Source organism: Pistacia vera, unplaced genomic scaffold (genome assembly GCF_008641045.1).
Source record: "Pistacia vera cultivar Batoury unplaced genomic scaffold, PisVer_v2 Contig162, whole genome shotgun sequence".
NCBI classification, from domain to species: Eukaryota; Viridiplantae; Streptophyta; class Magnoliopsida; order Sapindales; family Anacardiaceae; genus Pistacia; species Pistacia vera.
In genome coordinates this window covers 5,472-149,650 of record NW_022195705.1, presented here as the reverse complement: position 1 = coordinate 149,650, position 144,179 = coordinate 5,472, and the positions used below count along the sequence as shown (strand labels likewise).

General features: G+C 34.8%; 12 protein-coding genes across 23 annotated transcripts; 6 read left to right on the top strand and 6 right to left on the bottom strand.

Annotated features, from left to right (window-relative positions):
- Positions 1–23,152: 23,152 nt before the first annotated feature.
- Positions 23,153–23,609, bottom strand: LOC116125294 (non-specific lipid-transfer protein A-like). Its single transcript, XM_031411040.1, has 2 exons — positions 23,272–23,609; positions 23,153–23,162 (listed from the first exon to the last, which is right to left on the bottom strand). Exons 1-2 carry the CDS (start codon positions 23,607–23,609, stop codon positions 23,153–23,155), a joined length of 348 nt encoding a protein of 115 aa, XP_031266900.1.
- Positions 23,610–36,370: 12,761 nt separating this feature from the next.
- Positions 36,371–37,461, bottom strand: LOC116125281 (non-specific lipid-transfer protein A-like). Its single transcript, XM_031411024.1, has 2 exons — positions 37,001–37,461; positions 36,371–36,911 (listed from the first exon to the last, which is right to left on the bottom strand). Exons 1-2 carry the CDS (start codon positions 37,228–37,230, stop codon positions 36,902–36,904), a joined length of 240 nt encoding a protein of 79 aa, XP_031266884.1. The 5' UTR covers positions 37,231–37,461; the 3' UTR covers positions 36,371–36,901.
- Positions 37,462–38,121: 660 nt separating this feature from the next.
- Positions 38,122–40,613, bottom strand: LOC116125280 (multiple organellar RNA editing factor 8, chloroplastic/mitochondrial-like). Its single transcript, XM_031411023.1, has 4 exons — positions 40,150–40,613; positions 39,463–39,560; positions 39,317–39,382; positions 38,122–39,160 (listed from the first exon to the last, which is right to left on the bottom strand). Exons 1-4 carry the CDS (start codon positions 40,536–40,538, stop codon positions 38,400–38,402), a joined length of 1,314 nt encoding a protein of 437 aa, XP_031266883.1. The 5' UTR covers positions 40,539–40,613; the 3' UTR covers positions 38,122–38,399.
- Positions 40,614–43,518: 2,905 nt separating this feature from the next.
- Positions 43,519–45,675, top strand: LOC116125258 (ABC transporter G family member 10-like). The gene has a single exon (XM_031410983.1). The coding sequence runs from the start codon at positions 43,638–43,640 to the stop codon at positions 45,465–45,467; it is 1,830 nt and encodes a 609-aa protein (XP_031266843.1). The 5' UTR covers positions 43,519–43,637; the 3' UTR covers positions 45,468–45,675.
- A 102-nt stretch (positions 45,676–45,777) lies between these two features.
- LOC116125259 (cold-responsive protein kinase 1-like) lies at positions 45,778–47,677 on the bottom strand. Its single transcript, XM_031410984.1, has 2 exons — positions 47,503–47,677; positions 45,778–46,501 (listed from the first exon to the last, which is right to left on the bottom strand). Exons 1-2 carry the CDS (start codon positions 47,674–47,676, stop codon positions 46,106–46,108), a joined length of 570 nt encoding a protein of 189 aa, XP_031266844.1. The 5' UTR covers position 47,677; the 3' UTR covers positions 45,778–46,105.
- A 414-nt stretch (positions 47,678–48,091) lies between these two features.
- On the top strand, positions 48,092–50,248 carry LOC116125283 (ABC transporter G family member 10-like). The gene has a single exon (XM_031411025.1). The coding sequence runs from the start codon at positions 48,211–48,213 to the stop codon at positions 50,038–50,040; it is 1,830 nt and encodes a 609-aa protein (XP_031266885.1). The 5' UTR covers positions 48,092–48,210; the 3' UTR covers positions 50,041–50,248.
- Positions 50,249–50,350: 102 nt separating this feature from the next.
- LOC116125284 (cold-responsive protein kinase 1-like) lies at positions 50,351–55,102 on the bottom strand. 3 transcript variants are annotated; one of them, XM_031411027.1, is made up of 7 exons: positions 54,948–55,102; positions 53,661–53,784; positions 53,214–53,329; positions 52,891–53,101; positions 52,560–52,797; positions 52,076–52,226; positions 50,351–51,074 (listed from the first exon to the last, which is right to left on the bottom strand). In XM_031411027.1, exons 2-7 carry the CDS (start codon positions 53,731–53,733, stop codon positions 50,679–50,681), a joined length of 1,185 nt encoding a protein of 394 aa, XP_031266887.1. In that variant the 5' UTR covers positions 53,734–53,784; positions 54,948–55,102; the 3' UTR covers positions 50,351–50,678. The 3 variants fall into 3 exon arrangements, with proteins under 3 accessions (XP_031266887.1, XP_031266886.1, XP_031266888.1); XM_031411026.1 differs by having other exon boundaries at positions 54,944–55,095; XM_031411028.1 differs by lacking the exon at positions 54,948–55,102 and adding an exon at positions 54,636–54,755.
- A 14,138-nt stretch (positions 55,103–69,240) lies between these two features.
- Positions 69,241–74,755, bottom strand: LOC116125277 (protein DJ-1 homolog A-like). Its single transcript, XM_031411020.1, has 8 exons — positions 74,612–74,755; positions 74,319–74,519; positions 73,765–73,914; positions 73,447–73,632; positions 73,020–73,100; positions 70,201–70,401; positions 69,986–70,126; positions 69,241–69,587 (listed from the first exon to the last, which is right to left on the bottom strand). Exons 1-8 carry the CDS (start codon positions 74,753–74,755, stop codon positions 69,381–69,383), a joined length of 1,311 nt encoding a protein of 436 aa, XP_031266880.1. The 3' UTR covers positions 69,241–69,380.
- A 7,951-nt stretch (positions 74,756–82,706) lies between these two features.
- LOC116125269 (increased DNA methylation 1) lies at positions 82,707–95,988 on the top strand. 6 transcript variants are annotated; one of them, XM_031411001.1, is made up of 10 exons: positions 82,709–82,997; positions 84,593–84,622; positions 84,697–87,811; positions 89,479–89,602; positions 90,789–90,871; positions 91,775–92,016; positions 93,161–93,247; positions 94,547–94,646; positions 95,314–95,515; positions 95,604–95,988. In XM_031411001.1, exons 3-10 carry the CDS (start codon positions 84,800–84,802, stop codon positions 95,954–95,956), a joined length of 4,203 nt encoding a protein of 1,400 aa, XP_031266861.1. In that variant the 5' UTR covers positions 82,709–82,997; positions 84,593–84,622; positions 84,697–84,799; the 3' UTR covers positions 95,957–95,988. The 6 variants fall into 6 exon arrangements, 5 of the variants coding, with proteins under 5 accessions (XP_031266861.1, XP_031266862.1, XP_031266863.1 ...); XM_031411002.1 differs by lacking the exon at positions 84,593–84,622; XM_031411003.1 differs by having other exon boundaries at positions 84,593–87,811; positions 95,619–95,988.
- A 1,253-nt stretch (positions 95,989–97,241) lies between these two features.
- On the top strand, positions 97,242–101,191 carry LOC116125276 (probable beta-1,3-galactosyltransferase 14). Of its 5 annotated transcripts, none has more exons than XR_004127311.1 (8): positions 97,242–97,594; positions 98,228–98,380; positions 98,464–98,546; positions 98,667–98,766; positions 99,285–99,398; positions 99,819–99,961; positions 100,123–100,255; positions 100,637–101,120. XR_004127311.1 is itself a non-coding variant. In XM_031411015.1 (8 exons), exons 1-8 carry the CDS (start codon positions 97,245–97,247, stop codon positions 100,778–100,780), a joined length of 1,110 nt encoding a protein of 369 aa, XP_031266875.1. In that variant the 5' UTR covers positions 97,242–97,244; the 3' UTR covers positions 100,781–101,191. The 5 variants fall into 5 exon arrangements, 4 of the variants coding, with proteins under 4 accessions (XP_031266875.1, XP_031266879.1, XP_031266876.1 ...); XM_031411015.1 differs by having other exon boundaries at positions 100,123–100,145; positions 100,637–101,191; XM_031411019.1 differs by having other exon boundaries at positions 100,063–100,145; positions 100,637–100,655.
- Positions 101,192–136,872: 35,681 nt separating this feature from the next.
- Positions 136,873–143,881, top strand: LOC116125266 (TPR repeat-containing thioredoxin TTL1). Its single transcript, XM_031410997.1, has 8 exons — positions 136,873–138,157; positions 139,229–139,424; positions 139,512–139,696; positions 139,775–140,108; positions 140,187–140,391; positions 140,474–140,580; positions 140,715–140,851; positions 143,208–143,881. Exons 1-8 carry the CDS (start codon positions 137,229–137,231, stop codon positions 143,221–143,223), a joined length of 2,109 nt encoding a protein of 702 aa, XP_031266857.1. The 5' UTR covers positions 136,873–137,228; the 3' UTR covers positions 143,224–143,881.
- On the top strand, positions 141,394–143,881 carry LOC116125267 (TPR repeat-containing thioredoxin TTL1-like). The gene is made up of 6 exons (XM_031410998.1): positions 141,394–141,780; positions 141,868–142,052; positions 142,131–142,464; positions 142,543–142,747; positions 142,830–142,936; positions 143,071–143,881. Exons 2-6 carry the CDS (start codon positions 141,874–141,876, stop codon positions 143,221–143,223), a joined length of 978 nt encoding a protein of 325 aa, XP_031266858.1. The 5' UTR covers positions 141,394–141,780; positions 141,868–141,873; the 3' UTR covers positions 143,224–143,881.
- Positions 143,882–144,179: the final 298 nt, after the last annotated feature.

The following is a 144,179-nucleotide window of genomic DNA, read 5'->3' as shown; positions in this document are numbered from 1 at the left end:
GCGTTTTCCTTGGATAATTGTTTTCTCTTTAAATTCGTTTACCCAAGTTTGGCCAAGCTTGTTGGTGGATTGATTTTTCAAGCTGGTGAAGTTCCTTTAGGCTTAAAGAATCCTTGGTCATCTATCTTGTAAGTTATTTTTCCATTTGATTACCACTTATCTCAATTTCGGGTTTGGCTTGCCTTGTTTGAGATCTCATTTGTGTTGTGTTTTCAAGTAGAATGAGTTTATATTGATTGAGAATAGATAAAAAGTGTTGTTCTAAGAGCATCTCCATTGATGTTCTTTATTTTAAGGAGTATATTTCCTATAAATAAAGAGCATCTTTGTTGATTTTTAAATATAAAGAGCAAAAATTTTATTTAAGTCCAATGGACTCTTTATTTTAATTATTTATTTTGAATTTTCCCATAAAGCATTTATGATTTTAGAGAAAAGAAATAGAACATGAATATATAGAAACTCAAAAGACCATCGTGGTGGGAGGAAAAACAATTTTTTTCTTTAAAAAAAAAAAAAAAAAACTTAATAGGAGAGAGAAACAATAAATAAAATTTATTGAAACTTGTAATTTAATTAATTAAAATTATGATAAAGAATGAGATTGACTCTCTAGACGTGGAGAGTCAAATCCACTCTTTAATTTATTTTTAAAGAATAGAGAGTCTATTGGACTCTTATTTTTATGCATTAACTCTTTATAATAAAGAGTTTAACTCATATAAAGAGCTATTTGAAGATGCTCTAAGTTGTCATAAGGGTTGTGTGTGCTTGTGGAGTGTTGGCCAGATTTGTGTTAGGGTATTGCAAGTGAATCCTAGCTTAGTTTGAGTTGAAATTGATTAAAATAAGGTGATATATGAATTGAGGTGCATGAATTCATATCAATTTTAGTTCGTATACTTCTTCAGTGTGTGCTTTTATGCACTCTCACCTGCGAATAACAGCATGGTAAGAATATAGAAGTCAGAATATGAATCTAACCTGAATGGTCACATTCATGTGGCTCCGTGATAAGTTGTTACTTTTCTCTGAGGACCATTCAGATTCCTAACCTGCATTCATGAAATATAAACTTATTATGAGTCCTGGAGTAATTGATCATGATCATGAAAGATGCTTATATTATTGTTAAAATTTGATACAAAAGATGTTATATATATATATTTTTTAATGACATGATATTATGTTATTTTGATGCAATTTATATATTCTCATTTTAATTAGAATCTAATTGTCATTAATAGCCCTACTTAAAAATTTTACTCAGGTTTAACTGTTTAATCTTATATTAATTTGAATAGTTGAAAATCAATTAATGAAGTCATAAATTATATAAGAACAAACTAATTACTTAAATCGACATTTAAAATCGTTCTAAATTAAATTTACTTACTAATTAGAAGAAGGAAGAGGAACTTTATGTGATATTCAAAAAATTCATACATTGTATTATAAAGATGAAGAGACACAATAGATTGTATTATGAATTTATGTAACAAGATACAATTTACTAATTTACTAATGTAAAAGAAAAACACATTTGTCAAGAAATTACCACTTTAATAATTAATTTATTCACATTATTAATTGATCAAATTCAAATGTGATTATAATAATATAATTGTGGGAACATTGAGCCTTCGGGTCAGGCCCAAGGACAGGGGTCTTCGGCCTGTGCCCATCCCTATATAATACGAAAGAAAATGTAACCCCTTCAACTTTTTTTTTTGTTAATTATTGATTAGCTTACAAATAGTTTCTTCTTCTGGAGCAGTTACATTATTCTACTTTTTGTTGTCTTTTTGAGCTAGCAAAAAAATCTGGCTAGCCTGGGCTCTTTTGGTATGCCTTCCGTTCACAACCAAATAAAAGATGCATAATTTAAAAAATTATATTCCAAACTAAACACCACAAAATCAATTATAAATTACAAATTGTCAATACCTAATATAAGTTTATGGACAGACTTGAGGAGCTATACAAAATTGTTAATTCACACATTAACATACTATACATGAATGATCCTGGTTAACATAATTTTCAATAAAAATATTTTTTGAATCTAATTTATATACGACAAAAAACAGGGGTAGATCATATTGTAAAAACTTTCAAGCACGACATGCATATGTTTTGAGTGATTAAACATTCTAGCCCATATTTCTAGAGCACGCTTCATGATAAGCTATCTCAACCTTTTTCCATGAAAAACAATGGCTGTGACAATCTGTAACATGAGAGACTTGACTATGTGTATTATCGTATGATATAAAATTTAAAAGTGTCGTGTGTGTATACAGAGAATTAAAGTAATATTCTAAGTAGTGATATAATGTCATTACATGATCTAAATCTAAATATATCCGATTTCTATATCACTTGATATCTATGAATTTTTCAAACCGAAATGCACAAAGTTTGTGTTATAAATAATGACACGAGTTTTCAAAGCCAAAATTGACATTAGTATTCATATGGGCAATTAGAAATTACATGGGTTCAATTTCCAAACCGGGCCTTGTTACCTTGTCCACCCAAAAAGGAAAACATGGTTTAATGGGCCTTGTTATGATTGCCCAAGGTTAATGTACTAAAAGGACAGCCTAATGATACATGTTAAGATTGATACAACAAAATTATATATTAATGTAAACAGTACAGAATGCTCATGGTCATGGAAAGCTGCATCAATATTATATTATGATTTGTTTGCATTAAATTATCCATGTTGTATTCAGTTCATCTTCAAGAAATGAAGCAATTTATGTTTTATCTGTTCATGGTCCACGTCCACCTATTAACACATTCAATTATTTTAAAGTCATCAACGTTAACTAGAATTTTTCCAGCAGTTTCAAGTCCAAGACTAAAAGTGAATAAATCCTATGCACCGGGAGATTTTCCAATTGTATGCATTTAGAGCTATTTAGTTGCCTCAAAAATTAATAAGAGAAATTATATTAAATGACACAATTAGGGGGAGGGAGTTCTAGCACTTTCTGGGAAGTGTGTTAAGAAATAACACATTTCCATTTAGCACAAACTTGGTGGACAAGATTACCCCTATTAACAAATCTCTAACCATTGATTCAAAACACGTGCTTCCATTCTAAAATCTCGAGTGAAGACTGAATTTATGATCTTGAGGAGCACTTTTTTGCGGATTTCTTGATATATTATTTTTACAATGAAAGTATTGTTATTAGAAATCTAATACTTTGAGTAAGTTGCATATGGATCTAGGATACAATGAAACATGTTAAATAAGTTATTTTTGAAATGATTTATTGTTTTTATAGTTGATTAGGCTTATATTGTAATAGATATGTTGAAAAGGGGTGGTTTAGGCAAAATCTAGGATTGAGCTCTAACCAATTTCGGAGGTTTTGGGTGGAGGGTTGAAGATGAGTTTTGGCCAAAACCCAAATGTCGACTGGATTCAACAAATCTACTTTTTGATACTGAGGTGGTTGAATATGGTTGAAACCATGCCATTCGACTTATTCAACCATTTGGAGCAAAACTTGTCTTGGTCGAATTCAAGATATTCGGCTAAAAATTGACTTTTATCTTCTCCAACAAAACCTACATTTTTTTTGCAAAATCCAGCTAGAACCGCTTGATTCGGCCAAAAAAGCATATTTCAATTGCCATACAATTCAATTATCCGATCATTTTCTACCCTTCTCAACAACTCACCAACACTTCAACATATCTCCCATTCTTTCTGATTTCATTTTTTTTATAGATAATGTATTAAATGAAAACAATATAGAATGTCCACGAATAGCTACAATATCCAATTATAATTTGTTTGCATTCGATAATTCATTTGTTAATTTAGCTCATATTTCAGAAAAGAAAGTAATTTCTCTTTTATCTTTTAACAATTAATAACCCATATAATACCAAAAAAAAACCTAATCCCATCAACCCTTTTTTTTTTTTTTTTTTTTAAATTTATTGATTAGTTTACAAACAGTTTCTTCTTCTAGAGCAGTTACATTATTCTACTTTTTGTTGTCTTTTTGAGAAGCGAAAAAAAAAAAATCTGGCAATACTTTATGTTCACAATTCACAACCAAATAAAAAAAGCATAATTATAATAATTATATTCCAAATTAGACACTACAAAATCAATGTATATTATAAATTGTCAATATCTGTTGATGCGTGATTTTTACATCAATGAAACACACGTATGAAATGTTGAGCTGGCCCAAAAGACACACATGCATGCAAAGGAAAATGATAGTAAATGCAATTGGGACAATTTTTAAAGTGGTTCGGATGCTAAGGAAGCAAGTCCTACGTCCACTGATGTTTGTATTATTGATAAGGGTCAGGTCGCCTCAGCTGACTGACTTTACAATGGTAATACAAGGTATCTAATGTTGTCTATTCTAGAGAGAGAGAGTGGCTGGTCAAGAGTAAAAATGTGTGAATCCCCTTAATGAGAGAGGAGCTCTCAACTTATAGTGGGATGCATTGAGGTAATGATCACTGAATCTGTAAGTTGGTGGGATGATCCGTGCAAATCCTTCTTTATGTCACATTACCCATCTTCAAGAGTAATTCACGTGATTTGCCTCAGGGATTGGACACACGTACATCCTCTAACCTTTCTTCAGTCTGGCGCGTACCTACTGTACTGACAGGAGTGTGTTGCCTACATCATCACACGACGTGACTGCGCCAGAATGTTAGTAAACTCTTTCTGAGGTTTGACCTTTCGCACTTAACTGGGTGCCACGTCAGCCCTATTTTCCCAGGCATAACAGAAGTCCCCTAGTTTTTAAGGTTTGAGAATCGAACCTTGGAAACTACAAGTCATGCCGCAATTGGATGATTCTTGGGAATTCTAGAAATTCTAGTGATTCCAACCTGTTTTGAAAGTAGGTCGGGACGACACTTTTTTGCGAACACGACCTCGCATGATCATTGTTTGCAGAGGACAAGTGACCTGATTTCATTAGACATCTCCTATTGTGCTTTTGATATGGGCGCATTTAATGAAACAGTCTCTGCGCTGACAGATGTGCCTTGTGCGTGATAAGTGCCAGCCGGACGCATTAAATGTGTTGTATGCTGACACAGTACGTTTTATCAGAACATTAAATGCGTTATACGTTAGAACGACGCCCCTTATCAGAGCATTAAATGTAGATTTGAGATGCAATTAATGCTTTGAGAAAGAGAGATGGCTGTCGTTTGAGCTTTTCAACGGGAAAGATGAAGGTTTGACTTTATCCAGTCGTGATGCTCACTCTTCCCCTCTGATGTGCGACACGTGGCCGTGATCAACGGTGAGAAATCTTTATTGCCCAAACGCTGTTTCGATTCTGAGAAATCCAAACGCCAATTCCTACGCTATAAAAACCTCAAATCTTTCTTAGGCAATGTCATCAAAGTCTTTTTCACAGAGAATAAAAGATTTTCGCTAACCTGGAACCTTTGTTTTCCAAACCTGCATTTTTCCGACATTCGAAGCAGAAGCTGTTCTCATACTCCGAGAGGTAAGAACCTTTCACTATTTTTGTTTCATTATTTTCCATGATTAAATGGCGTCAGTCTTCTGGTAACCAATCGGAGACGAAACGCTTATGTCGGGTTCGAGCCATGCATGGCGGCTCGAATCATGGTGTTAGGGTTTTCTTTGGGATTTAGGGAGTTTGTTCCTTCCACGCCATCGTGAGAATTAGTGTACAGCGGATAAATGACCTTTCTGCTTGTCGCTTTTGCAGACTAGAAAAATGGACCGCTCAACAACTAGATCCGAACAAGGAACCGGTTCGTCCCCACAAGGTGCTCCAAGTATCCCTCTTGAGGTCTTCTCGGTACTTACCAGGGATGAGCTCGAGAGGGTAATAAAACAATACGATATCGAGGTGAACATTTTCCTTGACGTGACACACTTAGTGCGATACCCGTCAAGTGGCCTGGCCGTGAAGACCGAGGAGATCATCAAGAGTGGGGGACTGATCCCCTTCCACCCTTTCATCAGGTCGCTTTGGGACCACTTCGGGGTCGCGCCGATGCAACTGACTCCGAATGCGTACGTTATTGCCGTTGCAATGTACATCACATGCCATGAGAACGTGCTAGGTGAGCTGACCGTGACGGAGCTCGACTGCTTATATTTTTTGAAAAAGAGCAAGGACAAGGACTCTTATTACTTGTCCAGGCCACCTACTATCGCCGAGGGGATACACAGTTACTCGAGTAACGTGGGGGCTTATGAAACGAAGTTTTTCTTCTTTCACTATGATGACCATTGCCGCTTCCAAGAACCGAGTAGGCCTCTTTTTTTTTTTTTTTTTTTTTTTTTTTTTTTTTTTTGACAAATTCATTACATTCGAAATGTGCTCTTTCTAACGACCTGATTCATTTCTAACAGTTAACAAGACGATCAACTTAGGGCTGCTTTTCGATAGACGTAAGATCGTGCATTTCGGCTCCCTACCTGAGGACAAGCGTGACGCGAAGAAACTCGTAATGACCGCGAATTTATGAAAATACAGTTTTTTCAATGCAAGTGCATCGTTAGAGCCCCCATTGAGTAAGTCTTGCTAACTGGTCCTTTTCTGGTCGTGAATTGGAATACCTTTGCTAACGATGCTTTGTATGCAGCGATCATGCCTCTGAAGGAATCAAAGCAGCTGCGACGAAGGCTGCTCAATTTCCCTCGGTCAAGAAAAGCCAAGGCGATAGATGCTGCTCCGACCGTTCCCCCAGTTGAAGGCGTAACATCGAGCCTACCGGCGCGACCTTCCAGAACTCCTCAGCTGCAACCGTCAGAGGACGCACCAATACGAACCACGAAGGTCTCCCAGCCGTCGCCTGCTCACCCGAGGCTAAAGATAATGGCTCAGCGAAAGAAGAGGAGACAGATTCAGGTCGAAGAATCAGAGACCAAATCTGAGGGCGAACAACCCAAGAGGTCTCGGCCGGACGTGAGAAGGTCAAGTAAGGAACCGATGGACGACACGACCACTGCTGAAGGCACGAAGAAGGATACTCCAGTGTTGGACTCGTTGGGGAACCTGTCAGAGTACCTGCAACCGGTGGTCTACGCCTTATTAGAATGCGGACTCTCGGAATCATTTGAGCAGTTCGCAGATTCCAGTGACGTGGACCTAATGTCCACATCGGTCCAACACTTAAGCAAGGTGAACAAACTGTCCTCAGCGAGGACTACCCTTAGCTTCTTTTGATTAGCTAACTCTATCTTTCTTTGTTCGCAGGCTCTTTTTTCCATGCGAATGTCCTTGGAGAAGGTTCAATTGGGAGCCGCAAAGGGAGAGGTTTCTCTAAAGGAAGAGAACACAGTGCTCAAGCGAAGCCTGGAAGCCACCGAAACAGAGAGAAACCTGTCTTCTGAGTCGACGAACCGGTACTTGAACGAAAGAGACGTGACTCTTCGCACGGTGGACTTTCAAAAAGAGCAGCTCGAGAAGCATGAAGGGGAAATTAAGGAGCTACAAAAGACCATAGCCAGACTCTCTAAGGAGGCCGAGGAGAAGGACCAAGAGCTGAAAGCTACCTCTCTGTAGGCCTTGCGAACAGAGCAAGAGAGGGACGCCTCCGAGAAGCGAAGGCAGGCTCTTGAAGTTAATCTTCAGGCAAGTCAGGGAAAAGTTGCTTCCTTGACACAAGAGATGCAGAATCAGGCATCGGAGGTCAAGGAGAAGGCTACCGAATGGGCGATCGAGTCTATCTATGCCTTGCGACTGAAGAATCCGCGACTTGATATGTCCGACCTCCCGGAGGACTGGCAGGATACACTTATGTCCATGGCGCGGGAGGATGATGAAGCGGCGGCCTCCCGAGCAGAAGGTTCGGGACATGCCTTGGATAAACCCTCAGTCGACCAGCCCTAGGATGATGAGGTCAGTCCTCTAGGAGCTGGATTAGGGCTTGTAGTCATGCCATTTTGCTTGCTATACTCCTCATTAATGAAATACATTTTTTCTTTTACAATTTCTGTCTGCTTTATCATACATGAGTACTTCCTAATTGCTTACAATATTGGGACAAGTTTATGCAAATAGGATAGAACATTTATACGAACAATATTACATGTGAAAGTTGTTACAAGCGAACAAAATAATCACTTTACAAGGAAATTATTTACACAAATTGCAAATTAATTTACAAGGAAAACTGAGTTCGGAATTACTGATAGTATGGTCGAAGGTGCTCAGCATTCCAAGCTCGGGGTACTTTGGAACCGCTCAACCTTTTGAGATGATAAGTCCCCGGTCTTATCACTTTGTCGATGCGGTATGGACCTTCCCAGTTCGGTCCTAACACTCTCGCACTTGGTTCCCTGGTACCGAGAAGAACTTTCTTTAACACAAGGTCACCGACCTGGAAGTCTCTTCGCCTGACCTTTGAATCGAAGAACCTCTTCGCGCGTTGCTGATAGGCTACTATCCTTAGCGAAGCCTTGCTGCGATGTTCTTCAACAAGGTCTAGGCTTGCTCTCATAAGTGCTTCGTTGTTGGCCTCATTGTACAAGTGAACCACTTCCCACCTCTACATGGATCATCACTTCGCATCCGTATGCTAGCGAAAAAGGTGTTTTTGAGGTAAAGGTTCTAAGAGTTGTTCTGTATGCCCATAAGACTTCGGGGAGGTCATCGGCTCAATTCCCTTTGGCTGCGCCTTTAGGGTGTGCTTGATGGTTTTGTTGACAGCTTCAACTTAGCCATTTGCTTGTGGCCTTGCGACTAAGGCAAATTTTTTATGGATGCCCAGCTCGTCGCAAAACTCTTGAATTCCTCGTTGTCAAACTGTTTCCCATTATCCGAGATGAGGGTATGAGGAATTCCACAGCGGCATACAATATTTTTGAAAACGAAGTCCTTGAGCTTTCTGATCGTGATCGCGGCTAGCGGTTCGGCTTCCACCCATTTGGTGAAGTAATCTACTGCGACCATGACTTATTTGACTCCCCCTTTACCGATTGGCATGGGACCGATGAGATCGATCCCCATATGGAAAAAGGCTAGGGGCTAGTCATTGTTATTAGTTCGTGGGAGGGAACTTGCGGTATATTCGCAAACCGCTGGCACTTATCACACCTTTTGACTAAGTTGTAAGCGTCATCTTGGATTCGGGGCCAATAGTACCCCTGACGAACAACCTTGTTCGCAAGAGATTGCGCGACAGTGTGATTACCATAGATCTCTTCATGTATCTCCCTCATGATGTAATCCGCTTCTTTGCTGGTTACACATCGGAGGAGATGGGCACTAAACCCTCGCCTATATAGCTGGTCTCCAATGAGGGTATAGCGGGCATATCTTGTTTGTAGAACCCTTGCCTCGACCTTATCGTCAGACAAGATCCCATCCTTGAGATATCGAGTAATGGGGGTCATCCATGAGTCTGAACCCGTTACATTCACAGCCTATTCGATTGGGCTGATACTGGAGATTTCGATGAATCGAACAGGAATGTTCTCTGATGCATCCGAGTCTAATGATAGGCTATCCTTAGCAAGGCGTCTGCCACAGAATTGTTTTCTCTGGGAATCAGAGTGATCATGAAGTGCTTGAACGGCTCGAGTGCGGCCTTAACTTTCTTTAGATAATTGATCATGTTATCTTCCTTGGCTTGATACTCTCCCAAAATCTGGTTAACGACCAGCATGGAGTCACTGTGGACGCTGATCGCGGTCGCGCCCATTTCCCTGGCCAACCTGAGTCCAGCAAGCAGAGCTTCATACTCGGCCTCATTATTTGTTGCTTTGAAACCAAACCGGAGAATACCATGAATGCGGGCCCCTTCGGGACTCAACAAGAGAAGACCCGCTCCAACCGTCTTTCTATTCGATGATCTATCGACGTAGAGGGTCCAGGTCGAGAGATTTTGAACAGTTTTCTGGATGACTTCGTTGGGCTGTTCTGACTCGTTCGCTGGATGATGCGAGAATTCTGATATGAAGTTGCCAACAGCCTGCCCTTTAATAGTTTCTCTTGGTTTGTAATGGAGATCAAACTGGCTGAGTTCCATGACCCATTTGAACAATTTACCCGACGCCTCTGGTTTTTTGAGGACCTGCCCGAGTGGGTAATTAGTCAATACGTGAATTGTATGGCATGGAAATAAAGGAAGAGATCAGCAGGGCATAGGCTAATCGCTCCATTTCCTGATACTGCATCTTAGCATCCAACAGACGCTTGCTCATGTAATATACTGGCCATTGCGTTCCGCTCTCTTCTCGAACTAAAGCTGCATTGACCGCGAACTGCGAGATGGACAGGTACAAAAGGAGGATCTCTTGTGGGAGAGGTTTGGACAGAAGTGGTGGCTTCCCGAGGTGTTTCTTTATTCTCTGGAAGGCCTGTTCGCACTCGGGAGTCCATTCGAACTTCTTATTGGCCCTGAGTACATTAAACCCATTAAGCACAAGACGACCTTAAAGACAATAATCGATCTACACTTGGGCAAGGCTACAAATCAATCATTCCACACCCAATCTTGTCTCACACAATCAATTAACTAACATCAAGTTTGATCAGGCCCTAACATCAACCAAAGATTGAATCAAATGCAATGAATGAATCTAGAACATAATAGAATAGATCAAACAAATAGATTAACAATAAAATACAAGCCTTTAATTAGATAACATCAAATCCCTAGAAAACAAAATACAACATAAAGGAAAAGAAACAACAACAACTGGAACCATAATTATGAAGAATGAAGGAGGAGGAGAGGAAGAGAACCTCCTCTCCCTGCAAGCTTCACCTTTCCAAGAAGCCCCAAATGTATTCTCTCCCTAAAATGTGTATGTAAAACCAAAAACTTCCTAAAACTGGACTAAAGTTGCCTTTATATGGTTTTTAGACAAAATGGCAAACTTGTAAAAACTAGTCACCGAAGTTAGGATTGGAAATGCGATATTTTCACATTTTGCACGATTTGCAGTGCGGCTCAGTTTATTTGCTCTGCGGCTCACTTTAATTGCGCCCTAGCTCATTTACGCCGTGGCTCAGTCTATTTGCACCTTGACGTGTTTACGTCACGGCTCAATTTAATTGAACCGCAATGCAAAGTCAGAATTTTACACTTTTACTTCTCGCCTTGATTTATCCACACTCGAACGGGTCCAGGACATCCGAACACTAGCACAAGCACAAATAATCCATTCTTTTGCACTTGAATACCTGAAAACACACATAACATGTTAGTAACTGAACAAATTTGCGTAGTAGAAAAAATGTAATATTTAAACAAATCAATCAATTTCGCGAGCCAAGATCTGAGTACAGATTATAATGTTTGCATGCATAAACTGAAACGTAAAATAAAACTATATTAAAAACAAATCCATACAATGATTTAGTTCATACCGACATTTGGAGGCTCCTCTAAATATCACTAACTTTGGACACAAACATTGTTTACCAACTTCTGTTCACTGGCTACTATTCATAAGTTACTATTCACTAGCTACTGTTCATGTGATTCTTCGCTAATCAATCCAATGCAAGATCACACCCACGGAAGTCTACATAAAGATAATCCGTAGAACCCTTGATTATTTTGCTAGAACAATCAAGGGTTTTAAGAATCAAGAAAGAAGAACAAGAAAAAATTTCATCATCACTTAAGAGTGTAACGTGAGAAAGAGAGAGAGAGGCTAGGGTTTCTGATTATTGAATAAATCCTCATTTCTTTTAATTTTAAGTTGCACTTATATAGTACAACAATTAAAACCCTATTCCACTTAGGAATAGACATGGGCTCCAACCCTAATTCACTCTTGCAACCAAACACACCCTTTATTGTATTTTAATTAATAAATTATTATATAATTAAAATCAATTAATATATAATAATATATTTAAATATATACAAAGATATATTTAAATATAATCTCACTAATTTAATTTTAATATTAAAATTAAATACAGTCAACGACTTTAGCAAATTTAATTTCACTATGAGATTACCAAAATACCCTTTTATCCTGAAAGACGAAAATACCCTTCTCAATAATTTATTCATAAATTATCTTCTAAGTATGTGACCTGTAGGCTCCTCATCATATCGGCAGTGTGTAGTATCGCAATTAACACCAATTAATCGTCTCACTGCATACAAACCAAGATTGGCCCCTAGCAAGGCATCATGGCCACATGATAGATTCGAATTCAGCAAAACCGTAGCCTATCAACAGTATGGTTACCATGCAATCCAATCCTTTCATCATCCGTTCTCTCATCGAGACTGAGGTATAGAAATAGTGTCAACCTCCAATATCCTTGACATGTTTGTATTCAGTTAATGGACCAATGATCGGAATAATAAACTGGATTGAGCATCAACTCAATCCCACTGTGGCCACAAATTTAGTGTCACTGCCATTTACTGAATTACCCAGTCAGATAACTTCTCCCATACCCAGGAGTAATGAATCCTTTGTCGATCCACCATAGTCTCGATACACTTCTCAATGTAGCCAATCACTACCGTATTCATAGCTTTAAATAGAACTACATTGGGCTAGTGTCAGACTACAGCAATTGGTGCACGAGGCACTCCAGTGATCTCAAGTTTAAGGATCACATGCACCACCATCCGTTAGAGGATTTATTCCATAGACACTAGGGTTACCATCTATATGGAATCCTTTGGTGGGTCTGTCTAGTGAACTTGCCTCTAGCAAGCACCCATGCATTGAACCAAGTTGTCGGCAAACAACTTGACAAGTGAGATCCGTCATTGCCTTTCGACAGGGTCATTTAATGCTATGATAGCCTTGCCCTATTATCTGTGTCCTTGGTCAGAATAATACTAGGGCTAGAGATGTTTCTAGAATGACCATCATATGTGATCATAAGGTTCTCACTATCAAGATTTAGAACACTTGATACCCTTGTCATAGTTCTACCATCCTAAGGACATATATCATTACATATAACTATGATTTATGCGATATAGAACAATATGCCTTTTATTGGTAAATAAACATTTATTACAAAGTCAATCTTACAATAATTGATTGGCTCTAGGGCACCTACTCTAACAATCTCCCACTTGCATTATAGCCAATCATTCATGTATCTAATATCGAATGACCTTAAGTGTTTTTCATGCTTCTGCTATGATAGAGGCTTCGTCAGTGGATCAGCAAGATTGTCATTAGTATGCACTTTACTGATCTGTATATCCTTCCTCTCAACCATTTCTCTGATGAGATGAAAACATCTAAGTAGGTGTTTGGACTTTTGGTAAGACCGTGGTTCTTTTGCTTGAGCTATTGCTCCATTGTTGTCGCAATAGACATATATTGGATCAACAATTGTGGAAACCACACCCAATTTGGTGACAAACTTCTTAATCCAAACTGCCTCATTGGTCACATCGGATAACATAATATACTCAGCCTCCATTGTAGAGTCCACTACAGTGCTTTGCTTAGAGCTCTTCCAGCTCACTGCACCCCCATTAAGACAAAATACAAACCTTGATTATGATCAATAATCATTTTTATCCATTTGGAAACTAGTATCACTGTATCCTTTTACAGTGAGCTCATCTTCCTCTCCATATATCAAGAACATGTCGTTAGTCCTCTTTAGGTACTTAAAGATGTTCTTGACAGCTATCCAGTGATGCTCACTTGGATCTGATTGATATCTGCTACAAGTGCTCAATGCACATGAGACATCAATCTGAGTAAACAACATGGCATACATGATAGGTGCAATTGCTGACGCATATGGGATCCTCTTCATTCTATCTTTCTCATCGTGTGTTTTAGGACACATATCCTTAGAGAGATAGACATCATGTGACATCAGAAGAAATCCCATTTTGGATTCTTCCATACTGAATCTCTTCAATACCTTGTCAATGCATGTACTATGACTTAGGCCAATCAAACCTATGTGATATATCTTGGTAGATTTTATTCCGAGGATGTAGGCTGTTTTTCCTAAGTCTTTTATGGAGATGCACTTGGATAACCAAGTCTTTATTGATTGCAAGTTCGGTATATTATTCCTGATCAGAAGTATGTCATCGACATACAACACTAGGAATGCCATTATACTCCTACTCACTTTTTTGTAAACACAAGGCTCAACTTTGTTCTTGATAAAACCAAATTCTTTTATGGCTTCATTGAAACGAATGTTCCAGCTCCTTGAAGCTTGCTTAAGTCCATAAATGGATCTCTGCAACTTGCATACCTTATTAGCTTGACCATCAAGAATGAAACCATAGGGTTGTGTCATATACACATCCTCTTTAAGGTTTCTGTTTAGGAAAGCTGTTTTGAAATTCATTTACCAAATTTTATAGTCATGATATGCAACAGTTGCAAGCATAATTCCGATGGATTTGATCATGGCGACTGGTGAAAAGGTTTCCTCATATTCAATACCATGAATTTGTTTGAAACCTTTAGCAACCAGTTATGCCTTATAAGTATGCACCTTGCCATCCATGTCAGTCTTCTTCTTGAAGACCCATTTACACCCTATGGGTTTTACCCCTTCAGGTTCTGGTACATGAAGTCCATCTCAGATTTCATGGCTTCAAGCCATTTAATAGAATCTAGGTCCGATATAACGTCTTTGTAGGTTTTGGGTTCATTGTCTTGGTAGACTAGTACATCACAATGTTGAGTCATGAGATAACTGTATCTCTTTGGCTTATGGCATACTCTTACAAATCTATGTAACTCATGTGCTACTTGAGGTGGTTCACTTTGATCCACGGATTGTGGAGTGACCTCCTCACGATATTTAACCACCTCTTGTGGCATATCTTCCTGTCCTTAGTCTAATGTACCTTGTGGTTCTAGAACTTCATTGAGTTCTACTTTTTTCCCACTAGTACTTCTTAGGAAAAATTTCTTTTCTAGGAAGACACTAGTACGAGCGACAAAAATTTTGTGCTCTTCTTGGTAGTAGAAATAGTACCCTTTGTTTTCCTTAGGATACCTTACAAAAATGCATCTCTCAGATTTTGTGCCTAGCTTGTTTGAAGTCAATTTCTTGACATAAGCTTCACAACCCCAAATCCTAAGATAAAACAAGTTGGGCTTTCGCCCACTCCATAGTTCATATGGAGTCTTATCTATAGACTTTGACAGCCACGGTTCAATATGTGAGTCGCAGTCTCTAGGGCATAACCCCAGAATGATGGAGGTAGATCACTAAAACTCATCATGGACCTAACCATGTCAAGTAAGATCTTCTTCCTCCTCTCAGACACTCCATTGTGCTGGGGTGTATATGGAGGGGTGAATTGTGATACTATCCCACATTCTTTCAAGTACTAAGAAAACCCAGAGCTCAAGTATTCACCTCCTTGATCAAACCAAAGAGCCTTAATACTTTTACCCAACATATTATGTACTTCATTCCTGAATTCTTTTAAAGACTTCAAACTTATGTCTCATGAGGTAGACATAACAATATCTACTAAAATCATCAGTAAATGTGATGAAGTAGGAATATTCACCTCTAGCTTCAAATGTTAGTGGACCACATACATCACTATGGATGATGCCTCATAGTTCAGTAGGCCCTTTCACTTTGTCTTGTGAAAGGTGACTTGGTCATCTTACCTAAAAGGCATGACTCATATACCTTAAATGACAGGGAGTCAAAAGGGTCCAAAACTCTATCCCTTTGAAGTTTTTCAATGCGGATATGATTAACATGACTTAATCTACAATGCTAGAGGTATGTATGGTTTTGATCGCTATGTTTAGCTTTCTTAGTTTCAATGTTGAGAATATCCTTATTGTTTAAATCAAGAACATATAGTCCATTATATAACCTTGCAATTCCAAATAGAATACCATTCAAACTAAAGGACAACAATCCATTAGAAATTTCAAAACGATATCTTATATTATCCAAAGCAGATGCTGAAATAATGTTTCTAGAAATTGCAGGTACAAAAAAATAGTCTTTGAGTTCTAATAATAAGCCCTTAGGCAAAGACAAACAATAAGTCCCTACAGCTAATGCAGCCACATGTGCTCCATTTCCAACTCGTAGGTCCAGTTCTCCCTTGGCGAGGAATCTACTCTGCCTTAATCCCTACATATCAGTACAAATGTGAGTACCACATCCTGCATCAATGACCCAAGATGTTGAAGGAGAGAAGTTAATCTCAATCATGTACATACCTAAAGCCAAAACATCTAACTTTTTCTTGTTTACAAGGAAAGCCTTGCAATGTTTCCTCTAGTGGCCAGGCTTGCCATAATAGGAGCAGACTACCTTCCTACCTTCCCTAACACCACCCTTAGGCTTGCAAGCATCTTATCCTTTAGGCTTGGGCTTGGGATTGGCCTTGGCCTTTCCCTTACCCTTACCCTTACCCTTTCCTTTACTGGCAACAACTAGTAAAACAAGCTTGGACTTTTTCATGTCTTTCTCTGTAATCCTTAGCATGATCAGAGGTAAGGATTGCAGAATTGAATCCACTTGTAATTCTGCATCATGTCCCAAATCCCAAAGTCTCAAGCCTTTTTATTTACCCAATCATCTTGAGCACACGATGACCAACTTGGGCTCCCTAAGTCATGCGACTTCTAAATAATGCACTCAACACCTTGTACCTCTCATGTCGAGCGTTTCCTTCGAAAAAGCTCCTTGAGGTGCAAAATTATGGCAGCTGTGTCCATATTCTCATGCTGCTTTTGCAGCTCAGGTGTCATCGATGCTAACATAAGGCATTGAATAGTATTAGCATCGTCAAGGAACCTTTGGCAAGTTTGCTTTACTTCTTGAGTGGCATCAGGATCAGGCTTAGCCAAATAAGGCTTGTCAAGAATATATAATTTCTTTTTGGACTTCAGTACAGTCTGAAGATTTTGATACCAGTCCGAGAAATTAGATCCATCCAGCCTGTTTTCTTTCTCGATTATCAATTGTAGGTTGATATTGCTCATTTTTAAATGAATCTACAATACAGAAAAAGTAAATTTATTATCATGTTTATTTTCATTATTTAATAAAACCTTTTATTAAATAATCGCTCTCACTATTTTCCTCAAGCCAATAGCCCTCACTATTAACTCGAGAAAGCCTATTGGCTTTCCTAATGGACTGAGATCCTGTCTAGCCCATTTCAAAGCTTTGCTTTGGTGAACAAGCCAAAATGGGTTGATTAGGTAGGCCAACAAACTTAATCCATACCAGTTGATAGCTCCCACTACTAACCTCAAACATGAAGCAAGCCAACAAGCCAATCACACAATCCAATGGCCTAGTCGTCGTCCTCAAGTGTGATTCCGAGTATCAATATAGTGGACACTACATGTTGCCACGTACACATAACTAGTGTACTTCTCTACGATGCCTGTGATGTGTTTATCAATCTTCGCTTTGGTGAACAAGCAAAATTATCATTTTAAGTCGATCTATCACCATTAAGGAAAACTCTAATGAATTTTAACCTCCTATTGGTAGAAGTGTACCCTTCGCTTTGGCGAATAAGGTTTCGATGAACAGTGGTTTGATTAAAACAATGGTGATGGAAGGCATACGTGACTTAATATAGTTAAGTTGAGGGTTTTTATTTCATGTCTCACTAGATTATTATCTTTGTTAGAATGTCATTGTTTGGCATGTTATTGAACATTCAACCTTAGCATGCATTCTAAACAAAAAAAAAAAAAAAAAAAAAAAAAAAAAAACATGCCAGTGCATGGCCCATTAAAATTGATTTCCTCAAGCCTAGAGGAGTCGGTGGGTCAACTTAGGGGTTTAAAAGTAAATCTTGGGTCTTCAAGTTATTCCTCTTTATAGCTCCTTCATTTTTTCTTCACGATCATTACAAAGTGTTTTATAATAAAAACCCTATTCTAATTTACATCGATAAAATAGAAACCTCGCGTTACATACAAAGGGAGTGAGACGAAAAGAAGAAATACATGGAGATATAAGAGAGAGAGGCAGAACACGCAGATCATATTTCTTTATAAAATTACAACAAACCCAAAATTACAAAAACATACCAAAGGTCTAAGGCTCATGTACAGGGCACCATGCAATTTCAAACAAGAACATTGCATACATCCAAAATTAACATTTTGAATTTGGGTGTGTGGAACTTTTAAGTTACCCTTCTTATATGTGCAGAGTTATTATTGGCTTTATAGGTTCAAAAACTGCAATTTGGCCCCCTATTGAAAAGCAGAAAAGCAAAACGAAATAGTGGCTTTCTTGCTGCGGCAAAGAAATTTCTTCACCATGGCGAAGTTCATACACACATGGTTGCTGCGGCGAAGTTTAATTTCGCCGCGGCAAGTACAAACTTCCAATAGACATAAAACATTCCAGAGACTTTGATGCTGCGGCTAGGTTTTATTTCGCCGCGGCTAGATCTACTTTTCTGGAAGGTCACCACGGCGAAGGTTTATTTTGCCACAACCAGATTCACTTTTTGCCTCTCAATACGGTGAAGTGTTATTTCGCCGCGGCTAACATTGCAAAACAATGAATCGCATAGTAACCCTTTTTGAAGTTTTTCATGTAATGATATGGATCCAAATCAAATCAAATGCACAAGCATTCAACCGGGACATCAACCAACCAATAAGTCACTTATCAACACATCATTAGTCAATTGATCAATTAAACAAAATTTTACAAATTTAAAAACAATCAATTTATGCATCAACATGTTATCAATCAAATATACATGTTATCAATCAATGATTAAACATTATAATCTGATACCTGAGGCTCTAATACCATTGTTAGTAACTGAACGGATTCGCGCAGCAGAAAAACATAATATTTAAACGAATCGATCAATTATACGAACCAAGATCCGAGTATAGATTATAACATTTTCATGCATAAAATGAAACGTAAAATAAAACTATATTAAAAACAAATCCATGCAAGGATTTAGTTCATACCAATGTTTGGAGGCTCCTCCGAATATCTCTGACTTCGGACATTAACACTGTTCACCAACTACTATTCATAGACTACTATTCATCGATTACTGTTCACCAGATACTGTTCACCAGATACTGTTCACGTGATTCTTCACTAATCGCTCCAATGTAGGATCGCACTCACGGAAGTCCACATGACAATAATTTGTAGAACCCTTGATTATTTTGCTAGAACAATAAGGGCTTCAAGAATCAAGAAAGAAGAACAAAAAAAATTTTCTTCTTCACTCAAAAGTGTAACATGAGAGAGAGAGAGAGAGGGTGGCTAGGGTTTTTGATTATTGAATAAATCCTCTTTTGTTTTAATTTTAAAGAAGCAAAACCTTGAGCAAATATGTTAAAATCAGATCCAACTCACAAGGAAACACAAGAAAATTTTGATGTGGAAAAACCTCTTAAATGTGAAAAGAGCAAAAAACCATGAGAATCTAACAATCCACTTAAATCCAATATAATCAAAAGAGTTCACAACAACCACAATCCACCAAAAATATTTCATACAAATTTGGAGTCCAATCACAACTCTAACACAAGTAAAATACATAAATGTTTACAAAGAAATAAATTAAAATCACCAGAGAAGTAGTCAAACTTTAAGTTATATAACTCCAAATCCAACTATTAAAATCAAAACTCAACCATCGAGATTAAAAATTTAACGAAACTTTGCCTCATTTGCTCATCAACCAAACATACTACAAAAAATATACTTGAATAAAAAAAAATATTAGAATTTAGAGCAATATTACTAAACGAAAAGGAGGTAAAAAAACAACAAAAGTTTGCCTCATTTTCTCATCAATCTAACCAACAAAAACACCTTAATAAATTAAAATAAAAAAACCATAGAATTCAGAGAAAAATACAAAATAAAAAGACTGTATTAGCATCATTTTCTCATCAACCTAACAGACTAAAAATAACTTAATAAAATAAAATAAAAACCGTAGAAGTCAGAGAAAATTACGAAAGATGAAGACAGTAAAAAAAAAAAAAATAATGAACAAAGCTTTGCCTCATTTTCTCATCAAGGAAACACAGAACACAATTTAAACAAAAAATAACTACGAATTTGAAGCACAAAAATAAAATAAAATAACCTAACACATAAAAAAAAAGTAGAAAAATCAACCTCATTTTCTCGGTAACCAAACATGCAGGAAATAGTTGAAAAGAGTGAATACCTTAGAATTTAGAGGTTGAAGCTGAAGAGAAAAGCGAGCATGAGTTTGTGTTCAGAGGTTAAGCCTTGTACAGTTGCACAAAATTGACAATTATTGGTTTTGAAAGAATGATCATTCTTTCAATTATCTGTATGAGTTTTTGCCTTTTTTTATTTCAGAAAATTGGTAAAGGTCATTTGTAGAAGTGGTTTTTGATTAATGTTATAAAGTTTACTCTTAATGAATTTTAGGAGAACTTTATGATAATCTGCAAAACTTTAGGAGAATTCTTGTCGAAGTTGAATGTTTTTACTAAATTTCAAAGGACATCATTGCTAGGAATGAGTAATTACTCTCTTTCTGCAAAAGCTTTTGAGTTAGGAGGAAGAGATGGTGTATTGCAAAGGCATTGTTGCATCATTAAAGTTAGGGTGGTTTTTGTTGCATAAAATTTGGTAGTTAAAAATGAAAATACCCTCTGTTCTTGGATTCTTCACACTCATTATTTGGTTATCCCATAAAATCAAAAGTATAAATTTTTAAATTTTTATTTACTTATTTGAGGGCCTACCCTCAAATGGCCTGGGTCCACCCTTGGTTACACACTTGGCATACAAGTCTACCTCTACCATATCCTTTACCTCTTCCTCTTCCATAAGACCGGGTCGAGAGGGTGAGTTGGGAAGGGTTGAGGTGTAGTGTAAAATGTTGTATATGTTTGTGAACAGTAAGGGTGCTGGTGTAGTAAAATGTTGAGGAGATGGTGTTTCATAAACGGAGGGAGCTGTATATGTTTGTGAACAGTAAGGGTTGCCAAGTGAAATCAGTGAAGGTACATGTAACGCCCCACATGAGGTACGTTGTCATTGTTTCCTCTTCCGCTCTTATTTGAAATTGGTTTTGGTAATATCGTTTGATTGAATGTGGTGTTGAATGTTTGCCCTGAAATTGGTTGAGAATAGAAGAAGTTTAGTGTACCAAGCTTCGTTGGGGCGAAGAAGAATCTTCGCCGCGGCGAAGATGTGTTGAGACCACCGGAAACTCTCTGGACNGATACAGCACAACCCTTATTTAGAACATTATAAAACAACATTGATTATGGAGATGGCAACACCATAAACTAGTTTCTGTAGGCCGTAGCTTCCATCTTAGTTAATGCTGTGGAAAAAAGAAAACCAATGTTAAGCTGGGTTATCAGGTTTCTAAGTTTTTTATGTAAATATTCAAATAGTAAAACTCACTTTGCACAGTTTGTGTACTTAGAGATGGGAATGTTCAATGGAACCCCACATTTTCCAGGAAGAGATGAAGCTGCATCTTGTTTGATCTCTGGATGCTTAGCAGTAGCTGACTTCACACACTCACAAGCTTCTTGTCTATCTGTAGTTGTTGGAGTGATTGCCTTGATATTCCTCACTCCATCACAGCATGCAGTTGAAAGATCTCCCTTGGCTTCCAAGTAAGGCATGCAAGGCGCCAAAGATGCTGCAACTTGGCCGCATTGGACGGCTTCTCCAGGCTTCACCATGAAGTACACCATGGCTACAGCCAACACTAACATCACAATACTCTTCATCTTTACTAAAGTTTGGAAAGCTACTTAACTAAAGGACTCTTTGAGCTTGTGTTTTAATGAGCTTGTGTTCTGCCTTGGTTATGAACAATAGCAGAGGATAAAGGGGTATATATATATATATATATAGCATGTTGGGGATCAAAAGAGGTGGAATCTGGGTGTCATGGGAAAACAGAAACAGTTACAGCGTTATATCTTATTAGATCCCAATTACTATTTTCTTTTCAATTACAATTTTATTCATTATTAAAATTACTAAGTAAGACATAAAATTACTTTATGCACAACCTATCTAAAATAAATCTTCTGCTATTAATTCGAATTATTTATTTTATTTTCTATATCATAAATCTAAAATAATATACAATAAAATATATGTTTTAATTTCTTTAGGTTTATTTTATTCTTTTTTTATTGTTTCTAAATTTCAATTGATTTACATTTTCTGAGAATTTTTAAGTTTGTTATTATTATTATTATTTTTTAAGAAAATATAAACAATTAACTTGATTGATATGTTAAATGAAGATAAAAGATATAGACTATATATAAATAAGTATTGAAAAAATATAACATGAATAGTAAAAATATACATGTAAGAGTTATTTTGTAAATAGACGAGGTTCATTTAGAAATTTAGATATGTAATATAAATTTTAGAAGAGTTAATTTAGAAGTTGGGTTTATAAAAAAAAAAAAAAAAAAAAATGATTGCGGCAAATAACATCACTCTTAGCATAAACAAAGTGTAATTAATGGACGATTAATAATGATTTATTTCAATTGTTATGGTTACATTATTAAGTAATAATCACTCCTTTGAAATCTTTAAACTTTTGGGTGTGTGTCAAATGTCATAGATTGGGAGTCTCACACTCAAAAAAGGCTAACCCTATCGCACATAGACGTTTGACAGGACACTGAAAGATAGTTAAGGTCTGTTATGATACCATTGTCACGGGTTAGAAGTTTTACACCCTAAAGACTAATCCATTAGGTGAAGGGACTCTTCCTTTATAAGCTCAAAACATTCCCAATGCATTTCAGATGTAGGATCCATGACATAGAGCACATAATAAAAAAGCACACAAAACTAAAGAGAAAATATTATTTAAATATATTAATTTATATAATAGACACTGGATCACTGTTTTTTTTTTTCCCCCCAAACTGTATAAATAGAGGAAATTTATTTTCATTTTGTTACGTATTGCTTCTATTTCAAGGAAGAATGTTTAACCCTTCAACATATCATCAATATATAATGAACTTGATGTATCTATTGCTGTAAACTTGCAGCTCTACACCATTACATGATAATCTCAATACAATTTCTGATCATCAGGACCGATTAAAACACTGCAACTTTATTTAAATCATGGAGATATATATATGGCAACACCTTATAAATCTTAATTGGCCTTAGCTTTATTTCTCTTCCTGCTCATTCCCATCTTAGTTAATACTGCAGAATTAACCAAAAATGAAAACCAAATTATTAAGTAAAATAATGTGTAACTGAAACTGAAAATTCGGTTTTGTAAGTAAATACGCAAATGGAAAATTAAACTCACTTGGCGCAGTTGGTGTACGGAGAGATGGGAATATTCAATGGAACCCCACACTTTCCAGGAACAGATGAGGCTGCATCTTGATTGATATTTGGATGTTTAGCAGCAGCTGACTTCACGCACTCACAAGCTGCTTGTCTATCTGCAGTGGTTGGAGTGATTGCCTTTATATTTCTTACCCCATCACAGCATGCAGTTGAAGGATTTTGCCCAGCAGCCTCCAAGTAAGGCATGCAAGAGGCTAAAGACGCCGCGACTTGGCCGCATTGGACGGCTTCTCCAGGCTTCACCATGAAGTATACCATGGCTACTGCCAGCACAAACATCACAATGCTCTTCATTTTTACTAAAGGACTCTTTGAGATTGGAATTCAGTGAGCTTCTGATGACTTGGTGATGAATTATATGTGAAGGCTCATACGGGGTATGTATAGCACATATTGGCGACGAAAAGAGTTGGAGTATGGATGTCATTGGAAAACAGAAACAGTTACAAGTTTTTGGCTTCTAATCTTCCCTAAAATGTCATCAAAATAGTAAGATGATAAGCTTTTCGAATTCATGATGGATGGATGATGTGCATTTCTTCTCTTTCGGTTGAAAGAGCTTCTCTTTTTGCAGGATGAAACCAAACTGGGAGGTTACCAATGTTTCCTGCAACTTATCAAAGAGTATAGTAGGAATGATTTAGAGAATAGTAAGACTTGATGAAGACTGTAGAAAATTACAGAAATTACAAAGGTAACTGATCCTGTAACAAGCAAATCCAAAAAAAATCATGGGGACTTTGACTTGAATTTTATTGCATTTGATGATAGACTCTTTTCACTTACTAAATTTTAAAGGTCAAACTAGATTCATCAAAAATTTCTTCCATTAATTTCTCAAGACATTTTGACATTGAAGGGGTGATATAATTTTCCAATCTCCCACCAACCCTTTTCTGAAGTAACCATCTTTTCTGTATCAAGCAGAGCTTTTTCCGATTTTGTTCACCTTCAAATTTCTCAGGTTGTCAAAAGACTCAAAACTACATAATTTTGACATTTCTTCTACTATTCCTTGACTATTTTCTTCCTTGGATAAAGAACTTAGTAAAAAGTCAGCCATAAGCAGCTCCGCGGTGAATTGGCCCAAGAAATACTATAAGGAGATGAATTGGTCCAGAGGGTTCTTAAAAAAGTAAACAACACAACTAGAATTCACAGTGGAAGGTGGTAGTAGTGAAGCACGTGGAGTATGCTTTGCGAAAATCCTTGGCGTAGTTAGTTTTTCCAGATTAGGAGATTGATTTTTGTTATAGAGTTCAAACTAAAGGACATTCATCTGTTCATTGATTAGCATCAAAAGATTCATGGACATTCATCAATTTCAATGCTGGATCAATCTGTTCATTAATTACCATCTTCCAAATTCTGCATTACTATATAAATAAATAAATAAAAGTCTATGAAGTAGAAGGGTTTTATTCATTCATTTAATTAGTTAGAAAATAAAGTAGTGCTCCATCGTTCTTTGTGATCCTTCACTGGCTTGGTAAGAGCCATAAGATATGGCTCTGCAATTTTAAATGGGATGATCACAGATAACAACTGATTGTGCTTTATGAAATTTCTTTTTGTAGATGGAAATTTATGGATATTGTAACATATGTTATGAATCTTCCAGTGCCATATTCTCACTTTTGTGCTCTGCCGCCCTTCTATTTACTATGCCTTGCCTTTAGAATGATTGGTGCATATATTTATAATATTTTCTTCAATTGTGGTTAATTCACTTACCAGTTATGGCGATTATATTGACTTTTGTAATTGCTTAAAAAAATTTCCCCATTAAAATAGTATCTCATATGTGGATATATGAAACAAATTCAGCTTATATAAGTTCTTGTTGATATATATTTATTTGCAGTATATTGAATGATTCTATATAATTGTTGGAGTTTTTGACCACTTCAGTATTAATGGGTGACACAGACGCATTTGAGGGTCTCAGTATAAATATTAACTATGTTAAACGTAGCCTGTTAATTGGATGAATCAGGATAAATCATATTTATTTTTTCTTTCTTTTTACTGTTTGTGGTTTGTGTGTGTTTACTAGTTTTGGTTTCCTATTAATCTCCATTCGTTTAATAATCTCACCTATACTCGCATAAAAAGAAAAATTTTGTCAACTTGTTATGTATTGCCTTCCTTTGGGTTGTTTCTGATCAACAAGAATAACCAAGAATGTTTAATTTATTGCATAAACCATTACAGGAGAATCTCAAGAATTTTGCATAACACGGCATCAAACAGCAAGATTATGGAAATGGCAACTCCCATAACGATCTTTATTTCTCATCCTGCAGGTCTCTTCCATCTTAGTTGATGCTGAGAAAGTAACCGAAAACAAAGTTAAGCTTAGCTGGAACTGGATTATCAATTTCTTAAAGTAAATGAATATGCGTATTCTGAAAATTAAACTCACTTTGCACAGTTGGTGTTCTTGGAGATGGGAATGTTCAATGGAACCCCTCATTTTCCAGGGAGAGATGAAGCTACATCTTGATTGATATCTGGATGTTTAGCAGCAGCCGACTTCACACATTCACAAGCTTCTTGTCTATCTGCAGTTGTTGGAGTGATTGCCTTTATATTTCTCACCCCATCACAGCATGCAGTTGAAGGATTTTGCCCAGCAGCCTCCAAGTAAGGCTTGCAAGGGGCTAAAGACGCTGCGACTTGGCCACATTGAACGGCTTCTCCAGGCCTCACCATGAAGTAAACCATGGCTACAGCCAACACCAACATCACAATACTCTTCATCTTTACTAAAGGACTCTTTTAGCTTCTTCTCCAAGGAGTTTCTGCCTTGTTGATGAACAATAGCAGAGGGGTGAAGGGGTGTATTTGTTGCACATATTAGCGATGAAAAGAGTTGGAATTGTGAGGGATATGGCATAACAAAAACAGTTAAAAGGCTTTTGGATTCTACTCTGCCTTGAAACATCCTTAAAAGTAGTAAAGAGGATAAGCTTTTGGATCATATATTTCTTGTCCATTACTGTTCTGTTTCTGTTTAGTTCCTACACAAACTTTGATGACGCATACATGTTGCTCATTTCTATTCTTTCAATTGAAATGATGCATCTCTTTCTGCCAAATTTATAACCAACATTTTTCTTAGAGGCCAATTATGTTTATTGGCAGAAAAGAACACGACTAAATTAAGTAGATCACCATACGAAGAATGATAAAATTTTGGTAGAGTTGTAGCTGCAGTTCAACTCACCCTTAAAACTGACTTAGAAGGGGTGGCTGTCCACGTGGTTTGGTAACCCACACATCTAACTCATTATTTAGCGATGCGAGACTCAATTAAGATCGTTATAATCGTTATAATTATCATGCTTTCGTGACCGTTCGTAGTTGATAGGACTTTTATACCTAAATCAGGCCAAGCTGTCTAATGTCACGTACGGCCCAAATTAAAGGTCTATTGGACCTTCCTTGATGAGAGATTTAGATCCGAAGAGTATCCAAAAAATATGTCAAGAAGCTTTCAAGATACTCTAAAATATTCTTCACCAAAGAGGCAGCAAAATAAGATTAGGATTCTTTATTATGATATGATTAATCTTGGATATCTAATTTATTAGATTTGTATAGATCTGGACGGTCATGTTTATTTTTAAAGGCCAACAAGAAACTCCCTACATTATACCTAGGTCTAACACCACTTGTAACAACCCAAACTCACTCGAGGATGCCCATCTGGGTATTAACCCACATGCCAAGGCCATCAAACTTGATATCAGAAGCCCTATTGAAGAATGGATCATTAAAAGTAGTCAACATCAAATGTACTATACTACTATTAACAAGTTGCATAATATTCATGAATAGTCATAAATCATCTACAATGCTTGATCAAGCTTTTCATTAGCATCTTCCAAGTTTTACTCTATTAACAGAGTGAAGGGAAAGAAGGCTTTCATTCATCTATTGGATTAGAAAATGAAGAAGTGCTCGTTCTTTATACCTCTTCACTTACTTGGTAAGTGCCAAAGGAGATGGCTCTGCAAATTTCATTGGATTACACACACACACACACACAAATGCAACTGATTATGCCTTATGAATTTTTTTTTTTTTACTTAAATTAATGAATATTGTAACTTACATTTTCCCAAAAAAAAAAAAAGAAAAAAAAAAAAAAAAAAAAGACTAATAATTTTAAACTCACTACAAACTTTAAAATTTTAGTTAAAACAACGAGGCATTTCCGAGCCTGTAACTTGAAATTATCAAGCGTTAGAGGCTGAACACTAGTTTTGGGTCCTTTCCTGCTAGCTTAAATTTTTGGCCAAGCAATTTATTTAACATGATACCTGAGGAAAAGTTGTTCGAATCCTTCCCTGTATATTACAAATCTTCATATATATTTATATATGTTCCATTTGCAGCTGGATTTATCATACTAATATCATCATAAATTTCTTATTATCTTATATGGTGGAAATTAAAGGGACTAACTGCTCTTGTGATTTTTCCATTTGTAAGTTTTTCATGTAAAATTGGTGTCTCATTCACGTTAATTGATTTTTGCTGGTGATTCTTGGTATTTGCATAAAATTCATTTTAAGGACACATGGGGGAAATTCTTCCTTCAGTTTTTTATGCATTTATTGTTGTATTTTTATTAAATATTTTGTTAAATATTTCAAAATACACGCATTATTTCTTGTATTTATTGCAGTAGTTAAGCTTGCATAAACCATTACAAGAGAATCTCTAAATAAAATTTCGTATATGATAACAAGGAATGATCAAAATATACAACCATGTATTATTGTAACACAACATCGTACTAACACCCAAAGCTCCATAAGCTGTAACTTTATTTCTCATCCTGGTCTCTTCCATCTTAGTTGATGCTGGGAAAGTAACCAAAAAAGAAAACAGTGTTAAGCTGGATTCATTATCAAGTTTCTAATGTAAACAATATGTAAATTTTTGGTTGTAGATGCATATGCATATATATAAAATTAAACTCACTTTGCACAGTTGGTGTTCTGAGAGATGGGAATGTTCAATGGAGCTCCACACTTTCCAGGAAGAGATGAAGCTGCATCTGGATTGATATTTGGATGTTTAGCAGCAGCCGACTATTCTATCTGAAGTGGTTGGAGTGATTGCCTTTATATTCCTCACCCTATCACAGCATGCAGCTGAAGGATTTCCCTCATTCTCCAAGTAAGGCATGCAAGGGGCCAAAGATGCCGCGACTTTGGCCACATTGGCCGGCTTCTCCAGGCTTCACCATGAAGTACTCCATGGCTATAGCCAACACTAACATGACATTAATACTCTTCATCTTTACTAAAATTTGGAGTCTTTAAGCTTGGAATTCAATGAGGTTCTGCCTTGGTAATGAACAATTCCAGAGGATGAAGGGGTAATATATAGCATATTGGGGATAAAAACAGTTACAGGTTTTGGGATTCTACTATGCCTTGATATTCTTAAAAGTAGTAAAGAGGATGAGCTTTTGAATCATATTTCCTTGACCATTATTCTTCTGTTTCTATTGGTTCCTACACAGACTTTGATGATGAATACATTTGCTTACTTCTCTATTTTCCATTGAAATAACGCATCTCTTTCTGCCCAATTAGAAACCAACCTTTGTCTTACAGATCAATTCTGTTTATTTGCACAAAAGGACACGACTAAATTAACTATGAATGATTTGGAAAGCAATATGATCACTATATGAAGAATGATGAGCCTGGAATCGGATAAAAAGCTCATTTACTTCATCTGATGATAGAATTCTTGCAGAGTTGATTTTAATACATTATAGCTACAGGATAATTGGCCTGGTGGTCAAAAATGTTTACTCATTTCATTGATTTCCTGGGTTTGAATCACCTTGAGGTCACCTATTATATTTGTGGCTTACCTTAAAATATTGAGCTTGCAAAGTTTTCAATGAATCCTTAGGATTAGTTAAAGTGTGCGTAAGCTGACCCGAACACTCCAATCATCAAAATAAAAAATAGTGAATTGTCGCCAACCACATGATCAGTAGCTGCATCAAGTGAAAAGGGAAATTGGTTTCTTTTATATATATCACATTTACAAATTGCTCACAAACTTATTTACAGAAAATAAGATTCATTAGTGATTATCATGTCAGCTATTTAATTTGATTAATTTAGTCATAAATTTTATCCATCTGTGTCAACACAAACAGCCTTCTAAGAACAATTTTTGGATTGATTTTCAAGAATCAAGAAGTCAAACTTGATATAGGAAAAAGCCGTGTTGAAGAGTGGATCATTTAAAGCACCATCATCAAATGTATATTTACAAGTTGCATAAGTTCATGAACAGTCATAAATCATCTTCAATGCTGGATCAAGCTTTCCATTAGCATCTTCAAAATTTTACTCTATTAACAGAGTGAAGGAGAAGTAGAACGCTTTCATTCGTCTATCAGAAGTGTTCGTTCGTTATGCCCCTTCACTTACTAGTTTTTTTGGGTTCATTCCTGCTAGCTTAAGTACTTGGTCAAGCAATTTATTGAACAATGGCTACAGCCAACACTAACACCACTATACTCTTCATCTTTACCAAACGACTCTGAGAGCTTCTACGGCAATGAGTTTCAGGCTTTTGGATTCTACTGTGCTTGAAAGTTGAAATATTCATAATAGTAAAGAGGATAAGCTTTTGGATCATATTTCCTTGTCCATTACTGTTCTGTTTCTGTTAGTTTCCTACACAGAGTTTGATGACGAATACATCTGGCTCATTTCTATTCTTTCCATTGAAATGACGCATTCTTTCGGCCAAATTTGAAGCCAACCTTTGTCTTACAGGCCAATTCTGTTTATGTATCGGCATAAAAAGACACGACTAAATTAACTAGGAATGATTTAGAAAGCAATGAAATCAACTATGTGAAGAATGATGAGTTTGGAATCAGATCAAAAGCTTCTTATTTACTTCATCTGATTATGCAATTCTGGCAGAGTTGTTTTTGCTACATTAGAGCTGCAGGATAATTGGTCTAAAATCACTTTGCCATGACAAAAAATTGTGTATTGTCACCACTGAGTTCAGTCGCTGCATCAAGTGAAAAAGGGAAATTGGTTTCTTTTATATATACCGCATTTACAAATTACTCATAAACTTAATTACAGAAAATAAGATTCATGAATGATTATGATATCATCACTTTTAATTTGATTTGATTAATTTAGTCATAAATTTCATCCATCCGTGACTGATGATAACACAAACATCCTTCTAAGAACAATTTTTGGATTGATTTTCAGAATCAAGAAGTCAAACTTGATATAAGAAAGCCGTGTGAATAATGGATCATTTAAAGCACCATCATCAAATGTAGTATTAACAAGTTGCATAAGACTCATGAACAATCACAAAATCATCTTCAATGCTGGATGAAGCTTTTATTACATCTTCCAAATTTACTCTATTACAGATCAAGGAAAGGTAGAATTCTTTCATTGTCTATTAGATAGCAAAATAGTAGTGCTCCCGTTCTTTATTCCCCTTCACTTACTAGTTATTTTGGTCAAGCAATTTTTTAACACATATATGAGGAAAAGTTGTTCGAATTTTGCATATATTTATGTCCCATCTGAAGCTGGATTTTGTTGGAATGTGAATATTTTTTTTGTACTTAATTGATGAAAAAAAAAGACAAGTAAGAAGAAAAGGCAACAAGAAGAAAGAAAAAAAATTAAGTTTTAGGTAAATTTCTAGTTTAGAAATTTGTAATTGAGAATGATTTTTTTTTTTTTTTTTTCTATTGTAATATGTTAGGAAAAAAGAGTTGATTTAGGACTTTATTTAAGTTAAAATAGGATAATGATTTAAATTAGATGAGTTCTATTAAGAATAGCAATATGAATCCTAGTAGAATAAGAATGTCTTATTTTACCTATAAATATGGGAGTTGAAACCAGTTCAAGGTTATGAGAGAGAGAATAATTAAGAGAAAGAGATAATGTAAGGATGCAAGGGATTTTGAAGTAAGGGTACCACGAGTATCGGGTATCGGAAAAATACCATAGCGTATTAAACACTATAAGAACAAGATATTTGGTTGAAGAATTAGAGGAATGAAGGTTGATAGTGTAATGAAACACTTGTATCGTATTCATATTATTATAGTGAAAACCCTCTTATCTGCGGATGTAAACAAGTTATGCCGAACCACATCAAATATAATGTATCTTTATATATTGTTATTTGTTCTTTAATTTTATATTTTTTTTTACTTCTCCGATTTTCAACATGGTATTAGAACAGATTCTAATTTTCAACAGATTTATGCTATCAGGTTAATGGTAATGTGTATAGAGAGAATATCATCGTAAATTTCTTGTTATTTTATATCGTGAAATCAAAACTGACTGTGGGTGTGATTTTTGAAGAGATTTTAGAGACAATAGTGAAACCACAACAATTGCTTATGGCGTAGGATTCTTCATTATATAGAAAACTGTTACAAGTATTAAAAGCTAACAATAGCAGTACAAGCTATACAAGCAAAGATATCTACATATTCGATATTTACAACTAATCAACTCCTATATATTTGTACAACGTCTGTATTGCCGTATATTGCTCCTTAATGCTTGGATTGATTCTCTGTTTGATTGCTGCCTTGATTGTCTCCAGATTTATTGCTGCCTTGATTGTCTCCAGAGAATAATGCTTTGTTATCGCCAACACCCCCCCTCAAGTCAAGCGTGGTTGGCAACACGCGAAGCTTGGATCGGAATAGCAGAAACAGAGGTTTTGTTGGACTTTTGGTGAATATGTCTGCTATTTGCAAGGTTGATGGAACATGTTTAATCTTCAATATACCACTGCAGACTAATTTCCTAACAAAGTGAATATCAATATCAATATGCCTGGACCTTCGTTGAGCTACTGGATTTCGAGTCATGAAAATGGCACTTGTGTTGTCGCAAAATAACGTTGGCGGTTCTGTTGGTTGAATTTTTAAATCATGAAGAATGTTTAACAACCATTTAACTTCAGCTGTAGCAAGTGCCAATGCTCTATATTCGGATTCTGCCGAAGACCAAGATACTGTGGACTGCTTTTTGGAAGTCCATGAGATTAAATTGTCACCCAGAAAAATTGCATATCCTGATGTTGATCGACTTGTGTCTGGGCAACCAGCCCAATCGACATCTGAAAAAGCTGAGATTTTGAGATTGCTTGATGGGCTGATGTTAAGTCCGAAATGGAGAGTTCCTTTAACATATCTGAGAATTCTTTTTACGGCATGAAAATGTTGCTCTCTTGGTGCATGCATGAATTGACTTACTGAATTTACTGCTTGTGTAATATCTGGCCTGGTAATGGTGAGATATTGCAGTGCACCAACAAGGGATCGATAAGTTGTTGGTGAATGAAAGAGAGGACCATCAGTAGTCAAATGTTTGAGACAATCATTGGTGTTGCAATTGGCTTTGAATCATGGAGATAAGCTCGGATAAGGATATCTCTTGCATACTTCACTTGACTGAGGAACATTCCCTTTTGAGAATGAGTAACTTCTAGGCCCAAAAAATAATTGAGATTGCCAAGATCCTTCATAGAAAACTCTTGCCGTAGCTTGTTAATGAAAATGTCAAGGAGAGACACATTGCTGCCTGTGATGATAATATCATCCACGTATAAGAGTAAATAAATGATGCCATTGTCCGATGAATGAACAAATAAACTAGAATCAGCTTTGCTGCAAGTGAAACCAATTTTGATTAAAAAATTGCTAAAGCGATGGAACCATGCTCTCGGTGCTTGTTTCAAACCATAGATTGCCTTTTTGAGGTGACAAACATGATTTGAATGAGAAGTATCAATATATCCCGATGGTTGTTCCATATAAATCACTTCTTGTAGGAGACTATGCAAGAAGGCATTTTTAATGTCAAGTTGACGTATATTCCAGCCACGAGAGACTACAATAGAGAGTACAATGCGAACTGTAGAGGCACTAACAACTGGACTAAATGTGTCATTAAAATTAACTCCATAGAGTTGAGTATAGCCTTTGGCAATAAGGCATGCTTTGAGCCTATCAATAGATCCATCCGAATGATATTTGATCCGAAAAACCCATTTGGATTCAACCACATTAGTAGCATGTGGTCTAGGAACTAGTTCCCACGTTTGATTGTGAGTGAGAGCTTGAATTTCATCCTCCATTGCAGCTAGCTATTCGGGTGATTTGGCGGCACTCTTGAATCCTTTTGGTTCCTTCATTACTAATAGTGATGATAATAAAGAAGAGGAAGGAGCTTGACAAACATAATTGTAATGTTTGAACTTTGAGATTCCAGCTTTTCCACGTGTTAACATGGGATGAGAATTCTGATTTGTTGTAGAATTTTGAGTTGGTGCAATTGACATATCTGAACCTGCAAGTGGCTCGATTGTTGAAGTAGGCACAAGAGGCAGTTCTGGAACTTGTTCAACTATTGGAGTAAGCACATGAGGCAGTGATATTGGTGAACTCCAAGATGTGTTCAACTCCAAGGCACATGATTTACATGGCTTGGATGGAGAGACTGATGGTAATGGCTGAGAACCTGCAGAAGAATTAGTGCTAGACAAAGGATAATTTGATGGACTGGGATCTTGAAAAGAAATATAAGCTAAGAGTGCATGAGAAGGTTGCATATTAGAAGAAGATGATGGAAAAACTATCTCATCAAACCGAGCATGTCGAGTGACAAATACTCGATGTGATTTAGGATTTAGGCATCGAAATCCTTTGTAGGATGAGTTGTAACCAAGAAAAATACATGGGAGACTTCTGGGTTCAAACTTATGTTTAGTATAATCTCGCAAGTATAGGAAACATAAGCATCCAAAAATTCGAAATATTGCATAGGTGGGAGACTTACCATACAGAATTTCAAATGGAGAGACCCCATTCAAGACAGGTGTGGGCAAGCGATTAATTGTAAAAACTACTATACTGAAGGCTTCAACCCAAAGATGAAGAGGAATATTGGCATGAAAAAGCATTGTTAGGCCTGTTTCGGTGTTGTGTCTGTGTTTCCTTTCAGCTCTATCATTTTGAGAAGATGTATAAGGGCAAGAGAGCTGATGGTGAATACCACATTTGGCTAAGTGAGACTGAAAAATGGTACTTGTGAATTCACCTCCCCCATCACTTTGGAATTTTTTTATCTTTGCCGAGAACTGATTTTCAACAAGTGTTTGAAATTTGATGAAGGTTTGATAAAAATCAGCTTTGTGCTTTGATGGATAGAACCAAGTGAAGCGAGAGTTATCGTCTATAAAGATAACATAATATCGATATCCAGAGATAGAATTTATTGGTGTTGGACCCCATAAGTCGCAATGTATGAGTCCTAAAATTCTTTTGGATCGACTATCACTTGTTGGAAAAGGGAGTTTATGGCTTTTAGCCTTTTGACAACTAACACACAAAGATGGATTCGGCAATATAGAGGTGAGAGATAGAAGACCTTTCTTATTAAGCATGGAAATTATTTGAGATGATACATGTCCTAAATGGGCTTGCCAAGTGTCAAAGGAATTACATAAATTGTTCTTGGTAATAACAGTAGAAAAAACATGGTTTCCACACTTCAGTACATAGAGTCCATCGACACGATTACCGCTTGCCACCACCTTTCGAGTTTGAAGATTCTGTATGATAAAATCATTGTCAGTAAAGGAAATAGACAAAGGAAAATCATTGGTTAATTTACTGACGGAAAGCAGATTTTTGGTTAAGTTTGGCACCACAAGAACATCATTTACTTGAAGAGTTGGAGTGGGAGAGCAGGAACCCATGTGTGTGATGGGTAGGGAGGATCCATTACCAACAATAACTCTATCCTTACCAGTGTAAGGTTCCACCTTATCAAGTTGAGACACATATGAAGTCATGTGTGCGGATGCTTCTGTATCAGTGTACCAATCTACTGTGTCATTGTCGATGGTGCAATTTGCAAGTGCTTCAACAAGGTTTGCATTAGATTTTGTGTATCTGATCTTACAGTTCATGGCATAATGGCCTTATTCACTGCAGATTTGACATCGAGGAGGTCTCTTATACTGTTGCTTGCCACGATTTCCTCCCTTTGATTGGCCTCCTTTATATTTGTTTTGATTATTATTAGGCCTTGCATTTCGGTTTGAAGATGCAGAGGAGGAATGAGCCACATAGACAGAGACGCCACATGCATTGTTATTAATAGACTTGGAAAAAAAGATCAAAGCTTTCTACTTTAGGAATAATATCTTTGAAACTTGGGATAGGAGTTAAAGATAATTGAGTGGTAGAGAAACTCGAGAACTCGTGGCCTAGACCACGTAAATACCAGTGCACTTTGTCAATGTCGTCAACTAGACGTCTCATGGCCGATAATTGATCACAATGGGCCTTGAATACTCGAGAGTATTCAGAAACACTGCGAGAGCCATACTTCATGAGATGAAGTTCATCTTTTATTTGAAGTTCCCGAACCTTAGATTTGTGACTGAAGGCAGTTTCAAGAGGGTTCTAGACTTCTCTTGATGTTGTAAGTCCAATAACGATAGAGAGTGCTTCCTCCATGAGAGAGGAAAGAAGAAGACTCATGACTAGTTGGTCATTTTGCTTCCAAAAGTTGTGGGCTGTGAGATCAGAGGTAGCAGAAGGCATAGATGTGGAGCCATCAATATATCCATAGTAGTTTTGACATTGCAGCAAGGGGACTACTTGGCTGCGCCAAAGAAGAAAATTGTTTGATGATAGCTTGATTGTTACCATGTGAACCATGGTATTAAAGGAGAGTGTAGAAGAATTTTCTGAGGCCATAGAATTGAGTGGAGGTTAATCCTATCGTGCTCGTGATACCATGAAGAGATTTTAGAGACAACAGTGAAACCACAGCAATTGCTTATGGCATAGGATTCTTCATTATATAGAAAACTGTTACAAGTATTAAAAGCTAGCAATAGCAGTACAAGCTATACAAGGAAAGATATCTACATATTCTATATTTACAACTAATCAACTCCTATATATTTGTACAACGTCTGTATTGCCGTATATTGCTCCTTAATGCTTGGATTGATTCTTTGTTTGATTGCTGCCTTGATTGTCTCCAGAGAATAATGCTCTGTTATCCCCAACAATTTTTTCATGGAAAATTGGTGGCTTATTCATGTATGATTGATTTTGCTATTGAATATTAAGCACACAAGAAGGGGGGGTGTGGTGGGGGGGTTGTTTGGGTTGGGGGGGAGTGGTGTGGATATTGGGGGATTGTTCTCTACAGTTTTTTATGCATGTATTGCATGTCTTTGATCAGTTCGTTGGCAACAAGAACAAGCAAGGAATGCTTAACAGTTAAAGTTAACACCAATTATTTCATGTATTTATTGCAGTAACTAAGCTTGCATAAACCATTACAAGAGAATCTGAATACAATTTCGTATATGATCACAGGGAATGATCAAACAATGCAACCATTATTGTAACACAGCATCATAATACAAGATTATGAAGATGGCAACACCGTAAAGCTGCAAAAGCCGTAACTTTATTTCTCATCCTAGTCTCTTCCATCTCAGTTAATGCTGGGAAAGTAACCAAAAAGGAAAACAAAGTTAAGATGGATTCATTATCAAGTTTCTGGAGTAAACAATATGCAAATAGTAAAACTCACTTGGCACAGTTGGTGTTCTTAGAGGTGGGAATGTTCAATGGAGCTCCAAATTTTCCAGGGAGAGATGAAGCAGCATCCTGGTTGATATTTGGATATTTAGCAGCAGCTGACTTCACACATTCACAAGCTGCTTGTCTATCCGCAGTGGTTGGAGTGATTGCCTTGATGTTTCTCACGCCATCACAGCATGCAGTTGAAGGATTTCCCGCAGCAGCCTCCAAGTAAGGCATGCAAGGGGCCAAAGATGCCGCAACTTGGTCGTATTAAACGGCTTCTCCAGGCTTCACCATGAAGTAGACCATGGCTACTACCAACACTAACATCACAATACTCTTCGTCTTTGAAGTTTGGAAAGCTAATTAATTAAGGACTCTTTGAGCTTATACTTGAATGAGCTTCTGCCTTTGGGATGAACTGTACTGAAGGTTCATAGAGGGTATAAATAGCATATCGTCAATGAAAAGAGTTTGTGTATGTGAGTAATGAGATAACAAATACAGTTAAAGCGTTTTGGCTTCTTCTCACCTTGAAATGTTTACTTGGGCTTGGCTATCCTAAAAGACAATGAAGAGGATAAGCTTTTGGATGATATTTACTCCTTTAGTTTCCAATGATCTTCATGAGCAATATACTGTTCTTTCCATGGAAGAAAATTGTATTTCTTCAGAGCAACCGTTGTCTCTTTCTGGGCAGTTACACACTTTCTCGGCAACAATAAGTATTAGGAATCGTGCTTTTGTTAGTTCTCACTGAACTTGATGAGCAATCCATATTGCTCATTACTGTTATTTCCATGGAAGAAAAGTGTCTTCCTTCAGGCCAAAACCATCGTCTACTGCTGGGTAGTTACACACTTTCTCAGCAACAATAAGATTTAGGACTCGATAATATTTGCTACACGAGACCTAAAGGATCACCGAGCCTGAACCCTCTGCTAGACAAAAGAACTAATTTGTCACCGGAAAATACAAGTCACCGCATCCAAGTGAGAGGAAATACGCATTTTATGATAAAATTTGAGTGGAGAGTAACTATTGGTGTACCATATTCAGAATTGAAAGAGTTAAACTTGGTAACAATAGGTGATCCATATTCAGAATCAAAAGAGTTAAACTTGAACAGGGCACCATATACGGTTTTTGAGATTGTTCATCACAAATGCATTAATTAAAAGGTTGTCTAAGATTATGAAAAAAATTATCACTACCCTGATAGCAAAAACAATGATCTTAAGTATCACTAGACCGTCTGAAAAGGCAAATAGCATCAATAATTCTTTAACATGTTTAGGAAAACCAGAATACAAATGCCATTAAATCTAAAGTCCAGGCATAGTTATCTACAACCACCCAAAAGGTCTCTACTCAGTGGATAGAAAACAACTCTTGTGGGCAGATTCTCAAGGCTGATAAGGGTTTCCACCAGGCACGTTTCTATTTTCGTTTGGTGTGTAGCTATTCTGGTACTGTGTGTTTGGCGCATTTTGGTAGGCAGGAGCCGCAGGACCAGCATTCTGATGTACACCCCCAGGCGTGTTACTGGACCATCCTGCATTAGGTGGCATTCCTCCCATGTTGCCAGCATTGTTGGGTTGGGGTGGCCTTCCTCCCATGTTGCTAGCATTGTTGGGTTGGGGTGGCATTCCTCCCATGTTGCCAGCATTGTTGGGTTGGGGTGGCGTTCCCCCGTAATTGTTGGCAGGTGGCATCCCCCCATAATTGTTGGCTGGTTGCCCTCCTCCATAATCTTTGGCTGGTGGAACTCCACTGTAGTTGTTAGCAGGTGGCACCCCATAGTTGTTCGGTGGCGGCATTCCTCCATAGTTGTTTGATGGGCCTCCCATGTTGTTCGGTGGCGGCATTCCTCCATAGTTGTTTGATGGGCCTCCCATGTTGTTAGGTGGCATTCTCCCCATATTGTTGGGAGGCATGTTGTTGGGAGGAGGCATGGTACTGTTGGGAGCAGAGTTTGGCATGCCCTGATTCTGGAAATCCCGGTTCTGCACGTTCTCCCTCCTTCTCTCAAAGTTTCTTGATCTATCAAAGTTACGAGGTCTATCATTGCGCCGATTTCGCTCATTTGCTCGCGCATTGTTCCTTATCCATTCTTCATGATACTTTGGATCATAAGGAACTGCTTCCCCATTGATGAAAGGTTCCCCTGCACAATCATGAACAATACTATGAATTATTTGAATAATGTATTTTAAAGGCAAATTCCCTAAAGCTAAGGTAAGCAACATTAATATAAGGAAAAAATATCATAATAAAAGCAGCAAAACAATTTGATTGTCACCTCATAAAAATTATGACTTACCTCCATAATCCTTATTCTTGACATCCAAGTATGAATCTGGCAGAACCCATCGAACTCTTGGCAGTTCTGTTAATAAACAGAGAAACATCAGTGACATCTCTTTAAAAAATAGCAGACAGTAGCAATTAAAAAAAAAAAAATTGTACCTTTGAGCTTGTATGAGAGCTCTTCTGAGACCAAAGCCCCAAATGCATAGTAGCACCTAGTTGAAACAGAATATATCTTCATCCTTGCTTCTTGTTCGCTATAAGAGAAAGAACAACCAACAAAGATTAACCAACAATATAAAATGATGCAAGCTTGCAAAACTGATATTTGTATTAAATAAGTGGAAAATTCACAAAGATCAAATTTCTAACTTTATCACAAAGATCAAATTCAGATTCATATTCAGAAGGATGTCACTAATTAATTTACAAGATATGAAGAAGACATTAGTCCCTTCAGAAAATTATCTAAAAGACGTATATAAAATTTCAGAAATAACCCTTGAAGATCATAAGTTTTAAAACTTATTTATGACAATCTTAAAACTATCACCATCATCAATAATAATCAGAATTCGTGTTCAGAGCCAAATATTAGTTTGTTCAAACACAAAATTACTTTATGAATGGCATCTAAAACAAAAATTTAGTCAAAACTAAATTAACTCTTCAACTTTATGGTTTAATATAAACAAATAAATCCACGCGCCCTCAATTGATGATATACAGCAAATAACAACCACATCAACAATAATAAACAAATAACACAGAGCAAATAAAATCACTTCCAATCCATGGTAAAAAATAACAAACAGCAACGATTTTTATTGAAAATTTGAAACAAACCTGCCAATGACCATGGCTAGGGTTTTGATATAGCTATCAATAATCTCATCCCTAGTGGCGTTTCCTTCAGGCGGCTCCATAACCACAAGCCAGTGCTCAAAGTCACACCCATCAAGCAGAATCGTTTCTTTCGGGGGCCGGTTCGACCAGTTTGGGTTAGGATCGTTGAGGGAGGACGACGTGGCGCGTGTGGACAAGCCGCGAGTAGGAGCAGCGACAAAGCGACCGATATTGACGGCAGCAAGAGGGCGGAGGCGATTGAAGAGAGCGAAGGAGAAAGAAGGAGAGGACTTGAGAGGATGAGAAGCGAGAGAGACCGAAGAAAGGGAGCGGGAGAGAAGGGCGGTTAGGGTTTTGGCAGTAGCGAGCTTAGAGAGGTGGGTCGCCATCTTTGTAAAACCCTAAATGAGAGAGTTTTGAGCTGGAGAGAAACAAAGTGCGGTGAGGGACTGAGGGTTTATGCCTTTGTGGGTAGGGTTTTATAATGAGAGGAAGGTCATTTTACCTGCTGATATTATTATCCAACCATTATCAGCCGTTCATCAATAATAGGATCAGCATTTCCCATTCAATGGGGCAAAATTGTATTTAAATTTAATATAATGGTTTATTTTATTTTTCATCCCTTATAAAGATTAAAGATGATATCCTTATAAAGACTTATTCAAAGAGAGCTACAAAAAGAAAAAAAACAAAAAAATAACGGAAAAAGAAAAAGAGAGAGAAATCATGAAGATCAAGGGTAACAATTGTCTTTATATGCTTCTTTTGTATTTGTCTTTGTAAAATTAGTGCTTCTCAAAGTTATAATAAGCTCGTTCCTTAAGGTATTTAAAAATAAATTAAAATAACAAAAACCCCTTATAATATTATACTTAACATTTTCTAAAGGAAATGGATAAGTTTATTAAAAGGAGAAAATGAAATGAACCTTTTAATGAACAAACTTTTAATTAAAATCAATATAACTCTTAACGTAATTAAATATTGGGTTAATAATAATAATTCTTCTAAAATATAATTGAATAACAAAAATCTCTTTATAGTTATAGAAATGATAGAAACAATTAAATAAATTTTCGTAATTCATTCAATTATAAAATCTAACGATGCATTAAACGGCTCACTAACCGTAAGAGAATTTTTGTTATTTTTGAAATATCAGGAAAACATTTATTATTTGATTAAATCTCAAGGGTTGGGAAAAAACCCTTAAATATTTTTTCTTCTATAAAATTAGGGTGACAATAATATTATTAGTTACAAATCACTGATTAAAATAGACAAACATATGTAGAAAAAATATATCCGATTAAATACTAATTAAAAAAATCAACTATAATCAATCAAGTGTGCTGATTTAATTACAAAGTGGAGATTCTAATTTTGTACAAGTAATATTATTATTGAAAACAAAGTAATTTTTAGTTTATTGAGTTTTATGAATAATTATTTTGTTTTTTCTATTATAAATTTCATTAAAAAATAAATAAATTTAGTATATTATTGTTGTTATTATATTTTAGAACTGGGTTGTGTTATATATTATTGAAATAATTTTATCTATAAATTGAGTATACTATAGAATAATGTTTTTCTCTTCTAAAAAAGTAAAGTATGAAACTGAAATACAAATAGGGATATATTATATTATGTTAATAAATGTAACAACGTACCAGAACCGATATAAATTATCATATAATAGAATTTAGAAATTCAGTTGAGTGTTGTTCCAAAAGTAGTTGAACTAATATAGGGTGGAGTACCATTTTTATGAAACAAAGTAATAATAATCGGATTAATACTCAATTTATATACTTTTCACTCAGGAAAATTAAGGTTTCTAATACTGGAATTGCTTGTTTTATTAAGATATGTTTTCTTTTAATTTTAAGTATAATTTGTCATCAATCTTGAAATCCAAGTTTGACAGCTAAAGATGTTTTCAATTTCAAGTAATACACCACCTAAAGATATAAATAAGCTTGTTATTCTATAAATAAAAAATTTGATGGGATTAATAAGGACATAACAGAGTTATCATTCGTGAATTTGAGCTTGTTGGTGATTTAATATTTAATATTTCATTTTTTTTTTTTAATAATCCAAAAACCCTGTCAAACTTACTTTGCAAGTTTAAAAAATTGAGTAAACGACGTATTCCCACCCGAGGTTTAGTAAAATCCTAAGTTGATACTCCTGGTTGTATTTGTTTTAGATTCACACCCCTAAATTAACACTGTTAGTGACTGTTAAAAATTGTCGAAAATGGTGAGTAGGGTCGACAAATGAAGGTATGAGTTTTATAGAGAAGGTTGTAGAGATTCTAACGGTGGTCTTGGAAGTGATTTTGGACTTCGAAATCGGTCGAAAAAAGCCAAAAAAATTAGCTTGGACTTTGCTAACGTGAGCCATTTTTTGCTAACATAAGCCCATTTTTGCCAAAGAAAACGTCGGCGCACTTTAGCGTGCTAACGTTTGTTGTGTTACAGTGAAAAGTTAAGAATCTGTTAAAATAAAAAAAACAACGTTACTTTGAAGGTGGAAATCTTAAATAAATACAACCAAGAGTATCAACTTAAGATATGGCTAACCTGAATCTCTGTTTTAAAAATCGACCGCTTGGACCGAGACCTGGCAGCTTGTCCGGTTCGGTTCAGGTCTTAAGGAGGTTTTTGAAATATTTCAAAATTATAAGGGTTAATTGTAATTTTATAGGGGTGTTTTGGAGATATGTCAAAAGTTTAGGGATTAATTGGTAATTTTTTGGGGTATTTTTGAAATAAATAAAAATTTTAGGGAAATTTTTGTAATATATTAAAATTTGAGAGATTAATAATAATTTTTTTTAAAATAAAATTGTCGTTGACATCATCGGTCCAACCAGCCGGATGGACCAATTGACCAGTGACCCGAGTAGCAAAACAGGTTACCCTCCCATCCGGGTTTTAAAACAATGACCTGAATACGCAGTTTGCTTATAAAAAAATTTATCCTTAAAAAATAAATCACAGGCCTGGTTATCAAACTAACCCGAGTACAGGAGACTTTTGAACACATGTAGTACAAGAATAGAATGGCATAAAATAAATTTAGAAGTGTTCAACCAAACTGTTGAGCTGTCAGTTAAGGTGGGGAAGCCACCAACACCCAACTCTAGGCAGTCAATATGCAGCTCAACTGATATAAACTTTCCCATAATAAGCAACTCTTTTTCTTGTAATAATCTATAACTCATCAAATCCTACCAAAAATCCCTTTAATTTCCTTGACAAGTTCCTCACAAATTTGCCAAACCAAGTCAAGTTTTTTGCCTAAAATTTAATTATAAGCCTATGCATGAATTTAACCATTGCCTTTTCATGCCTTAACTATAACTTGTGTGCTAATTAACACTTGGTTTGGTGTGTTAGCTCATCTTCTACTTCTCATTCAAAAGTGTCTTACACATCCCATTTACCTGCACTTTCTCTACACATTTTCCCTTCATGGAATTGCCAGTGAAGGCATCGGTTTCCGATGGCCGGAAAGCCTTTTCCCGGTTGGAAACCAAGAATCTGTCTTACAAATTGTGCAGCAACTTTGATGAGTACTTGAGTTGGGTTACTTGTTGTAGTGGGGTTTCAAAGGGAGGTTCTAATAAGTGTATTCTGAAAGATGTGAGTTGTGAAGCTAGGCCTGGAGAGATTACTGCCATTGCTGGTCCTAGTGGGGCTGGAAAAACTACATTGTTAGAGATTCTTGCTGGAAAGATTTCATTGCAGAAAGTGTCAGGTCAAGTGCTTGTTAATGACAGGCCTATGGTTGCTAGTTGTTTTCGGAAAATTTCTGGGTATGTCACCCAAGATGATGCTCTATTTCCATTACTTACAGTTGAAGAAACACTGATGTTTAGTGCACTTCTGAGGCTACCAGTAGGGCGCAAAGAGGCTGCCGCAAGAGTGAGAGTTTTGTTGAAGGAGCTTGGACTAGGTCATATTGCAAGTTCAAGAATTGGTGAGGGATCAAGTTTTGGCATTTCAGGTGGCGAAAGGCGAAGAGTTTCGATTGGCGTTGATTTAGTTCATGACCCTGCTGTTGTTCTGATTGATGAACCAACTTCAGGGTTGGATTCAGCGTCAGCTCTCCATACAGTGACCCTGCTTAAATCAATGGTGGTTAATCAAGGTAAGACGATTGTTTTAACCGTCCACCAGCCTGGTTTTCGAATCCTGCAGCTGTTTGATCGGCTTGTTTTGCTTTCAAATGGATTTGTTGTTCATAATGGGACATTGAATCTTCTTGAAGAGAGGCTAAAGATTGCTGGTCACTACATTCCTCGCCATGTCAATGTGCTAGAATTTGCCATTGATGTCATTGAAAGCTTGGTTCCCCGAATTCCAGCAACTCAAACCAACCACCACTGTCATCTACAGATTAGAAAGGATAAAGAAGATAATCTTGAAAGTAAGCTTTTCTCATACCATAACTCTCGATTTGAGGAGATTTTAGTACTAGGGCAAAGATTTTGCTATAACATATTCCGGACCAGGCAACTTTTTGCCACAAGAGTAATACAAGCCTTGGTAGCTGGTTTAGTCCTCGGAACCATATACATGAATGTTGGCAATGATATAGGAAGGATTGCGCTACAAACCCGAATTGGATTCTTCGCTTTCAGCCTCACATTCATGTTATCTTCCTCAACAGAAGGTCTGCCGATTTTCTTGCAAGAGCGAAGAATTCTAACGAGGGAAACTTCCAGAGGAGCTTACCGAGTTTCTTCCTATGTTTTAGCAAACACTCTCATCTTCATTCCTTTTCTTCTGATGGTTGGTCTTCTCTTCACCACTCCAGTTTACTGGCTGGTTGGCTTGAGAAGGGACATTGATGGGTATCTTTACTTCTCTCTGGTGGTCTGGATGGTTCTTCTCATGGCCAATTCATTTGTCGCATGTTTCAGTGCTCTTGTGCCCAACTTCATCATGGGAACATCAGTAATTGCAGGCCTTATGGGATCTTTCTTTCTGTTTTCTGGGTATTTTATATCGAAGAACAGCATACCTAACTACTGGATTTTCATGCATTACTTGAGCATGTTTAAATACCCATATGAATGTTTTATGATAAATGAATATGGAGGAGAGCAAGGCAAAACAAAGTGCTTAGAGGTTAAAAATGGAGAATGCAGTTTGCATGGAAGTGAGTTCTTACAGCAACAAGATCTGACAGAGTCAAAGAAATGGATCAATTTAGCTGTGATGTTGAGTTTCATCATCGGCTACAGAGTTCTTTGTTTCTTTATATTGTGGTTCAGATGTTACAGAACCAGAAATTAGATAAAAAGTTTTACAAAAGGATAGACATATACATATGCTTTCTCCTTCTCTTTCTTTTCTTTTTCTTTTTCTTTTTTTCCTTATTCTTTTACTCATTTATCAGTATGATAAGCAATCCATTGTATGATCTTTATATACATTCATTGATAAAGGAATTCTTGCCTATACTAATCCAGGATTGGCTTTGTTGCTCCATATACTGTACATGTCCAATATGATAAAAAAGGAAAATATTCAAGAAACAAACTTGCACAACAGAACTCTACATCGACATACAAATTACAAAGCATAAACTAGGCTGAAAATAAACTTAATGAATACGGACTTGCATTTGTTCCTTTATTTAATTACTGAGAAGTACAAGTTGAGTGGCCAAAGAGTGTAGAATAGGTCCTCTTTTCCAGAAACACAAAAACAATATCGAAAAGAAAGGAAAACAAAGAGCTACGTGGAAAAAGAATCAACTAGATCAAAAACCTACTAGATTACAGAACATGTACAGAAATGATTTGCCGAAAGACTAAGAATCACTTTGTTAGCACCTCATATGCACTTCAAATGCCCTCCAAAGCCAAACTCTATTGATCTTCAGTAAAGAAAGAAAAATGAAATAATAAGTTAAAAAATATTTTATCAACTTAATTGCTTCGGTCATATATAGAGTTGAAGGTCATGGTAGCATAAGAGGTATCCATATTTCCTGAAGATGAAGAAGAACCATCCAGCCTGCCAGAGTCTGCAGATTGTGTCAAAGCTTTATTCTTCCCATCGGACTCATCTTTCTGGCCCTTGCCAACTTTGAGTCCGAGTAACTCAGAAAGAAGGCCAGGTTTTGATATTTTTTGTTCGCTTACATCTATTTCACCTGTTAGCATCTGAACCACGGTAGACATGGACGGTCGGAGCTTAGGCATATCTTGGGTGCAGAGGAGAGCAATCTTCAGATATCTGTCAGCCTCTTCAACATTGTAATCCTCGTTTAATAATGCATCCACCAATTGCAATAGCTCTCCTTTCTCATACAGTTCCCATGCCTGCAGATTGCATATCTCCTTAATAAGAACCAAATTAAACATGTGACTCTTAATGGCCTACTCAACTCTGTTAAACAATCGAAGAGATTTCTTTAAAAGGGATTACCCACTTTTGGGATTTGGATTATAAAAAATTACCAATGGCCAAAAGTAAAGAATTAAGGCAAGTTGGGGGTCAGGTTTGAAACGAATGATGTTCTAAACATTATGATGAGTGGATTCACAACAAAACTTTCAGGAAGGTTTACTATCATTTTAGGGAAATTTAGAATAAAGAATGACAGGGATGGACATTAAGATTAGCATACTGCTAAAATTAGCGCCTGCTCAATTGTGAATACTCTACAAACAGAGTAAAAGTCTCAAACAAAGCTCAAAGCAAACAATGTTTCACTCTCCACTATATAATATTCCAATGACCGTAAAACATATGAGGTGATGTTAGAACCGCACTGGCCTCACTCTAGTTACAAAAATTACATAATACCACCTAGCGAAATGATTTTTAGGCACAAATCTATTAAAGCTAGAAAAATTCTATCAAGCCTATCAAAACATATAATGGCTGCACTAGTATATAAGGCAAAAAAAAAACAATCAATTATGAGATCCACAACTACAACACCCAGAACATCTTGACCCATTCTTAGGCAAATCTTGGTGCTTTTAATTTTGTACCAACTTTAATGCCATTCAGACATAACGTCACGCTTTAGAGTGTGCTTGCGCCGAGAAATCCTTGTTTAAGTGTGACAGAAGGTATAATATTTCATTAAGGTGGAAAGCATAAGATCATATAACATATGAAGAGAAAACACTGAAGACTCAGAAAGAGCAGAAGATTGCATTTAACTGAAATGTAGGCAGGTTATGGAAGGATCCTGCATTTTCTGTGGACACCCAATTTCAATCCTTTATCTCTTTTTAAAAGCTATCACAACCAGACATGAATCTAATCAAAGAATGACAATCTTAAAAGTTAAAAATGTGTTAATGCTTACCTTTTCAAGCAGATATTGTTCTTCATAAGGTAACCGCTTGTTTGTGTTGCACCTCCCACTAACAATTTCTAGTAGCAGAACGCCAAAACTATATATATCTGCTTTCCTTGTCAGCTGACCTCGTATAGCATACTCAGGTGCAAGGTAACCTCTACATAGACCAAATAAAGACATCAAAACAAATTCATGAGTTCGAATAAAAAAAAAAATTTATCCTTAAAAAATAAATCACAGGCCTGGTTATCAAACTAACCCGAGTACAGGAGACTTTTGAACACATGTAGTACAAGAATAGAATGGCAAAAAATAAATTTAGAAGTGTTCAACCAAACTGTTGAGCTGTCAGTTAAGGTGGGGAAGCCACCAACACCCAACTCTAGGCAGTCAATATGCAGCTCAACTGATATAAACTTTCCCATAATAAGCAACTCTTTTTCTTGTAATAATCTATAACTCATCAAATCCTACCAAAAATCCCTTTAATTTCCTTGACAAGTTCCTCACAAATTTGCCAAACCAAGTCAAGTTTTTTGCCTAAAATTTAATTATAAGCCTATGCATGAATTTAACCATTGCCTTTTCATGCCTTAACTATAACTTGTGTGCTAATTAACACTTGGTTTGGTGTGTTAGCTCATCTTCTACTTCTCATTCAAAAGTGTCTTACACATCCCATTTACCTGCACTTTCTCTACACATTTTCCCTTCATGGAATTGCCAGTGAAGGCATCGGTTTCCGATGGCCGGAAAGCCTTTTCCCGGTTGGAAACCAAGAATCTGTCTTACAAATTGTGCAGCAACTTTGATGAGTACTTGAGTTGGGTTACTTGTTGTAGTGGGGTTTCAAAGGGAGGTTCTAATAAGTGTATTCTGAAAGATGTGAGTTGTGAAGCTAGGCCTGGAGAGATTACTGCCATTGCTGGTCCTAGTGGGGCTGGAAAAACTACATTGTTAGAGATTCTTGCTGGAAAGATTTCATTGCAGAAAGTGTCAGGTCAAGTGCTTGTTAATGACAGGCCTATGGTTGCTAGTTGTTTTCGGAAAATTTCTGGGTATGTCACCCAAGATGATGCTCTATTTCCATTACTTACAGTTGAAGAAACACTGATGTTTAGTGCACTTCTGAGGCTACCAGTAGGGCGCAAAGAGGCTGCCGCAAGAGTGAGAGTTTTGTTGAAGGAGCTTGGACTAGGTCATATTGCAAGTTCAAGAATTGGTGAGGGATCAAGTTTTGGCATTTCAGGTGGCGAAAGGCGAAGAGTTTCGATTGGCGTTGATTTAGTTCATGACCCTGCTGTTGTTCTGATTGATGAACCAACTTCAGGGTTGGATTCAGCGTCAGCTCTCCATACAGTGACCCTGCTTAAATCAATGGTGGTTAATCAAGGTAAGACGATTGTTTTAACCGTCCACCAGCCTGGTTTTCGAATCCTGCAGCTGTTTGATCGGCTTGTTTTGCTTTCAAATGGATTTGTTGTTCATAATGGGACATTGAATCTTCTTGAAGAGAGGCTAAAGATTGCTGGTCACTACATTCCTCGCCATGTCAATGTGCTAGAATTTGCCATTGATGTCATTGAAAGCTTGGTTCCCCGAATTCCAGCAACTCAAACCAACCACCACTGTCATCTACAGATTAGAAAGGATAAAGAAGATAATCTTGAAAGTAAGCTTTTCTCATACCATAACTCTCGATTTGAGGAGATTTTAGTACTAGGGCAAAGATTTTGCTATAACATATTCCGGACCAGGCAACTTTTTGCCACAAGAGTAATACAAGCCTTGGTAGCTGGTTTAGTCCTCGGAACCATATACATGAATGTTGGCAATGATATAGGAAGGATTGCGCTACAAACCCGAATTGGATTCTTCGCTTTCAGCCTCACATTCATGTTATCTTCCTCAACAGAAGGTCTGCCGATTTTCTTGCAAGAGCGAAGAATTCTAACGAGGGAAACTTCCAGAGGAGCTTACCGAGTTTCTTCCTATGTTTTAGCAAACACTCTCATCTTCATTCCTTTTCTTCTGATGGTTGGTCTTCTCTTCACCACTCCAGTTTACTGGCTGGTTGGCTTGAGAAGGGACATTGATGGGTATCTTTACTTCTCTCTGGTGGTCTGGATGGTTCTTCTCATGGCCAATTCATTTGTCGCATGTTTCAGTGCTCTTGTGCCCAACTTCATCATGGGAACATCAGTAATTGCAGGCCTTATGGGATCTTTCTTTCTGTTTTCTGGGTATTTTATATCGAAGAACAGCATACCTAACTACTGGATTTTCATGCATTACTTGAGCATGTTTAAATACCCATATGAATGTTTTATGATAAATGAATATGGAGGAGAGCAAGGCAAAACAAAGTGCTTAGAGGTTAAAAATGGAGAATGCAGTTTGCATGGAAGTGAGTTCTTACAGCAACAAGATCTGACAGAGTCAAAGAAATGGATCAATTTAGCTGTGATGTTGAGTTTCATCATCGGCTACAGAGTTCTTTGTTTCTTTATATTGTGGTTCAGATGTTACAGAACCAGAAATTAGATAAAAAGTTTTACAAAAGGATAGACATATACATATGCTTTCTCCTTCTCTTTCTTTTCTTTTTCTTTTTCTTTTTTTCCTTATTCTTTTACTCATTTATCAGTATGATAAGCAATCCATTGTATGATCTTTATATACATTCATTGATAAAGGAATTCTTGCCTATACTAATCCAGGATTGGCTTTGTTGCTCCATATACTGTACATGTCCAATATGATAAAAAAGGAAAATATTCAAGAAACAAACTTGCACAACAGAACTCTACATCGACATACAAATTACAAAGCATAAACTAGGCTGAAAATAAACTTAATGAATACGGACTTGCATTTGTTCCTTTATTTAATTACTGAGAAGTACAAGTTGAGTGGCCAAAGAGTGTAGAATAGGTCCTCTTTTCCAGAAACACAAAAACAATATCGAAAAGAAAGGAAAACAAAGAGCTACGTGGAAAAAGAATCAACTAGATCAAAAACCTACTAGATTACAGAACATGTACAGAAATGATTTGCCGAAAGACTAAGAATCACTTTGTTAGCACCTCATATGCACTTCAAATGCCCTCCAAAGCCAAACTCTATTGATCTTCAGTAAAGAAAGAAAAATGAAATAATAAGTTAAAAAATATTTTATCAACTTAATTGCTTCGGTCATATATAGAGTTGAAGGTCATGGTAGCATAAGAGGTATCCATATTTCCTGAAGATGAAGAAGAACCATCCAGCCTGCCAGAGTCTGCAGATTGTGTCAAAGCTTTATTCTTCCCATCGGACTCATCTTTCTGGCCCTTGCCAACTTTGAGTCCGAGTAACTCAGAAAGAAGGCCAGGTTTTGATATTTTTTGTTCGCTTACATCTATTTCACCTGTTAGCATCTGAACCACGGTAGACATGGACGGTCGGAGCTTAGGCATATCTTGGGTGCAGAGGAGAGCAATCTTCAGATATCTGTCAGCCTCTTCAACATTGTAATCCTCGTTTAATAATGCATCCACCAATTGCAATAGCTCTCCTTTCTCATACAGTTCCCATGCCTGCAGATTGCATATCTCCTTAATAAGAACCAAATTAAACATGTGACTCTTAATGGCCTACTCAACTCTGTTAAACAATCGAAGAGATTTCTTTAAAAGGGATTACCCACTTTTGGGATTTGGATTATAAAAAATTACCAATGGCCAAAAGTAAAGAATTAAGGCAAGTTGGGGGTCAGGTTTGAAACGAATGATGTTCTAAACATTATGATGAGTGGATTCACAACAAAACTTTCAGGAAGGTTTACTATCATTTTAGGGAAATTTAGAATAAAGAATGACAGGGATGGACATTAAGATTAGCATACTGCTAAAATTAGCGCCTGCTCAATTGTGAATACTCTACAAACAGAGTAAAAGTCTCAAACAAAGCTCAAAGCAAACAATGTTTCACTCTCCACTATATAATATTCCAATGACCGTAAAACATATGAGGTGATGTTAGAACCGCACTGGCCTCACTCTAGTTACAAAAATTACATAATACCACCTAGCGAAATGATTTTTAGGCACAAATCTATTAAAGCTAGAAAAATTCTATCAAGCCTATCAAAACATATAATGGCTGCACTAGTATATAAGGCAAAAAAAAAACAATCAATTATGAGATCCACAACTACAACACCCAGAACATCTTGACCCATTCTTAGGCAAATCTTGGTGCTTTTAATTTTGTACCAACTTTAATGCCATTCAGACATAACGTCACGCTTTAGAGTGTGCTTGCGCCGAGAAATCCTTGTTTAAGTGTGACAGAAGGTATAATATTTCATTAAGGTGGAAAGCATAAGATCATATAACATATGAAGAGAAAACACTGAAGACTCAGAAAGAGCAGAAGATTGCATTTAACTGAAATGTAGGCAGGTTATGGAAGGATCCTGCATTTTCTGTGGACGCCCAATTTCAATCCTTTATCTCTTTTTAAAAGCTATCGCAGCCAGACATGAATCTAATCAAAGAGTGACAATCTTAAAAGTTAAAAATGTGTTAATGCTTACCTTTTCAAGCAGATATTGTTCTTCATAAGGTAACCGCTTGTTTGTGTTGCACCTCCCACTAACAATTTCTAGTAGCAGAACGCCAAAACTATATATATCTGCTTTCCTTGTCAGCTGACCTCGTATAGCATACTCAGGTGCAAGGTAACCTCTACATAGACCAAATAAAGACATCAAAACAAATTCATGAGTTCGAATAAAAATTATAAATTATAAATTTTTTAAATTAATAATAAATAATTGAGCAAAAATAAATCCAAGACAAGCCACTTGACCACCCCTAAAGCACTTGTTTATACTAATCAAATAAGGGAAAAAAAATTAAAAAAAAAAAAAAGCATACCATGCCCCACAAATTTCGTTGAAATCAAATTTCAGCACGGTTTCACATCATAGAGGTAAAAATTACCCCCACAATCTTTAAATCCCTTTGACCATTAAATAATCAACTGAAGAGGCTGTAATAAGAAATTCAGAAACTTACTCTGTCCCAGCAACACGTGTACTAATGTGAGTCAAGTTGGATGGGAAAAACTTTGCAAGACCGAAATCTGAAATTTTGGGCATGAGGTCTTTATCCAGGAGTATATTGCTTGCTTTAATATCTCTATGCACAATATGTGGTTGAACCTCCTCATGCAGGAAAGCAAGTCCTTGAGCAACACCGATGCAAATACTGCGACGTGTATGCCAACTGAATTGGATACTGCTGTGCCCTCTACCTAAAGAGGAATAATAACATATCACTCAGACAGTTAAGAAAATCAGACATAAACTAGGTTAAGAAAATCAAACATAAAACTACATCAGCTTACCAAGAAGAGTTTGTGCAAGACTGTTATTCTCAAGATAGCCATAGACCAAAATTCGATGGTTTGCTTCCACACAACAACCATGCAATTTAACCAAGTTATCATGCTTTATCTTTGCAATTGCTTCTATCTCTCTCAAGAACTCTCGTTCCCCTTGCCTTGATTCAGCTGATAGTACCTTTATAGCAGCTAGAGTGCCATCTTTGAGCCTTCCCTGTTGATTAACAAGAATTTTAAGGGCCAGTTGATGGAATAATAAACAAATTTGTTTACCAACTAGCAATACATCTACTTCTTGAAAAAAATTGGGCCATATCTGCAATCACCTTGTAGACAGAACCGAAGCCTCCCTGTCCTATTTTATTGGCCACACTGAAATTTTCTGTTGCCCTTCGCAACTCTCCATAAGTATAAATGTTTGTATCATGGATGCTAGAAAAATCTGCACCCAATTTAATTGCATTAGAAGCTTTTAAATACAAAAAAAGCTACAAAAAGCAAAAATTTTCCAAGATCAAGACTTGCACGCGTGATTGTGTATGAACAATTATATCCAAAGAATGTAAAAGGAGATAGAGATAGTATTGAATTATTAGTCCACTAATGAGGTGCATGGTAGCTAATCTAACTGCTGAAGTTTCATTAAGCACTCAAGAAACCGGTGTGGAAATAAATCAGTAATCCACAAACCCAACCTCATTTAGGGAGGATCTTAGTTTGTGCTTTTCGGTTACATTAGGGAGATTGAAGATTGAAACTTCAGAACTATGTACCTTCTTTACCGTCTACTGCATCTTTACCAAATGGAACTCTCTTCTTTCTGAAAAATGAAGGAAAACAAGTCATCTTGAGCTGCTCTATGTGAACTGATTCTTGAAGTCAGATCAATCTTCTGCCCTGTATAAACCATGAATCACTGACTTTTGTTTATGTAACCAAAAAATATATATATTCATGCTTTACCAGAATCTGATTAATGACTATAGAAATCCCTAGAAAGGAAAAATGAACAAGTTAAATATGCCACCAAAGAACAATGGCAGTCTAACAATCATCAGCATTACCAATCAATCATTGCTACTTTCGGAATGCATATCTATCTAGGCCAATAAAAACTCATTAATTTGATAAATAGGAAACTTATCCCAAAATTCAACCTTCTTGTTTCATTGACTTCAAAATCTTATTGAATGGAAAAAAAAAAAAAGTTACCTAAACAAAACATATATATTGAACCAAAAAGAAAGTTTTTGATGGAACCTCTCACGAATATTAAAAGTTCAGTGGAACCAGTATTGGCACAAAAAATGTAGAGCAGGATTTAGCAGTATCTAAGCACCATCTGAAGATTCCCCTCTCTTTCCAATTGAATTTGGAAGCTATTAAAACTCAAATCTTCATGCTACATATAATTATTTTCAGTGATTTGATTAAACTGAACCATAATCCTACCACATAAACTTGGATTAATTTGTGAAGTAAGGAAGTCGAAGACTCAATGCAGAGAATATTTTAAGTTCAATTCTTTTAGGTTCTACATATACAGGTGATGGGAAAAGTTCTTAAATTCTTTAGAACCCTGCAAAACACAATCTACGAGGCTTCAAACATAACAATACACATTTACCCACAATCGATCTTGAAAATGACCATTAGCTCAAAGTCAAAAACCAAAACAAAAACAAACAAAACCAAGATTATGCTCTTAAACAACATAAACCCATAAAAATAAAAGCTAAGCTAAAGACCAAGCCATCCAATTTTAATTCCACAGTTCAACACAAAAACCAAAAGCAGTCGTCTTTCTTCATCAGTGTGCTCACTGCTCAGAACACGTAAAATAAATCTTTGGCTGCCCAGAATGATGAAACACCTCTTTTCAAAAAAAGAAAAAAGAAAAAAAAGTTCAACTCAAGCAGATGCAAACGCTTGAGAAATAAACAGACAGATGAACAGGGAATTCAGCTTTTTTCTTGCTTCCTGGCAACCAATCAAACACATAAAAAAGATTAAAAGAAAAGCAAAACAAAAAAGTGTAGAAGTTACAGAAACTCACCCACCTGAGAGGATGATGAAAAAAAATGTTGGAGTGCGCGTGAGAAAAAGATGATGATGTGGATGTAGTTGCAGCCAGTAGTCGTTTAAGAAGAACAAGAACAAGTAAAGAAGTTGAAAGGTCAAAACTGATGAGCTTCATTTTCATTCCATTCATTGCTTGGATTTTGCTTATTATATTATTTTATATTAGAGTTTTTTTTGTTTTTTCTTGATGAATAATTCTCTAATCAAAATATTCTTATATTAATTTGTCTTAACCATCAACCATGAATATAGATATATAAATCTGAGTTATAAAATATCATATCAGTCCAATGTGATAAAGCTAAAGTAATTAAGCATGGTTTTAATAAAATTAATATCAGCATCCGGATTAGAAAATGAATCATGAGATAATAAAATAATATTTTATTATTTATATATTAAAAGGAACTTTATAAATTTAAAAAAAAACTTACTTTTCAATGATATATTAGGAAACTTGGCAGGTGGGGATGATGATTTTCTTTAAAAAAGTTGACTTTGACTATTTAAAACAAGAGTTTACGACTTTTTCCCACCCAAAAAATAGCTTATTGACTTTCCCAGCCCTATAATTTTAAAATATTATTTTACTACCTGCCTTTAGTAATTTTCGTTATGAGGAAGGGCATGATGGTCAAAATTTAGTCATAAGTGAGGGTAGGATGGTCTTTCGACTTCTTCAATCGCCCCTTAAACATCGGCTGTCTGGCCGCCTTCTCTACCAAAAATCATCCCTCACCCCGCCATTTGACTCACCGTTGAGGGCATCACCCCCACTAGCAACAATCATCATAAAATCGACATAAACGTTGTTGTTGAGATTAGGGTTATTGCAAGTGGGAAAAAATGGGTTTTTGGTTGGGCAATAAAACCGAACTAGTGGTGTGCATAGTAAAGTAAGAAGGTTGAAAGTGATAAGGGAACGGCCGGCAACTAGAAAAAACACGCCAACAACAACCCAAACACTTCAAAAAGCAACACAAGCAAATCAACACAAAAAATCTTGCTGTTTTTAGATGGTTGGGGGTCGCAAAAATGCAATTGTCTCATGGCAGCAATGGCAGGTCATTGGTGACAAACGACGAGATGGGAGGGAAGTGGAGGTAGGGGTTTTGAAGAGGTAAGGATGAGGGTTGGAATGGTGGTGACAATGGTGATTTCTTGTGTCAATAACGGCCAGAATCTGACCATGAAACAGTGAGATTGCGAACACATCCAAATAAGCAGCGGCTAGCAAACGGTGAGTGATCAGGTGCCAAAAGGTTGGGGGTTTTGTTAAGGGCTTGATGGTGAGTCTAGGGGTAGTGTTAATTTTGATTTTGGTTGTTGGAAATCGCCAGAATCCGACAAGGGAAATCGCGCGAACCCTAATGGTGATTCGCGTAAAATCGGGTGGAATCAAGTGGGAAGAGAGGGAAGATGGGGAAAGTGGTGTCAATTTTACGCTAATTTCTGATGTCGAAATTTGGTTGAGGTGCATTGTGGTCACTGGCAATTGGGGGTTAATCTTTAGTGGGGGCATTTTCGTCCTCACAATGTATTTAATAGAAATTGTTAAAGGAATATAATTTTTGGGTGGTAAAATATTTTAAAAGTGTGGATGGGAAAGTGTCAATGAGCTATTTTTTAGGTGGGAAAAAGTCGTTAACTCTTAAAAAAACAAAAAAAAAGAGTTTAATACCTTTTTTGGAAATTTTCAATATATATATCTTATCGTCAATTTAGTTAAGGTTATGACTTTTAATTTAAGGAATCAAAGGTGATATGTATCGTTCAAATGACAAAAACTCTTACAAAACGATAAAAATTAAATAATTAAGAGAAAGATTATATTCTGGATATTTGACATTTAATTTAACAAATCAAAGATAATATGTATTAGTTGAATCACAAAAACTCTTATAAAATAATGTAAGTAAAAATATCATTTTAAATCTTAAGGGATTACCTTGACGGTTAATGAACCCCTCAAAGATTAGTTGAGGTGTCCGTAAACTGGCTTGAGTATTTCAATTACCAAAAAAAAATAATAATAATAAAGATATCATTTTAAAGAACACGTGAGGAAAATTGTGCCGGAGAAATTTGAGAAAAACCAATTAGTATTTTAATAGGGAAAAAATTGCAACAAAGCCTTTTAAAAAGAAGTTTTAAATATGTGAAGGGATAAGATTTAACAAAAATTCTAACTCATGTTTGGAAAAAATAGTTATTAGTCAATTTAAGTGCATAAAGCGATAACTATAAATTGAAAGGTCAAACCCAGCAGCCTCTCTCATTTGACCGGTTGGCGCATTTCTGGAACTGGAATTATGATTTATGAATTTTCTTGCTTCCTTCGAGCTAACAAGTTACATCGCTTGGCGTTGTCAAGTTAAGCTGTACCCCCTTAGAATTTCTTGAATAAATTTTTTTGTTTTTTTGTTTTAAATGGTGGGCCTTGAGAGAGGCCCATTATATAGCCAACTGTCTGTTGGAAGTGCCGACTTGGTTGAATACTTGAATTTCAAATAAATGTATTTTTAATGTGCAAGTAGGGGCAGATTTATACTTAAGGATAATTATAAAATATAGTTATCACATTTTTGTTTTATTAAATGAGATTGATATAATTCTCAAGTTTTACCAGAATGATCCACAATGAACGCTGCCATTAATTATTTAAGGTACTAAGATGATAGTTTTATGAATAAAGTCAAGCGCATCCCAAGCCTAATTAAACTTTAATCACATAAATTAAGAAGGTGTTTATCTGAACTTATAAATTCGTCTAATCAGTTTAAAGCATTTTTTATATAAATAAAGAATATTTTTATTAATTTCTAAATATACAAAATAATTTTTTTTTATTCAAATCTAATGAAATCTTTAAATTTTAATCCTTCATTTTGCATTTTTCCATAAAGCATTTATGATTTTAATTTTTTTTTTTTCCCTCCTTTTCTTTTTCTTAAATTTCCCTCTTTACATTTCATTATTTTCCCTCCATTTTTCTTTATAAGTTAAATCATATTTTCAAGAAAGAGACTTAATAGGAGAGAGAATTAATAAATAAAATTTATAAAAATTTATAATTTTATTAAAATTAGGATAGAGAATAAAATTTAACTCTCTAGATGTGGAGAGTCAAACTCACTATTTAATTTATATTTAAAGAATAAAGAGTTTGTTGGACTCTTTTATAGATAAGCTCTTTATAATAAAGAGTTTAGGTCATATAAAGAATCGTTTGAAGATGCTCCTATAAACTCTAAAATCAAGCTGACTGTTTGTTTATAACTTTTTTTTTTAGCTTATAAGCAATAATAATAATAATAATAAGTTGGGGGAACCTACTTTTATTTATTTATTTATTTTTAAGCACTCTGCTTATAAGCCACTTTGACCAAGTATATTACAACATTACCTCTGTTTAATATTTTGATTGAAATTTTTATTTTTTTGAATATAATTATAATTCATTATATTTGTTCATTAGTTGATTTTGTATAAAGAATCTAAAAATTATTCATAGAAATTTTTAATAAAATATTTGTTTATTTAATTCTAAAATTAAATTATATTGTAATATGATCCAAAAATATTTTGATAATATTATAATAAAAAATTGAGTTAATATAATTTATTATTTGATAAAATAATGTAGTACTTTTTTTAGTTATTTTAATAATAAAATATACTTATAAACTACATTTTACCAAACGCGTCAACTACTTATCAATTACTTATAAGTATTTTAATCAAATACGTAACTGTTTACATTTCAAATGCTTATAAGCTCAAATTACCTTATAAGCACTAGCTAATTTTCATAAGCTCCGCCAAAAAAGCCCTAAGAGTTAACGACTTTTTCCCATCCAAATAATGGTTTAATGATACTTTCCCACCTACAAATTTTTAAAATACCATTTTACTACTCAAATTTATATTGCGAACAGAGAACAAACTCAGTCTATACTATTAAGGCTTTTGAAGAGGGGAGACCAATAAGTTTTTCAAAAATGCTATATACACCGAAAGATGGTATCGAACATTTGCACTGAAATACGTGACAACTGACTCGGATGTCTCCATGTAGGACGATAGAACACTTCCGTAAATGGACGGTCGTCCAACGGTTTCGGACGGCCGTCCATACTTCCTAGACAGCTGTTCATGGTGGAATGGACTAGGGTCCATACAAAGTATTTAAAAAAAAAAAAAAAAAAAAAAAACAATGGACTCCCATCCAAATCCTAGGGACAGCCGTCCCGATATTATGGACGGCCGTCCAAAAAGCACACTAGATGGACGACTGTCCATCTACTGTGGACGGTCGTCCATCTTACAAGGACGACTGTCCGCATGAGATGGACTGGCGTCCATTGTTTATGAAATTTTTTTAAAAAAATATAATGCACACAATATGGACGCCAATCCATCTAGTGTGGACGACCGTTCCTTGTATATGGACGCTAGTCCATCTAGTGTGGACAGTCATTCCTTGTAAATGGACGACCGTCTACATTACATGGATTGGCGTCCATACTTTGTTAAAAAAATCAATAGCTTGTCTAATATGCTTTACAAATAAGCACCAAAATTTTATGTGATATAATAAGGGGAAAAAAAAAACTTTCATTTTTATTTGTTTTTCTTCTTTTCTCCTTCATCTACGTTATTTGTTTTTCTTCTCTTCTCATTCGTTTGCATGTTGTGTTCTCCTTGCTTCGACGTCGGTTTCTTCCTCAACAATCAAACAGTAGCAGCAAGACCTCTTTTTATAGAGATAACCGAGAAACGAATATAAGGATATCAAACATTTTAAAGCCCCAAAATTTTTGTTAAGGTAAAGAATTTTTTACTTATTTTATATATTCATTTAGTTTCATATTCTATTTTGGATTGAATATATGTTACAATACAAAATAATTGATAGAAAATATTTGTTGGCGACTATTTTGAACTTGATTCGTGAACGCGAAAATTGTTATTAGTTGTGCATGAAATTACGGAATATGGAAGAGCCTAGTTTGTCTCGTTTCAATGATGTTGAGGTAAATTGTGTTTAAAACTTTTTTAAATATGTTGTATTGTATTGTTTATTATGATGTGTTGTATTAGTACATTCTAATTTTGTTTATTATAAAACCATTGAATTAAGAAAATGAATGTGATGAATTAGAAGATACGAGATGTGCAGAGGAAGAAGTGAAGCCTCATATTGGAATGGTGTTTGATTTAGTTGATAGTTTGGTGAAGTATTACAGAAGGTATGGGAATAAAATGGGTTTTGAAGCAATGATACGTACGTCAAAGAAAGGAGATGATGGGGAGACGAGATACGTGATAGTGACGTGTTCTTTTTTTGGGAAGGAGAGAAGTAAATGCAGAAATACCTTGAAAAAACAACATGTTGCGAAAATAGATTGTAAGAGTTGGATTAGTGCAGCTTTGAATGGTGAATACAAATGGGAAATTAAATCAGTTGTGCTTGAACATAACCATGATCTTACAAGTCCGACGAAAAGAAGATGTTTCAAGGTAAACTGAACGATGCAACCTTTTGTGAAAATGAGGCTTGTAGTTAATGATCAGGTTGGGATTAGACCGTGTAAAAATTTTCAGTCATGTTCAGTTGAGGCAGGAGGTGTAGAGAATTTGACGTTTCTACAAAAAGATTGTAGGAACTACATTGAAAAAGTTAGAAGGCTACAACTTGGAGTTGGAGATGCTTCGGCAGTACTAGAGTATTTCATGAAAATACAAAAGGAGAATTCAAATTTCTGATACATGATTGATGTAGATGAAGAGAGTCGATTAAAGAATGTGCTATAAGTTGATGCTAGATGTAGGGCCGCATATAAAGATTCGGTGACGTTGTGACCTTCGACACAACGTATTTGACAAACAAGTATGCTATGCCATTTGCTGCTTTTGTAGGGGTTGATCATCATGGACATTTGACATTGTTAGTTTGTGGGTTAATTTCACATGAGGACACATAGACATTTGTATGACTATTTCGTTCTTGGCTTGAATACATGAGCTTTGCTCCTAATGGAATTATCACTGATCAAGATAAGGCCATGCAAAATGCAATTGAGATTGTTTTCCCCGGTACAAGACATAGGTGGTGTTTGTGGCATATAATGAAGAAATTGCCTGAGAAGTTAAGAGGGTATAAGGAATATGAAACTATAAAGTTTACGTTACAAAATATTGTGTATGATTCGTTGACACGTGAAGAGTTTGAAGAACGGTGGAACAAATTCATTGATGTGTATAACCTTCACGAGAATGAATGGTTATGTGGAATGTATAAAGAAAGAGTGCGTTGGGTGCTTGCATATCTTAAAGATACCTTCTGGGTAGGTATGTCTACTACCCATCGTAGTGAAAGTATGCATGCATTTTTCGATGGATATGTAAATTCCAAAACAACATTGAAACAATTTGTGGAATAATATAATAATACATTGCGAGATAAGGTGAAAAAGGAAAGGGAGGCTGATTTTAGATCTTTCAAGTCTTGGATACCATGCATAACTAATTACCCTATTGAGAAACAATTTCAAAATGCATAACAACTGCAAAATTTAAAGAGTTTCAAGAAGAGATTGAGGCAAAGATTTATTGTGAATTATCTTTTCTGAAAAAGTCTGATTCGTATGAGGAGTATCAAGTTTTAGAAGATGTTTGGTTTGGAGATAGTAATCGGCGTGTTCCCTTTTTAGTATACTTTGAAGAAAGTTCATGTGATATTCGTTGTAATAGTCATTTGTTTGAGTTCAGAGGGATTTTATGCAGACATGCCATTATTGTGTTGATTCATAAAATAGTTTCACACATTCCAGATAAGTACATTCTACGGCGTTGGAGGAAAAACATAAAAAGATGTCATACGAAAATCAAGGTAAGTTATAATAGGTGGAGCACAAACATTGAAGGATAACGTTTTAAGAAGTTGTCTAATATAATGCTGACAGTAGCCGATATGACATCAAACAATGAGGAAGACTGCAACATGTTGATGGAATCGACGACTGGCATGAGAAATAAGTTGGAGCAGAAGGAAAGTGAGAGAGGCATAGTAGTAAAGAGGGGGACAATCCTCCCAAAGAGGGGAATAGTCTAATTATTAGTCCACGGGTAGTTCGCAGCAAAGGTCGTCCTCCATGCAAAAGAAAGCAATCGAAGGTTGACGAAATTGTATGTAGGGCTAAAAATAAAAAATTGTGAAAACAAAGAATTGGTATGAGTTATACACCTATTATTACATTATATTTGTTTTTGAAACATTATTTACTTATTTGAAGTTTATAATAATATTTACTTGATTATTAATGTGTTATGCTACTTTATAGGGAAAGAATCATCAGCAGAGCGAGACAACATTGCTGAAAGTGTACTAGGAACTCACGGGTTATCAAATGATGTTGTTGTTACTCAGGTATGTGTTATGTATGTTGTATAATTGTAAAAACCTTAAGTTTTATATAACATGTGCTAAATTATTAAACATTGATAGTTGTATATTAGTCCGGTTCAAAATCTCGCAGGAAATAGTAATTTATGTACTGGGCAGGAGGATGTAAATGATAAACATGTTTCATTGGGAGAGATTTGATATCGTTAATTGGTTGAAGCATATACATTTGTATTCGGTAGAAATTATTCGCGTTGTGGTTAATTTCTGACGAATGCAGTTGAGTTGTATACTGATTCAGTTGTTTTGTTTTTATTATTTTTCTTGTTGGTTGGATAAGAATAGGTTGTTGGTGGTAGGGTTTTGAATTCATAATAATAACGTAAATGTATCTTATTCTTATTCTGAATGTTTTCAGTATATATTATCGTCACATTTCAGTATATATTATTCTACATTTCATTTGAGATTTTAATTTTGATATGTCTTTTGGTATGTCTAGTATTACATATACATGAGCATTTAGATATGTATTGAACAATAATTAATGATATGATACTATGGCAAATATAATCTTTGTACATATTATTCATATGATATTGGAGAAGTTCAGCTAATTGAGAACATCTTATGAAATCAAACTTTATTAATTAACATATTTGCATACATGCAATTTAGTATTTAAACTACACATAATGACAATTAACATTTATAATGCATTTCCCAAGGATGTTGAGAAGGTGGAGGTTGTTGAGAAGTTCTTCATCATAGTGTAGGGGGCGGAGGCTGACTGGAAGAGGAGGAGGTTGTTGACAATTTCTTCATCATGTTGGATATTTCTGTCATGCGTTCCCCAAGGATGTCAACCGTTTCTTCTATTCTTGATGCGAACGAGTTGAAATCACTTTGCAACTGATCTTGTTGTTCCTGCATTTTCCTCTCAATACGTGAAAAACTCTCCTTTTGAAACCTTTCAATTCGCTCAAATCTGCTTACTATTTCGTCTAAGGTATGAGAAGACATTTCTTCTACATTCTGAGAAGATCCAAGTTCAATACTCGTTCTTTTTCTTTTGAGCACATAGACTCGTCCTTCATTTTCCCCTTCTAGAACAGGGACACCTTCCTGAACTGTTGCCTCTTCCTCCATTTCATCCCTAATCAGAAACCATTTTCCTAACACATTCTTTTTAATCAAACCCATTTTACACAATGTGACATCTCCCAACAAATTATTTACAGAAAATGTTATCTTATTGGCTTCATCTGAAAGGGTGATCTCTAAACCCAACTTCTCACATATTAGCGAAACAAGCATCCCCCAATAAATTTCTCCTTTCTCTGCTTTAATCTCTCTCAACTTCTTAATCAATAACTTTGCTGAATTTACTTGCTTCCCTGTTATTGCTGCTTCCCTGTTATTACTGCTTCCATCAACAATAAATCCTTGACTGTCACATTTCCAATTGTCTCTTTCCTGCCATTAAATGTGAAAATCAGAAATCTGTGAAAAACTCTCATGGCAGGATTATTTAACTTTGTAGATTTACACCTATGTGGATGATAAACCCCTATTCCAGAAACATCCGTCCAAGCTTGTTTGGAATCCCACGTTCTAGATACGTTATCCAAACCTTCAAAATCAATCCCTATCCAGATTGCTAAGTCATGTGGCCTCACTACACAATTCTGATTCTTTAATCTAAAAAACATTGTATACACCGAAAAATCATCAGTACGTGTCTCCACAACTTCCAAACTACTAAAAAACTCATAAATCAAATGCTTATATCCGTCATATCTAATACTCATCAACTGGTCCCATTTCAAATTATGGATTCAACCATTATCACCTAAACCCAAACTTGCTATAAATCCTAAATTCAAACTTCTTCCAAGACAAATATCTCTTTTCGTCATCTCTTTGTATTGCTTTTTATGTTGCACGTCTCGAAATTGGACTTCAGATGACGATGTGCCTCCATGAGGAATGGTTGTGTTTTTTGCTCTTACCATTTTCTGCTTTCTTCTAAAATCAACAACTTCCTGGAAAAAAACATATCCATAAGTAATTCTACAGATATTAAAAAAAAAATTATAATGAAAAATCATGTTTGAAGTTTATATTTGTTTGCTTCTTCAAAGTCTACAATTTCAAGAGTTTATGCTGTGTCTTTTAATATAATGACAATAGACACAAACAACTTGTTGTTAAAAGTCCAATTACCAGGGAGGTAGTGTTTTTCAAGGAAGGAATGTCGGATTAAGGCACACTGGTAAGCTGATGAAAAGAGTTATGATGCTACTATGAAACTCCAGGATAAGGTGTGGTCTGAGTAGGTTCATTTGGCTGAGCTTGAAATGAATTTCGAGCCTCCCTGGTAATTGGACTTTAACAGCAATAATGATGTCTTTCTAGATAAAAACAATAAACTAAGTACTAGTGCCCAGCACACTATGTTTGTCTACATACATCAGTTTTAATGGCAACGGAGCATCTTCAAATGACATCTAACATGTCAAGTAATCATCTTATTGAAGCTCTGAGTTTTATGCTATTGAAATAGGCTAAAGTACTTACAGTTTGTCAATCGAGAAATGCAGATGCCCTAGAAGATAATATAATCTTCTACTACTATTGTTTTAATGCTTTTCTGTTTCTTCATGTTGTCCTCTTTTTGCACATATGAGTAACAATGGTTGAAAGGACCCACCATTCTTGTACTTAGGGTTCCCTCCATTGTTCAGTAGTAAAAAAGATAATATTAAAAGTAAACAACAAAGCCCTGATCCCATAAATGAAATTTCACTTAATCTATGTTGATTTCTTTTCCATATTTTTTGAATGCACTCAACAATCTTTTTGTGTATATTGCAGTGGTAGAAAATGCCGAAGAAAGAAAAGATAGATCATATGGTGTTATAATGATGAAGAGGCTAACTGGAAGTGCAGAAGATTATATTACCTTCCAAGGCATCTGCATTTCTCGATTGACAAATTGTAAGTACTTTAGCCTGTTTCAATAACATAAAACTCAGAGCTTTAATACTCACACGTGATCAGAAACCAAAGACCAAAACATGCACAATAACCCACAATAAGCTCCCGTTAATGTGAGCTCAGCAACAAAGAATACAATTCTCAAATTCCTAACACTGCCAAACTCAACTTATTGCAATCATCACCAACTCTGCCAAACATAAATCTGCCTACTACTTTGAACCAACATGCATCAACAAAATTTAAACCAAACATAAATCTACCTACTACTTTGAAGCGTGATTTCCCATATAATTTTTCAACACATCCATGACAGCCCCAAAATCTGCCTTCACATGCATAGGTGAATTAGCAAACTTGCAAGCCATATCCTTGATCTCCTTTGAATGATACTCAACCTAACTCTGGGTAAACTTCAACCCATGAGCTATACTAACCACCACCGTCCGATCAGTGGGGCTGATAACCCCACTATTCCTAAGCTTAACCAAAGCTATCAAAGCCACTCTAGTGTGGGGACATATAAACATCCCAGTGGAATCAGCTTGAACCATTGCATCCATCAACTCATCTTCAGTGGCTTCGTCAACAATCCCATTACAATTTTTCAATGCATAAATCGCTCTATCTATGGACATCGGATCACCTATCTGAATAGCGGATACAAATGTGGTATTAGCCTTCACAGATTTACACCTATACTGGCTCCCTTAACTTCTACTATCAACTGACTCTCTTAACTTCTACTATCACGTGGCTTCCTTAACTTCTACTATCAATTTTCAGCAAAGTAACAGAAAAACCATTAAGGAACAAACAATTACATATTTTGTAAATCTCTAAATTGCACACAACAAATGAAAGTTAACACAGTTTTCAACTTTGTTTAATAAAAAAACAAAAAAATATTCACAGCCGAAGTCCAAACGATGCCGATGAAGAAGTGAATAACGGTGGCAGATAATATGGCTTCAACAGCGGTAGATAGTGTGGCTTCAACGGTAGTAGATATGGTGTTTCTGCTGTTCGGCGTTTCTTATGCAAGTTTTGAAATCCCTAAATGTCTTGAAAAACTTTTTGAAATTTTTAAATTTTTAACATAATATGGACGCCAGTCCATCTCATATGGACGGCCGTCCATATGAGATGGACTGGCATCCATCTAATTTTTTGTTTTTATTTTTTTTTAAAAAAAATTTGTATTGCTTATAGATGTCAGTCCATGTAATGTTTTGTTTTTATTTTTTATAAAAAATATTTTAACACTAAATGGACGCCAGCCCATCTGTTGTGGACGGTCATCCCTTTTATAAGGACGATCGTCCACACTAGATGGATTATCGTCCATCTAATGTTTTGTCTTAAAATAAAATAAAAAATAAAAAAGTTTAACACTAAATGGACGCCAGTCCATCTATTGTGGACGGCCGTCCACATTAGATGGACAAGCGTCCATATAATTTGGACGGTTGTTTATATTAAAGGGACGTATGTCCCTAGTATTTGGACAGTGGTCCATTGATTTTTAATTTATTTTTAAATATTTGTTATGGACTGTCATCCATTCCTGTCCAAAAATGTTGGACGACCGTCCATTTACGAAAGTCTTCTATCGTGTTCTACGTGGCGACGTCCGAGTCAAGGGTCAAATATTTTGGTGCACATTTTTGGTACCCATTTCCAGTGTTTGTAGCATCGCTGTAAGTTTTTTGGTAGTTGGGATCATTATTTTAAAACTCAACCCGACCTGGCCAGTTTAACCGAGACATAAGAGCTTCACCAGGTTGGGTTAACATTTTCCTTGTTCACCCCAAACCCTAGAATTTAAGATGATGATCAACAAACAATTGAAAGCTGGGATGTTGAGGCTTTTGAAAAAAAAGTGTCAGTGAGTGCAATGGTTGCGACGGAGTTGATTTCCGATGAGTGAATCGACCGAAAATTAAGAAAAATTGACGACGACAACAGCCGGCTTTTGCCAGCGATTAGCGAAGTTAACAGGGACGGGGTGAAGTGGGTTTTGGTCAGAGAGGAAGAGGAAAGTATTTTCAAGGTGATAGGGAGGGTTGTTGACGCTGGTGTCAGTGAGATCTGTCCGAAATTGAACTAATTTCGACTAAATCTTGAGTAGATTTTACGGGGAATGGGCTCAAAGGACGATTGGGATTTCATTTGAGGTGTCGCTGCCGCCAACCAATTGTCGGCCAATTTGTATTTGGGGTGTGTTTGCAAAATTTCAAACTTATAGGGACTTAAGATTTTTAGGGGTGTACTTGCTAAATTTTAAAAGTTGTCACTCAGGTCAAACTAGTTAAATCGATCAACCCCAGACCCAACGATCAAACCGATTAAACTGATCAACCCTAGACCAGACAATCAAATCGGTCAACTCAGGACCCAACAACTTTGCCAAGTTTCACCCCGAGTTGATTATTAAAATATTAGTTGGGATTGATCAGAATTTGACTTTAGAGAAACAACTGCACAAATCTTAATTGCTCGATTACCGACGATTGACGGGGTCAACGAGAGTATGGTTTGAAAAGTTTTGGTGAATGATGATACAAAAAGAGAATGATGGTAGTGCAGAATCACAACGATGACAAAATCATAAACAGAATATAAATTTAGATGATAACATAATATTTTAAAAATCTATGAATAAAAAAAAGTCATTAAATCATTATTTAGGTGAAAAATAATCGTTTACTCCATAGATTAACTTTAATCTTATAGATTAGATCCCACGACATGACCCATTTGACAATTTTTTAACTTTAAATATAATAAGATTTGATCTTCACTACTTTTTTTTAATCACTTCTATCTAATATTAATCTTATAGATTAGATCCCACAACATGACCCATTTGACAACTTTTTAACTTTAAATATAATAAGATTAGATCTTAACTATTTTCTTTTTTAATCACTTCTATCTAATACCCACATGTCAACTTTCTGCAAATGCTACTATAATTTAATGGGGATTGGGACCTTAACAAGCCATTCGAAACATGAAATGGGAAAGTGGGCTCCCAACAAGATGGCTTTATTCATGTTACTTTGGCCATTATAATTTAATGGCAAAAGCCACATGTCATGTCACTTTTGCCATTATACCCACATGTCAACTTTCTGCAAATGCAACTATAATTTAATGGGGATTGGGACCTTAACAAGCCATTCGAACCATGAAATGGGAAAGTGGGCTCCCAACAAGATGGCCTTATTCATGTTACTTTTGCCATTAAGTCTACATCGACGAGACCCACAAATTAGAAGTCTCGGATGTCAAAGTTCAAACAGCTGAGACACGGTAACAACAGTGCTGATGCCACTACTCACAAATTGCAGACTTTTGACAAATGAAACTTTAAATATTTACTTACTCTATTGTTTAATCGTAATCATTCTTTTGTTTGAAAGTACCAAAACTATATAAAAACAAGCTGTCCACAAATTAAACAATACCCATATGTTGATGAATTGCAGAAGCTTTATATATATTCTTGTTTCAATTTGGTAGCAACTAGCAAATAAACAAAAATCCCACCTTCTGTTTTCATCTTTTCTAAGTATTAAATGTATGTCAACATGCTTATGAACGCGGAACGTAAAATTCAAACAAGTCATCTGTCCTTTGTTGGATCAAAACACAACACTAGAAAATTAATTCTTCTTACTAAGACACCCCCCGTTCAAACAAAACATACTAAACATTCAAACTAAGTTTCTTTATTTAAAAACAAAGGCTGAATAACAGACTTCTTGGATAGAAGGGCCATTATAAAAGAATGACACAGAATTTTTATGTACTCAGTCCTTAAAACTCATTTTTATTTATAAACAAACTGCTGTTGTACATGACAGCAATGTGAATCCATATTCAAATATGAATTCAGCTTTCCACATCAGTGTCCCGTGGATACTCAGTAGTGGTAGAGACAAACACTCTTATTCACTAGTAACTAGGTTGTAAATGCTAAACAGTCTTATAGGTTCTACATGCGACAGAAAAGCATTACCTTTGCAAGCTCTAGTGCTTTATTGCGTCCAAAAAACTTCTCCACAATTGCCAGTGCAAACTCCATGGAAGTTCCTGGCCCTCGGCTAGTAATGAGGTTGCCATCAACTACAACCCTGTTGTCGACTTCACTCTGAGCAGACAGCTTGTCACACATTGCAGGAAAAGCTGTAGCTTTTTTACCCTGAATCAAAGTAAAACACATATTTTTCATTTGGGAGAAAATTATACAGAAAATAACATTCACCTTGAACCACATGTACAGATTTGATGTTGGAATATAATAAAGGACGAACTCAGAACTTGAAGGTACAATTACATAAGAATGAAACACAAAAAGGAAGCACAACGGCTTCAGGAAACATGTACTCGGTTCGGTAATCAATTTACAACACTGCAGCAGTTTTCAGTTTGTATATTAGCTAGCAAAATTTTAATTAATTTGTGGGTTACTTGGCAATGTCAGATAAGATCCAGTTGTGCAACATTCATAAAAACATACAAGATTATACATCATTCTTCAGTTCAAATTAGATGGTCCAAATCAGGGGAAATATTTAAAAAGTATGATAAACACAGTACCTTGAGCAAGCCATTGGGTTCCAAGACTAAAGCTGGGGATGCACATATAGCCCCATAAGGTCTATTTGATTCCCTCTGTTTCTTAAGCATATTCACCAATTTCTCTGAATTGGCAAATGCTTGAGCACCACCGAGCCCACCCTGCAGATGAGCAAAAATTTCATTGAGAAAAGATTTGTTAAAAACTACAAAACAAGAATGAAAACTACACTTACTGGCAATACAATTAGGTCAAATGAAAGTTTAGCAGCCTCATCAAGAAGCATATCTGCAACTAATTTAACTTTTCGAGAAGCCAGAATTTCTAGTTTATCCCCGACTGAGGCAACTACCACATTTGCTTTAGCCCGTCGCAAAATGTCTATGATCATAACTGCTTCCATTTCTTCTGAACCATCGGCAATAGGTACAAGAATCTGAAAGGACAGAAAATACAAAATTTCACCAAAAACATTTTTATAGCAAATTAGAAGTCATATTGCTTTTTCGAGTATGTGTATCAAAAATCAAACTTAAATGCAAAAACATTCTGGATCAGCCACCATCCATCATACAGGTTGAGTGCTAATGGCGCTTAGAAATTAAGATAACTAATTTCTCATCAGTTCAAATCCCAGCAGGATTACAGTTTAATTAAAGTTGCACCCGAGAATTAACTACTTAAATATCTGTTTCCCTTAAACCCACTTCCCAATTGTCCAGATTCAACCAGTCAAGCAAAACCAATGAAATAAAAAGTACTAGTTTTGAAATACATGATACTACTAAATAGAAAATGCCAATGTTTTCAAACCCGACCCGGTCAAGGGTAACGGGTTGACCGGTCCTACCTGCCAGTCGGACCGCTGACATCAACATGCTGATGTTATGATGACCTCAACATGCTGATGTTATGATGACATCAGCATGCTGACATCATGGCGACATCAGCATGATGTCATCTATAAAAATTAATTTAAAAGCCACCAATTAAAGAGTTTAAATTTGAATGTGTCATTGTAATATTTGCACCAAATCTGCAAAAAAAGAAGTGAATAAAAATTTAGTCAACTCTTGTATTTTGCTGTACCTAATTGTGTGTTGTTACTGTATTATTCATTCTGGAGAGAAGAAATTGTTTGTATATCCTTAACTAAAAGCTACAACACAGGACTTCTCATACTCTCTCACTCTCACTCTCACTCTCAGATTCTCTTTTATTTTTCTCTTCTCTAAACTTCACTCACCACTCTCCACACTAACAACAAACCATGGATAAACAAGAACACAAGCACAAAGAAGAAAAACAAGAACAAGAGCCCAAAGAAGAACAAGAACAACCAAATGAACGCAAGCAAGAAAGGGAACTCGGCAAAGAACATGAACTACAACACACAAATCCAAGCCCAGACCCACCACCAAAACAGAACTCTCCGTTGCATGAACCGAAACTACGACAAACATACCCAAGCTCACCACACAAACAATCCTCTCCGCCGTGTCTACTATACCACGACTCCAAACCAAAATCACCAGTTAACAACATACATTATTACAAATTTTATTTAAAAAAACAAAAACAAAAGAATACCTTATAAACCAACTCCTGGAGGCAACAAACGTTACAATAGATTGCCGGTATCAAGCAAAGACTAAGGATTTTGAAGATTACGAATCGAAAGGATTCTGTTTTGTTAATTTCACTCAACGTTTAGTAAATTAGGATTCAAGGATCGTCCAAAGACAAAAAGTTTTGCATATTGAGTTTCAAAAGCAGATGAAGTGAAGATGAAATAAGATGGGTACTCATCAGACGGCGATTGCAGTGCCGCTGGCTGTGGTGGTCGACCGAAGAAAGTGACACTTGAAGAAAGGGATTCGATCGCCAATTGAAAATGGCAAAGGGATTTAGAAAATTAGAATCGGGGAAGGGGAATAATAGTTCACCCATTTTTGGGTTAAAACCGGTTTGACCGTTGGTTCTCTACAGTAACCCCAATCCAATTAGGGGTCAAACCGGGTGAACTCTAATCCCCGGTTTTTCACCCTGACCGCCCCGACTTAGTGGCAGTTCTCAGTTAAACCGACTAGGTCAGGCCTCGTTTTAAAACAGAGGTAAATACTGTTCTAAAGTAAAAAGAAAAACCTCCAATATTCTCAAAAGTTGTAAGATTTGTAAAGAGGTTAAATTTGGACCTAGTGTAAGTTACGATGAGCTTGACACCAGAAACGAAAAGTAGGCATTTAACATATAAGGGATTCTATATCGGGCTTAAATCAAGGATCTTCAAGACATTACCTTTAAAAACATGTCCCATTCTTTGAGCTTCTTCATAGCCTCAACTTTTACCTTTATAGTGTTTTAATCCTTTCATTTTTCCTCCTCCTTACCCCTCCTTTTGCTCTTATATATCTCCCTTGTAGTTAGGGGTGAGCATGCGTAAAGGGTAGAACTGGAATCGGCCCCATTAGGGTCCCGTTCTGGTGCTGGAAAATTGGAACCAAGAATTCCCGGGTCCGGGTCCGAGTCCGATTTCGGTTCCTTCAGTGCTGGAATCAGAACCAGAACCGAAACCGGAACCCAGGTCCGGGTAATCGGGTGAGAACGGGACTAAATTGCGATTTTTGTAAACCGTTGGGGTGTATCTGTAATTTTTTAGGGGCGTATTTGTCATTTTTTAAAAAGTTGGGGGTAACTAAAATTAACGCGGGTACCCAGAACTAGAACCTATGTTTCAAGTTCCGGTTCCAGGTTTCTAAGAACCACAATCGCCCGGTTCCAAATCTTAGGAACTAGAACCGGCCGATTCCGGTTCCTTAAAAAATGCGAGGGTACCCGAAACCGATCATCCCTACTTGTAGTAGAGTTGTATCATAAATTGAAGTTTATCAGAGAGATCTTAAAAAATATATCTACCACCTCTTATGTATCCACCACATGAATGAAGCCAAGCATTATACCTACAGAAAGTTCTATGTAATGCAAGATGTGCATGAATGAAAACATGAAAGAGAAGCAAAAGGAAAAAATGAAAAACTTAATGTCCAATCTCACCTGGGGACAATTATCAAATGTCCACTGCATTGGATTGAACTCGGTAATAGTATATTCATCCCCATGGTTAGGACGCATCACCTGAGCACAAGCGGACAGAAAGACACAAGCACAATGTGGTTAAAACTCAAATGCAAGTAATACTAGCAAAAACAAAACCAAATTAGAGTAATTTGGTCAGTCGAAATGTGACACTTAGATGCATAAGCCAAGTTACGATTCATTATATAAGCTTTTTTTTTTTTTTCCCAACTTTAATATGCAACTGCAAGTATACAACTTCATCTAATCAATCCCTAATGCAATAACCTTCCAATTAGATAAATCAAATGAAATTTTCTACATGGACTTTTCACATATTTCATAACTTTGCAATTTCTAGAAGAATAAAATAAACTAATTGAAGAATAACAGATAATGTCCATACCAATGGACCCAAAACTTCTTCAGCTTTCTCTTTCCCATACAATTGCTCAACTAGTGTCACAGCAAACTCCATTGTAGTGCCAGGTCCACGACTTGTCACAACTTTACCATCTTGCTGCACTCTTGATTCAACGGTTGTTGCACAAGCAGGAGCTAATTGCTCCATAAATGCTGGATAACATGTAGCCTACCAAAACCGAACATCCCCACAAATTTGAACTTAATCGTTATCGTCAAAAATAAAATCAGCTCTGCCATCAATATTGAATGCAACTCCATAAAGAATACAAAAAGTAAAGCATGGTCGTTTAACACTTACCTTTAATCCCTTCAACAAACCCCAAGATCCTAGTGCCACCGCAGGCGATGCACAGACAGCAGCATAAGGCCGCCCATCTGCAGCCTGCTTCTTCACCATGCTTTCTAATATTCCACAATCTTTCAGATTGGTAGCACCAGGCATGCCTCCCTACAGTAAAACACACACCAAAAGAACAATTAAAAGAGACACAACTCAACAAATACTAGAAAACCATGTAATTTAAAGGAGTACCACTGAACTGGCCCCGCAACATTACGGTGCTAATTCCAACGCCAAAAAGGTAATCTTAACTAATTACAGATTATATATAGCAAAATGATGTTATATATAACTCATATTTCGCGAATAAACATTACCGGAATGACATTATGAATTAAAAAAACCGCACGTTCCGGGAACTCTACAGGGATTTATCCGTACGGCAGCATTTCAAAAATCCTAATATAGCTATGATCATTCAGTATAATCCAGAACCATGTATCATAAATTTATAATTAAACGAATAAAACTCAATTTCTTAAGTGAGCAAGAAAAGGAGCAACTATACGTACAGGCAGAGTAATGAGATCAAAAACCGTGTTGCTGCAGTCAGAAATGAGAGCATCGGCGACAATCTTGACAGCATGACAGGCGTCAACACGAAGCTGTTTCTCCACAGAAGCGACTGTCACGTCAGCTCCAGACCTCCTCAAAACATCGATCGTTATAACCGCCTCCATCGGCTCACTCCCGTTCGCAATCGGCACCAAAACCTAAAAAACGACACACCATATCCGAATAAAATCCAAAAAAAAAAAAAAAAGCAACAAAAAAAAAAATATCACAAACAAAACTAACGACTTACTTTTTTGGTAGAGGTCGACATTGCAGCTGTTGTCATAGCAGCGGAGAAGCAACGAGTCTTGAGAGAAGGAAGTTGTTTGGGAAGAAGAGGAGAGTGACGGAGGAGAGAGTGAGGGGTAAGGTGGCGTAAATTTATTAATACCATTTTTTTTTTTTAATTTTATTTATTTTGGTTACTGTTATGTTGTCTGGAGACATCGATTCAGTGAGAGGTCGTGGCAGTTTAGTAGAGGATGGATATGATGGGCATGAATGTTGGTGGGCTGGACTGGCCCGTCCGGTCCTTATATGTTTAATTGGGCTGGATAAGATTTTCTTGGGCCACACTATCAGAGTTAAATGTGCTGGATTATGACTTTATTCTACTTGGTATTGATTAGGGGTGGGAGAAAAAATTCGAAAACCGATCCGAACCAAAAATTAGGTTTTTTTACAAATCAGTTTGGTTTTCGGTTTACAAAATGTAAAAAACCAAAAAATTGGTTCGGTTTTCGGTTTGGAGAAATATTGTAAACCGATTAATCAAAACGGTTATACACTTATACCCTAAGTAAGTAAGTATATAAGCAAGCCCTTATTTTTTTTTTCAATATTCTCTAATCTCTACTTCTCTTCTCCGCCTCCAAGCTCCAATCTTCTGCACAGTACACACTCCAGCAATCCTCCACACAGCAGACTCCGCTCACTCCACTCCATTCCATTACATTCCATCTTCAAGTCTTCATTTCTTTCATTCTTTGCACTTCACCTTCAGTAGAACCCAGCAGCTCCACCCACAGTGAGTTGATAGTCCAATAGCAGCAACTGCAGCACCATTCAGCAATCAGCATCCATTTCTTGTTTCACCGACAGTCCAGCGACAGCACCATTCAGCATCTATTTCTTGTTTCGCCGACAGTCCAGCAGTAGCACCATTCAGCATCCATTTCGCCGACAGTCCAGCAGCACCATTCAGCATCCATTTCGCCGACAGTCCAGCAGCACCATTCAACATCCATTTCGCCGACAGTCCAACAACACCATTCAATATCCATTTCACCGACAGTCCAGTAGCATCCTCAACCTCAACTGCTCCCCTGCTCCACCACCAGCATCTTCTAATTCAGCAACAAATCCGGTGAATATTAGACATTGTTTTAGTTTTAGTATGCAATGTTTTAGTTTTACTATTTTCGAAATTTTGGAACTGGGTTTCTGACTTTCTGTCGCTGGTTTGATTATTTGGTTTGAATTTTCGAACTGGGCTTCTTTTACTAGTTTGATTATTTTTGTTTGAATTTTCAGACTGGCTTAGTGTTTCTGGGTTTGGCATATTGATGGTTGGCTGGTTGCATGCTAAATCTAATGTTTCCATGATTCCAAATAATGTTTGATTATTTGGCTCTATTGTTTGAGTAATGTTATGCTTACTCACGAACTTACTAACAACTTTATTCACCTTTGTTAAAATTACATATGGTACCCGTACTATGCTTTATATTTACAAATGTTAGTAAGATGGTTAGTAAGTTCGTGAGTAAGTATAGCATTATTGCTGTTGTTTAAGTAACTGATATATTTTCTCTGATTCTGCAATAATTTTGGTTGTGGCTTGTAATATCTATATGTTTTGAAGCCTTGATTTATGAGAAACAAATTTCGCTTAGTAGCTAAAGTTTATACACATTTGTGTTAATGGGCCCGCCACGCACTATAAGAAATGAAAAAATATACCTTGAACTTGTGTATAAACATTGGTATTAATACATGCTTGATCATTAATGATAAATTTAGTTTGTGATTTGCTTACAATAATATATGGTTTCAGATATCATTTAATGTTATATTTATTTTAGGTATGTGTTAATACCATGAAAAGAAAAAATCTTAATTGTGTAACGCTGTAACTTTTATGTTTAGGTGAAGATTGATATTTAGAATAAAAATTTAATGTTTTAAGTATGGAAAGTAACAGTTTAAATCAAAATTAATGTTCCCAGAATAACATAAAGAGTAACACAAAAGTTTCCATAATAATCTTTTGCACTTTTTCTTTGCCCACAAAGACTTTCAAACCAAATCAACATAACCCTATATTATTGGTGTAATTGTACGTATAAAATGTAATGACATGATCATATAAAGAATTGAATGGGTCACCTCTAATTCATTGGTTGACCAATGTGAATGTGCATTATTTTAGTGACATGATCATATTTGATAGGACTATATCAATCACAAGCAATACGTAAGCAGAAGGAATAAATGCCTTTGGTGGCACAATAATTAAAGGAAATGGATTTGCCATACTATGTGTAAATTGGTGGCCTTATGTTTTATTATTAATTGATGGATGTCTTTATAATTTACATACCCTAAATTTCCTCTTTTATTTTTAGTTATTGTCAATAAATAAAAGAATATGATTTATATGGATGTCTTAGTTACTTAATGCATATGTTTATTTGATGGAATTGTAGATGTCATCAGCCGCGGACAATACTGGTGAGACACCGACAAGTATGACTCCAACTCCAACTCCAAATTCCATGGCACCACCAGCACCTTTAGCCCCCAAAAGTGCAAGGGCAACAAGTTCTAGGAAGAATAGTTCTCAAGGGTGGGATCACTTTGTTAAGAGTGATTGTGAGCATAAGGATGATTTGAATGCGACATATAGTTATTGTGGGAGCGTTCTAGCATGTCCGAGTAAGAGTGGTACGAGTTGTCTACGTAACCACTTAAATAGATGCAAAAAATATCCTCGAAATGTGGCAGACAAGAGATACCCTAATTTTTCAACAAGGATTACTTGATCTTTAAAGCGGCATTGCTCCCTCCACACAATCTTCATTGATGTCATGGAAATATGATCCACATCTGATTAGAGAGGCTATAGCAAAAACGATCATTGTTGATGAGGTACCTTTTAGTTTTGTGGAGCGTGAGGGGTTCCGCAACGTGATGAATGTGACACAACCTAGGTTTCAAGTACCTTGTCGGAGGATCGTGACTAAAGATTGCTTCAAAATATATATTGCAGAGTGCCAAAAGTTGAAGAAGTTTTTCAGTAAGTTTTCGCACAGAGTTTGTCTAACGACTGATATATGGACAAGCATTCAGAACCTTAATTATATGTGCCTTACTGCACATTTCATTAATGATCATTGGCAGCTACAGAAAATAATTTTAAATTTCTGTCTAATCACTAGTCATAAAGGTATAATGATTGGCAAGGCAGTTGAAAGGTGTTTGTTTGATTGAGGTATTTATAAGGTATTTACAATCACAATAGACAATGCTAGTTCTAATGATGTTGGGGTAAGCTATTTGAAGACTAGACTAGCAAGTTGGAAGGGAAGTGTATTGGACGGTGATTTTCTACACATGAGATGTTGTGCACATATTTTGAGTTTAATTGTGAAAGAGGGGTTAAAGGAAATGGATGACTCCATATTTAGAATACATTCAGCAGTGAGGTATGTAAGGTCTTCTCCAGTAAGGTTACAGAGATTTAAGGTATGTGTGGAGAAAGAAAAAATTGCAAGTAAAAGTCATTTGGTTCTTGATGTAGAAACCTAGTGAAACTCTACATACTTGATGTTGGAAGCGGCATTAAAATTTCAGAAAGCTTTTGAGTTGTTGGCATTGGAAGATAGTAAGTATGCAGATGAGCTTACTAGTGGTGATAGGTCACGAGGTTTGCCTATGAGTACTGATTAGGAGTATGCTCACAATTTATTACCTTTCTTAAAAGTATTTTACGATGCTACTTTACGTGTCTCTGGGTCTCTTTATGTTATTGGTAATGCATACATGCGAGAGATTTTCGGCGTTGAGTTGAAGATTTAAACATGGTGTAAAAGTCCTGATCTTGGCTTACGTAATATGGCTACATAGATGAAAGGGAAATTTGATAAGTATTGGTCAAATGTTGATAATATCAACATTATGTTATTCATTGCAAAGGTACTGGATCCTAGGCACAAATTGGAATATGTGGACTGGGTTGTTAATGAGGCCTATGATGTTGTTGTAGCTGACAAGTTGATGAGAAAAGTGAAGGAAGCTTTGTTGTCTTTATTTGAGCAACATAGTTTGCTTATGGTGGATGACAATGAGTAGTCAAGTGAGAAATCTCAAGTTTCAATTGACATTGATGTGCATGATGCAAACGTTGCTAATGAGGACTTCATGAGGGTTATGTATAATGAGAAAAAGGCTGCAAAGAAAGTTGTTCATCATAGAACGGAGTTGGATAAGTATTTAGCGGATGATTGTGAGGATGACAACGACAACACTTTTGATATCTTGAATTGGTAGAAGACTAATTCAACAAAATATGTTGTACTCTCTATGATAGCACGAGATGTGTTGGCTATGCCTGTTTCAACGGTTGCATCTGAATCGGCTTTTAGTACAGGGGGTCGTGTATTAGATCCATTTCATAGCTCCCTTGCTACTAAGACGGTAGAGACTCTTATCTGCACACAGGATTGGATTAGGAATATGCGTGGACCATTGACCATTGAGGAAAGCTTGGAGGAATTATCTAAAATTGAGTCAGGTGACATTTTTTGTTAACTTTCAATTATAATTATATATTTTTCTTCATTATTTATGATTTTAGCTAACTTGTTTGTCCAACTTTGTGTAGAGGTTTTCTCTTCGGGAGTGGAAAGTAGTCTAACTCATCTTGATGATTGAAGGGTATTCCAAATTTCCAATATATGAGGTATATTATCATTAAAGTTATCATAGCATATATTTTGTTTTAAATTTTTGGAGAGTTGCTAACTATAAGCTTATTAATGAGTATTGACTATTGAGTAATATGTAATTGAATTATACATTAAAGTTATCACAGCATATGCTTAATTTATATCACCTCTCTGTTATTAGATGCCTCAATTGTTAATACACTCTCCTTGCTTTGTTTGCCTGTTCTCTGTTTTAATCATTGCTTCATCTTATAGAGTTTTTTCAATTCATTGTCATTAGATTTATTTAGGCAGTATTTTCTGTTCAATTGCTTGCATCAAAGGTTTGTGCATTGGTTGCTCTATTAGAACTCTCCGTGAATGAGACTTGGACTGTCATTCATTTAGAAAACATCTCTACTTTCTAGTGAAACTAATGGTTATCCTATGAGATACTGATGAATGAATAAAGATTTAACAATTAAGAGATAGCCTTTTTCTGTTACAGTATTTCCTTAATATGTCACTACGGCAATGATAGCAAGCTCCCAATGATGATGCATATCTACTCCATCTGAATTACATTATGAATATGGGAATTGCTTGGAGAAAACTACATTCTTTAACGGCAGTGATAATAATATTTCATATGTTTTATTATTTTCATTTATTAATATTTATAGTTGTTAATTGCAGATGATGATCTTCTTCGTGTGCCATTAACTAATCCTGAGAGTGCGGAATCAAGAGACTCCATTAACACCAACATTGTGGGATGAAGATGATTTATGTTATGTTAAGTTTTTCTAATTTGTAATTTTATGTTATGTTTAGTTTAACATTGCCAAATTAAATTTATGTTATGTATTTGAGTTTGTTAATGAGTATTGACTATTGAGTAATGTGTAATTGAATTCTTTATGTTTTTATTTCATATTCTGGATTCAGTATCTGCAAATAAGTAATTTAATGTATTTTTCATACAAAGAATACAAAAATAATACCAAAATAAAAGAGAAAAATAGCATGAAATTATATATGAAATAATAAATATTTGAATTTAGGGATTTAAATGAAACATTGAAGAATTTTAAGGATTAATTTGAAAATCGGTTACCGAACCGAATATTCGGTTCGGTTTACAACCGGTTTTTAACCGAAACTGGTCTGGTTTTTGGTTTTCATTTTCTCTAAACCGAATAATCGGTTCAATTTTCGATTTTGCTAATCTTGTTCAGTTAATCGGATTATCCCACCCCCAGTATTGATAGGGAATTGTAATTTTGGTAACCATTCCTTAAAATTTGTCACGTGGAAATATTACATAAGCAAGAGAGTGGCCGTTGTCCCGCAAAATTTTAAAATTTTCATAAACACAAAATATTAGTTTCGTCCCATAATTTTCATTTTAATCTTTGGCCCCCCTCAATCTTTTAGCTTACAAAATGCAATTTTTTAAAATTACCTTTTCATTGGCCCTCCTCATTCAATAGGTTTTCCTTTACTCCCAAACGATATTTTCCCTTGACCCCCATACAATATACATAGTATCAGGAAATTCTGATACGTCAATTATCGAGTACGATACACCAACTATCAAATGAAAGTGAATTATTATAAATAAACTCACTTATCCTTTATCTCAATCTTCAAAATGCGACATATATTGGTATTATAAAATGGTCTATAAGTTGGTTATAAGTTATACAAATTTGGTGCTAATAATACTATTTTACGAAATATCATAAAATCCCCATATGTACTCCAACGAGAATCATTCTATGAGATATTAATACAGAAAAGTAAATAAATTATTGAATTGATAATAGTTGAAAAATCGTTATTATTATCATATAATTTATTGATATCCATCATCAAAATATATTAACTTTGAAGAAACTTCTCCTCATGTTGATTTAAAATACATATAATAAACTCAGTCGTCATTTCGATTTAAATTTTTATAATTAAATTTATTAATTAACTTAAAGTTTCTTATTATGTTAACAAATTTACACATCTATTAGGTAAGGATACAAACACACACATACATATATATATATATATATATATATATATAACTCTCGGTATTATAAACATATATTTTTTTATACGAATATTTATAAAAGAATAACAAAAATTCCTTGTACTTTATATTAGGATAAAAAGTAAAGTAACATGTTGGGTTTTTTTTAAACATTACATACACCATTGTCAATGAAGAAATAGTAAATACCATTTAAAGAAAATAAATAATTGTCGTATTGACTTTAATTGTTAATTAGAGTACATTAATCATAATCTAAGTAAACCATTAGCACATTATTTAAATTCTGTCTCGTTCTTTCTCCTGCCTGCCTCTGGGCATTCTTTGTGCTTCTATTTGTCATGGGATAATAACAATTTCATCCCTAAGGTTTGGTTTATGTAGATATAATCCAGTAGAATTTTGTAGTAACATTTTAGTCTCTAACATTACCCTACTTTAACCATCATTGAGTGTCTTGATGGTAAAATAACAAATAAAAATCTAACATGGTTTCTCATATTCGAGTCCCCTTAATGGTAAAAGAGCAAGAAGATGATCTAAAATGGTATCTCAAGAGAAAGATCCAACATAATCTTCAAAGTTCAAGTTCCTTTGAGGGTAAAAGAGTAAGAGGATAATCTAATAGTCTTCCCAATTTGAGTCCCCACGGTTGCTACTAGAGGTGGTCATTGGAGTTCGTATCTGATCGATAGTTCTAGGGTCCCAAGAGATTAGTTGAGGTGTGCATAAACTGACCCAAACATCCCTGATCATTATATATATATATATATATATATATATATGTAAATTACCCACTTTTTGGGACTATAACTTTACCTTTTACTTAGCCAAAGCCTCGAGATGAACTTCTTACTTTTTCCTATTTGTCACTCTTTTCTGGAAGTCAAATAAATATTATTAATTTAATATATTATATGATATCATAGAGAATAAAAAGAGGGGCCTCTTTTAATTTAAGAAAAGCTCAAATTTAAAAGGAAAATTATAGAGGTTGTAAAAGAATCGTTGGCTTTTTGAACTATTTATCACTATGTTTAAAGATTTGAATTTGCAAATATTTAATATAAAAAAAAATATAGAAAAATATGTTTAATATAAGCATTAAGACACTTGAATTCAATATGGAAACAACAAAAAACAAATCATGAAGCACAAAGTGGACATAATAATTTCTTGGAAGTAAATTCAAAAGGGTAGTGAATTTTATGTGGGAAGTTTTAAATCCCAAACCCAAATGAGGGGTTTATGGGATGCACAGTGGTGAGTGGAGAATGAAGTGAAGTGGGTTAAAAAAGGGAAAAGAGACTAACTAAAAAGAGAGAGAAAAGGAAGAGAGATATAAGAGGAGTCACATGGAGAGAGGTGAGGAGAGGAGAGGAGATGAGATGTAGAGAGAGAAAGTTGTTTTAGAGAGAGAGAGAGTTACATGACATCTGTTGTACTAGGGAGCACTATTCGGGTTTTTAACAATCCCTCTCTCTTTACTTACTGGTGGGGCTTTGTTCTTTAGTTGAGGTGATGAAGCCAAAGAGACCCTCATTTTCTGCTCTCTCTCTTTTTCAAACTAAACCAAACCAAACCGCTTTCAAACCCTAGTTCTAGATTCTTTATTCATTCTCTAATCTCTTTGCATGTTGATTGCTACATGCATTACAATGGTGAGCTTTTTTTCCTAGGAATTTGATGAACTTTGTTTATGTTTGAATTTGTTGTAAGTTTGATTTGTGTGTTGAATATTTTAATGTGGGGTTGGGTGATTCTTTGTTTGTGTGTTATAGTTTTGAATTTGCTTTCTGGGTTTTGATCTGTGTGAATTTTGGGTGTTGGGTCTGTTTGGTTTTAGTTTTTGATTAATCAAGCATTTCTAGAGATGGGTTTGATGAGCTATTGGAATTTGTTCATGGGTTTTTGTTTTTGTTATTTCATGTTCTTTTGATTCAATGCTTGGATGGTGATTCTATTTGTTTGCTTAGAACTGGTATATGCAAGTTTCCTTTTTTTTTTTTTTTTTTTTTTTTTTGTTTGTTTGTTATTAACATCTTTGATTTTTATTAAATCTGTGAAAATTTATAAAGCTGTAAATTGAATCTCCAAATATGCAATTTATATGCTAGTGTTAGTTCATGCATTGCTGAATTTCTCTAATGTTGAAAATTTGCATATTATCTATCTATTACTGTTCATTTCTTTTATTGACTTCTCTTTTTGGGGGTGGCGACTGGCGAGTCTACATTGAGGGGCATGATGTGTTTGTATTAAAATCTACGCTAAAGACTGGCAGAATTCATAACGCTGAGGAGGTTATATTGTAGTCTAATTTATCATGCATGGCATTTGTAGTCATGCACTTGTATAATAGTTCGACCCTCATTTATTAGTTAATATGTTTGCTTTGCATGGACCTATATACTAGGAAATGTGTTGGTTTTCAATTGTTGGTGATAAACCTATATGAAATTATAAGCATTTAAAGACTCTAAAAGCTCCATATTTACATTAAAGCTAAGTTAAGATGTGGCAAGTAGGCTAACGGATGTAAAAAGAAAATCAGTTGAGTTTGTTGTGTGGTATTGAATTATACATGATCTTGCTCCCCCTCCAACTTTTATTGTTAATTTGATAAATTTTTCTTGTTTGCTTCATATGTAGTTCAATTTTGATTTTCCAAGGTCACCTCTACTTTCATTTTCCCATTTATAACATTGTTCAATTAGGGCAGTAATGAAACTAAAGGGTCAGCAGCTTATGCCGCTTATGATTTCTTTTTCTTTTGCCAACAGATGTCTGAACATCTTTAACACCATAGAGATCCTAAAATTAAACGTACAACATAATATTTTATATCAAGCAATGATGCATGGGGAAGGCATTTCTGATATTATAGTATTCAGGATATTACAAATCCTAGTGTACTTAATGAGCAGTTGTAATTTACAGTTTATGATTTCTGATTTGAAAGTAGAGTTATTTTTGTTTTATTTGTGATTTATTAGAGATCTTTGGGACTTAAAAGACTTTTGAAGTTGAAGAGTTGCCTTATATTTAAGTAATCCAATGTAACAATCTATTATATTAAATTTTCTTTTCTCTAGTGTTTTGTTTTCTGAAATATCATCAAGGTTTTAGTAATAAAATGGCGATTTGAGTTGATATATTTGTAGCATTAATTTAAGCTTATAGTTTTATGTAAGATCTGATTACATGAAGTATATGATATGCACATCTTAATTTTTCTTTCCTCTTCCATTTGCAGATCTGTAGCATTCAATAGATGTCTTAAATGGTAAAGTTGATTTCCTTTCAATGCATTGACTTATCAAGTAAGTTATTTAATACTTGCAACATAATTGATGGCAGATGGAATTTAATATGCATGGCCGGACCCAAGTCATGTTGGTAGTTATTTGTAGAGCATAGTTAGATTCTGTATTTCTAGTGAGACTGCTCTTAGTTGGTAGAGATGTCCTTCGGAACATCACTTGAAGATTTCTCTGATGATGGTTTTGAGGGATCACATGATGAGCACCATATTTTCTCGGAGATCTTCTTCGGAAATGGCACTGTTGCCACAAGTAAGAGGTGTCTTGTTACTGGACTCATTAACTTTGAACATGACAACATTAAGAATAGAGATACATCATTATGTTCTAATAGTGAAAATTCATCAGTGACAACACAGTCTTCTTCTAAAAGTTTGTTTGTGGAGAATTCTTATTATGCAAATGAAAATTCTGGAGGGGCTTCAGGATCAAGGTGTTTTCTGGAAAGATCTGCTTTGGGAGAAATGGATGACCAGAATTTGAGTGTCAAGCGAATGAAGTTTTCAGTTGATGAACCTGAAATGAGAATGGTTTTGAATTCAACATCAATAGAAAAAGTTACTGGCTCTTCCTGTCCAGCTACAGACTCGGTGTGTCAAGTGGTTAAGCTCCATTTAGTTGAATCATCTAGTCAAGGTGTTACATCTAGTTGCTATTTGTCAAAGATACATGGAGAAAGAGGTGGCGAGGCAAGTGACCCAGGTGTTACAAAGCATGAATTGCCAAGCTTAGATGGGCATGTTGTAAAGGAAGTGGTTATAGGTAAAGCTATTGCGTCACCTACTTCCCAGGAGAGTTTTGCAACCAGGCTCGTGGTGGCAAGTCCATCTATCACTGTTGCTGAGAAATCTGAATCTGCTCTACATGTTGTAGAAACAGCCAATGAATACGATTCATTAGGATTGGGTGTATCTGATGTTTCATTGAAGCTTGATCCCAAGACAGATCCACGACGTCTTCTTCAGAATCATATTGTTCGCTTATTTACGATTGCGGGCTGGGGTATTGAGACGTGTAAAAGACCTAGTAGGAAATATACAGATAGAGTTTACAGATCACCGGAGGGGAAGTTATTTCATGAATTCCCTAAAGCTTGGAGAGTGTGTGGTCAGACTTTATATGCTGACAGATACAATTTGGTGCAGGAAGATGAGGGTAAGGAATGGACTGATATTAATAATTTCTATACTGATTTATTAGAGACATTAACAAATATTGAGAAAGAAATGAATCACTCAGATCTTGCTGACACATTGGCTCATCGTTGGAATCTTTTAGATCCCTTTGTCTTTGTTATATTTGTCGATAGAAAGATTGGTTCACTTAGGAAGGGAGATGTCGTTAAAGCAGCACGAAATGTACTAGTTGACAAGAGTGAAAAAGATGAGGCTGTTTTGGCCCTGGAAAATGTAGATTCTTTGGAAACTTGTTGTTTTCAGAGACAGGTGCCTGTTCGGTTTTATGATACTTCTCTGGACACTAAAGCTTTGCTGACTGTTTCTGAGGGAAGCTACCGTGCCTGTAATGTGCTATCTGGCAATGGAAGTTTCTCAAAGTTTGATGAACAGACAAATGAAATTGGAACTAAGTGTCTGATGGGTTTATCTATCTATATGGCTGATAAAGTAGGTATGTATGGGGTAGATACCACCAATGTAACAGGTAGTCAGGGTTTTGGTATGTCTGGGAAGAAAAGTAGCAATGATATGACTTCTTTTCCCCCTTGTGGATCAGATAGTACTTGTATCCAATCAGGTGGTTGCCTTTATGATGTTCCTGGTGCTTCTGAAGATGTTAACAATGTTGGGCGGTCCGAATCTGCTTCACCTCATCAAGACAGCAACACAATTTCTCCTTGGGGTGATAATTTAATTTCTGAACATGATGCAGAAGCACCCAAAGAAACTTTAGGAGATGTGTCAATGCATTTGTGGAAGGGAAAAGAAAAAATATTTGAAAGCCAAGTTACTGATAAGGTGGAAAGTCATTTGAAGGGATCTCCAGATAACTGTCCACACCACAAAGATGATTGTGTGGTTCATTCTGATGAGGTTGAAAAAACGTCTATTGAACTTGATCCTTCTGCACATGGTCCTGTAACTTCAGTTGACGAACAGCAGTCTGGACACAGTGAAGATGAGGGTGAGAAGTGCCTTAAAGCTTCGGAGTTCAAAACAGATGATAAATCCTCTGCATCTGATAGAGTGAAAAAGAAGACACGCAGGAAGTCTAGAAGGATATCTGAAATAAAATTGAGCTCACTCTACCGAAGTGAAATTCTGGATATGCCTGTGGCTACTAAAACTGCACCACAGGACATTGATGCAAGTAGCACTCTATTAGAGACAGAAGAACTTCAGGATTACCTTGTTCTAAATACAAGAAATCAAGTTAGTTGCAAAGACACCATGGCTTTTAGCCCAAACCAGTATCAGACTGCCAAAAAAGGCTCAAAGTTTACAAAGAGTCATCAGAGCTGTGGTGTTTCTAGAAATGGACGGAAGAAACCAGTTGCATGCGGAATCAAAGATGATGACCTGCTAGTCTCAGCTATTATAAAAAACAAAGAGTACAGCCTAAATAGTAGTAGATCTTCTTCGAAAACAAAAGCCTGTAAATCAAAAAGGTGGACGAAGCTCAAGAACAGAAAAGGTAGTTGCAGGTTGCTTCCCCGAACCCCAGGTAAGGGGGGTAAGCTTTTCAAGAATGTTATGTGGTTCATGGAAGGTACAAGAACCATTTTGTCCTGGATGATTGCTGCTGGTGTCATATCTCTCAATGATGTGATCCAGTATCGAAACCCGAAGGATGATGCTGTGATAAAAGATGGTCTAGTAACTAGTAATGGAATCATCTGCAAGTGCTGTGATGATGTGCTTTCTGTTTCCCAATTCAAGATACATGCTGGGTACAAGCCAAATCGGCCATGTTTAAATCTTTTCATGGAATCTGGTAAGCCTTTCACTTTGTGTCAGCTGCAAGCATGGTCAGCGGAATACAAGAGTAGGAAAAGTGGAACTGGAACTGGAACGGTGGAAACTGATGAAGAGGACAAAAATGATGATTCATGTGGACTCTGTGGTGATGGGGGTGAGTTGATTTGTTGTGATAACTGCCCCTCTACTTTTCATCTGGCTTGCTTGTCTATTCAGGTTTGTTCTGATCTCATTTTACATATTCTATTATTTTTGCTATCCTTAGTGATCACATCTCATTATTCTTAATTTATTTCATTTCTGGTTTTGCAACTCGGAGTATAACTCAGACTATGCACTATATTTTTTTGTGGTAGTTGCAATGTTTTCTGTTCCATTCAATTTAGTTGTATTGGCTTGATATCTTTTTGCAAATTTCATTTGCAGTCTTAGATTACTGTGAGTTATGATAGTAAGGATTTTGGGTTTGATTTTGAGGTCAAGCATTGATCATAGCATATTTTCTGAGTGTATCTTTTTAGCTATTGACTGCATATTGATCATAATAATTTTTCTGTCATCCAGCCTCATTATAAAACTTTTGCCTGTAAAATTTGAACCAGTGAGATGTATAAGTCACAATCTGCTGTTTTACAGTCCTTTCATGCATTAATTCTTTTTTCTTTTTTGGTAAATTCGAATAATATTTTAAAATTTTGTGGTTATTAATCTTGGCAAAAGATGGTGCGGTTTATAAAATACTTCATTATTATTCACTTTTGCATATATAAACATATCCTCTATTTCGCATGAAATCCTTTCCGCTCCGGGAAAAATTATCAAGTAATATACCCCTTCTCATTTCTTTTCATTGGCAGTATTTTCTGATGTGTGTTAAATTTAGTTTCAAACGACTTTTTTCTTTTTTTAGCAACTCTATTCTTATGTAATGTACATCATTTATAATCTGTTTCCATTTTTAACGCTAGGTGCTGTGCACATGAGTAATGCTAAACTTACTAAGTTGGGATACAAATTGATGTAGTAACTTATTTGTTAACACTAACATTAATTGTGAGTTGATGTAATGAATGTTGTGTCCATGCCAAATAAGCTGTTACATCAATTGGGATACAAACTTTGTATCCAAAATTCGTAAGTGTAGCATCATTTTATGCATATACACATTCATTTTCTTTCCCTCAAGTAACTGATTGGTAAAGGTCAAAATATTTTTTTACAGCAAGTCTTCACTGCTGTAGTTTCTGGATATTATATTGGTGAAACTCTGTTTTTCTCCTATGATCTTGATATATATGTGAGTGATTAGAAACAATTAAGATCTGAAGATATATTATTTATTAAGTGGATTTGGGTAGTTAGATAGCTGCTGATGTGGCTATAAGCTTCCTTGCTCGTTCAGTGCAGTTAATCATATGAAAACATGACTGTATGTGCATGTATTCAGATAACAGTGTCTTTACCATGAATGTAATATGATTGTATATTCATTTTCCTCCGGCATGTGTGAAATTCCACATTATGGTTCTTGACTTATTTGAAAATTATGCTCCTTCATTCTAAAGGGAAAGGCAATCAATATATAAATTCATTCATATTTTCTCTTTTTGGAAAACTTGCTCTAGAACTGTCATTTATACATATACTGTTGAGCACTTTTTTTCACTCCTTTCATGGTGTTGCGGACTTGTCTTCTTTAACTTTATTATTATATGTATTCATTTTGTTCTTTCAACCCAGTGAATTATATATTGAAAATCTATTAGTTGTGTTTCTCAGAGCCAATGATAACTATGATTCTACTATCTTTAGATTATTACATGCATTGGATACCATGCTAAACTATTCTCTCTCTCCTTTTCCTATTCATTATTTCACTCCAGGAGCTTCCTGCAGGCAGTTGGTATTGCTCAAATTGCACCTGTTGGATATGTGGGGATTTGGTTGACGATAAAGCAGCTTCAAGTTTTTTTGACGCATTAAAATGTTCTCAGTGCGAGCATAAATGTAAAATTCGCACCCTTGCATTTGGCTTGATTATTTTTCTTGTTCCTAAAATTGTTTCCATAAGCCTGTGGGTGGCTTGAATATCATTGATGCAATATGATAGGTATAAGTTAAACTGCAGTTTGGGCTTGCAAACTGAATTCCAATTTGAAGCTGGCATATGTTGATGATAGAAAAGACAATTTTTTTCTCTCCTCTCTGAACATTGATATTGTTTTTTCGTGCTAGAAATGTCTTAAAAAATGTGGAGGCTCAAAACTACTGTTCCTGATGTGCAAGTCAAACTTTCTTTTGAATTTGAATTTTTACTGTATATTTATAATTGTCATGCTGGATACTATTGTAGAAAGGGATGTTAAGAAGCCTGTTAATGTAGGAAGGATATATAAATGATGGATTATTCTGTTATCTATTAGCTGTAGTTTTTTGTGGCTACTGTATTTTTTGACGTTGGTTAATATGAGTTCTAGAAAATCTAGTTGTCCCGTTGTTTACATGTTTAACTTTAATGCAAACCTAGTACCATGAACAATATCCTAGCTTTCAAATGTTGTGCATATATAAGCTGGATTTTGATCTTGAGGAGGCCATGTGCTATAGTATTAAAGATATTGGATTATAAATGCTAAAACGAATTTAATTGATTCTACGAGAAAGTAGAAAATAAAAACTGTGAAGAGTTCGGCTAAGCAGTAAATCTAAGAAATATTAGCAAGTTGAATTTCTGAGAAAGAAAGCCAATAACTGCTTTAATTGGCATATTAAGTTAATGTCTTTTGTTAGCCAAAAAAAGAAGAAATGAGTAGCTTATGGGAAAAACATTATTGGATCCTTTTATAAGTTTCAGCTGGTAATTGACTAATTACTATCAAAGTATCTCTTATTTTAACATTTGCCAAAGCTTCGGGTACCATGGCCCCTCACTTTGCCTTTGTAACAAAGTGCCATTTTGTTCCACAGACTGGAACTAAATTAGTGTGTTTGCTTTATCCCTGTTAAGAAGCTGTTGTTATTATTATTCACCCAAGTATTTTTGTGGTTGTTTCTTTTTTCCTCATATATATATATAGTTATTCTTGGGAAGTTCTGTATATATTCTCACAGTTTTGTTTTTACCATGATTCATTTCTTGCAATTTTTGTTTCTAATCACCTGATAATTATAAATTTATCATGCACATAAGCAGATCACAAGGCATGCCTGAGAGATCAAAATGTATGCAAAGGAGTGGTTTCTGATACTTGGTTTTGTGGAGGAAGCTGTCAGGAGGTACTTTCGTCTGATTTTTAAACTTCCTAACTTATTTTAGGTATTGTTCTGGAGGATCTGTTGAATCTGGCTAGTATGACCTTCAAAGGCGTGGCTTTTGGTGTATGAGCTAAAGTTTGTTATTTGTCTTCACATTTTGTTTGATTGTGTACCTGCTTATGTATAGCAACTGCAGGGGCAGGCAGGTCAGTGTTTCCCCAAGCCCATCCCAAGAAGAATGAATTATTCTATCTTTCCCAACCTGCTTGCCTGCACCTAATGATAAAAGAATTGTGACTAAAACTGGTCAAACCCTAGATTCTACTTGTGGTGGCACTTGAATATCTACGCATGATCTTGCACAGCATATCCCATGTGTTTGTCCTTTCTGGACAAGACGCTGGGCATACTTGGTGACTTCAGCTTGTCAAATGTTAATGTAGTATGAGTGCTTGAGGTAGAAGATGACTTGTATATGAGGCAAAATTGATAACTCTCAAGTCTCAACCACATAATGTATTCCATCCTTGGACCAGAACCTAAATCATCAGTCATTGTAGTAACTGCACATCTTGATGGTAAAATAAGGTCTTCGAATGTGTGTTTCATTTTTCTTCCTTCTGTGGCCAAAAATGTCATTTTTTATTGAATAATTTACACTGCAGTTCTGCCTTTTTAACTTCATCAGTCTATCCAATAGCAGCATAACGGTCCTTTTCCCTAGCTACAAAGTTTGAATCTTGTCTTTGCCTGTGTAAAGGGGGACTTATTAGTCTTGTCTTACCAAATTTGTATATTATCTCTTGAACGAGCTCATCCCCCTTATATATCTTAGTTTCTCACTCTCCATTTTTCTGTATCTCAAATATTCTTTTTTGAGTCTTCAGCTGTGATTCAAGAACTTAGGGTTGTTGGTATCTGCAGGTTTATTCAGGTCTTCATTCTCATGTTGGGATCATTAACCATATTGCTGATGGCTTTTCTTGGACACTTCTTAGATGCATTCATGAAGACCAAAAAGTTCACTCCGCTCAACGGTTTGCCCTGAAGGCTGAATGCAACTCAAAATTAGCCATTGCTCTTACTATTATGGAGGAATGCTTTCAGTCCATGGTGGATCCAAGAACAGGAATAGACATGTTACCCCATCTCTTATACAACTGGAGGTCGGTCCCTGTTTTTTTGTTTCTGTTTCTTTTTTTATTTTTGGGAGTTTTGTGTCGATAGTTTTTGGTTCTCTCATCTATATTTTTTCAGGCTTTCATTTCCATATTTAATCTCTTTTCTTTACCAACCCTTTTCCCGACCCATTTGGTCTAGTGGGAAGGTTCTAACTCCACATTGTACTGGAGATGCATATTTGTATATTCTTTCCTAATAATCATGCAAAAGTTGTACTGCAATTCTGTTGTTTTTTTTATTATGATAAGACAATAAAAGTTACTTTTTTTTTCACATTTTTCACTTTCCCATTTTTTAGATGCTCCATAATTTGCTTCAATTGGGATGGGCCTTAACTCCTTTTGTTTTTCCCATCTAAGGCCGACCTGCTTCTGACATTTTTAGGTTCATAGGAAACTTTCACATTCTATAATAATGAACCTATTTTATTGTTTTTTTCCAAATTAGATTTCTAGGAAATATTAAGTGACTGTTGCATCTTTAATTGTTTATAGACGTTGCAAATACTATTTCTATTGGTTGTCTGAGGGTGCAAACTTTGATTTTCTTTATATTTCTGGACTTTTGATTCATGAAATGGAGCTGCAATGTAATGTTTCTTGGTCTGAAACTGCATTAAGGTGTCACATTAGTAACTACTAAGTCATGCCATGTGTCACAAGGTGAGCCGAAGAGTCAGTGGAGGAACCATATAGTTCAAAATTTTAATAAATTGAAAAAAGAAAAGAATGAAGAAATCTTCTTTCAAAGGAACAGAAATGTCAACTGACAATTAGGCGAGGGATTCTGCCTGCCAAGTACCTTCCATTGATTTATACCTTGTGTAATCAAATTCCATATGATCTTTAGGTATAAGCCATATGTATATTTGCTGATTTCTGGTATTGATCTCCTGGTCTGAGTTGAAAGCTTCACCTATTAGAGAGTGGAGGAGTTCAATTATTGGGTTATATGTCAAATAAATAATCTCTTCTACTTAGCGGAAAGCAAAACAGCAATGCCCTTGGTGATTATAGTTGTTGTTTTTGACACAAGATTAGGGTTACCATATGTAACTTAATAGTCTTTGGCATGAATTTTTATGGTAACCATTTGCCTTTTTTTTGCTTTTTTATTGGTCGTCTGCAGCTCAGAATTTTCTCGCTTGAACTTTCATGGATTTTACTCAGTAGTCTTGGAAAAGGATGATGTTCTGATATCTGTGGCATCAATCAGGTAGGATTGATACTTGCATTTGGGCATCTGATATTTTAAATCGTGGCTTCAAAAATAGTTGATGGTTATAATATCTTTCTCATATTCATATAGAATTTCAACATTCTTAGAGCTTCAAACAGCAAGTCTCATGCTTAATATCTGTATTTGCCATTAATGCTTCCTCCATCGTACCAAAAAAATTCTTTGAAACCTGTAGACTATTGCTTATTAAATGAGTTAAATGTTTGGTATATTAAAATATATTGGGAACTGTAGGCTATGGGTCAAAGATTAACTGATAAGACATACTGCCGGAATTACTGGATTGCCACAAAGATAAATGTCAAGATTTCCTTGGACTTGTAGTTTGGCTATAATTTCTGGGAAAATATAATATTAAGATTCTCTAAAGGTTAAGAAAAAGAATATTACTTAGGGTTATAATTAGCCTTGTTGAAATGCCACAAAAATTGCTGCATCCAGGTTACATGAATCGGTATCCAAGTTAAAAGATGTCCACATTTTGGATCAATTTTAAAATAGAGAAACCTTAACTTTGGTATCTCTTTTCTTCTTTTTCTCTGTTCTTCCCTTTTTTTTCCCTCTCCCCCAATCTTCCGTGATTGTGTATATACATGTATTATCAAAACTTACCAGTCAACTGACTTAACTCTAATTTTTCTTGTGTGAGATACAGCATCTTTCACCAAAACAAAAGCTTTAAAATTAAAGCCTTCTGAATTTGCTTCGAGGTCAATAAAATACATCCAGAACCTGTTAGTTTTCAAGACCTTGAATCTGAATGGTTACAAAGGTATCCCTAAAGACTTGGCTTCTGTTAAGAACTTCAATGAATCATTGACTTGACTCCCTATGACATGACCTGTTAAAAGTGCATTCGTTTGCACCTCTATGTGCTTCAGTTTCAGGAAGCCTCTTTCTTCTTTATTTAACTGGAATGGGATTCTAGATTGATTAACTATTTGTTTTGGGGCTGCTTTTGCCTGGACAGATCCTATAGTTAATCTGTCTTATTCAGAGCCTATATAGAGTTTTCAGTCACTCTTTTACCTCTGTGTAGGTGATCTGGCACTGTAGTGGATAATTAAAGCCATTCACATTTTCATCTTTGTCTTTAATATATTAGTTTCGGTCTCCTATCAAAGAACTTTATTGGATGGTCGGTGTAGGCTCTATCTCACTTGCAAAATCGAAACCTACATTGCAAATCAATTGCCTCCATTTTCATTTCATTTTCATGTTTACTTGGCTCTTCATTTACTGTGAATGTGAAATCAAAACTTTTTTTGTTTGTAGAGTCCATGGATCAGCTGTTGCAGAGATGCCACTTATAGCTACCTGCAGCAATTACCGCCGCAAGGGAATGTGCAGACGCCTTATGGCTGCCATAGAAGAGGTTTTTACTTCATAAATCTATGCCTAAGTTTTTCCGTCAGTATAGTAATTGGCTGCATTTTTTCTTTTATGCCCCTATTGAAGCTGAGATTGTTCAAGACAGATATTCCCATCTTATCCTGCTACCTCTGGGTTTTTTAGGCATCAATTTCTTATTTCGTTTCTTTTATTGTATTTCGTTCAGTTTTATAGGTCATTGTGTTGCTTTGTCATCAAAAAATTTCTTGAGTGCCTTCATTTGGATGGTAAAAAGCATAGTTCCTTACCTTTTGTGAGAGCTTAAATACCACTGTTGACTTACCTATTAATTTAAGCTTCTGAATTGATCACTTTCCTTCTTGTAGTTGCTTTGCGATACTTGCATGAATGTTTATCAAACCTTCGCATAAGAAGCGTAGAATATGTTTGATGGCATTTTCTGTTTTTCATTCTCAAAACAATGTTTAAAAGTATGAGATCAGAAGACAATTTGGTTTCTATTTATTATTTTAAAGAATTGTATATGTTTGGATTTTGGATTGCCGGAATAGTAAAATAGTTTTTTTGAGTATCAAGGAAACATAATTCATTCAGCTTTCGCTATCACATTGAGATCTTTAATTGTTCTTGTTAGCAGCCTCTCTATCTGATTTACTATTTTTACCTTTTTCCCTTAATGGTGGCTGTAGATGTTAATATCATTCAAGGTGGAAAAGCTTGTCATATCAGCTATTCCCAATTTTGTTGACACATGGACAGAGGGTTTTGGCTTTGAGCCAGTGGAGCCAGAGGAGAAGAAAGCTCTAAAGAAGATTAACTTGATGGTCTTTCCTGGAACGGTTCTTCTTAAAAAACCCTTGTATGGAGATCATAAAGCAGATGGACAAACCGGTTAGTATTTACACTCATTTGAACAGAACATGTATTGTTCTTCATTACTGTTTTAATTTTCTCAAGAAATAGCTTGTAACGTATATAGGACCAACTGAAGTAGGTACTTGTGATGACTTTGAGCCTATTGATGAGTCTGTGGACAAAGCTGGTGCCAAAACAAAAATCCCTGATAATGTACATCAAGTTGATCGAAGCGATGAAGTTAGAGGTGAAATGCCAGAGGAGGGAATGGAATTCGAGAACATGGAAGAAGATGTAGATGAAGAAAAGCAATCTCAGGAACAATTTTCAAAGGTGTCCTGGGAAGAAAAGGGTTCTACTTCTGGAGAAAACATGGTTGAAATGAATTGTATTGGTGAAACCTCATGTATGGATGACAAGACACAGGTTTCTTTGGACAAACAGCCACAAGGAGCCTTTGAGTTGAATGAGAAGTAGAAATGAAATGTAAATATTAGAAATTGTTTTTACTTTTTGGTTTGCTTTCTCCCTCCTGCTTAGGATAATTGCAGCAAGAATCTCCAGGCAAAACAAAAAATAAAATAATAATAATAAAAAGGATTGAATCTTCATGTTACAAATTAAACATTTTTACATCAAGTAATGTCACCAAAAAGTAGTAGAAAAATCTTGGTAAGAATATCTGAATAGGAAAAAAAAAAAAAAAAAAAAAAAAAGAGAAACAAAGCAAGCCTTTCTTCTCCTTTTTCTGTTTCTTTTCTAGCTGTAAGGATTCTGCCACACCCATATTTCACTTTTGCAAACTTTTTCTTTAAGCTTTTTTCAAATATAAGTTAAACTAAGGCTGCTTGAAAAAGAAAAAACTAATTAAGGTTTCTCATACTAAACGTAAAAGATATATATTAAAGTTATATATATTTACTGAACATATAAGATGAAAATTCATTGTCACTATGGTAATTTTTATTACATAGAAAATGCATAAATACTGGGAAAAATATTTTGTTACAGAGTTTAACGGTTTTTTCTCACCTAGATAATGGTTTAATGACATTTTCTCACTTACAGACTTTTAAAATACCACTTTATTATGCAAATTTATATTTTTGCGGCAAACAGAAAGCAAACTCGGTCTAAACTGTTAGGGTTTTTGAAGACTTTTAGTGATGGAAGGTTGGATTTTAGTGGTTGGGATTGATCAGAATTTGACTTGGGAGAGGTAGTTGTACAAACCATAATTGCTCAATTATCGACAATTAGTAAGCCAATAGGAGTAAGATTTGACGGGTTTTGATGAGTGATAATTGAGAAAAAAAATGTTGGTGATTGGAAACATAATAAAATTTGGATAATAAAATAATATTTTAGAAATTTATGGATGGAAAAGTGACATTAACCTATTATTTGCGTGGAAAAAAATTGATTACTCTTTATTAGTACATAATAAAGATTACTAATTAAATCGGTCATCATTCCATAGAATTTTAGGTTAATGTGTACAATTTATTTATGGTAAGAAGTTAGAAGGTCCCTTTCTTCCCCAACCTTTTTATGTTCATTAAACCATTTTCATAGTAATAAAAACTACTTCCAAATACTCTAATATACTTTTAAAACAATTATTAAAAAAATACTTTCTGAAGAATCGCTTATTTTTGTTTTATTTATTTTATTTTGATTTTGATTTTGCTTCTCTTACACTCCAGTCTCTGTGTAATGAAACACTCAAAATCTCCTCGTCTCACTCACTGACTAAACCACCACAATGCCTTCCTCTCCCAAATTATTCCACGCGCGTCCCTCTTCCTCTCGCAAATCCACCGTCCTCCTCTTCTCTTTTCTCATTATTGGCATCGCCGGCTTCGTCTTCGGCATCTCCGCCATTCTCGCCGTCTCTCACGGCGGCTACCGCTGCAACAACTCCCCTCCGAGATCCGTCAAAGTCCTCTGGACCACCAATGCTAATACTAATAATGATAAAGGTGGTTTAGGGTCCGAATCGAAGAGGCATAAAGTTATGGGCTTTGTTGGGATCCAGACCGGGTTCGGGTCCGTGGGTCGGAGGAGATCTTTGCGAAAGACGTGGATGCCGTCTGATCGTCAAGGCCTTCAACGGTACGGATTCTTTTTCTAGGATCAGTATTCAGTTTGAGTTCAATATCAGTATGATATTTTATATCTAATTTGTTCCTTATTTCGGATTTCTTTTTCACCGCTTTAGGTATAAATAAAATGATTGAAAGTTTGAGCAGAATTTATTATTATTATTTTTGGCTAAGATTAAGCTGATAAAGGAGAGTTATGTAGTAAATCAGTAAGATATTTTAAAGAAAAATTGTGGAAATGTGTTTTAAAGTTGGGAAATGGGAATTATGGGGAAAATGGGCTTAAGAAACTGGATTTGTGTTAGGGAGATCAATTTGAAGTAGCTGTGTTCTTGAATGAGTAGGTGATTTAGAAATAAGGTCTTGCTTATGCAAGTAGAGCTTTTACTGAGCTAACTGGATTGATTGTTTGATGCACCCACATTAATGAGCTAGTAGGTTTTTTTTTTTTTCTTTTTTTTTTTTTTTAATTGTTCAAATTGTCAAATTTGATAGATATTTCTTCACTACAATATTAAATTTTTGACGTTATAATTTTTTTTGGCTTTTAAGACTTTTGATGTTATATTCTAGTAAACTTTGGTGATTATATGTTCTTAGCACAGCTCATAGGAACCTTATTTGAATGGAATATGCTTTGCAGCTTGGAAGAAGCCACTGGTTTGGCTTTCAGGTTTATCATTGGTAGAACCAGTGATAATTCAAAGATGTCAGCTCTCAGAAAGGAGGTTGCGGAATATGATGATTTCCTTCTATTAGATATTCAGGAGGAGTACAGTAATCTCCCCTACAAAACGTTAGTGTTGACGATAATTTATAGTCATCATTTAAAAGAATAATAAAAATAGAAATCGTTCTCATTTGGAGTCCTTGGTGCAGACTGGCATTCTTCAGAGCTGCATATGCACTCTTTGATTCTGAGTTTTATGTCAAAGCTGATGATGATATATATTTGCGGCCAGGTGATTAGATTTTATAAAAATGTATTGATAGTTGGTACATTATTATGTTTCTTTTTCTAGTTTTTTCTCTCTTTTACTGTGAGGTTTCTAACTCTAATTTTTTGTTTTACATATTCATAGATCGCTTGTCATTGCTCTTGGCAAAAGAGCGTACTCACTCTCAGACTTATCTTGGATGCATGAAAAAGGGTCCAGTTTTTACTGATCCAAAGCTCAAGTGGTTAGTCCTAATATTTTATTTTAATCTACATGATTTATGTAAATATTTCTTGACTGCTTTCTTGCTTGGTTTTCTGGTGATTACTGCACTACTTGACTCAAATGTCTTGCTGTTGATAATAAAATGATGAAAAAGAGACAGAGGGCCACTTTTAGGTTAATGTCTGTTAATCAGAAAGTTAAAAGAAATCCAGAAGGAATTGGATGAGAAAAGTAGTATCCTTTTTCAGGCTCTGCTTTTAGTGGTCAAGAAGGAATTGGATGACAAAAGGATTACAGACTAACCATAGCTCTGAAGAAAAATAAACATAGTCCAACTATAGTCTTGAACATATTTTATTAATGATCCAAATGCAATTCATAAATCCTAAAGCATTTCTTTTTGAACCTCCGGTTATAGCTGTGGGTTCATAACAAGGGTCAGTATGTACTAGGTGGAGGCTTAATGTTTAGTGGTTTCAGAAATTGGTGCTGAATTCATGTACTTATGAAGTGATCAGATCTACTTAATTCATGCAGGTATGAACCACTGTCGTATTTGATTGGGAAGGAGTACTTTCTCCATGCATATGGACCTATATATGCTCTTTCTTCAGATGTTGTTGCAAGTTTGGTTGCTCTCAGGAATGACAGGCAAGTCTGCTCTTTCAATAACTCAGTGCACTGACTATCATTTAGTGGTTTTTTTTTCTCATTATCTTTATGTTGCTTATCTTTATAAATATTTATTCATAGGGCCAAGCTTTTCAGTTATACCAGAAATATGTGTGATTGGTGAGTTACTGGTGGGCTTGTTCTTGGGTTGACCTTCTATCTGATCATATCACCGAACAAAACCCTATTTGTTCATATGGATGAACTTTTTAAGGCTGTGTGCATTTACTCAAAAATGTCTTATTTTCCTCTTTTTGAATGTAACTATCTGCACATGCTGACTTTCTTGTTCACGGCAAAATATCAAATTTATAGGAAGTATATTATAATGTTTAAGTGTTGTATTATTTTTGGTTTTTCCCTTGTACATAATGTTTTTTATTTTGTTTGAAATTACAGTTTCCGGATGTTCAGCAATGAAGATGTTACGATTGGTTCGTGGATGCTTGCAATGAATGTCAATCATGAAGATAACAGAGGACTGTGTCAAGCAGAGTGTACAGCAACATCTATTGCTGTCTGGGATATTCCCAAATGTTCAGGTTTGTAACTGTAGCTACAAAAGGATAGAGGTGAAATGGTAAATGGTATTAAGTTCTATGATCAAGTATCGTTGATTAGTTTATTTTGGATGTTATTTCAGATGTTCACTTTTATCTTGACCTTTATAATGGAATATGAAATGTTTTCCAAACTTGTTTAGTGATGATACAGAGTCAAGAGCGGGTAAAGTTGAATGAGCATGTGTTTGGTTTTAAATTTCTTTGAAGACGAAAGCATAGCAAGTAGCAAGTTGCATCTTATGGCTAGTGGAGTAAACGTTGTTACACAGTGAGGTGCATATATAAAATGCTGTCTACTTCAAAATAAACTAGGGCCAAAAAATGATTATAAATATTTAGGTTTATCATTGCTGGATGTCTCTAAATGAATATTTTTTTTTTTTCCATTTTCATAAGAAACAAATAGAAACTGATTATTTACGACATTATTGAATTGATTTCATTGCAATGCCATTGGTGATATGGTTGACTCAACTCAAATGTGGGAAAATTCAACAAGGTGATTTGGTTTCAGTAGAATTTCTAAGTGCTTTAATATAACATTAAAAAATACATGTTTTAGTGCATTTCTATTGAAATATGTTTGTACTGAATTCTGAGTTCTCATAATATGTGATATATATGGTAGCTTGACTTTTTACTCTTATTGTCCAGGGCTTTGCAATCCTGAAAAGAGGTTATTGGAACTTCATCAGCAAGACAGCTGCTCAAAAAGCCCAACTCTGGCGGCTGATGACGAGTAGCAATTTTTTCCTAGATGCCACCCGGTTTTGTTACGACGGAAAGGTGCTTACTTGAATTCCTCGCTCTCTGAGGTGGTTGTGCTACTACCAGATACATCCATCTTAGGCATTCCTTTCCTACTTATTCTCTTCGCCTCTCACCGCCCCCTACCACTCAACATATCAGTATCTGTGATATGAGTTCAACCAGCGGGATCTTTTCCATCACAGTTTCTTTCATCAGATTTTAGGATAACTGGTAGTTAGAATCTGAATACTCCATGTAAACTATATTCATTTGAACAAACGATTCTGTGAAAGTTGTTGAAGTGTATCTTTTGTCTACTAGAATGTGGAGAAATGAAGAGTGGTTGTAAGCAAGTTTGTTAAGGAATTGGAAGTTCATCACTTTCCTACCACCTTGCTGTAAAGTCCAATATTATGGGCTTCTATTTTTCCTTTCATTGACATGGAGTCCAAACATGAAACTAGTTTAATCTATCTGGGGTTAATGATATATAATCTTATTAATTATTAATAACAATATCTGATATTAGGGAAATTATATTAATGAATGATGGCTTCTTGCAAGCATCCAAAGATGCACGAATTCCATTTATGTTAACTAAAATTTTGCAAGAGAAATTTTTAAACTTTAGTGGGATTATTAACAATGGGCTTCAAGGTTATAGGCCCTGTTTGGTTCATTATTGGGTAATTTTTAGAATAATCTTTTGAAAAAAGTTAAATTGGGTGGGTATTACGATGTAGAATTTTAAAAATTAACCTAAATATCTCCTATGTTTATTTATTTACTAAATAGCCCTAAATAAAATGTTCAAAATTAACAATCCACCCCCAAAACAAAAACACGAACAGTCGGCCGCCACCACCGGAGGGTGGCCGGAGTTGTCGTATTGACGTATAACCGACACGATATTGCCGGTCGTAGATCTGGCCATCGATGGCCAGATCTGGCCGCATTTGGTCTTCAACGACGGCCAAAGATACGGTCGTCGTTGATGGTCAACGACAACCATATCTTGGCTGTCGTTGACCACTGTCTACAGCCAAAGATCTGGCCGTTGACGGCCAGATCTTTGGTCGTAGATCTGGCCTTTTCCGGCCAGATCCAACGTGGATCTGGCCGGAAAGGCTACATCGGCGCACTACCGACCAGATTCAGTCTGTAGTGCGCCATTACACCAGATTCTGACTAGTTTCCGGCAGTGATGGTCAGAATCTAGTAAATTTGGGTTACTGGGGTGTTTTTGTCAACTTTCAAAAAAAAATTTGGGGGTTGTTTAGTTAAATTAACAAATTTAGGGGGATTAACGTAAGTTGAATAATTTAGAAACTATTTTCAAAATAGGTAAAATAAAGTTAATTTTTTTGGAAAAACTAGAAAAGTTTTTCCAATATGTGAACCAAACGAAGCCATAATTTTTACCAAACCTAGTTAATACTTTCGATGGCATGTATATTATTAGCTTTCCATAGATCACAGAATAGAAATAAATAGAAAAAACGAAGGTATATTTTAATCCTTACCAATTTGATCTTAGTTTTCGCGGCAACAAATATGCATGAACCATTTCGCAAAATATGTGGATGGTCCAAAGTCTCCATTGTTAGCTCTTGGTTTTCCGGTTTTTTGGTGGAAAAACAATACCATTTCGCGAAGTGGTCTGAAGTCTCGATAGTTAGCTCTTGGTTCTCTGGTTTTCTAATGGAAAAACAACATTGATTCATAATAAATGCAAGGTCACCCTAATCGCACTTGTAATTGACAGGGCAGTCTTTTTGCCTGAACTTTCATGTTTTAGTATAAATCTGGTCTTAAAATTGAAACATTGTGACACAGTGTATGTTTAACACAGATCAATATCATTAGTTTCCCGATGCTATGATTTGAATGTGTTTAATGTTTCTCAAGCCTTTATCCACTTTTCATGCTTTAAATTAAGCTTTGAACATGTGATTTGCTTTGTTGGTTTCTCAACTTTTTGTCTCCTGCCCAGTTCAAATCGTTGTAATGCAGCTTAACTTTAGATTGATATACATGGAGACAATTGGTCCAAAACAAAATCTGAAGAAAAACAAATGCAAAAGCCAATCCCATTGAAGAATTTTAGTTTTCTCTTCCTGTCATCAAAAGATAAAATCCCATGTGAATTCTTTTCCTCTCTCTCTCTGAATTTCATGTTATGAATACCCCATGTCGTGGCATTCCATTTGTGCTTTCACATTTACTAAGTATGTCTAGAGTTGTGAACTGCATGTGGTTGACATGCTTATAGATTCAAATTGCTCTGCTGCTACCCAACCAACACTCACTCAATCCAAGCTATAGACTGCATTTAAAAACTCCCAAGATTTTGCATTAAATCTTGTCTCTCAGATCAGATCCACATTGTGACTCTCAAGATATTGGTCATTGGATATGCACCTCATTGGGTATTTAATCTAAGTTTCCTTGTGCAGATTTTTCCAAGACATGGGAAGAGAAACCCTAAAAACACGTTCTCTTTGTAAAATTTCATGTAGTTACTGTAAATCTATTGTCATATCCCAATCTAACTAAGCAAATGTTCTCCACTTTGGATCTACGATATGACAATTGGTATCAGAGCGAGTTCGCTATTGGACATGTGTGACGACCTGACAAGGACCTAGCGGATAAGCATGAGATTTAATATATAAGGCTTGGGTTCTTCTAACTAGATAGTGAGGTAGATGCATTTGTGAAGCCGAAGTACAAATTTGTGAGTTTGTGAATAAAGCGAATAAAATCTACTTTGTTGGATCAAAAATTTATACCTAAAGCGAACAATATCTATTTTATTGGACCTAAGATTTGACATCCACGACGGGAAATTAAGCTTCAATAGACATATTTGCAATTGATAAAAGAACTCTTTTTTTACTAAGCTTTCATGTAACATTGCTGTAGTTAGGGTGACTTTACCATGTTCTCGAGCCTAATTATGCACCAATATATTGAAGTAAGTTTAGACATGTGATATGCTCTGTTGAAATCTGAACATTTTGTCTTCTGCCAAATTCAAATCCTAATAACTTTCCACTAGATTAATTGATCTACATGGAGAGACAATTGGAACTAAAACAATATTCAACCCAAAAAAAGATTAAAAGAAAAAAAAAATGCAAAGTGTTGGAGCAATGCCAATCCCATGGAGGAATTTGATTTATCTCTTGCAGTCATGAAACCCCATGTGAATTCTCATTAACTTCAGTTATTGGTGCGTATGTTCTGACATTCTATTTGTATGCCTCTTTATAAGGCTAATATTACTCGTACGACTTTTTTGCACCCAAGGTTTGGAAAAACGAAATTTTCCCATCCATCAAGTGTCAAAATGACACTTTCTCACCCATCGATTAAGATCCGTTAATGAAATCTGTTATTGAGAAGAATAAAATTATAAAAATACTATAATAACCTTATTATTTGAGTTCATAATTTTATAAAATTTGCTATAATTAAAAAATATTCTAAATCTTTTTTTCTTTTAAAAACCCAATTCACTATCATCTTTATGCAAGAACATCTCTCTCACCCACTGCCTAACCGACGCCACCACTCCCTCTTGTTCATGGCAAGCCAGCAACAGCGTCACCAACGGTGTCATATTTGTTTTAGTGCCACTCCCTCTTGCCCAAAAAAATTTTCTTTGTCAAATCAAAGGGCCTTAGGTGGCAACCTTCCTCTCTCCTCCAACAAGCCCACCACAATTACTCACAACCCCAGCTGCCAGTGTTGTCAGTCTTGCTCTATAATTTATGTCACACAGCCAATGTCAAAAGGTTTTGTATTTATTTTCATGGGTTTGATTTAGTATTTTCTTTTTCTTTTGTTTTGTTTATTATGAATTTGTGTTCATGGAGTTGAGGCGGAGGAATTTTTGATGGAATTAGAAGTGAATATTTATGTAAACCAAATTCTGGGTTGTTTGGAAGATGTATGTGAACCAAATTTTGGGTTGAAAATTTTTGAAGGCAGAATCCTTTTCTCTTTTTCCTTCTCTGTTTCAATTCTCTCCCTCTACTTTATTTGATTGTTGTTGTGTGTAACTACCTGGTCGCCGGCGATTGCCCATCATTTACAACCTTCCCACAGCCAACTCACCCACCACCTATTAGACAAAATTCCTCACGTAAACTAAATTCTGTTTTTTTTATAGCAGTTATGTTAAGCAAAATTTGGATTGTATGGAAGGTTTATGCGAAGTAATTTCTTGGCTGTATTGAAGAATTATGGAAAGCAAATTTGGTCTTACAGAAGAATTATGTATAATCTTTTTATATGGAAGATTTCTTTATATGGAAGAATTGTGTGAAATTTTATTGTATGGAAGATTTAAGTTTAATTTTTTATTCATAATATTCATATGATATTAATTTATTTATTATATTTGCAGATTTATTAATTAACAGAATATATATATATATATATATTGTTTGAACTGACAAAAATACCTTTTTTACTGTTAAAATTAATGTCTGAATTTAACAATGGGTGGGAAAGTGTCGTTTTAAAACTTGGCGGGTGGGCACATGTCGTTTCGCCAAACCCTGGGTGGGAAGATGTTGTTCTCCCTAAATGGTGTTATATGGCTTTGCATTTTCAGTCCAATATTGCTGTGATGGTATTGGTACCCACCAATGTCTAGTCAGTAAAAACGCGTATTATACGTGAATTGTACAGACAACCATATAATTTACGTATAAAACGTATGTATACGTATTTTATAAAATTTGTCGTATAATAAGGCTTCCCGTATAATTCGCGAATTATTCGCGAACTATTAAAAAAAAAAAAAATCTCACCCCCAAAACGACGTCGTTTTAGTGAGTTTTTTACTAAAAATTAAAACAAATCGCAAAACTTCATCTTCTTCTCTCAATCGGAAACCCAAAACAGTCGACAAACTCCCACAAATTTCCACAAGCAATCAACTCCCACAATCAACACACAACAATCAACTCCAGCAAACAAGCTATCAACTCCCACAACCGAGTACAAGAAACAAATGGCAGAGGGAGAATAGAAGAACCAAAAGAAGAGGGAGAGAAGAGAAGGGAAGAGAAACAAAATAGAGATAAATTTATACAAAATAGATGAAGGTTTAAGAAGGAAGTGAAGAGAAGGCGGAGAAAACAAAGAGAAAGAAAGAAGAAACTTACAGAAGAAAGAGAAGAAAGTTTTGAAAAGAACGAGACAATGAAAGAGAAGAGGAAGGATGGAGAAAATTTAAGAAAATAGTTTTACAGCACTTTTACTTTTACATGGTACAGTTGTAATTTTTGTAAACTGATTGCAGGTGTATTTTTTTTTTTTTTTTTAAACAATTGGTTTTGTTATAATTGTGTTGTGTTTGATTTGACACTATAGTTGAATTTTGTCTAAAATCTAAATAATGTGTTTGAGTTCGGAGACTATGATTTTGAATATCAGTTATATTTATACATTGTGTATTTATGTTATTAGTTAATTGAATACTTTACATTTGAAATGTTATATTGATTTTAACCAGATAGTCTATAAAAGTGTTAAAACTAAGATTGATATTGCCGTATTTTTTAAAACGTATTATTGACAATGCATCGTATTAAACTCGTATATACCCATACCATATTTTTTCCGTATCTGAATTTTATGACCAAATTTTTATAAACGTATTTTTCACCGTTTACCATATTATACCCGTCAAATTCTCGTACCATTTTTTTACCGTACCCGTATTTACTAACTAGGCCCACCAAAAGACACAATCCAACCTAGATTTCATCTAATAACCTCTAGATTTTGCATTATATATTTGTGTCACTTAGATTGGATCTATAACATGATTCTCGTTTTATAACACTCCACTATGTCAAATCTAGGTCCTCTAATAAAGTAGTAATTGTTCATTTTGGGTTCAGGGTCACAAAGGTTCACTTTTGAGCTTCACGCAAGCATCCTTAACCCAAAACTCGTATAGTTGGTTAAAGACCAAAGTTATTGAACCCCAAATTTCTTGGTTAACAGTGTGGGATGTGACCAAACCCCCACCTTATGGACCTCACATTCTCATGAAGTCGTCATAACCTCACCATTCGATAATAAACCCACTTTAATATTAATTATCAAATCTCTGTCCGTTTTAGGCCCAAATTGGGTTAATTGTATCACATTGAGTTTTAATAGATTTCATGCATAAAATCTTGAAAGGATAGATTGTGTTATTAGAGGTATAATCCAAAGAAAAATATAATAATAATATTGGTTCTTATTTCTTAATCTAGCTTTTAACTTACCAAATTACTTAATATGATATAACAAACTTCATAAAACACTATGGTTGTTTAGAGATTTATTGAAGTTAACGTACATAAACCAACCCTTGGATGGTCGAATGGTTCGATAAAGACTTTTGAGTATATTATTTAAGAGGTTCTAAGTTTAAGTCTCTTCTTAGTTGCTAATAGAGGTGGTCATTGGGACTTTTACTTGGCTGATAATTTCAGGGTCACGGAGAACTAGTTGAGATGCACGTAAGCTGGCCTGAACACCCTGAATCATAAAAAAAAAGTTATTGTGCATATTTATAAATAAAAAAAAATAAATCATGAGATTTCTATTATGTATAAAAAAAAAATTGTTGAATTATGAAGAATTGAAAATGGGGTAATGAAAAAATTGGGTGGAATGATTGTATTGGAAAATAAAAGTTAGGATAAATCAATTGTTTTGATAAAAAATGATAAAGTAATTAAAGTGAAAAAGAGTGTAGTTGAAGTGAAGTTTTTGGTTTATAAATAATAAATTTATTATCATCTCAAAGATTGATTAATATGGAGGAAAACGAGTAGTATTCAAGGGAAAGTAATTCATCATGTTATGGGCCTATCAAATCACTAGGCCTTCAATTGAGATATATATAAAACTATTTATTAATTGAAATTTAGTAATAATTAATTATTATTAAAAATTGAAACTGCTAATGAGCTTGGTAGAAGGAAATTAATACTTGTTGAGTCAATTCTATAAGTAGCTTTGAATCTCAGTGATGACATTTACTAGGGAAACGATATACACAAACTACCACAGGACATATACACATTTATTGCTAATAAATTATAATCTAAGAATTTCTTACCATTAATTGAATTGCAAACTGCAAAATTTTACTTTTCTTTCTTTTTTTTTTTTATCGTGGGGGTGTTCGGGCCATCTTTTATTTTATCACCGAGGGTATCTAAACCAGCTTGCGTGTACCTCAATTAATCCTCCAATGCTTTAGAACTATCGACCGATTAAAAATCCTAGTGGTCATCTTTATTAGTATTTGAAAGAATTCAAACTCACGAACTCATAAAACCTCCTTTTGCTCTTTTACCAACAGGTCACATAGTGGTGGTTCATCGTATCCTTATTAAGTTGTTGTACCGTGTATATATATATATATTATTGTTTAATAAATGATATTTTTAAGGAAAATTATTTAGATCTAAGAGTCCTTACATTCTTGATAATTAATTTAAAACTTTAGGGTTTGTCAAAGACTCAATCATTTGATCCAATACTTTACCTTTTTAGGGTGACATGTTTATATTCTACGACAAAAGCTTCTGTTATAGTGGAATTTATGCTCGATTCTCCAATAATTCATGTCTTTGTAACATTTTCAATACCAAAAATCTTCTTTAAACTGTACCTTTTGGGCAAACATTAAACATTCTTTGAATTTAATAGGCAATATATATATTATATACACTTTGATGTGATATAAGGAATCTAAATTCTAAACATTGACCTGTGGAAAATACAATTATCAAACCTTGAAAAGTTGATTATGGTTACTTGCCCACAGATTAATCAAAAACCACTAATTAAATTTTATTTTCACATAAGGGTTTTTCCATTTTCCAATGATCTGACTCGCCATGTGTGAGACATGAACAAAAACAGCTACAAAACCTTAGAATGTCTCGAATTTTGAAATCTCCCAGAGTACGGACACACAAATTTTAAGGTTTTTTTTTTTTTTTAATATTATTAGTTTCTGTCCCAATAATCATGGCTTCAGTACTTCCATCTTCATCTCATGATCGAAACAAAAGAAATAAATCCCCCCTTTAATCTGCAACTTTATTATAAATCTTGTTAATCTTCAAAACCGTATAGAGATTTGAATACTGTAATATGTCGGCTAATAACTTGTTGTTTTCTGCATACATTTTTATGGGGTTCATGGCACCGATTGAAGAGCAGAGAAGGCAGAAAGTTTTGAGCATTTTAACGCAAACTATTTGGAGTGATTAAAAAAGAAAGGATATAGTTGTAGAAACTGAGGGTTTTACAGAGGCGAAAGGGAAGCGAGTGAGAGTGGTAGAATATGAAAGTATCATCGTCGTCATCAGCCTGGCCGAAACTTGGCCATTGGTTCATGGCATTTAACTGAAAATGATAATGCAAATTTGTCTCTGTAAATATTGGTGGTGACTGGCGATAGATAAGGAATAGAAAGAGAGTTTTTTTTGTCATGGAGCTGAAAGAGAAACACGTGATGGCCACATGGTAATGCAAGAGAAACCATGATTTTAGGGGAGACTTTGGCAGTGAGGCATCGTTTTCTATAACCTTTTACGTAAAAACTGTTTTTGTTTTCTGTATAATAACACAACACAAATTTCACGAGCTTTTTTACTTAGACACTCGTCAGCTTTAGTGAAATGACAAGAAGACCCACTTGTTTTGGGGTATGACACATTTATACTCTTGTACTACCGTTTGTGAAAAAGTAATAATCATAAAGGGAAAATGGTGAATACAATAAACATATAAGTTTTTTGTTTCCAATATTCAAATGTCAAAGTTTAACATTTTAAAATCATTTAATATATTTAATATTCCGATTGTTTGACGAATGTTAATATAGCTTCTTTTAATTGCATGATTAAAATTTAAAGACAGAATAGGTGTATATTCGGGTGCATTTGGCACATTATTTCTACCTATATTCCAAATCTTATTCTCCAAATATTGTTTGTTTTGTTATTTGATAAATATTAGTATATTTTTTAGTACTTTTAGACCCCTTAAGTTTATTAATTTCATTAAATACCCCCAGAAAAAAATTTAAAAATTAATAAAAACACCCCCACCCACCCATACTTCTGGAATCTATCACAACGGCCTACAACCGACCAGAACTGGCCGGTAATTCATCGATCTGGCCGTTGCTGATGGCCAGATCTGGACTTTTCTAGTCATTGACAGCCAGATCTGGCCATAGATCTAGCCGTGGATCTGGCCAGAAAAGGCCATATCGATACCCTACCTGCCAAATCCGACCAATCTACGTCGTAACAGCATTTTTCGGCCAGATTCCAGTGGTAATGGCCGGAATTTGACACTGTGGGTGGTGGGAGTGTTTTTGTCATTTTACAAAAATTTTATATATTGGGTTGTTTAGCTAAATTAGCAAACCTTGGGGTTTTTTGTAAATTTTTAAATTTTACCTCGTAATACTCCTCTATTCAACTACCTAATATTATTCTGAAAATCCTATCCAAAATAATAAAACAAATGGATTGACCCTTCATTATTCTAAAAAGAGTAACTTTTTTTTTTTTATTACCGAATAGTTCGGACCAGTTTGCACGTATCTCAACTAATCTCCCAAGATCTTAGAACTGTTAGTTGGTTAAGAGCCTCAGTGGCCAACCTTATTAGTGTTTGGAAGGACTCAAACTCATGAGCTCATAAAATCTCTTTTTGTTTTTTTAACATTAAGTCATCTAATGATGGTTGAGAATGGTAAATACTCATTCTTAAAAACAACAATTAGGGAAAGAGAAGAGATTCAACAACTAAAAGAAGCATTGATTCTTCATGATCTTCTTTTCTAGAGATGACTTAGAACCAGTAATATATAGTTCATTATCTAATGGATTTTATGTTCTAATACTCCATTCAAAGAGTTATCAGTGACCCCAATGTTCAACTCTTGTTGAGCACTCTTTGGATAGAAAACGTCCATCCCTAAAAGGTAATTTTAATGTGGCCGATTTCATTCATTTTAAAAAACCTCCGTGGCTCCGTCTATTACAAGAGTGAAAGTATTCCAAAACATGTGGGTCACATTTCTTTCACTAAACCACAAGGGGTGTCTATATGTTAAAACCTACATATTTCACTTTCTCATCATCTTTTCTTCTTCTAGGTTATATCCTTTATCTTTCATCATGTCATTATCTCATCACCCCAGCCTTTCTAACTGTCAATATTTCTTATCCTTCTTCTGCGACTGCCAGTCCTACGCCCTCCCTTGACCACATAACACAACATAAGAAGATGAGCTGTATGAATATGAAAATTCCATGGAGTTTAAAGAAGGAAATAATGATGCTGATCTGAAACCGTATTTATGAGTGATAATAGAAAGTAAATTAATTTGTGATGTTACAGTAAATTAAAGCAAGATTCTGCGAGAAATTGGGCCACAAAATAACATTGTTTAGTACTGGGATTCTGTTTTTTTTACTTGAAAAAGTGAAGCATTTGAGCAGAGAGTCACATGTGAGGAGAGACTTGAGACTTTACTAATACTAATGTTGAAAATGTTTTCGTCATTCCCATCATCTTCTTCACTTTCTAATTATATCTCGATAAATTCCAAGCCCTATCATTTAATAAATGAAAAACAAGGGTTTTAGATGCCATGTGAGTAAACCAAGAAAGGTTTGCCATAAAATTTAAAATGTCTGGCTGTGAGGAACCTCAAATGGAAAGGCAAGTACAGATTAGAAAAGTTTAAGGAAAATTTGAGACAGAAATAATCATAGGTGTCAGATCAAAAAAAGAAAAAAAAAAATTGAAGATTTCATCAGTTTATAGATTACAACTGTCTCACAAAGAAAGCTAGAAAACGCCCTCTTTTTTTGCCTTCTATGTCCCATTGCCCATGTTACAATATACGACTTGTATTATATTGACCCCATCTTGTATTAGGTCCTATCCCCATGTTCATTTGGCCGGCCTGTCAAGTATCAACAAAAGTTTATCTACAACTACAATTCCCAACTAATATATCATTAAAGGACTACAACAAAAGTGAGTTTTTCAGTTGCAATAGATGATCACCGTCATGTCTCTATACTTCAATTATAACGTTAGGTTAGTGTCATTAATAAGTCGCTTAAGACACGTCTTTTTTTTGACTCAAACTTGATGTTGGGATATCATTAACATATTTTTAACATTAAAAGACTCATTTCAGTGTAATGCGAAAAAAGGTCATTCTAATGTCACACTAACATCGAAAAAAGTTTTTTTTTATACTAACGTCGCAAATTAGTGTGATATTTATTTTTAAATAATAGTTATGAAAAGGGTTTCATACCTTAAACTTTAATCCATTGCTCAAGGCTCGTCATTGAACAGTTTTCATGATGCAAACTTGACGTTGAGATATTTAACAACTTCAGATAAACCTATGGTTGTTTAGAGATTTTTGAAGTTAACGTACTAAACCACCCTGGATGTCGATTGGTTCGATAAAGACTTTGAGTAATTATTAAGAGGTTTAATTTTAAGTCTCTTCTTAGTTGCTAATAAGGTGGTATTCGGGCTTTTCTTGGCTGATATTTAGGGTCACGGAGAACTAGTTAGATGCACGTAACTGCCTGAACACCATGAATCATAAAAAAAAGGTTATTGGCTATTTTAAATAAAAAGAAATAAATCATGAGATTTCTATTATTATAATAAAAAAAAAATTGTTGATTATGAAGAATTGAAAATGGTAATGAGAAATATTGGTGGAATGATTGTATTGGAAAATAAAAGTTTAAGGATCACAAATTGTTTTGATAAAAATAAATAAGAAATAATTTATTTCTAAATGATTGATTAAATAGTGAAAAAGAGTTTATTGAGTGAGTTTTGATTTATAAATAAATTAAATTTATTATCATCTAAATGATTGATTAAATAGTGGAGGAAAAGAGTAGTATTCAAGGGAAAGTAATTCATCATGTTATGGCCTATCAATCACTGGCCTTCAATTGAGAATATATAATAAAAGTATTTATAATAATTAATTAATTAAAATTGAAACTGCTAATGATTGGTAGAAGGAAATTAATACGGTTGAGTCAATTCATAAAGGCTTTAGAATCTCAGTGATGGCATTTACTAGGGAAACATATACACACAACTACCACAGGACATATCCACATTTATTGCTAATAAATATAATCTAAGAATTTCTTACCATTAATTGAATTGCAAAATTCAATTTTACTTTTCTTTTTTTTTATCACGGGGGTGTTCGGGCCATTTTTTATTTTATCACGAGGTATCAACCAGCTTCTGCCTTCACTAATCCTCCAATGTTTAGAACTTTCGACCGATTAAAAATCCTATGGTCACCTTATAGTATTTGAAAGAATTCAAACTCAACTCATAAACATCCTTTTCTCTTTTACCACAGGTCACTAGTGTGGTTCATCGTATCCTTATAAGTTGTTGTACCGTATATATAATATATATTATATATTGTTTAATAATGATATTTTTAAGGAAAATTATAGATCTAAGAGTCCTTACATTCTTGATAATTAATTTAAAACTTTAGGGTTTGTCAAAGACTCAATCATTTGATCCATACTTTACCTTTTTAGGGTACATGTTTATATTCTACGACAAAACTTCTGTATAGTGGAATTTATGCTCGATTCTCCAATAATTCATGTCTTTGTAACATTTCAATACCAAATCTTCTTTAAACTGTACCTTTTGGGCAAACATTAAACATTCTTTGAATTAATAGGCATTATATATATATACACTTTGATGTGATATAAGGAATCTAAAACATTGACTGTGGAAAATACAATTATCAAACCTTAAAGTTGATTATGGTTACTTGCCCACAGATTAACAAAAACCACTAATTAAATTTTTTTTAATAAGGGTTTTTCCATTTTCCAATGCTGACTCGCCATGTGGAGACATGAACAAAAACAGCTACAAAACCTTAGAATGTCTCGAATTTTGAAATCCCCCAGAGTACGGACACACACAATTTTAGTTTTTTTTTTTTTTTAATATTATTAGTTTCTGTCCCAATAATCATGGCTTCAGTACTTCCATCTTCATCTCATGATCGAAACAAAAGAAATAATCCCCCCTTTAATCTGCAACTTTATTTAAATCTTGTTAATCTTCAAAACCGTATAGAGATTTGAATACTGTAATATGTCGGCTAATAACTTGTTTTCTGCATACATTTTATGGTTCATGCACCGATTGAAGAGCAGAGAAGCAGAAAGTTTTGAGCATTTTAAGCAACCATTTGGTGATTAAAAAGAAGGATATATTGTAGAACTGAGGGTTTTCAGAGGCGAAAGGGAAGCGAGTGAGAGTGGTAGAATATAAGTATCATCGTCTCATCAGCCTGCCGAAACTTGCCATTGGTTCATGGCATTTAACTGAAAATGATAATGCAAATTTGTCTCTGTAAATATGGTGGTGACTGGCGAATGGATAAGGAAAGAAAGAGAGTTTTTTTGTCATGAGCTGAAAGAGAAACACGTGATGGCCACATGGTAAGGCAAGAGAACCATGATTTTAGGGAGACTTTGGCATGAGGAATCGTTTCTCTAACCTTTTGTAAAAACTGTTTTTTTGTTTCTGTATAATAACACAACACAAATTTCACGAGCTTTTTACTTAGACACTCGTCAGCTTTAGTAAATAACAAGAACCCCCTTGTTTTGGGGTATGACCACTTATACTCTTGTACTACCGTTTTGGAAAAAGTATAATCATAAAGGGAAAATGGTGAATACAAATGTTCAAAGTTTTAACATTTTAAAATCATTTAATAATATTCGATTGTTTGACGATGTTAATATAGCTTCTTTTAATTGCATGATTAAAGACAAAATAGAGGTATATTAAAGTAAGTTTAGACATGTGATATGCTCTGTTGAAATCTGAACATTTTGTCTTCTGCCAAATTCAAATCCTATTAACTTTCCACTGGATTAATTGATCTACATGGAGAGACAATTGGAACTAAAACAATATTCAACCCAAAAAAGATTAAAAGAAAAAAAAAATGCGAAGTGTTGGAGCAATGCCAATCCCATGGAGGAATTTGATTTATCTCTTGCAGTCATGAAACCCCATGTGAATAATCATTGACTTGAAGTTATCGGTGCCCATGTTCTGGCATTCTATTTGTGGTTTTACTTTACATTAATAAGTAAAGCATATCTAAGGGTTGTGAATGCATGTGATTGACAAAGCTTTGATTTGATATTATGAATGAAATAAATGGTGGGGAGAACGACTTTTTTCCACCCAAGGTATAGCGAAATGAAATTTTTTCATTCATCAAGTTTCAAAATGATACTTTCTCACCCATCGATTAAGATCCATTAATGAAATCTGTTATTTGAGAAGAATAAAATTATAAAAATACTATAATAACCTTATTATTTGAGTTCACAATTTTATAAAATCTGCTATAATTAAAAAATATTCTAAATCTTTTTTCTTTTAAAAACCCAATTCACTATCATCTTTATGCAAGAACATCTCTCTCACCCACCGCCTAACAGACTCCACCACTCCCTCTTGTTCATGGCAAGCCAGCAGCAGCGTCACCAACGGTGTCATATTTGTTTTAGTGCCACTCCCTCTTGCCCAAAAAAATTTTCTTTGTCAAATCAAAGGGCCTCAGGTGGCAACCTCCCTCTCTCCTCCAATAAGCCCACCACAATTACTCAAGACCCCAACTACCAGTGTTGGCAGCCTTGCTCTATAATTTATGTCACACAGCCAATGTCAAAAGGATTTATTTTTGTATTTATTTTCATGGATTTTATGGGTTTGATTTAGTATTTTCTTTTTCTTTTGTTTTGTTTATTATGAATTTGTGTTCATGGAGTTGAGGAGGAGGAAATTTTAATGGAATTAGAAGTGAATATTTATGTAAACCAAATTCTGGGTTGTTTGGAAGATGTATGTGAACCAAATTTTGGGTTGAAAATTTGTGAAGGCAGAATCCTTTTCTCTTTTTCCTTCTCTGTTTCAATTCTCTCCCTCTACTTTATTTGATTGCTGTTGTGTGTAACTACCTGGTCGCCGGCGATTGCCCATCATTTATAACCTTCCCACAGCCAACTCACCCACCACCTATTAGACAAAATTCCTCATGCAAACTAAATTCTGTTTTTTTTTATAGCAGTTATGTTAAGCAAAATCTAGATTGTATGGAAGGTTTATGTGAAGTAATTTCTTGGCTGTATTAAAGAATTATAGAAAGCAAATTTGGTCTTATAGAAGAATTATGTATAATCTTTTTATATGGAAGATTTCTTTATATGGAAGAATTATGTAAAATTTTATTGTATGGAAGATTTAAGTTTAATTTTTTATTCATAATATTCATATGACATTAATTTATTTATTATATTTGCAGATTTACATATGATATTAATTTATTTATTATATTTGCAGATTTATTAATTAACAGAATATATATATATTGTTTGAACTGACAAAAATACCTTTTTTACTGTTAAAATTAATGTCTGAATTTAACAATGGGTGGGAAAGTGTCGTTTTAAAACTTGGGGACACATGTCGTTTCGCCAAACCCTAGGTGGGAAGATGTTGTTCTCCCTAAATGGTGTTATATGGCTTTGCATTTTCAGTCCAATATTGCTGTGATGGTATTGGTACCCACCAAAAGACACAATCCAACCTAGATTTCATCTAATAACCTCTAGATTTTGCATTATATATTTGTGTCACTTAGATTGGATCTACAACATGATTCTCGTTTTATAACACTCCACTATGTCAAATCTAGGTCCTCTAATAAAGTAGTAATCGTTCATTTTGGGTTCAGGCTCACAAAGGTTCACTTTTGAGCTTCACGCAAGCATCCTTAACCCAAAACTCATATAGTTGGTTAAAGACCAAAGTTATTGAACCCCAAATTTCTTGGTTAACAGTGTGGGATGTGACCAAACCCCCACCTTATGGACCTCACATTCTCATGAAGTCGTCATAACCTCACCATTTGATAATAAACCCACTTTAATATTAATTATCAAATCTCTGTCCGTTTTAGGCCCAAATTGGGTTAATTGTATCACATTGAGTTTTAATAGATTTCATGCATAAAATCTTGAAAGGATAGATTGTGTTATTAGAGGTATAATCCAAAGAAAAATATAATAATAATATTGTTTCTTTATTTCTAATCTAGCTTTTAACTTACCAAATTACTTAATATGAATAACAACTTCATAAAACACTATGGTTGTTTAGAGATTTTGAAGTTAACGTACATAAACACAACCTTGATGGTCGATGGTTCGATAAAAGCTTTTGAGTAATTATTTAAGAGGTTTAAGTTTAAGTCTCTTCTTAGTTGCTAATAAGGTGGTCATTGGGACTTGATTGGTGATATTTAGGGTCACGGAGAACTAGTTGAGATGCACGTAAGCTGGCTGAACACCTGAATCATAAAAAAAAAGGTTATTGTGCATATTATAAATAAAAAGAAAATAAATCATGAGTTTATTATATATATTATAAAAAAAAAATTGTTGAATTATGAAGAATTGAAAATGGTAATGAGAAAATAGGGTGGAATGATTGTATTGGAAAATAAAAGTTTAAGGATCAATCAAATGTTGATAGAAAATGATAAATAATAATAAATATATTTAAATGATGATTAAAGTGAAAAAGAGTGTAGTTGAAGTGAAGTTTTTGTTTATAAATAAATAAATTAATCATCTAAATGATTGATTAAATAGTGGAGGAAAAAGAGTAGTATTCAAGGAAAGTAATTCATCATGTTATGGGCCTATCAAATCAGGGCTTCAATTGAGAATATATAATAAAATTATTATTAATAATTAATTAATTAAAAATTGAAACTGCTAATGAGCTTGGTAGAAGGAAATTAATACTTGTTGAGTCAATTCATAAAGGCTTAGAATTCAGTGATGAGCATTTACTAGGGAAACTATATACACACAACTACAGGACATATCCAACATTTATGCTAATAAATTATATCTAAGAATTTCTTACCATTAATTGAATTGCAAAATTCAAAATTTTACTTTTCTTTTTTGTATCACGGGGGTGGTTCGGGCCATCTTTTATTTATCCGAGAGTATCCAAACCAGCTTGCTGCTTCAACTAATCCTCCATGCTTTAGAACTTGCCGATTAAAAACCTATGGTCACTTTATTAGTATTTGAAAGAATTCAAACTCAGAACTCATAAAAATCCTTTTTCTCTTTTACCACAGGTCACTAGTGTGGTTCATCGTATCCTTATTAAGTTGTTGTACCGATATATATTATATATATATATATATGTTAATAAATGATATTTTTAAGGAAAATTATTGATCTAAGGTCCTTACATTCTTGATAATTAATTTAAAACTTTAGGGTTTGTCAAAGACTCAATCATTTGATCCAATACTTTACCTTTTTAGGGTACATGTTTATATTCTACGACAAAAGCTTCTGTTATAGTGGAATTTATGCTCGATTCTCAATAATTCATGTCTTTGTAACATTTTCAATACCAAAAATCTTCTTTAAACTGTACCTTTTGGGCAAACATTAAACATTCTTTGAATTTATAGGCAATATATATATTATATACACTTTGATGTGATATAAGGAATCTAAACATGAAAGTGGAAAATACAAATATCAAACCTTAAAAGTTGATTATGGTTACTTGCCCACAGATTAATCAAAAACCACTAATTAAATTTTATTTTATATAAGGGTTTTTCCATTTTCCAATGATCTGACTCGCCATGTGGGAGACATGAACAAAAACAGCTACAAAACCTTAGAATGTCTCGAATTTTGAAATCTCCCAGAGTACGGACACACAAATTTTAAGGTTTTCTTTTTTTTATTATTATTAGTTTCTGTCCCAATAATCATGCTTCAGTATTCCATCTTCATCTCATGATCGAAACAAAAGAAATAAATCCCCCTATGCAACTTTATTTAAATCTTGTTAATCTTCAAAACCGTATAGAGATTTGAATACTGTAATATGTCGGCTAATAACTGTTGTTTTCTGCATACATTTTTATGGGGTTCATGGCACCGATTGAAGAGCAGAGAAGGCAGAAAGTTTTGAGCATTTTAATGCAAACATTTGGAGTGATTAAAAAAGAACGGATATATTGTAGACACTGAGGGTTTTGCAGAGGCAAGGGAGTGAGTGAGAGTGGTAGAATATGAAGTATCATCGTCATCATCAGCCTGACCGAAACTTGGCCATTGGTTCATGGCATTTAACTGAAAAATGATAATGCAAATTTGTCTCTGTAAATATGGTGGTGACTGGCGATGATAAGGAAAGAAAGAGAGTTTTTTGTCATGGAGCTGAAAAAGAACACGTGATGGCCACATGTTATGACAGAGAAACCATGATTTAGGGGACTTTGGCAGTGAGGAATCGTTTCTATAACTTTTCGTAAAACTGTTTTTGTTTTCGTATAAAACACAACACAAATTTCACGAGCTTTTTACTAGACACTCGTCAGCTTTAGTGAAATACAAGAGACCCATTGTTTGGGGTATGACACACTTATACTCTTGTACTACCGTTTGTGAAAAGTAATAACATAAAGGGAAATGGTGATACAAATGTCAAAGTTTAACATTTTAAAATCATTTAATATTTCGATTGTTTGACGGATGTTAATATAGCTTCTTTTAATTGCTGATATTTAAAGAACAAATAGGGTATATTCATTATTCTAAGAAGAGTAATTTTTTTTTTTTTTTTATCACCAAGTTGTTCGGACCAACTATGTACTCAACTAATCTTCGAGATCTTAGAGCTATAAGTTAGTTAAGAGTCCCATAGTGACTAACCCTATTAGTGTTTGTGAGGACTCAAACTCATGAACCATAAAACCTTTTTTTTGTTTTTAACTTAGTCATGGATTGAGAAGGTAATTACGCATCTTTAAAAACAACAATTAGAAAAGGAAAGAGATTCAACAACTAAAAGAGCATTGTTTTCTGTCTTCTTTTAGAGATGGCTTAGAAACAATTAGGTTCATACTAATGGATTTTATGTTCTATACTCCATTCAAAGAGTTATCAGTGACCCCAATGTTCACTCTTGTTGACGCACTTTGGATATAAAATTACGTCCATTCCTAAAAGGTAATTTTAATGTGGCCGATTCATTCATTTAAAAAACCTCCGTGATCCGTTCTTTACAGAGTGAGAGTATTCCAGAACATGTGGGTCACATTTCTTTCCACAAACCACAAGGGGTGTCTAATGTAAAACCTCATATTTCACTTTCTCATATTTTCTTCTTCTAGGTTATCCTTTATCTTTCATCATGTCATTATCTCATCACCCCAGCCTTTCTAACTGGCAATATTCTTATCCTTCTTCTGCGACTGCCAGTCCTACGCCCTCCCTTGACCACATAACACAACATAAGAAGATGAGCTGTATGAATATGAAAATTCCATGGAGTTTAAAGAAGGAAATAATGATGCTGATCTGAAACCGTATTTATGAGTGATAATAGAAAGTAAATTAATTGTGATGTTACAGTAAATTAAAGCAAGATTCTGCGAGAAATTGGGCCACAAAAACATTGTTTAGTATGGGGTTTTTTTTCTTGAAAAAGTGAAGCATTTGAGCAGGAGTCACATGTGAGGAGAGACTTGAGACTTACTAACTAATTAATGTATCATTCCATCTCTTCTTCACTTTCTAATATATCTCGATAAATTCCAAGCCCCTATCATTAATAAATGAAAAAAACAAGGGTTTTAGATGCCATGTGAGTAAACCAAGAAAGGTTTGCCATAAAACTTAAAATGTCTGGCGTGAGGAACCTCAATGAAAAGACAAGTACAGATTAGAAAAGTTAAGGAAAATTTGGACAGAAATAATCATAGGTGTCAGATCAAAAAAAGAAAAAAAAAAATTGAAGATTTCATCAGTTTATAGATTACAACTGTCTCACAAAGAAAGCTAGAAACGCCCTCTTTTTTTGCCTTCTATGTCCCATGCCTGTTACAATATACGACTGTATTATATTGACCCATCTTGTATAGGTCCTACCCATTTCATTGGCCGCCCTGTCAAGTATCAACAAAAGTTTATCTCAACTACAATTCCCAACTAATATATCATTAAGGACTACAAAAAGTGAGTTTTTCGTTGCAATAGATGATCACCGTCAGTCTCTTACTTCAATTATAACGTTAGGGTGATTAATAAGTCGCTTAAGACACGTCAGTTTTTTTGACTCAAACTTGATGTTGGATATCATTAACATATTTTTAACATTAAAAGACTCATTTCAGTGTAAGCAGAAAAAAGTCATTCTGATGTCACACTAAAAGGATTAGTGTGAAATTATTTTTAAATAATAGTTATGAAAGGGTTTCATACCTTAAACTTTAATCCATTGCTCAAGGCTCGTCATTGAACAGTTTTCATGATGCAAACTTGACGTTGAGATATATATCACATACTTTCAACTTTGAAAAACTTATTCTAAGTGGACACAACACAAGGTCATTCCAACACATACAACATTAAGAAGTTTTCTTATGCTAACTTCCTAAATTAGATATTTATTTAAAGATAGTTATGAATAGGGTTCGTACTTCAACTTCGTAAAACTGCATGTAAGAAATAGAGGAATATTATATTATTATTTATATATAGCATTTCTATGAGGGTCCACCATGTGATATTCCATAAATACATTAGAATTGTGTTAAAAGACATGCAAAGAGATTAAATATAAGCTTTCATTGTCTGCTAAAGGAGCACCTTGGATTCCACTATAAGAGAGAGGAGAGAGAGAGAGAGAGGGATTGATTAAAGAAAGTAGTGATGAGTTTCATTCATGGCAGCTAAGTATTTTGTCCTCACCATCAATCCCATTTTGTTTTTATCGATTAGAGTTCTCTTTCTCTTCTAATAATTACTTTTATCAGTTATGTTGATCTCTTTAGTTAAATTTGCAGGATAAGAGGCCCCTCCTTCCTCCCACCGAAAGTTCTGTTTAATTTTGAGAGTGAGGTACAAAAAAAATCAAGGCAATAAAAGTTGTGGTGTTAGTTTCTTCTCTCCTCATGTATTATGGATATAAGAAATAATGGGCGGTTGAGTGAACTGAGGAAAACAGAAATTAAATAAAGGATGTGATGCCCATTTTGTAAGAGTCAGAAACAATCATATTGGTGATTTTGTTATTTTCTGCTGAGATCAATCATTGTTTCGCTATATATTATCACTTCTATTATCATATATACTTTGTATTTTCTACTGTAAATTTTCATTACATATTGAACTCTTTTTTGTATGGAGATTATCATTATACTCTCTCACGGGGGCCTACCAATATCAGCCCATTGATTTCATAATATTCCATTAATTGTTTACATACTGCAGAAGATCAATGAGACGGTGCGGTGTAATTTGTTGCCAAAATAGCAGTCAATATTTGGTTCCAACTAGTGGCTGCTGCAGAAAGAATGTCCAAGAATCAAGGGTAATTGTAATTTTCTGAAGATTTATATAAAAATTCTTCAACAGTTTGTTTGGTTCTTAAGGTGGTGAAGCATGCAATCCCACTGATAACTCGTTTCTGAGAATAAAAATTACGTTTCAACCACCCTGGAAAAATAAATAAAGCACTCAACTGATGAAGAAGACACTCTAGCTAGCTGGTTAGCTTAAGTACAAGTTAGAACAAAGATTTCAAGCTTAGTTTAAAGAATGGATTAGGTTTAGTTGCGGCTTATTTTATTACTAACAGAAACCATTTACTATATCTCTTTAGTTAGTGGTTAGAGCACATTATAATTAAATTTTGGTTTTTGTCAAATTATTTATTAATTAACTCTCAAACAACCAAAATTAAGACCTAATAAAAAATTATTAGCGTGCCACATATTATCAATCAGTCATCACTTTATTCATATAAATATATATCATAATAACCGACCAAAAAAAGAAATTATGTGGTAGAGAGTTAATTATTTGACCTAATTAACCACTATATATCGGTCGGTGAGAGAGATTTCTCAATTGTTCTACATGTAACTTGAGACGTTGATTTACCCTCTCGATCAACATTAAATTAAAATTAACAGTAAACGACTTTTTCCCACCCAAGGTTTGCCTTAATAACAATTTTTCATGCACCAAAAGGTTTTAAAATACAATTTTCCTACCCAAAGTTAATATTCTATTACTATATACCCAAAGTCGATTCCAGTAGATTCCGATGGCAAAAATTCTCTCCGTCACTATCATTCAAACCTCTGGTCTCTTCTTTACAAAACCTCTTTCACTCCGACACCTGATTTCTCGTCAATAGTCGACAACTACAAAGCTATGATTTCCTGTTCTTAACTGATTTTTAGCTAATTCCGATGGCTAATATTCAATCGATTACTACCATTCGTTCTATTGGCCTTCACTCTACAAAAACCCTCTTACTCTGACTTCCATAACTTGTTGAACGTTGGCTGAGAAATTGAAGTATATTTTGAGTATTAACAGAATATAACGTTGGGTGGAAAGCGATATTTTGAAACTTTTTGGGTAGAAAAATGTCATTAAGGCAAACCTTGGGTAGGCAAAATTGTTTTCTCTAAAATTAATTCACAAATGACAAATTGAAAGAAACAAAGCTTTTTAATTTATTTAATGACATTTATATAATATGATACAATGCCCTATGAGGATGCATCTAAATTTTGGCAATACTATATAGTTCATGCAGTGAACCTTCCCTAGAAGATGTAATGCTTAAGAAAATTTGATTCTCTACTTCTTCGAGGAGAGCACTATTAAATAAAGTATTAAATATTAAATTAATTTCTTTTTAATCAAGTTGTTGAATTATTAATTTCTGTTTTTTTTTAGTTGATAAGTTTATGTTTTGTTTATAAAGAATAATTTATTTTTTTATTATTTTTTTCTTGGAAAAGGAAATTCATCCAGTTTTCTTTATGTACAAGCTTGTTTGATTGATAAGATTTAGTAAATTCGAAGTAATACATGCATGTGTCTTGTGCAAGAGATTTATTTTTAAATGTATTTGAATTACAAATGTCAAAGTTTAACATTTTAAAATCATTTATATTTCGATTGTTTGACGGATGTTAAAGCTTCTTTTAATTGCATGATTTAAAGACAAATAGAGGTATATTCATTATTCTACAAAGAGTAATTTTTTTTTTTTTTTTTATCCCAAGTTGTTCGGACCAACTTACGTGTACCTCTCAACTAATCTCGAATCTTAGAGCTTATAGTTAGTTAAGAGCCTCAGTGACTAACCATTAGTGTTTGGGACTCAAACTCATGACTCATAAAATCCTTTTTTGTTTTTTTTAACATTAATTCATGGATTGAGAAGGGTAATACCATTCTTAAAAACAACAATTAGGAAAAGGAAAGAGATTCAACAACTAAAAGAAGCATTGATTTTCTGATCTTCTTTTCTAGAGATGCTTAGAACCAATTATGTTCATTATCTAATGGATTTTATGTTCTAATACTCCATTCAAAGAGTTATCAGTGACCCCAATGTTCAACTCTTGTTGAGCACTCTTTGATAAAAACGTCCCTCCTAAAAGGTAATTTTAATGTGGCCGATTTCATTCATTTTAAAAAACCTCCGTGCTCCGTCATTACAAGAGTGAAGTATTCCAACATGTGGGTCACATTTCTTTCACTAAACCACAAGGGGTGTCTATGTTAAACCTCATATTTCACTTTCTCATCATCTTTTCTTCTTCTAGGTTATATCCTTTATCTTTCATCATGTCATTATCTCATCACCACCAGCCTTTCTAACTGTCAATATTTCTTATCCTTCTTCTGCGCTGCCAGTCCTACGCCCTCCCTTGACCACATAAACACAACATAAGATGAGCTGTATGAATATGAAAATTCCATGGAGTTTAAAGAAGGAAATAATGATGCTGATCTGAAACCGTATTTAGAGTGATAATAGAAAGTAAATTAATTTGTGATGTTACAGTAAATTAAAGCAAGATTCTGCGAGAAATTGGGCCACACAAAATAACATTGTTTAGTATGGGATTCTGTTTTTTTTCCTTGAAAAAGTGAAGCATTTGAGCAGGAGTCACATGTGAGGAGAGACTTGAGACTTACTAATACTATGATTCCATTCCCATCTCTCTTCATTTCTAATTATATCTCGATAAATTCCAAGCCCTAATCATTTAATAAATGAAAAACAAGGGTTTTAGATGCCATGTGAGTAAACCAAGAAGGTTTGCCATAAAATTAAAAGTCGGCTGTGAGGAACCTCAAATGGAAAGACAAGTACAGATTAGAAAAGTTTAAGGAAATTTGGACAGAAATATCATAGGTGTCAGATCAAAAAAAGAAAAAAAAAATTGAAGATTTCATCAGTTTATAGATTACAACTGTCTCACAAAGAAAGCTAGAAAACGCCCTCTTTTTTTGCCTTCTATGTCCCATTGCCTGTTACAATATACGCTTGTATTATATTGACCCCATCTTGTATAGGTCCATCCCCATTTCATTTGGCCGCCTGTCAAGTATCAACAAAAGTTTATCTACAACTACAATTCCCAACTAATATATCATTGAGGACTACAAAAAAGTGAGTTTTTCGGTCGCAATAGATGACACCGTCATGTCTCTATACTTCAATTTAACGTTAGGTTAGTGTCATTATAAGTCGCTTAAGACACGTCTTTTTTTTGACTCAAACTTATGTTGGAATATCATTAACATATTTTTAACATTAAAGACTCATTCATTGTAATGCAGAAAAATGTCATTCTATGTCACACTAAAAAATTTATTGTGATATTTATTTTAAATAATATTATGAAAAGGGTTTCATACCTTAACTTTAATCCATTGCTCAAGGCTCGTCATTGAACAGTTTTCATGATGCAAACTTGACGTTGAGATATATTTAATCACATACTTCAACTTTGAAAAACTTATTCTAAGTGACCAAACAAAGGTCTATTCCAACACATACAACATTAAGAAAGTTTTCTTATGCTAACTTCCTAAATTAGTATTTAAAGAATAGTTATGAATAGGGTTCGTACCTCAATTTCGTAAAACTGCATGTAAGAAATAGAGAGAATTATTATTATTATTATTATTATTATTATTACTATATGAGGGTCCACCATGTATATCCATAATCCATAAATTGTGTTAAAGACATGCAAGAGATAATATATAGCTTTCATTGCTGCTAAAGGAGCACCTTGGATTCCACTATAGAGAGAGAGAGAAGAGAGAGAGATGGATTGATTAAAGAAAGTAGTGAGTTTCATTCAATGGCAGCTAATTATTTTGTCCTCACCATCAATTCCCATTTGTTTTTATCGATTGAGTTCTCTTATCTCTTCTAATAATTACTTTATCAGTTTATGTTGATCTCTTTAGTTATAATTTGCAGGATAAGAGGCCCCTCCTTCCTCCCCACGAAAGTTCTGTTTAATTTTGATGATGAGGTACAAAAAAAATCAATTGGCAATAAAAGTTGTGTTGTTATTTCTTCTCTCTCCATGTATTATGGATATAAGAAATAATGGGCGGTGAGTGAACTGAGGAAAACAGGAAATTAAATAAGGCATGTGATGCCCATTTTGTAGACGTCAGAAACATCATATTGGTGACTTTTGTTATTTTCTGCTGAGATTCAATCATTGTTTCGCTATATATTTCATTCTATATACATCTATACTTTGTTTTTCTACTGTCAAATTTCTCATTACATATTGAACCTCTTTTTTGTATGGAGATTATCATACACTCCTCACGGGGGCCCTTGTCCCATTATTAGTATTCAAGGGAAAGTAATTCATCATGTTATGGGCCTATCAAATCACTGGGCCTTCAATTGAGAATATATAATAAAACTATTTATTATATTGAAATTTAGTAATAATTAATTAATTAATTAAAAATTGAAACTGCTAATGAGCTTGGTAGAAGGAAATTAATACTTGTTGAGTCAATTCTATAAGTAGCTTTAAGAATCTCAGTGATGAGCATTTACTAGGGAAACGATATACACACAACTACCACAGGACATATACACATTTATTGCTAATAAATTATAATCTAAGAATTTCTTACCATTAATTGAATTGCAAAATTCAAAATTTTACTTTTCTTTTTTGGTATCACGGGGGTGTTCGGGCCATTTTTTATTTTATCATCGAGAGTATCCAAACCAGCTTGCATGCACTTCAACTAATCCTCCAATGTTTTAGAACTGTTGACCGATTAAAAACCCTAATGGTCACCTTTATTAGTATTTGAAAGAATTCAAACTCATGAACTCATAGAACATCTTTTTACTCTTTTACCACCAGGTCACCTAGTGATGGTTCATCGTATCCTTATTAAGTTGTTGTACCGTATATATATATATATATATATATATACTATTGTTTAATAAATGATATTTTTAAGGAAAATTATTGAGATCTAAGAGTCCTTACATTCTTGATAATTAATTTAAAACTTTAGGGTTTGTCAAAGACTCAATCATTTGATCCAATACTTTACCTTTTTAGGGTGACATGTTTATATTCTACGACAAAAGCTTCTGTTATAGTGGAATTTATGCTCGATTCTCCAATAATTCATGTCTTTGTAACATTTTCAATACCAAAAATCTTCTTTAAACTGTACCTTTTGGGCAAACATTAAACATTCTTTGAATTTAATAGGCAATATATATATTATATACACTTTGATGTGATATAAGGAATCTAAATTCTAAACATTGACCTGTGGAAAATACAATTATCAAACCTTGAAAAGTTGATTATGGTTACTTGCCCACAGATTAATCAAAAACCACTAATTAAATTTTATTTTCACATAAGGGTTTTTCCATTTTCCAATGATCTGACTCGCCATGTGTGAGACATGAACAAAAACAGCTACAAAACCTTAGAATGTCTCGAATTTTGAAATCTCCCAGAGTACGGACACACAAATTTTAAGGTTTTTTTTTTTTTTTAATATTATTAGTTTCTGTCCCAATAATCATGGCTTCAGTACTTCCATCTTCATCTCATGATCGAAACAAAAGAAATAAATCCCCCCTTTAATCTGCAACTTTATTATAAATCTTGTTAATCTTCAAAACCGTATAGAGATTTGAATACTGTAATATGTCGGCTAATAACTTGTTGTTTTCTGCATACATTTTTATGGGGTTCATGGCACCGATTGAAGAGCAGAGAAGGCAGAAAGTTTTGAGCATTTTAACGCAAACTATTTGGAGTGATTAAAAAAGAAAGGATATAGTTGTAGAAACTGAGGGTTTTACAGAGGCGAAAGGGAAGCGAGTGAGAGTGGTAGAATATGAAAGTATCATCGTCATCATCAGCCTGACCGAAACTTGGCCATTGGTTCATGGCATTTAACTGAAAATGATAATGCAAATTTGTCTCTGTAAATACTGGTGGTGACTGGCGATGGATAAGGAAGAGAAAGAGAGTTTTTTGTCATGGAGCTGAAAGAGAAACACGTGATGGCCACATGGTAATGCAAGAGAAACCATGATTTTAGGGTAGACTTTGGCAGTGAGGAATCGTTTTCTATAACCTTTTACGTAAAAACTGTTTTTGTTTTCTGTATAATAACACAACACAAATTTCACGAGCTTTTTTACTTAGACACTCGTCAGCTTTAGTGAAATGACAAGAAGACCCACTTGTTTTGGGGTATGACACACTTATACTCTTGTACTACCGTTTGTGAAAAAGTAATAATCATAAAGGGAAAATGGTGAATACAAATGTCAAAGTTTAACATTTTAAAATCATTTAATATTTCGATGTTTGCGGATGTTAATTAGCTTCTTTAATTGCATGATTAAAGACAAAATAGAGGTATATTCATTATTCTAAAGAGTAATTTTTTTTTTTTTTATCACCAAGTTGTTCGGACCAACTTACGTGTACTCAACTAATCTTTCGAGATCTAGAGCTTAAGTTAGTTAAGAGTCCAGTGACCAACCCTATTAGTGTTTGTGAGGACTCAAACTCATGAACTCATAAAACCTTTTTTTTGTTTTTTTAACATTAAGTCATGGATTGAGAAGGGTAATTACATTCTAAAAACAACAATTAGAAAAGGAAAAGATCAACAACATAAAAGAAGCATTGATTTTTCTGATCTTCTTTCTAGAGATGGCTTAGAACCAATATATAGTTATTATCTAATGGATTTTATGTTCTAATACTCCATCAAAGAGGATCAGTGACCCCAATGTTCAATCTTGTTGAGCACTCTTTGGATAAAAACGTCCCTCCTAAAAGGTAATTTTAATGTGGCCGATTTCATTCATTTTAAAAAACCTCCGGCTCCGTATTACAAGAGTGAAGTATTCCAAACATGTGGGTCACATTTCTTTCACTAAACCACAAGGGGTGTCTATATGTTAAAAAACCATATTTCACTTTTCATCATCTTTTCTTCTTATGGTTATATCCTTTATCTTCATCATGTCATTATCTCATCACCCAGCCTTCTAACTGTCAATATTTCTTATCCTCTTCTGCGACTGCCAGTCCTACGCCCTCCTTGACCACATAACACAACATAAGAAGATGAGCTGTATGAATATGAAAATTCCATGGAGTTTAAAGAAGGAAATAATGATGCTGATCTGAAACCGTATTTATGAGTGAAATAGAAAGTAAATTATTGTGATGTTACAGTAAATTAAAGCAAGATTCTGCGAGAAATTGGGCCACAAAATAACATGTTTAGTATGGGATTCTGTTTTTTTTCTTGAAAAAGTGAAGCATTTGAGCAGGAGTCACATGTGAGGAGAGACTTGAGACTACTATACTAATGACATTTCCATTCCCATCTCTTCTTCATTTCTAAATTATATCCGATAAATTCCAAGCCCTATCATTTAATAAATGAAAAACAAGGGTTTTAGATGCCATGTGAGTAAACCAAGAAAGGTTTGCCATAAAAATTAAAATGTCTGGCTGTGAGGAACCTCAAATGGAAAGGCAAGGACAGATTAGAAAAGTTTAAGGAAATTTGGACAGAAATAATCATAGGTGTCAGATCCAAGAAAAAAAAAATTGAAGATTTCATCAGTTTATAGATTACAACTGTTCACAAAGAAAGCTAGAAAACGCCCTCTTTTTTTGCCTTCTATGTCCCATTGCCATGTTCAATATACGCCTTGTATTATATTGACCCCATCGTATAGGTCCATCCCATTCATTTGGCCGCCCGTCAGTATCAACAAAAGTTTACACAATACAATTCCCAACTAATATACATTAAGGACTACAAAAGTGAGTTTTTCGGTGCAATAGGATCACCGTCATGTCTCTATACTTCAATTATAACGTTAGGGTAGTGTCATTTATAAGTCGCTTAGACACGTCTTTTTTTGACTCAATGATGTTGGATATCATTAACAATTTTTTAACATTAAAAGACTCATTTCAGTGATGCAGAAAAAGTCATTTGATGTCACACATCTAACAGATTAGTGTGATATTTATTTTTAAAAAATAGTTATGAAAAGGGTTTCATACCTTAAACTTTAATCCATTGCTCAAGGCTCGTCATTGAACAGTTTTCATGATGCAAACTTGAAGTGAGATATATATCACATACTTTCAACTTTGAAAAACTTATTCTAAGTGACCAAACAAAGGTCTATTCCAACACATACAACATTAAGAAAGTTTTCTTATGCTAACTTCCTAAATGTATATTATTTAAAGAATAGTTATGAATAGGGTTCGTACCTTCAATTCGTAAAACTGCATGTAAGAAATAGAGGAATTATTATTTTATTATATTATATATATTATCTTTATGAGGGTCCACATGTATATTCCATAATCCATAGAATTGTGTTAAAAGACATGCAAAGAGATAAATATATAGCTTTCATTGTCTGCTAAAGGAGCACCTTGGATTCCACTATAAGAGAGAGGAGAGGAGAGAGAGATGGATTGATTAAAGAAAGTAGTGATGAGTTTCATTCAATGGCAGCTAAGTATTTGTCTCACCATCAATCCCATTTGTTTTTATCGATTAGGTTCTCTTATCTTCTTCTAATAATACTTACAGTTTATGTTGATCTCTTTAGTTATAATTTGCAGGATAAGAGGCCCTCTCCTCCCCACGAAAGTTCTGTTTAATTTTGATGAGTGAGGTACAAAAAAAATCAATTGGCAATAAAGTTGTGTTGTTATTTCTTCTCTCCCTCATGTATTATGGATATAAGAAATAATGGGCGGTTGAGTGAACTGAGGAAAACAGGAAATTAAATAAAGGCATGTGATGCCCATTTTGTAGAGGTCAGAACAATCATATGTGGGATTTTGTTATTTTCTGCTGAGACTCAATCATTGTTTCGCTTATATTATCATTCTATATACATATATACTTTGTTTTTCTACTGTAAATTTTCATTACATATTAACCTCTTTTTGTATGGAGTTATCACTTATACTCTCCACGGGGGCCTCCCCAATTATCACCATTGATTCATAATATTCCATTAATTGTTTACATACTGCAGAAGATCATGAGACGGTGCGGTGTTAATTGTTGCCAAAATAGCAGTCCATATTTGGTTCCAACCAGAGCTGTGCAGAAAGAAGTTCCAAGAATCAAGGGTAACTGTAATTTTTTAAGATTTATATAAAAATTCTCAACAGTTTGTTTGGTTCTTAAGGTGGGTGAAGCATGCAATCCCACGATAACTCGTTTCTGAGAATAAAAATTACGTTTCAACCACCCTGGAAAAATAAATAAAGCACTCAACTGATGAAGAAGACACTCTAGCTAGTGGGCTAGCTTAAGTACAAGTTAGAACAAAGATTTCAAACTTAGTTTAAAGAATGGATTAGGTTTAGTTGCGGCTATTTTATTACTAACAGAAACCATTACTATCTCTTTAGTTAGTGGTTAGGAGCACATTATAATTAAATTTGTTTTTGTCAAATATATATTAATTAACTCTCAAACAACCAAAATTAAGACCTAATAAAAAATTATTAGCGTGCCACATATTATCAATCAGTCATCACTTTATTCATATAAATATATATCTAATAACCGACCAAAAAAAGAATTATGTGGTAGAGAGTTAATTATTTGCCTAATTAACCACTATATATCGGTCGAGTGAGAGAGATTCTCAATTGTTCTACATGTAACTTGAGACGTTGATTTACCCTCTCGATCAACATTAAATTAAAATTAACAGTAAAGACTTTTTCACCCAGGTTTGCCTTAATAACAATTTTTCACACCAAAAGGTTTAAAATACAATTTACCCAAAGTTAATATTTTACTATATACCCAAAGTCGATTCCAGTAGATTCCATGGCAAAAATTCTCTCCGTCACATCATTAAACCTCTGGTCTCTTTTTACAAAACCTCTTTCACCCGACATATTTCGTCAATGTGACAACTACAAAGCTATGATTTCTGTTCTTAACTGATTTTTAGCTATTCGATGGTAATATTCAATCATACTACCATTCGTCTATTGGCCTTCACTCTACAAAAACCCTCTTACTCTGACTTCCATAACTTGTGAAAGTTGGTGAGAAATTGAAGTTATTTGAGTATTAACAGAATAAACGTTGGTGGAAAGCGATATTTTGAAACTTTTTGGGTGAAAAATGTCATTAAGGCAAACCTGGGTAGGCAAAATGTTTTCTCTAAAATAATTCACAAATGACAATTGAAAGAAACAAAGCTTTTTAATTTATATGACATTTATATAATATGTACAATGCCCTATGAGGATGCATCTAAATTTTGGCAAACTATATAGTTCATGCAGTGAACCTTCCCTAGAAGATGTAAGCTTAAGAATTGATTCTCTACTTCTTCGAGGAGAGCCTATTAAATAAGATTAAATATTAAATTAATTTCTTTTAATCAAGTTGTTGATTATAATTTCTGTTTTTTTTTAGTTGATAAGTTATGTTTTGTTATAAAGAATATTTATTTTTTATATTTTTTTCTTGGAAAAGGAAATTCATCCAGTTCTTTATGTACAAGCTTGTTTGATTGATAAGATTTAGTAAATTCGAAGAATACATGCATGTGTCTTGTGCAAGAGATTTATTTTTAAATGTATTATTCTATAAAATTTATCAAAAACATTTTGGACATTGTATTAAAAGTTTGAGTGATACGAAAAAAAAAAAAAAAAACCGTAAAATTCGTATAAACTCAATTCAACTCGACTTTATTAAATAACATGATCGATATTGGGATGAACGACGTTATTCATAAGAATTTATTCTATTCACAAAAAACAATCATTCTTTATGAAAAAAAAAATGTTTTTATAAAGGAATGACAATTCTTTATGAAGAAAGGTTGTTTGTCCCTAAGAATATCGTTTATATTAATTAATATTTAATGTTTTGTGTGTGATGGGACTATATGAAGTTGTTAACTCAACATTACGTTAGAAAGAAAGATTGATTTGTGAGCAAGAGTATTACTCTATAATAAAATTTTTAGTAAAAATAAATAAATAAATTTGCCCAAGGTACTCCATCATTTATACATGGTGTTTGATAATTAACAAATCAGGTTTTTAAATTAGGTGAACAAGGATCATGACGTTGGTTCCATAAAATTATAATATACATTATCCAAACTTAACAATATAATTAAACTCTTATCTTTCATTGATGCTAATTGTAACTTGAAGCAAAAACGATGGTTATAAATTTCCTTCGATGATTGGTGATTAATTAAAATATTGTAGGAATAATTTGTAACATTATTTAGTTCAGGTTATATTCATTTTTAATTATAATAAAAAATTAGTGATCAATTAAAATATTGCATCTTGATAACGCCACTAGAATACAACCAAAATGAGAAAACAACTTGCCCGCTTTCATGCCACGTCACCAAACGCCATGCGACAAAACATAGAATATTCTAGCATCTACCCACACGTCTCTAATTCAAACCTGTCCACCATTACAATTTTACTGTGTACCACACCGCAAGGGATCATTTCCTACTTGTGCCGGATCTTGCTGACCTGGCATTAATTCCATTTAAAAAAATAAAATAAAACAGTTAGAATTGGATTTTTGTCATCCAAAATTGATTTTAAAGACTTAAATAAATTTTAAAATAATTGTTTTTATCTATCCGTTCAAATTTTTTGGATCAAACAATATATTAAATATATAATCATTTGGTATTTAATAATTAATTATATTAAATTAAATATGTACTGTAGAGTTTCCAAATTAGGTCGCCTGGTCATCATTCCCCTACTCTGCGACTACAGTGCTGGCCTCAGCCTCTGCAGTCACCATCTCGTTAACGTCTGTCCATTAACGCTGATTGTAATTTATAACTATCGTTCATGGGCATATCCAGGGGATCATGTTAACGGCGTTGGATTTCTCCGTTAAACGCTTAGCTGGATGCCACTGTCACACCTGGGGTTCCCTCTGAATGGGCCAGCTGGAACGATACTCTCTGTTGCACATGGTCAGCTACGACTGTCTGGAGCACCTTGTGAATTTACATATCCGCCCTTGTTGCCTATGTTATTTGCTAATATGCCTTTCTGCATGTTTTTTATTGGATTGAAATTGACAGTTTTCGGCTAATATTTGAATTGACTTCATGGTACCGAAAACAGTAATTTGACTTTTACACCCCTAAAATTAAGTGATATATAATTTAATGTATTTGATTACAGTTATTACACCAACCTCATAATATTATACTGAAATTAACAAAAAGTTTTCTGAAATTATAAAATTTTTAAATAAAATATATATTTATAAAGAAATTAAAATATTACAAGAAAATATGTAAACTAATTTTCAAACCCTTAAAATAATGTTTTAATAATAATGCATAATCATAAAAAGAAAGTTACAAAATAGTCTCAAACATTTTTTTTTATAATTTTTCTTCACTTAAAAGAAGATTTTTCTACCAAAAACACGTTTACTTGTGGTTGAAGCATTTTGGTAGTAATAGCATAAAGAAGGAGTAGTAATGTAAATTTGAGGTGGTAATCGGTGATTCGAATGGATGGGTCTTTAAAATCCTGTATTAGCTTTGGCTTGCGTAAGAAAGTGAAAAATCTAGAAAGTACAGGAATCTAGGATTATAGCTTTCAGAAATTTAATGAAAAATAACTTATTAAATCAGGAAATACTCCCCTGCTTCCACTCACACCCTTTTTTTAAATATCTATCACATTTTGTAAAATATTTGGAAACACTAGAAAAATAATAATTTAAAAATAGACAATTATAGTCCTGATAATGTGCATTAAATTATAAAATTTTATTTTAGCCATATTTGAATGTTAATTATGTTATGTTTACCATTAAATCATTAAACATGACATTAAAGTTGATTTATTTTCGTCATAATAAAATTTTGAATTTTAAATTTTAAATTTTAAACTGATTTGATAAAATTATTGTACAATCAAATTAAAAATAATTTTGATTGTATTTCATCAATTAATATAAAGTGCTTATTTATATAGTAAAGTGTGGAAGTGAGTAAAAAGTTTCTTTATCTTAATATGTGTTGTGTCGAAGTGGGGTAACAAACCATTCATTATATGAAACGTGGTAAAGGACTGCTTTGTTTGGGAACGAAAAAAATAAAATCACAACACATTCGGGGCACCGGGCACCTCACTGGCTTGTAATTTCATGCGGGTGCACAAACAGGTAAGCAATTATGTCGAGTGAATTCTAACATAGCCGCTTTTACTAATTGTAATTAAAAGGATATTAAAAATAAATTGTTTTAGTTATATTAATGTATTAATATAAGTAAAATAATTTTTTTTTTAACATGATATCAAGATTTTTAGTCTTGTGATATGAATATGTAACTAATTAATTATAATTATCTGTATTAATATTATAATAAATTTCATTAATCCCTCTTAATTGTAAGAATTAATTTCACTCATGCCTTATGAATATGAATATGACCAAGAGGTAAATAAAGTTATTTGATTTAGTTTTTTCAGGAATTTCTGTTTTTTTTTTTTTTTTTTAAACATAACGTAATTAAGAGTTTGAATTTTTTAGAATAGTTTCATTAACTTGTTTTAATGCTTGGTTAAATATGAATCTTATGTAATAAAGGTAAGTTGATTAATATATATAAGATAGAATTTAGACATTTCATGGAGTTACTATGCGCAGCACTAAGAATTAGGAGCCAATTTGGATAGGATTAGTAAATATGATAATAATTTAAACTTAAGTAGTGGAGAAATTAAGGGTCAATTGGCTATGATTAATAAATGACAAATTTTTTTTTTTTTTTTTAAATAAACAAAAAATATGAGCAAGAGAGTATTGTCAAATTCCATAGAAAAGAAATTGGGCTATTTGAATAGCATGGTTTTAAATCAAATAAAAACAACAAATAAAGCCAATTATAAAGACTTTTGAGTATCCAAGCAAGCATAAAATTAGTATAAATTAAATTAACCATTATTTAATTATTAAGTCTTTTAAGTTTTTTCCAAAATTTTATTTTATTTTTCATATATTTCATCATAATTTATTTTCTCGCGCACACACGTGCTTATATATATATATGAGACTCAAATTAAAATAATTTTGTATCGATATGCTATTAATTCCAATTTTCTTTGTTAATAAATCACCAATTATATAAATTATTAGAAATTTCATGAACATGGATTAATTGTGCTTTCGCATTTTATGTTATATAAATATAAAAAACTCATAGAAATATAATTTAAATAAATTTTTAAAACTAAAAAATTAAGAGATCCGATAAATATTTAGAAAACGTGCTTAAATCGAAATAATTTTAAAATAATAATGTTAAAAATTAGAAAATAAAAAATGAGAATAATGGAAAAGACAGAGAAATAGGAGGAATAGAGAATAGAAGACAGAGAGAGAGAGAGAAGTGAAAGAAAGAAAGGTGTCTCGTGAAGCAGTGGGTGAAAGGAAGAAAAGAAAAAGAAGAAAAAAAAAAAAAAAAGTTCTTCTCTCTCTCTTTTCTTTCTTCTCCTGTGGAAAACTAAAACCCTCTCACTCTTCAATCTCTACCATTTTCCCCCTCACATTCATTCTTTGCTTCCTCCTTTTATATATCACGAGATCCCCATCTCTTTCTTTCTTTCCCCCATCTCATGCCTCCTTCTTCAAACCCTCTTCTTCTTCCTCCTCCTCCTCTTCCCCTCCCTTTTCTTCCTCTTCAATACCTTCCTTTCTCACTTTCTCTTAGTTACATTCACACACATTGCTGTTACTAAACAAACCCAAGAGAGAATCTGACTGTCCATCTCGCCATTTTGTCTTCTTGTTCGCTAATTTGATTAATTTTGACAATTAGAATGTCGCATTCCGGGAAGAACATCACCACTGACTTAGGGTTTGATAATCTTTCCATTCATGACTCCTTCAGTTGCGAAATGAACAAGCCCGATTTCCGAGAACTCGATCTAGGGTCACCGGTCTCGCCACTTCGGACTCGAACCACTGGACTCTCCACCACTACCACTACCACTACCACAACCACCACCAGCTCCAGCTCTAGCTCTTCCGGATCCATCTCCGGCCAAACGAGGTCCAATCCAGTTGCCAAAAGGCCTGAATCTAGCCCTAACAGCCACTCCGGTGAACTCTCTGGTTCCTGTGAAACGAGCCCAACCGCTCCTAACCGTAATTTGAAGGTGGGTCATAGTAGATCCGAGTCCGGATCCGCGTACCCTTTAATCTACTCCGGTCAGCACCAGAACCAGAGTTCCGTCAACTCACCGCCCATTAATGTACTTCCCACTGGCAACATCTGTCCATCTGGAAAAATATTGAAAACGGGAATGGGTCTAACGGCTAACCGGAGCACGAGAACCGACACGCTTGGATCCGGTTCGGGTCATTATGGGCACGGAAGCATAATGCGTGGCGGGAGTAGCAACGTTTCCACTGCTTCGTCTTGTAGAAGCGGAGGAGGTGTAGCGGTGGGCCCGGAAAATGTGGCTGGTGGTAAGATTCATAGAGGCGGAGCTAGCGGTGGAGATGCCGAGGAGTTGAAGAGAATAGGAAATGAGTTTTATAGGAAGCGATGTTTTGGTGAGGCTTTGAGTATGTATGATAGGGCGATAGCTTTAGCGCCGGGAAACGCCGCTTATCGGAGTAATAGGGCAGCAGCTTTGACGGGTTTAAGGAGGATTTGGGAGGCTGTCAAGGAATGCGAGGAGGCTGTGAGATTGGATCCTAATTATTGGAGGGCTCATCAACGTTTGGCATCTTTGCTGATAAGGTGAGCGTGAGAGTGAAGTTTGAGCTTTTTTAGGGGTTTTTAGTTGATTATTTTGATAACTGTGGGTCGAGTTTTGGAGGGTGTGCGCGGTTCTTGTGAGTTTTGCTGATCTTTAATGTACATTGGTGAGAATGGTTTAATTTGTCAGGTCAACCTGATGGATTAATTGAGTATGGTGTTTTGGGTTTTGTTTTAAGTTGTACGGAGAATGTTTGCTTGATTATTGGTGGATGTATATATGTGAGTTCTGGTGATATTTTGAGCTACATTGGTGAGAAGGATTTTGCTTTTGTGAGGTTGTTAGATGGGTGAATGAAGCTGTCTTTTGTTGGTTGTATTGATATTCATAATGCTTGATTGTTGATGAGAATGTTTTATGCTGTTTGATGTTTATCATACGGGTTATGAATTGCCTAAATTTTGGGGATTTTGTGGTGTAATGGGTGGTCAAATCCGTGCTTTGGTTATGTAGATGGTTATTCTTACTTAGGTTGATGCATTAGTGGGTGAAATTATTGATCTTGTACTGATTTTATTGATGTGTTTCTTAATTTTGGATGTCCTGATTTCATTGGCTAGTGAGTGTGCGTTTGTTGATACGTCGATATGCAGTATTGAAATTGGTTATATATTGGATTGTTAGATCTTGTTCATGTGTTGACATTGACTATCTACAGTTCCTTTTTTCTCTTTTACCCTTTACCTTATCTATCTGAGTTCATTTTGTTTCAGATTTGTTTGGTCCAAAAAAGGCATTAGCTTGAATGCTTAAATTTCTTGGTTTCTCATCTTATTTTTCCTGATTTCTTGGGTTTCATTTACTTTGTCACTTAACTTCTCTTTTGTTGATTCTCCTTCAACCCACTGATCATAGGTTTTTTTATTGCTTTCAATAATTAAAAGTATTGTTGGCAATGTGATATCACTTTGTTAATTGCATATGTTTCAGTTTTTTGACTACTTTTGTATGATTTAGGTTCTTGATGGCAGTCTTTTGCTTGTTTATATCTTTTTGGATAGTCGAAATCCATTATAGGTTTTGGCCATGCCATTAAATGAATTTTGATACAGGTTAGGGCAGGTTGAGAAGGCCAGGAGCCACCTTTGTTTGCCTGGGCAGCAGCCTGATCAAAATGAGTTGCACAAGTTACAGGCAGTAGAGAAGCATCTTAGCAAATGCACAGATGCTCGGAAAGTTCGTGATTGGAAGAGTGTGCTAAGGGAAGGTGAAGCAGCCATTGCTGCTGGAGCTGACTTTTCTCCTCAGGTAAATGCCTATCTGATATTTGTTGTAATGAATATGGTGCATATGGAAAGTAACAAATGGCTTAACTGGGTCAAATTGAAATTTCAGCTCCTTATGTGTAGAGCAGAAGCACTTTTGAAACTCCACCAACTTGAAGATGCTGAATCAAGCCTATCAAACATTCCCAAATTGGAAACACCTACTGTCTCTTGCTCACAGACTCCGTTTTTTGGAATGCTCTCTGAAGCTTATCCCTTCTTTGTCCGAGCTCAGATTGAAATGGCATTGGGAAGGTGAGTTCTAACTGTTATGCTTTGTCAGAAATAAGATGCCAAAGGGGAGAGTGAGAACAGATAATGGATGTCTTGCAGGTTTGAGAATGCAGTTACAGCTGCCGAGAAAGCTGGGAAAATTGATCCTCGGAATGTTGAAGTTGCGGTACTGCTAAACAATGTCAAGTTTGTGGCAAGAGCTCGTGCCCGTGGCAATGATCTCTTCAAATCTGAAAGGTTCACTGAAGCCTGTGCAGCTTACGAAGAAGGCCTCAAGCTTGATCCATCAAACTCTGTTCTCTATTGCAACAGAGCAGCTTGTTGGTTCATGCTGGGGCTTTGGGAGCGATCTGTTGAAGACTGCAACCAAGCTTTGCGTATTCAACCCAATTATACCAAAGCTCTTCTTCGGAGAGCTGCCTCAAACAGCAAGGTATGGTGTCTGATAAAACTTGTATTGTTTGCTTAACTGCTTGTAGATATATCCAGTGATAATTGTGGCAAATTGCAGCTAGAAAGGTGGGCTGATGCTGTGAGAGATTATGAGGTTTTAAGAAGGGAACTTCCAGATGACAACAAAGTTGCTGAGTCCCTATTTCATGTGCAAGTTGCATTGAAGAAATCTCGTGGTGAAGAAGTTTACAATATGAAATTTGGTGGTGAAGTAGAGGAAGTTTCAGGTCTTGAGCAGTTCAGAGCTGCAGTATCTTTACCCGGTAAGCATTCCTCCTGCATTTTGGAATTTGAGAAACAATGTTGTTATAGAATCCTTTTAACATTGTATTTAAAAAATTACAGGTGTATCTGTTGTCCATTTCAAATCGGCATCTAACTCACAATGCAAACAAATATCTCCATTTGTGGATACATTATGCGGCCGCTACCCTTCGATAAATTTTCTTAAGGTAATTCAGTTGCTTTATATTTGAGCCCTTGATTTTTTACTTGTTCAGGGGAGAATGAAAGAAAGAAAGTGGATTTCTTATATTAATAAAGAAAGTGGATTTCTTATATTAATTTTTGTTTTTTTGATTAAAAGGTGGACATTGATGAGAGTCCGGCAGTTGCAAATGCTGAGAATGTGAGGATTGTACCAACGTTCAAGATATACAAAAAAGGTAGCCGGGTGAAGGAAATTGTCTGCCCTAGTCGTGATATGTTGGAACACTCGGTGAGGCATTACAGCTTTTAGNGACTGTTGATGAGAATGTTTTATGCTGTTTGATGTTTATCATACGGGTTATGAATTGCCTAAATTTTGGGGATTTTGTGGTGTAATGGGTGGTCAAATCCGTGCTTTGGTTATGTAGATGGTTATTCTTACTTAGGTTGATGCATTAGTGGGTGAAATTATTGATCTTGTACTGATTTTATTGATGTGTTTCTTAATTTTGGATGTCCTGATTTCATTGGCTAGTGAGTGTGCGTTTGTTGATACGTCGATATGCAGTATTGAAATTGGTTATATATTGGATTGTTAGATCTTGTTCATGTGTTGACATTGACTATCTACAGTTCCTTTTTTCTCTTTTACCGCTTACCTTTTCTATCTGAGTTCATTTTGTTTCAGATTTGTTTGGTCCTAAAAAGGCATTAGCTTGAATGCTTAAATTTCTTGGTTTCTCATCTTATTTTTCCTGATTTCTTGGGTTTCATTTACTTTGTCACTTAACTTCTCTTTTGTTGATTCTCCTTCAACACACTGATCATAGGTTTTTTTATTGCTTTCAATAATTAAAAGTATTGTTGGCAATGTGATATCACTTTGTTAATTGCATATGTTTCAGTTTTTTGACTACTTTTGTATGATTTAGGTTCTTGATGCCAGTCTTTTGCTTGTTTATATCTTTTTGGATAGTCGAAATCCATTATAGGTTTTGGCCATGCCATTAAATGAATTTTGATACAGGTTAGGGCAGGTTGAGAAGGCCAGGAGCCACCTTTGTTTGCCTGGGCAGCAGCCTGATCAAAATGAGTTGCACAAGTTACAGGCAGTAGAGAAGCATCTTAGCAAATGCACAGATGCTCGGAAAGTTCGTGATTGGAAGAGTGTGCTAAGGGAAGGTGAAGCAGCCATTGCTGCTGGAGCTGACTTTTCTCCTCAGGTAAATGCCTATCTGATATTTGTTGTAATGAATATGGTGCATATGGAAAGTAACAAATGGCTTAACTGGGTCAAATTGAAATTTCAGCTCCTTATGTGTAGAGCAGAAGCACTTTTGAAACTCCACCAACTTGAAGATGCTGAATCAAGCCTATCAAACATTCCCAAATTGGAAACACCTACTGTCTCTTGCTCACAGACTCCGTTTTTTGGAATGCTCTCTGAAGCTTATCCCTTCTTTGTCCGAGCTCAGATTGAAATGGCATTGGGAAGGTGAGTTCTAACTGTTATGCTTTGTCAGAAATAAGATGCCAAAGGGGAGAGTGAGAACAGATAATGGATGTCTTGCAGGTTTGAGAATGCAGTTACAGCTGCCGAGAAAGCTGGGAAAATTGATCCTCGGAATGTTGAAGTTGCGGTACTGCTAAACAATGTCAAGTTTGTGGCAAGAGCTCGTGCCCGTGGCAATGATCTCTTCAAATCTGAAAGGTTCACTGAAGCCTGTGCAGCTTACGAAGAAGGCCTCAAGCTTGATCCATCAAACTCTGTTCTCTATTGCAACAGAGCAGCTTGTTGGTTCATGCTGGGGCTTTGGGAGCGATCTGTTGAAGACTGCAACCAAGCTTTGCGTATTCAACCCAATTATACCAAAGCTCTTCTTCGGAGAGCTGCCTCAAACAGCAAGGTATGGTGTCTGATAAAACTTGTATTGTTTGCTTAACTGCTTGTAGATATATCCAGTGATAATTGTGGCAAATTGCAGCTAGAAAGGTGGGCTGATGCTGTGAGAGATTATGAGGTTTTAAGAAGGGAACTTCCAGATGACAACAAAGTTGCTGAGTCCCTATTTCATGTGCAAGTTGCATTGAAGAAATCTCGTGGTGAAGAAGTTTACAATATGAAATTTGGTGGTGAAGTAGAGGAAGTTTCAGGTCTTGAGCAGTTCAGAGCTGCAGTATCTTTACCCGGTAAGCATTCCTCCTGCATTTTGGAATTTGAGAAACAATGTTGTTATAGAATCCTTTTAACATTGTATTTAAAAAATTACAGGTGTATCTGTTGTCCATTTCAAATCGGCATCTAACTCACAATGCAAACAAATATCTCCATTTGTGGATACATTATGCGGCCGCTACCCTTCGATAAATTTTCTTAAGGTAATTCAGTTGCTTTATATTTGAGCCCTTGATTTTTTACTTGTTCAGGGGAGAATGAAAGAAAGAAAGTGGATTTCTTATATTAATAAAGAAAGTGGATTTCTTATATTAATTTTTGTTTTTTTGATTAAAAGGTGGACATTGATGAGAGTCCGGCAGTTGCAAATGCTGAGAATGTGAGGATTGTACCAACGTTCAAGATATACAAAAAAGGTAGCCGGGTGAAGGAAATTGTCTGCCCTAGTCGTGATATGTTGGAACACTCGGTGAGGCATTACAGCTTTTAGAACTCAAAGACTATATATTGTACTTCTGTCAATTTTAGATTTCTTCTTGCTGCCCAACCTCCCAATTCGATGGGAATACACTCTTCCACTGCCGTCCCAGCTTCCACCATAAAACGATTACTAGACAACTGTGACATAAATCAGAACCACATAATAATCTCATTAGCCAATGGAACCCAGAGAGGTAGCTTAGCCCCTTTTGCAGTTTTTATTTATTCATTCATTTCTCATTGTCCTGTGGTTCCATTTTCTTCCTGCCCATTTCCTTTTGTCATTTTCCCTTTTTTTTTTTTCTATTTGGAACTCCTTTTCCATTTTCTTTGTAGGTCAGCCTGGTTCTTGTATCCCCACTTCCGTTGAGAGGAAAAAAAATAAAAAAAATTCAGAGGTATGTACAATTTGATTAAATCTGGTCCCTTAGCCACATTTTAGAGAGAGTAAGAACTAGCAGGCTGTTAGAAGAGAGGATCTGACGATCTGTACATGTATATATGTGATGATATATACAACAAATTGGAAGCCCTGAGGGAGATTGGATGTCTGGTGGGTACTTAGTTTACTGGGTTAGTGGAAAGAAGGATGAAGAATATGTTGTTATTAATACTGTTGTTTTTTACCCCCAATCATTTCATCAATAAAAAAAAGATCCCATTTTTTCCTTCTGTCTTTTCTCTCCTCTCCTCCCTTTGCATTCATTCATTTTCTTCCATATTATTGATAATTTCACCGATACATTTATGAAAGAGAAATCTGACTTGGTCTAGAAAGAAAAGTTTGGTTTTGTTATTAAGGAGTGGACAGAGTGGTTGACAGAATTCATTACTCCTCCTCTAACAAGTCTACACTCTACCGTTAACACACAAACCCACTTTTTTTTAAATTTTGATAAATAATTACATAAAAATATAAGTGGGTTTTGTTTTTCGGTTTAAAGTTGCCTTAATTTTGGGGCACGG

Coding starts and splice junctions, on each gene's coding strand:
- LOC116125294 (XM_031411040.1), bottom strand. CDS start 23,609: ATGAAGAGCATTGTGATGTTTGTGCTGGCAGTAGCCATGGTATACTTC.
- LOC116125281 (XM_031411024.1), bottom strand. CDS start 37,230: ATGCCTTACTTGGAGGCTGCTGCGGGAAATCCTTCAACTGCATGCTGT.
- LOC116125280 (XM_031411023.1), bottom strand. CDS start 40,538: ATGGCGACCCACCTCTCTAAGCTCGCTACTGCCAAAACCCTAACCGCC. Junction 39,383..39,462: donor GCTCTCATACAAGCTCAAAG/GTACAATTTTTT, acceptor GTTTATTAACAG/AACTGCCAAGAGTTCGATGG. Junction 39,161..39,316: donor CAAGAATAAGGATTATGGAG/GTAAGTCATAAT, acceptor ATGATTGTGCAG/GGGAACCTTTCATCAATGGG.
- LOC116125258 (XM_031410983.1), top strand. CDS start 43,638: ATGGAATTGCCAGTGAAGGCATCGGTTTCCGATGGCCGGAAAGCCTTT.
- LOC116125259 (XM_031410984.1), bottom strand. CDS start 47,676: ATGTCTTTATTTGGTCTATGTAGAGGTTACCTTGCACCTGAGTATGCT. Junction 46,502..47,502: donor AACAATATCTGCTTGAAAAG/GTAAGCATTAAC, acceptor TGCAATCTGCAG/GCATGGGAACTGTATGAGAA.
- LOC116125283 (XM_031411025.1), top strand. CDS start 48,211: ATGGAATTGCCAGTGAAGGCATCGGTTTCCGATGGCCGGAAAGCCTTT.
- LOC116125284 (XM_031411027.1), bottom strand. CDS start 53,733: ATGACTTGTTTTCCTTCATTTTTCAGAAAGAAGAGAGTTCCATTTGGT. Junction 53,102..53,213: donor GCTTCGGTTCTGTCTACAAG/GTGATTGCAGAT, acceptor GTTAATCAACAG/GGAAGGCTCAAAGATGGCAC. Junction 52,227..52,559: donor ACACGTGTTGCTGGGACAGA/GTAAGTTTCTGA, acceptor TGGTCTATGTAG/AGGTTACCTTGCACCTGAGT.
- LOC116125277 (XM_031411020.1), bottom strand. CDS start 74,755: ATGGTATTAATAAATTTACGCCACCTTACCCCTCACTCTCTCCTCCGT. Junction 73,915..74,318: donor TTGATCTCATTACTCTGCCT/GTACGTATAGTT, acceptor GTTTTACTGTAG/GGAGGCATGCCTGGTGCTAC. Junction 69,588..69,985: donor AACCCAATGGCTTGCTCAAG/GTACTGTGTTTA, acceptor ACTTTGATTCAG/GGTAAAAAAGCTACAGCTTT.
- LOC116125269 (XM_031411002.1), top strand. CDS start 84,800: ATGTCCTTCGGAACATCACTTGAAGATTTCTCTGATGATGGTTTTGAG. Junction 87,812..89,478: donor TGGCTTGCTTGTCTATTCAG/GTTTGTTCTGAT, acceptor ATTTCACTCCAG/GAGCTTCCTGCAGGCAGTTG. Junction 92,017..93,160: donor CATCTCTTATACAACTGGAG/GTCGGTCCCTGT, acceptor GGTCGTCTGCAG/CTCAGAATTTTCTCGCTTGA.
- LOC116125276 (XM_031411015.1), top strand. CDS start 97,245: ATGCCTTCCTCTCCCAAATTATTCCACGCGCGTCCCTCTTCCTCTCGC. Junction 98,381..98,463: donor AGTAATCTCCCCTACAAAAC/GTTAGTGTTGAC, acceptor TCCTTGGTGCAG/ACTGGCATTCTTCAGAGCTG. Junction 100,146..100,636: donor TGATACAGAGTCAAGAGCGG/GTAAAGTTGAAT, acceptor CTTATTGTCCAG/GGCTTTGCAATCCTGAAAAG.
- LOC116125266 (XM_031410997.1), top strand. CDS start 137,229: ATGTCGCATTCCGGGAAGAACATCACCACTGACTTAGGGTTTGATAAT. Junction 138,158..139,228: donor TTGGCATCTTTGCTGATAAG/GTGAGCGTGAGA, acceptor ATTTTGATACAG/GTTAGGGCAGGTTGAGAAGG. Junction 139,697..139,774: donor ATTGAAATGGCATTGGGAAG/GTGAGTTCTAAC, acceptor GATGTCTTGCAG/GTTTGAGAATGCAGTTACAG.
- LOC116125267 (XM_031410998.1), top strand. CDS start 141,874: ATGTGTAGAGCAGAAGCACTTTTGAAACTCCACCAACTTGAAGATGCT. Junction 142,748..142,829: donor AGCTGCAGTATCTTTACCCG/GTAAGCATTCCT, acceptor AAAAAATTACAG/GTGTATCTGTTGTCCATTTC. Junction 142,937..143,070: donor CTTCGATAAATTTTCTTAAG/GTAATTCAGTTG, acceptor TTTGATTAAAAG/GTGGACATTGATGAGAGTCC.